This window comes from Eulemur rufifrons, chromosome 30 (assembly GCF_041146395.1).
Source record: "Eulemur rufifrons isolate Redbay chromosome 30, OSU_ERuf_1, whole genome shotgun sequence".
NCBI classification, from domain to species: Eukaryota; Metazoa; Chordata; class Mammalia; order Primates; family Lemuridae; genus Eulemur; species Eulemur rufifrons.
The window spans coordinates 59236859-59381037 of NC_091012.1; the positions used below are offsets into that span (position 1 = coordinate 59236859).

Sequence of the window (144179 nt, forward strand, 5' to 3'; positions counted from 1 at the left end):
CACACCATTAGCTTTTTTATTAATGCATATTCAGTTTTGGACTGTGTGTTGGCACTTCATCTTTATCCAACCATTGTGTCAAACACTTGCAACTATCAGAAAGAATCCATATTTCATCACATGTAAAATGGTATAGAAATAATTTGCCTGTATGTCCTGACAGCAAAGAAAGGCAAAGTTCAAGACAATTTCTCTTCTGATACTTGTTTAATTCATGCAGTACCAATCCATCCAGCTTCTTTATCTTGCTGATTTGTTTCAAATGGTCCAATATTGTTGGAATGATAACATCAAACCTTGCTGCCAATTCATGCATAGGTTGAGATGGATTCGCTTCCACTACAGCTTTCAGCTAATCATTGTCCACCTTGGTCTCAGGTCTCCCATGTGGTTCATTTTCCAGATTAAAATCACCAGAATGGAACTTCTCAAACCATTGATGCACACTGTGTGTTCATTAGCCACATCCTTCCCAAACACTGTTGATATTTCGAGCTGTCTGGACCACATGGGTTCCATGATGCAACTCATATTAAAAAATAATACGAATTTTTGACTTATCCATGATTTCACAAAAATTGCTCTGAAAACAATTTGATAGATAATCACAAGCCAAACTGTGTGTTTGAAAGAATGAGGATGTATCTTCACAATAAAAAGAAAACAAGAAATGTCAAAGTGAAATGTCAGAGATAAATTGTCAAACTTGGTGTTTAAGGAAATTGAACATTCCATACTTAATAACCTAATAAACAGGTTTTGTGGCAACCAAAGACAACTTTTAAACAGCTGTTTGTCAGGGAAGATACAGCAAAGCATTCAGGACGAATTACCCCACAAGATCAATACAGAACATCTTGTGGTCTTCGAGTAGATGAAAGGGAGAAGGCAAAAAGGGCTGAAGAAATATGCCGCACAGAAAGTCAGAGACAAGCCAGGCCTTGAGAGATACAGGTAAGTCTAAAAACAAAACAGCAGTAGATGACAACTATTGGAAGTATAGGATAATGAGAATGTAAGCCTAGATCAAAGTACCATAAGGGGGTTACACAGATGCTTTTAAAAAACAGAAATACAACCTAAAAGGAACATTCTCAGGAGAAAAGAACTAGCTATGGAGTATACATTGCAATGATTTGAGATTAAATAACATTTCAAGTGGCCCTACAACTATTCCCTACCAGTTCATGCTATAAATTCACATTCTTTTGCAACCAAAATGCCAGAGAAAAAACATGTTGAAACCACCAAATGTCTGGTACTCTTTGCTGCCATAAAAAAGAAAATCCCACACATTTTGGCAATTTTAAATGCTAGTTTTTATTTATTTCTAACTGTGCAAAAGACACCAATTCAATACTGTGCAGTAAACACTTACATAAATCCAATATCAAACATTAGCACATGGGATAAATTTAAAGCAGAGCACCATGTGCCTTCAAAACTGATCAACATTACAGAACACAACTCAGTTGAGACAATTCTTAAGACACCTGAAGAGCTCGCATTTAATATTAAGTGAGTTACCCAGAAGTAAATGCTCCTGGTTTTGTTTTACTTTCTGGAAATAAGTGGAAGTTATTCAAATTCTGCATGGTTTAATATGATATGTGAACCAAGGAAATAGTTTGTATGATTTATTTCTGGTACCATCAGCTAATACAAAGTTGACAAGCTGGCTGACAGGAAAATAGCTGAATACAATGAACTATGCTCAACACTGGGCTAGTTGTACATCCATCTCAATTTACTTATTCATAGCCCTAAGTCATATTCCTTTATCTTAAAGTACTATTTTAAATCAAAAGATAAAATAATCTTAAAGACAGATACAATTGTAACCACTCTAACCACCTAAAGCACTTAAACACCAAATAAAAAATAACTTTTAAAAAACTCAAACAGCAAGAAAATGGCAGTGCAAGAATATGTCATACTGCTGAATCTTACATATTCTGAGGTGCATAATGAGAAGCTGAGGGAGGTGAAGCAATATAGCCAACTGGCCCAGGATTTACAGCACCATGAATTTGAGAAGCATTGCCATATGCTGCACCAACTGGATGCCAGGGGACAACATAGGGATAATCTGGCATAACAGGAAGGCAGGATTCAAACCCTGGCAAAGGTGGCTGCCCATAGGGATCTGACATTACTGGATAATAGACTGCTCCACGAGGGACAGATGTAGGGTCAGCATTCATAAAAGTACCTGAAACAAAGAATATATATGGCACACTTTATATACAAAAATTTCACTAAAACAGAACCCCATGCAACATAAACATGTTCTTAAAGGTGAAAATAAAATTTATCATTAACTATAAGAAAGATCACAGCACGGGCAGGAGCACTTTAAATATAAACAATAGTGACTAAAACAGGCTACCAAAAGATTACATGAAAATTTCCAAATTTAAAAAATGTAAATATGTGCCTGCCTGTGTGTGTATATATGTCAAATCTATTCTACCTACAGATAGCTATCTTTCTGGGATGATTTAGGTATCAACAGGCTAAATACATAAACATGCTCTAGAGTCTAGTCGATTAAGCTCTTATAAAAGGTAGTCATAATTAGGTTATCCAGTAGTTTCACAGTATAACACATATCATCCAAATAACTATTTTGTACCACCTGAGCAATGAAAAACTCAGTCTGATCTACACTTAAAGATATAGTTCTGAAGAGCATCCTAAAAGTGTCATCTACTGAATGTCATTACAATCCTAGTATCATTTTAATTTTGTAGCACTTGTGCTACCTTGGGTCAATTTCAGTGGAAATAATGTTCTGACCTTGCTGTAGTGACTATACATAATAGACAAAAAGGGATCTTTCATTTCTTGGGCCAACTTAGATTAGTTCATTCTGTGAAATTAAGACTACCACTGCCTCATGGTTTACTACAATTAAAAATAGCTCTATAAAAAGTATATTGTGCAAAAATACAATAAAGGTTGACACTTTATTTTTTAATACAATGGACAACATCATACCAGCACACTAGGGATACGATTCTATAGTGCTAACAACATTCCAAAACCAGTAATATATTTTAAAAAGGGAAAAGAGAAAGGAAATTAGCATTCCTAATATGCACCAGGTACCATATACTTATACATAAGGTCTCAATTAGCTCTTTTAACAACTATGGCAAGTCAGATATTTCCCATGTTACAGAAAATCAAGCTTAGGGAGGTTTAACTTAGTGGAGATCACAACCATCAAGTGGCCTGGAATGTGAAACACATTTGGTTAGGTTAGTTTCACATGGTTTCTTCTACCTATTGCTGATTCTTTCCAGGAAGAGCAGTCAGATGATCCTATTCCTCCAAATGCATCCCCATCTGTACTATACTGTGAACTCATAAAGCAACTATTCTTATGGTCTAACAGTGGTTCTCAAACATTTTGGATTCAGGATCCCTTTACACTCTTAAAAATTAAGAACCCCAAATAGCTTTTATTTATGTGGGTTATATAATTCAATATTTTCCATATTAAGAATTAAAATTAGAAAGTTAAAAATATTTATCAATTCATATAAAAAAATAAGCCCATTACATGTTAACACAAACTTTTTATGAAAAATAAGTTTATTTTCCAAAATGAAAAAAATTCATGAGAAGAGTGCCCTGGTTTGTATACTTGTGCATATTCCTAATGTATAGTTTAATGGAAAAAAGCTGGATTCTCACATACGCTTCTGTGTTTATTATATGCTGTTTTAGTTGAAGTATATGAAGAAATCTGGCCTCACAGAGAGATGTAGTTGGAAAAGCAAAGTCCTTTAATAACGGGCCTTTCCTGATATTTGTAGATATTCTTTGATGGTACACGAAAACTGCACAAGTGATAGTTTCTCAAAGGTTAGTTGCAATGTGGACTTTTCATACTGTTACATTAAAAAAATATGGTTTTATCTTACACTTTGGATAGATCTTTGACAAATCAGGAATGAGTAACATGATGTATTGGTAATTGGGAAACTATAACACTTCACTGAGTTATGCAGATCTAACAAATGTGGACATATTATACAATTTAAGAAACTATATTCAGCTCCACCTATTTTAGGAGTTTTAATTATTGGGAAGCTGTCAAGCTCATAAGGGCACTTACAAGTTTTCCAAAACTCTAATTTTTATTTGAAAGCTAGAATTTTATCTTTGACAACAAATATCACCAGTTGTTTTTCCTGAAGTGACAGGCTCACTTTGTTCATTTGTGAAAATGTTCAGGTGAACCAAGTCTGAATAATCAGTTTGTCTATCACTCTTTCAAGTAAAGAGTATTCCATGAAAAAAAGTCAGCTAGTTCAACTCATAACTCAATAGTACAAGTGCTTTTCCTTAAGTTAATAATCATATTTCATTCAACATGCAGAAATGTTTTATGGAGAGTTTCCATTTTGTCACAAAGAAAATTAAATACAATTATTCAAGAATAAAACTTTGTAAAAATAAGAATACCTTTGATTAAACAAAAAGAAATTGGCATTTTTGTACCATGAGTGTAGTGAGAAAGATACTGATTACTAGCAGAGTTTGGTGCCAGTGCCAACTTGTGCTTAGGAGTCAGCAGTTTTTTTATACCCACCATTGATTTTTACACTCTCAGTGCAAAAACAACACAGTGAAAGAGGCAAATAAAATCCTAGTATTATTGTGATTCTTTGGGCCTCATGAATCCCCTGAAAGAGTCTTAGGGACCCCAAGGGGTCCACATATCATGTCTTGAGAACACTGGTCTAGTATATGGACCTAATGAAATATCTGAAGGCTATTAAATTACACACAATAAAATCCAGCTGTCTTTCTTGCCAGCAATCTTATTACAAACTCACCACTTGCTGATGCTTCTGCCTGTGTTTGATCTACCAGAGGAGGTGGCTCAGTATACATTGGATAATTCTCTACATGAAGCTGCTGCTGCATCTGTGGCATACAGACCATGGAGTGCCAGTAGTTATGGTGATAGCACTTGAAAAAGAAAGGGCAACAAAAAACGAAGTTACTGTTCCCTATCCTTAACACAGTACAGTTCCTCACTTAAAAAAAAAAAAAAAAAAAAAAGCTGGTTCATGATTTTCAGGTGAAATAGCAATGGCTTTTTTTAACCTAAAAGACTTCACATTACAACTTTAAGAGCTTTTGTTGTATTTGTACCTCATATTTGGACCAAGGAATTCTTTTAGGAAAGTGCCCTGAGGAAATTAGAGATATACACAAAGAACTGTATACCAAAGATGTTTTTTATAACATTTTTAAAAGCAAAAAATATTGAACAACGTAAGTAACAATGGGGAACTGGGTGAATGAATATGATGAAATACTATACAGACAATAAAAATCATGCTTTCAAATATATAAAGAAAAAATGCACATGTTAAAAGATTACAATATCATATAGCATAATCTATACCGTGTAAAATATAAGAAAGTCATAAGGAAATATCAAAGTATACAGTGGTTATGTAGGTGATTTTGGTTTTCTTTATACCTTAGTATTTTCTAAATTTACTACAATGGATGCTATTACTTCTAATATAAAAAGTATTAAAATATCAGACAGGAGGATCGCTTGAACCCAGGAGATAAGAGACTACAGTGAGCTACGATCATACCACTGCACAGTGAGACCCTTTCTCTAAATATATATATACACACACATATAAATAAACTGTTCAGCATTTCTTGTTATTCCCATGATATAAAAGGCAAGAGAATATTTAAAATGCCTCTGTCTTGTGAAATAGATTGCAAAGTTTCCACATGTGACTATAATAAACTAACATAACTGAATGGGCAAGTAGTTTATCAATTCTTTGTTGAGCCTAAGAAATATTGATTTATAGAAATGCCCCTTATATTTTTAGAGACAGAAATGATTTCAGGAGTCTTGCAAGGCTTTGCCCTAAAGGAAAATGTAAACATGTTAGTTCGCATCTCAATGGTCAGTAGCAGCTGCATTCCAAGGCAACTGAGGCTGCAATCTCAGCCTGTGGCTCTCACTTGCTTTGAAAGACAAAGCAGGTCTTGCCTAATAGCATAAGGGACAGTTCATGCTTGACTCCTGAAATCTCTGTTCTAATACACAATAACCAGAGCCACGATGTCTCTGTTTTTGCTAAAGTAATAGCCTTATTATAAAACTTGGAAGTTTGCCCTAAGAAGATTTTATAACCAATTGTTCACCTAGATAGAGTTAGTTGAAGGATCTGTAGTTGCCTTTTAGAAGACTTTGACCCTAAACCAAACTACCTGTTACTGTGTAAACCTTGTTACCCTTGGCAACCGAGACCTTGTACATTATAAGTATCTGTGTAAAACTTCAATCTGCGTTACATTTCCACTGGAAGAGATGTAACCTTCTGGGCACCCTGCTTTGTCTATCTTCATAAATCTTTACTTTATAAACTATATCTTTGGCTCTGTGTATTATTTTTATTTCTGTTTCCTACTATTTTTTCATCCTTTGCGACAACCCCTGTCTGAGGGACCTGAACTTTTGCTGGGAGCATAGCTAACTCCCCACAATTCTTGAAACTGCATTTAGGAAAAATAGTCTCAAAGAACAAAAACCCACCTTACAACCCAATTTATAGTTGTGTACTATCTGGGGAGATGGTTTTCTGGCACTGACATGTGTAAGGCTTTAGGGAAATCCATGTCAGGGAATATGAACTCATCTAAGCACTATCTAGGAGACCACATAATTTATCATCTGCCAAATCTTAAGATGCATTTTTTTCCTTTCAGTAAATATTCCATTTTATTATGTCAGAAGTGTATTTCAGGGGGAAAATGATTCCTGAAAGAATAAAAGAGCTTTCACCTCAAATCAGAGATACCTTCAGTGATTATCAGGACATTTGTCAGTACCTGTGCCTCTACAACTCAGGGGAGTGGTGAAAAGCAGTGTTTGGGCAAATATACATGAGTGCTTTAAAAATAATACAGCTCTTTAAATGTCTTTGAATCAGTCTGATTATTTTTCACATAAAATGCAGAAACAGCCATAAAATATTTTAAGCAAGCAGGATAACATTTATTTTGAGATAGAAAAACACAGTGAAGGGTTGATATATGTTAAATATGAAGGTTAATCTAACATATATTGAAGTTGTGCTGCTTAGAGCCCAGCCCCCACTCTCTTCAATTTAACAACTATTTTTTATTAAGAGAAACTGAAGCACAGGGAGGCTAGAGTAGAAAACTTACCTATATCATCATCACAGGTCTCTTAGAAATTAAATTTTCAGCCCCCTCATAGTGTTTCTTGGCTTTTGAATGCCAAGAGTCTGATTATCAAAATAGCTTATATTTTTAATAGAGAGCTCATCAAAGCAATTTTAACATGATTCTTACCTGCAATCCGAGATTGAAATAGTACTGCAGAACTCTTGTGTCTAAAATTAAAAATTTTAAATTTAGTGACTAGATTGACATAAGCAATTAGAACTATTATTTAAAAGCTTCCTCTTTGGGCATTAAGGTAGATATCAATGTAGTCTTCCCACATAGACACCACTACCAATATAGGTAAGATCATTTTCTGATCCAAAGTTTAATCACCAAATACAACCTCATTCCTAGTCTTAATATTCGGCAGGTGTTATAGGAATGCCACCCGGTTAGTGTTTAGGAAGAATCCAGTAAAAGCATTTTCTTGCTTGTTTCAAGGAAAATCTAACTTTAATACAACTCTACTAAATGAGCAATAATTTTGGTCCTCAGTTACTAGTGCTATTATATAGTACAAACTAATGCTTTACTGATTCTGAGATTAATGATGCCTTCTGAGATAACTAGCACAATATGAAAATATTTACCTTGTTTTTATTTATCATGACTAACATAACTACCACTAGAACTCTAAAGAGAAGGGCAATGAGCAAGGGAATTCAAAATGAGTTATATCCTAAGGTGATAAAATTTCTCCAGACATTATAGAATTTAATTAAAATATTTCATAAACAAAAACTAGATGTATGGGAGAAGAGGGAATATTCTTAGCATTCCAATTGTATCTTTAAATGTATTTTTACTGATTGACCTGGGATCCACATATATTTTTGTTTATAAAATAATATAACCTGAGTTCCACTAACAGATGAACTCTCACAATTCCCCTTTCTTAAACTTGGAGATTCCATATACTTAACAATGTTTACAGCCATTTTTAAAGAATAAGCTTATATTATGATTATTATGTGGGAGTATATATAATACACAAAGTCTAATGCTCAAGCTAAAGAATATTAAAAGATAACAGCAGGAAGTAAATTCACGAGTGTCATAGGATTCTACTCCTGGGGTGTGTGTGGGGGGGTGTGTGTGTGTATGTATAGCAACAAAATAACTTATATGCAAATGTCCATTTCAATATTATTAACAGCCCCAAAGTGGAAGCATCCCAAATGTCCATCAACTGATAGATAAAATACAGTACAGGTATACATCAATATTGTGGGTTTGGTTCCAGAGCACCACAAGAAAACGAATATTGCAGTAAAGTGAGTCACACAAATTTTTGGTTTCCTAGTACCTACAGTAGTTACGTTTACACTATACTGCAGTCTTCTAAGTGTGCAATAGCATTAGATCTATAAAACCTATGTAGGTACCTAATTAAAAAAATAGTTTATTGCTAAAAATGCTGACACTGAGATATGAAGTGAGCACAGAGCTGTTGGAAAAATGGTGCCAATAGATTTGCTTAACATGGGGTTGCCACAAACCTTCAACCTGTGGGGAAAAAATGCAAAGGGCAATAAAGCAAACCACAATAAAACTAGGTATGCTTGTATCTCCATAAACGGAGTATTATTCAGCCATAAAAAAGAATGAAGTACTGATACAAGCTACAACATGGATGAACCTTGAAAACATTATGCTAAGTGAAAGAAGTCAGTTGCAAAAGATCATATATTGAATGATTTCATTTATGTGAAATGTTTACAATAGGCAAATCCATAGAGATAGAAAGTAGAAGAGTGATTGCTAGGGCCATGGAGAATAAGGAATGCCTGCTAATGGTCACAAGGCACCTTTTGGGGGATTAATAGGAATTAGATGGAAGAGTGGATAGGGAAATAATTTGAGTAGAATCATAATGACAGCAAAGGCTTAGAATAGACAATCAGGTGCATAGAGCTCATGTAAGAATAGGTTGGAAGGGAGTAGAGACAAGATTGTGAAAAGTCATAAATGCCATACTTAATCTATTGAACTTTAATCTACAGAAACTGCAGAATCACTGAAGGTTTCAGAGCTAGGAAGAAACAAGGAGTACAGATACCAGAGCAGTGAGACCAACTGGGAACTACTCTAATTGTTCAGGGGCAAGATGACAAAAGCATAACCTATGAAAGAGGCAGTGGATATTTTTAAAAATCCTCTGTGAATGACAGATTTTTAATAAATCAGCCAAGATTAACATACAAAAATCAACTGTAATTTTTACATACTAGCAGGACAAAATGGCAAAATGAAAGTTTAAAAATTCTATTACTACAGCACCAAAACTCCAAATACATAGGAACACATTTAACAAAAGGCATAGAAGACTGCTACACCAAAAAAAAAAAAGAAAAAAGAAAAAAAAAATGGTGAGAAACCAAAGGAGGCATAAATAAATGGACAGATAGACTGTGTTCATGGATTCAAAGAGACAATACTGTTAAGATGGCAATTCTCCCCAAACTGAGCTATAGATTCAACACAATCCCAAATTCCCAGAAGGTTTATTATTGGGCGGGGGTGTCCTAAAAATTGATGATCAAACAGAAATGTCAATTTTACTACCTGACTTCAAAACTCAGTAAAATGACAGTGTGGTACTGGCATATGCCTTAAAAAACATCTTAATACAAAAGAAGAAAGCTCAGAAACAGACCTACACTTAAAACAGTCATTTGATTTTTGACTAAAACACCAAAGTGATCTAATGAAAAAAGGGAAATCCGTTTCACAAATGGCACTGCTAGAATAGTGGATATCCATAAAGAAAAGAAAAAAAAACCCAACCCCATCTCGTACCATTCACAAAAATTAATTTGAGATGGATGGATGACCTAAACACAAAATGGAAAACAAACCTTTTAGAGGAAACCATATAATAATATCTTCATGACTTGGTAATAGGCAAAGGTTTCTTTCTTAGGTTAGAGAAAACAATAAACAAAAACAAAATTGATTAGATTTCATTACCATTAAAATCCTCTGCACATCAAAGGACATCATGAAGAAAATAGATAAGCCACAGAATAAGAGCAAATATTCACAAACATACCTGACAAAAAGAAAGACTAGTATCCAGGATATGTAATGAACTTCTAAAATTCAGTATCAAGCAACCCAATATAAAAATTGTCCAAAGATGTGAACACTTTACAAAAATATGCAAATGGCCAATAAGCACACATGAAAAAAGTACTCAAACTGGATATCCACATGCAAAAATATGAATCTATACACAGACCTTACACCCCTTATAAAAATTCACTCAAAATGGATCACAGACATAAACAAAAAACACAAAACTATAAAATTCCTAGAGGATGACACAGGAGAAAATCTAGATGACCCTGGATATGGCAATGAATTTTTAAGATATAACACCACAGGCACGATTCATGAAAGAAATAATTGATGAGTTGGACTTCATTAAAACTATAAACATCTGCTCCGGAAAAGACACTGTCAAGAGAATGGAAAGACAAGCCACAGATCGGGAGAAAATCTTTACAAAAGACATACCTAAAAAAAGGACTGCTACCCAAAATATACAAAGAACTCTTAAAACTCAATAAGAAAAGAACCCCATTTAAAAAATGGGCCAAAGACCTTAACAGACACCTCAACAAAAACAATATACAGATGGAAAATAAGCACATGAAAAGATGCTCCACATCAGATATCATGAGAGAAATGGAAATTAAAACAGTGAGATACCACACACTTATTAGAACAGCCAAAATCCAGAACAACGACAACACCAAATACTGGCATGAATGTGGAGCAACATGAACTCTCCTTCATTGCCGGTAGGAACAAAGATGGTCTTGCCATTTTAGAAGACAGTTTGACAGTTTCTTTAAAAACTAAACATTCTCTTACCATTTGATCTAGCAATCATGATCCCTGGTATTTACCCAAGGGAGTTAAAAACACATTTCCACATAAAACCCTGCACATGGATATTTAGGGCAGCTTTATTCATAATTGTCCAAACTTGGAAGCAACCAAGATATCCTTTGGTAGGTGAATGGATATATAAACCAAGGTACATCCAGACGATGGATTATTCAGTATTCAAAAGAAATGAGCCATCAAGCCATAAAAGACATGGAGGAACTTTAAATGCATATTACTAAGTAAAAAAAGCCAATCTAAAAAGGCCACATACTGTATGATTACAAGTATATGCCATCCTGGAAATGTCAAAACTATGGGGGCAGTAAAAAGATCAGTGATTGCCAAGGGCTGTGGGGAGATGAATAGGTGGAGCACAGATGATTTTTAGGGCAGTGAAAATACTCTGCATGATGTTATAATGGTGGATATATGTTATTATACATTTGTCCAAACTCATGAAAGTGTAACAGCAAGAGTGAACTCTAATATAAACTATGGCCTTTGAGTGATAATGATGTGTCAATGTAGGTTCATCAATTGTAACAATGTACCACTCTGGTGGGGGATATTCATAATATGGAAGGCTATACATCTGTGGGAGCAAGCGGTAAAATGGGTATCTCTCTGTCTTCCTCTCAATTTTGCTGTGAACAAAAAACTACTCTACAAAAACTTTTTTTTAAAGTGCTCATTATCAGTCACCAGAATGGCTAAAATTAAAGAGAGTAACAACACTAAATATTGGTGACAATGAGAAATTACTGAAATTCTTATATACTGCTGGTAGAAATACAAAATGGTACAACTGTGGAAAACTGACAGTTACTTATAAAATTAAACACACCTGTCTATGACCCAGCAATTCCAATGATAGGTATTTGCCAAAGGGAAATAAAAAAACATACATTTACAAAGGCTTTTATGAGAATGTTCACAGCAGCTTTATTCCAAACAGCCCCAAAATGGAAATAGCTCAGTTGTCTATCAACAGGACAATGTACAAACTGTGGAATAGTCATACTATGAAATACTACTCAGCAATAAAAGCAAATGTACTGAAATATGCAACAACATGGATAAGGCTCAAAAACATTATGCCAAGTTTCTATAAAAATCACTTACTCTATGATTATACTATATGAAATTCTAAAACAGATAAAACTAATAGGTGGTGAAAAAAAATCAGAACAGTGGCTGCCTCTGGGGTTGGGCACAGAGAAAGACTGGAAAAGGACATGAAGGAACTTTGTGGAATAATGGTAATATTTTATACCTTGATGGGGATTTGGGTTACATATGTACATGCACGCATTTGTTAAAACTTAGCTAGTGATCATTTAAGTTCTGTGAATTTCATTATATGTAAACTTTACATCAAAAAGAAAAACTCGATACTGAACTCAAGTTAATGATATGTATGCTGAAGTTTTTATGGGGAAATACATGGATGGCTACAATTTACTTCTAAATGCACCAAAATAAGTAGCTGGGACTACAGGCATGTGCCACCATGCCCGGCTTATTTTTTCTATATATTTTTAGTTGTCCATATAATTTCTTTCTATTTTTAGTAGAGACGGGGTCTCGCTCTTGTTCAGGTTGGTCTCGAACTCCTGACCTCGAGCGATCCTCCCACCTCGGCCTCCCAGAGTCCTAGGATTATAGGCGTGAGCCACCATGCCCAGCCTAGATGGATTTTATTAATCAACACAGAGGGAAAGATGAACAGAAATGTGATGATAAAGTACAGTTAACGTTAATGATAGAATCTAGGTGCTCTCTTCTGCTCTTGCAGCACATGAAGACATGGCATTTGTTCCCCCTTTGTCCTTCCATTCCTTCTGCCATGTGAAGACACCTACATGGCACTATCTATGAGGAACAGGCTTTTACCAGACAACAAATCTGCCAGTGCTTTAATCTTGGACATTCCAGCTTCCAGAACTATGAGAACATAAATTTCTTTTATTTATAAATTACCGAAAAAGAAAGAATCTAAATGGTAGATATATGACTATTCATTTTAAGATTCAACTGTGATGAACATTTGAATATTTTCATAATAAAATATTAGAAAAATGCAAAATCAACATTAGGTGGGGACTGAGTACATGTTGGGCACAAGGAGGTAAGGGAGGGGAGAAGAATAAAGGAATTAGAGTGTAGATATTGGGTAAATTAGTTGGAAATGATAACACTATTAACAAAATGATAAACCAAAAAGGAAAGTCAACGTTTTGTGGCCTTAGGAGAAGAAAGGAGATAAATATGAGGAATTTCATCATAGATATTTTAAGTTTGAAATGAAAACTACAGCTCAGTGAAAAAGTTTAGCAAGTAGCTGGAGACAAGTAACTGCAACTTTCAAGGCCAAGGCTAGTTAAATTTAGGAAATCAACCACATAGAAGTAATAATGAAGTTTAAAGGTAGGGGAAAAGTTGAAGAAAATCTCAGTGACTACTTTAGGGGCTGGAAAAAAAACCTAAAATAGAATAGAGAAGTAGCTAAATAAATTGAAAGAATGTTATAGCAAAGGAAGTGTAAGTAAGCTACAAACAACTCTCAACTACAATTCTCTTTTGAGAAATATTGCCAAACTGAGAGGTAACAAAGAACTTCTGATGGAAAACTACTCTTTAGTCATTTAAGAAAACAAGAACACGTAGCTAAAATCCAAGGCTTTAAAATTCAGTTGGAATCCTAAATATCAAAGATTTCAACAATTTCATAAACTTGTGGAAAGAATTTAAGAAATGAAGAAAATTTTAATACCGACTCCTGCTTTTCAAGAAACATAATTAAGAAAAGCAAAGATATCCATTTGAGAATCTTCTTTAGGACGGACATGTAGCTACTCAAAATAGCAGCATCAGTCGTCAATTAACCATCCACTTGTTGATCATGTAGAAGACATTCTCAGCTTTTAGCTTTTAATTGTTCCTTCCTTTAATCACTTACCTAAGCATTAAACTCTCAAGTCAATTTCCATTTGCTTCCCCACCCACCTCTCCACAGGTCAGCCAAAGAGAGATATGCTCTAAAATTTAAAAAAAAAAAAAATCCTCAGGTCTAAATAACTATCACCCAAGTCTCAAAATCTACTTACCTTGAGGCAGATCACTACCACTTGGATCATAGGAATAAGGTGGAGGTGGTGGTGGTAAGCCTGAAGTGTCTCCCATATCAAGAAGAGGGGGAGGAGGAGGAGGTAATGGTGGTGGTGGTGGTGGTGGCGGCAGTGGTGGTAGACAGGCAGCCGCAGCAGGAATAGGAGTAGACTGGTATGGATAGGATGGTGAAGCAATCACTAACAAAGAAACAAAACAAAGTAGCAATGCACAACTCCTTATAAACAAGTAGCTCATCTACTTTTCTTGTGTCCCCACTGTGGTCAAAGAATGCGTCTTTTTTTAAAAAACATTATTTCAAAATATTAGGGGGCTACAAACGTTTTGGTTACATAAGATGCTTTTGTACAGTTTGAGTCAAAGTTATAAGTGTGCCCATCACCCAGATAGTGTACACTGTACCCATCAGGCATGAATTTACCCATCCCCTCCTCCTCCTCCTCCCTCCCACCTGCTTGATTTCTGATGAGTGTTATTTCCATATGTGCACAAATTCTTATGGTTTGACTTAACAAAAACTTGGAAGATGAATTGCCCATATTCTCTTAGACACTGCAGTTGAAAACTGGTTCATTATATGTCATTTTGAATTAAGAAAACTACTGGAAATTAAAAGGAAAAAACTGGAAACGGCAGAGCTTTGACTATCAGACTCTTAACACTTAGCTAACAGGTACATGAATAAAACGCCATTAAAACAAACTTTTAACTTAGTTTAATACCCAATGCAAATTTAAGAATATTTTCAGCAATCTGTCACTCTCAGTCAAATCACAAGATGCGGAAACTAATAAGAGATAGACTAAACTGCAGAGATTACAGCTTTTGGTAATTCTTGAAGGTTTCCTCTACTGGTAGCATCTGAGGAATACAGGGACTCTAAATCACGGCAGTTCTATTTCTAAGGAGGTACAGAATCTAAATCAAAACAAGCTAGATATAATATTTTATCTCTTTAACTTTCTACATCTGTTACTATAGTTTAAAAACAATACTCATTTAAAAGTTTCAGTTTTTGACATAAGAAATTAAAATATACTTAAATATTAATACTCTCTGATGATAAAGAAAACATAGTTCCAACCTAGAAAAAACACATATCTCCCTATATATGCCAGCTAAATTTGTTAAATTTTCTGACAAAAGATGATACAACTCTTAAGCTTAATTGAATGATTTTAGCCAACTTAGAAATTCAAGTACCAAATTTCATCATTGTACTATCTGCACTATCATTGTAACCCTGAGAAGTATAGAAAGTTTATTATGATTATTCAATAATAAATGTTTGAATTCAGAGTTTTAGCATACTGAATTTAGTATAGGAACAGTCCACACAAGACGAATTTGTTATTCTAATAATTTAGCAAGAAGTAATCCACATTGTTTTTATTCACTGACAAATACTAAGAATACACTCATCTATGTCTTTTATACAGTTACAGGCTAATAGGAATAGGAGATGTGTGTCTTAGGGCGATTTAAAATTTGATAAACAATTTTTTTTAGAGGTGATGAAACTATTCTTTCTTGATTGTGGTGGTAGTTATACAACTCTATGCATTTGTCAAAACTCATAGAACTGGGCACCAAAAATGAATTACACTGCATCTAAATTAAATAGCACATTTTTAAACCTTGCTCAACCGTTTTGGAGTTTTGTCATACATTTAGAAGTCTTTTTTACAGTTGTGGAAGGGGAATTTAATTTTCAGAATATCCCCAAATGCCCAGATCTATGGATTTTTTAAAATAAAATAATGGCTTCTCCAATAAAGCTCTACTCTTAATCCTTTTAAACTAGCACTCAAAATGAATCACACCATTTTTTAAAAAAGCAAAGGGTGTAAAGTCAATTAGCTAAAGATAGTAGAATATGATTATGATCACTAGGTAAAAACCAACTACTAGCCACAGAGGTGGGTAAATAATTCCCACAGCCCTGAGAGAATGAAGGGTAGCAGAAATTTGAAGGTTACTTTGAAATCACCTTCCTTATCAATGTGTATTACAATAAGCCCTCTAAGAAAAAGCTTTTACAATTTTAAATTGTTAGAGTTGCTTTTACAATTTCAAGATGCTCTGCATGAGCATCTCATCCTCAGACTTAAAGGGCTCTGTAGGCTTAACAGATACAATTCAAAGGATGATTCCAAACAATGGAAGCAAAGTTTTCTAAAATATTAGTGGAAATCAATGTAATGCACTCAGAATGCTGATTTCCCCGTCCACACAGCTGCAGTCTGTTTCAGGACATTTCAGAAGAGAACACGAATATTTAACATTCCGCTTCTTTAGAGATCAAAGAACAGGGCCAAGACTAAGTAAGGTGTGGTGAGGCACTCCAGTGCAAAAGTTAAAGGGCCACCAAAATTAATGCAAAAAATCTATGATGGATAAAATATAAAAATTTTCAATAAAGGCAGGATCCAACTCTGCATTTGTATGAACCCAAAAGTAAATGCCTCACTCAACTCACCCTAAATTCAACCCACAGATACTCCCTTTATTTAAAATTGATGCTTTGTTCATCATGAATTTTTTCACACTAATCTTGATTTTAAAAAATAATTAATGAATGTGATGGTTTTTTGGCACCCACTCAAAATTTTACACTCAGGGCAGGTGAATGACTAGTTCCTGCCCTAGCAAAAGCCTTGGGAATAGTTACCACAACTCAAAGTTCGAAGTTGCCAGGATTTATTGTCTATGAGGAGACTCATAAGTAAAGGCAATATCACATCTAGTTTAGTTACCTGTCAGATTAGCAGTAACTCAAAGGAGGATGAGAGGGGCCTGCCAGAGAGACATATGAACAACAAAGTGGGGGGAAAAAATCAGTAGTTTCATCTAGGGAACTGACAGTAATGACAAAGAACAACTAAAAAGCAGCCAGATCTAGTAAAGCAGAGTTATTGTTGAAGTTTATAAGCGATACAGTTCCTGTGATGCAAAGAAAGAAAAGATAAATGAAGTATACATTTTTTAGAAAAATCTGGCATTTAAATGGTAAAAGCTTTCAATTATTCCACATAAATGAGACATTACAATGGTTGATTCACCAGTCACTTGAATTTTTTAAGCTCAGATGTCTGCCAGAAGCAGACAGCCAATGTTTTCCCCTATAATTAACACAAAGTAGTAAAATCAGGGTCTATATTAACATTTCCAATGAAAAAGTTTCTAACATTAATTAACATATATTACATGTTTTTTGTTCCAGGCACTGTGCTAAGCACTTTTTTTATTTATAAATTAAATATACACAGAAAACAAATCAATGTGTGACTTAATGAATTATTTTAAGGTAGATAATACTCAGGTCAAGAAATAAAACTTTGCCATCACCCCAAATAATTTCCTTTGCCCCATCCCAATCACAGGCCTCTCCCTTCCCCCATAATTAACCATTATTCTGACTTCAATAGTAATCACTTCCTGGTAACTTTTTTTTAGAGTTTTGTCACTCAAATGTGCATTTCTAGACAGTTTTTTAATCTTACCCATTAAAAAAATTTGACACATCTAGAATATCTTCTAATCTATTGGTCCCTCCTCCATCCCTTTCATTTCCTTACAGTTTTTCATTTGAAGAACCTGGGCCCTTTGACTTGTCAAGTTTTCCATAGTCTCGATTTTGCTGATAACATACTCATGGTGCAGTTCAACATGTTCTTCTGTATTTCCTGCTAATAGGCAGCTAAATCCAGGAGACTGGATCAGACTCAGGATTGATTCCTTTGGCACATCCATAGCTAATGCTTGTCTTTGCAATCTTAGCAGCTACTGATATTTAAAGTCCATCCATTCATTACGGACTACAAAATGATTATATTCTGTCGCTTTTTTTATTGACTAGTTAAAATGCTATTATCAAGAGATACTTCCTACTTCCCCTCATCTATTATTTGATTACTCAGTGGTATAGTTCCTACGAGAAAAGCAGGATAAAAGGCTTGATTCTTTCACTTTATTTTCCAGTTTTAAAGAAAATGAATTGGTTTCCTCTCATACTTTTTCTTATTTCAGCTATTGTGGGGGTATGAAAGTTTAGGTTAGGTATATTGCCCTTGCTCCCCCACCCCTCCAGTCAGAGCTTCAAACTGTGTCCATCCCCTAGACAGTGCGCATCACACTCATTATGTATGTATACACCCATCCCCTCCCCCACCCACATCTGCCAGACAACCGATCGATGTTATTCCTAAATGTGCTCTTAGGTGATGATCAGGGAAACCAATCTGATGGTGAGTACATGTGGTGCTTCTTTTTCCATTCTTGGGATACTTCACTTAGTAGAATGGGTTCCAACTCTTTCCAGGAACATACAAGAGGTGCTATATCACCATTGTTTCTTATAGCTGAGTAGTACTCCATGGTATACATATACCACATTTTACTAATCCACTCATGTATTGATGGGCACTTGGGTTGTTTCCACATCTTCGCAATTGTAAATTGTGCTGCTATAAAAATTCAGGTGCAGATATCTTTGTTATAGAATGCCTTTTGTTCTTTTGAGTAGATGCCCAATAATGGGATTGCTGGATCAAATGGTAGGTCTACTTGTATCTGTTTAAGGTATTTCTATATTGCTTTCCACAGAGTACTCTTAAGGTGACTAATTCTTAAAATATCATTAGGAACTTAACATTTTTTATATGTTCCAATTTACTGTAATTGTCATGGTTTAGGCTCAAACTGTTCTATCTCTGGCCAGTGGAAACCTCTTCAAGATGGCTCCTGAGTCCTTATGACAAGACCCCAGTACACTTGATAGCTTCCTTGTTATCTGGTATAATGAGATATTCCAAGCTCATCTTGAACATTTCCTGCCCAGACCTGGAATTTGCCATTTCTCCACAAATCCTTATTTTTTTTAAAAATTATAAATGATATTTTAAAACCACAAACTGGGTGCTAGACATACTTGTTTCTACATGTTTCAATGGACAGAGCTAAGAAACTTATGTATATTTAAAGATAAAATATCTCAAGTTCATATTGATACTTCCGATTCAAATCCAAGACTATAAAAGTTTTTACCTGGCCTCTTTGCCACATCTGCACTTGATCTTAGCCAAAAGGCCAAGAAGTGATCTTTTTGCTACATCTGTATTACCTCTTTTCCATACTGAGAATCCTGGTTCACAAGGATACAGGAAATGATAAAATTAGAACATCTGATAGTTACTCATTTATTTTAGCCCACATTACACAATCTCAGAATAACACTGAGTATCTAGATAAAAGAACCTGATGTCATTGAGAGCACTAAAACATGTTCTGTATATGTTTTCTCAATTCTATCATTTTTTAAAAAAGCTATATTTAAACTGTGCAAACATAAGTCTACTATCTAGTATATTCTCAACTTCTCAGCCCTCATTTTGTCTTAATTCTACAAGTAGCAATGTATTTAATATTTATCACCAGGTCTTGCTCCGATGTCTCCGTTTTGGTAGTTTAAAATTCAAAGCTCATTCTCTAGTACATTGTTGTCTAATACAACTTTCTGTGATGGTAAAAATATTCTATATCTTCTAGCGTACACCAATCCTGTCAAAGTTTAATGATTATTTCTGTTATACTCCACAGACTCTTTTAGCTAGATACTCAAAAGACTTTCTAGTTCAGTAATTTTACTAGTGATTTAGTAGTAATTTTACTACTGGTGTTGGTTGGTCCAGGTCAATATTCTCAGGCATGCAGCATGCTGTTTCAGTATATACTCTTAAAGCTTTTTTAATTTCAGTAAAGTGTTCTAAATTATAGCTTTTCATATTTTTTCTGTTCCTTTGCTTTGGTTTTCTTCTTCAGGGACTTCTATCGGTGTTTGATCGCCTTTGCCTAACTTCAATGTCACTTCTGAATCTTTATCTTCATTTTTTTCAATTTTAGGTTTTCCCTTTCTTACATCCTTATTATTTCTCTTAAAGCATTACCTGTTTTGCATACAGGTTGAATATGCCTAATCTGAATAACTGAAATCCCAAGTGCTCCCAATTCTAAAACTTTTTGAGTGCCTATATGATGCTCAAAGGAAATGCTCATTGGAGAATTTTAGATTTCATTTTTTTTTTGGATTAAGAATGCTCAACCAGTAAGTATCATGTATAATGCAAATATTCCAAAATCAAAAAAAATCCCAAAATCTGAAACACTTCTGGTCTCAAGCATTTTGAGTGAGGGATACTCAACTTGTATTTGTTCAAGCTCATTACAGTTGAATCTTTCTTATTGAAATGACCTTCTTCCATTTCTAATTCTTTCCTGAATTTTGTTACCTTATGTGAATTTTTCTAATTCTGATTTACGTTATTCTTTAATGCTTTTTAGTATTAATGTCTTTAGTTCATTTTGAAACCGTTTTTATTTAGTTCTGTTTAGTGAGAACATTCCTAACATGCTTTCATTGTCTGTAGGGATATTATTCTCCTTTTTTTTTTTTTTTTTTTTTTTTTGAGACAGAGTCTCACTTTGTTGCCCAGGCTAGAGTGAGTGCCGTGGCATCAGCTCACAGCAACCTCAAACTCCTGAGCTCAAGGGATCCTCCTGTCTCAGCCTCCCGAGTAGTTGGGACTACAGGCATGCACCACCATGCCCGGCTAATTTTTTCTATATATATTTTTAGCTGTCCATATAATTTCTTTCTATTTTTAGTAGAGATGGGGTCTCGCTCTTGCTCAGGCTGGTCTCGAACTCCTGAGCTCAAAGGATCCGCCCACCTCGGCCTCCCAGAGTGCTAGGATTACAGGCGTGAGCCACCGCGCCCGGCCTATTCTCCTTTTTTAATGAGATTTTTGCATAACATTTGACCTTAATGCTCTTTTATTCTTTTCCTTGTGCTGATCAATTCTGATTCTACTCCTAGCAGTTTCTCCCCAGTGAGGAATACTATCTTTAAAAAGGAGCCCTGGCAGGTCACTTCTGAAGAGTCTTTAGGTGCTAAACTGTTCTATGCCCTTCAGGCCTTCTACCATGTGCCTCAAGCACTTTTCTAGCATTAGAGAGCTCAAATCCCTTCCCAGTTCTAGCTACTACTTCCAAACTCTCCACCCCACTTTCCAATGAATTCTTATTAGCTCTTTTGGGCATCTTCTATTTTGAGGTCCATAAGATAGCATCCTCAATGCTTCTGTATTCTTGCTCCCTCATAGACACTGATAGCATGTAAGTTCTTGTGACTGGTGATTTGTCCCCACCTGCTTAAATATTGGGGTTCATGGGGATAACTTGTCACCTAGTTTTACTGTAGATGATGTCCATGGGTTTTGGTTTTGCTATTTCCATTTTTATTTGAGTACTCAGATTGAAAAGCTAATGCTGTTGTTGCCACCACCTTCTCAGAATTCTGCTGAGAATTTTAACTTGTATTAACTCACTGAAATTCTAAAACCACTTCGTAAATTGGTACTATCAGTACTCCCAAGCCACAGATAAAGAAAGGTTCAATAATTTGTCCAAAATTACACAGTAAGTTGTAAAACCAGAATTCTAACTGTAACTTAAACTCTAGAACCTATATTCTTTATTATGAACATTCACGGGACAATAATTCATTACACAGGAATGTATTTTATAACAAACTTTTCAGGAATTTAGTCTATAAAGTGAGAAACTTTTTTGTTAATTCCTATATAATAAAACATAACTCAAAGTCTGAGAAACCAGTACAAGTCCTATAAAAATTCAGCGGGTAACAAAGCGATAAGTACAAAATCTTAGAGCCAAATTTTAAGAAAAAAATTGAAACCCTGACCCCCAAATATCATGGATTCTTCAATGGCAGACATACTTAAGTAGATTATATTTAATTCTAGAAATTAATCACATCTAATAACTAGAATTACTGTATTTGCATGTTTATGAATAGGAAGAGGCTTCCAAAGTAAGTAACCACTAACAACCTACCTGGCCTGCCTTGTGTAGGTGGAGATACAAATATAGGTTGTATACCATTCTGTGAAGAAACTGAAGTGAAACTACCAGCTTGATTAGCTGTTGCACAGTTAGGTAAGACTGGAGCCGGAACATTATTGGCACAGGAAGCTGCAATTGCTCCAGAATTTCCCATCACCTACAAGTATGAAAGAAAGTTCAAAACTCTAAGTTTGGTTTCTCAAACAGTATTAGTCTGTTATCTGATCTTCAATTTCAGGAAACAGTATTTTGTTTTGATAACTACAACACTGAGAAATCAATCTTTATGTAGACCCTATAACAAAAGGTCATTTCTTTTAGAAGATCCCAGATTATTTTGAGAGCTTTATCATTTTTCTGAAAAGGTATTAATATGATTTTAAAAATCAAGTATCATATTGTATACAATGAAAAGTTTCTCTCCTACCCCTGCCCTCCATCTGCCTAGTTGCCCTCTCCCTGAGTAGGTAATCTCTGGGTTTCCTGCGCATTATTCTAGAGATTTGTTACATTCCTTTTTACATACATGCATATATACTTCCCCACACAAGCATACATCTTTTAATAGAAAAGGTGCTTTGCATTTTTTATAACTTCATGAAACTGAAATTTTTTTTCTGCTTATGCCACAGCTCAAGAGTACAGACTACTTCCTTTCAGCACCCAGTACAAGCAGTACAAGGCTGTCAGACAGCTCATTCAATAAATAGTAACAGACTCTTTTTTTTTTTTTTTTTAGACAGAGTCTCACTCTGTTGCCCAGGCTAGAGTGCCGTGGCATTAAGCCTAGCTCATAGCAACCTCAAACTCCCGGGCTCAAGCAATCCTCCTGCCTCAGCCTCTCAAGTAGCTGGGACTACAGGCATGTGCCACCATGCCCGGCTAATTTTTTCTATATATATTTTTAGTTGTCCATATAATTTCTATTTTTAGTAGAGACGGGGTCTCACTCTTGCTCAGGCTGGTCTCGAACTCCTGAGCTCAAACTGTCCACCCACCTCGGCCTCCCAGAGTGCTAGGATTACAGGCGTGAGCCACCATGCCCGGCCCAGACGCCTCTTCTTGAGCACACTGTCCTTAATGGCAGTTCCCATTTCCTTACCGCACACTGCAGTGTGGCTGATACCCCCTCTGAAACTCCATTCAAGGTCACCAGTGGTCTCTATGGCAACAAATCCTAGTAGATTGTTAATCCTTACGTTGCTTGACCTTTTGGCAGCAACTGACACTTGACTGCTCCTTGAAACATTCTCTTCCTGAGGTTTCCATAACATTCCACTCTCCTACTTTTCCTCCCTCCCTGCCTGTTTCTTCTCTATCTATTCTCTAAAATGTGGTGATCTACTGGTTCTGTTCTAGATGCTCTTCCCAATCTCTTCCTTTTCCCAGAATGATGTTATTCACTTCTATGATTTCAGCTACCTTTTTTATGCTGACTCCCCATTCTACAGGAGAGCTTTAAGTTTCAGTAAATGAGACAGACTTGACAGGTAATTATTAACTCACTCATTATATGCTAAGAGGTTCACAGTAGACTATGAATAGTCTAAGGGCAGCACATAGAATAGTGTCCGGAACACAGGAGATGCTCAGTAATTTGTTGAATGAATTTACTGATCACTGTGCCAGATACCACAAGATATAATAATACTTAAAGGAACACAAGCAGCTGCTTTGAAGTATGATGAAGGTAAAAGAAAATTCATTTTTCTCTATTCAGACCACTGCAACTGACTGCTTGATAACACCATGAAGATTATGTTCTGGGGGTAGTTGTATGAGGTAACTATGTCCTGAGGAGACATATAACATGGTTTTCTCTCCTGAAGAGACTTTAATGAATATAGAAATATAGTTAAATAGAGGAAAGCAAGAAACAAAACAACACATCAATAAAAGATCTGCTTAGTTTCAACATCTCCTAATACTAAACGAAAGTCATCTGACCTGAAATAACTCAAATTTGGAAGTGACTACTAAGACAATGTTCCAAAAAGTATCACAATAGCATCTGATTTAGGTGACTGTTAACTATCTAGAGAGATCCTCATCACATCCAACTCTAGTCCCAATGCAGACACTGAAATGTAACTACGAATTGAAATTTAGACACTTTCTCAGTGGCCTTTCTTGACTTAAAAGCTTCAAATGCAGTAGGATCAACAATAGTTTTGCTTTAAAAAAAAAGGCATTCTATCTGGAGATGTATCTTGGGATAAGAGTTAACCTGTTATTCAGCTGCATCCTATCAAAGCAGGATGTAACAGATGTAGTTGGACCCAAACACTATTCTCCTCTGGCTCAAAACCTTATGTTTGTGAAAGTAATGATTTTGAAAGGTTCAGACTCATGCATGACAGAGTGTCATGGCAGCAAAAGCTCTAGCAGCAGACTGACAATATTGGTAAAAACAGAGAGAAACAGGGTAAATGATCACAGGGAACAATAAGAGGAACACTACTGTGAAAAGATGAGCCCACTTAACATGGACCTAAGATTGTATATTTCCAAAGTTTGTGTTCAAGTATAGCCAAAGTACTTGTCAAAAAGTAAACATTTGCCCTGGCTCAGAAGGTCCTGTGTGAATGCTAAACAATTCTAGAGAAGGATTTAGTTGAGTGTTGGGCATGGAAATAAGAAGTAGGAATAAATGTTTATGGTTTCTTAGAAGGCTCTATGCCTGGAAATTTTTATTCAAGTCCTACATTGGCCCTCCCCCTAACAGAATGCTGTAAAAAAAAAAATCACTTAGAGATTTACTATGGATTTGGTGACTGGAGGGTGAGAGTGAAACATATCATGAAGAGACTGAAAGCTATTAGGGGTATACAATTAAGTAAATTCAGAGCAAAAAGGGACACGTGACAAATGAAATTAAAGGGACAGAAAGAACTAGTGTTTACTCTTGTCATCCCCCAATGGTGAGATTTTTACTTGCCTTTTCACTTGGATGGCTATTTCAAGAGGTAATATAAAAAGCACATGACATATGAATAGCAACGGTGGGAGAGAGGGAGACTCCTTCTCTAGAAGGGGGAAAGTAAGGGGAAGAAAATTACAGAGTTTTCTTCTCCATAAGATTTATGGCCTAAGCAATAAAAACAAAAATTTAGTACATGAAGTTAAGATTAATTATAATTAGAGAATAGAGGGTAATTATTCAAGTTCTTTATAACTATTCCAGTTCATGGTAGGATTGCCTTTCCCAGCCCCATCTAAAGTTAAGTATCTCCATGTTACTTGTTTGGCCAATGAAATATGAGCAGAAACGTTAAGTCAGTGTTCAATTTCTATATCTTTCACCCTGCTGAGATGATTGGGAAAGTATGTGTCTATCAGCCTGGCCCCTGAGTGACTGATCAACAGGGGCCTGCTACCGACCTACACTGTACATCCAACATTAGCAAGAGCAACTTTGCCTGCATTAAGCCACAGAGATTTTGGGGAGTTGTTACTGCAGCATAACCTAGCTTGACTAAAACAGATATTGGTAACTAGAAGCAGGGTGCTGCGATAAGGAAAACCTAAGTTAGGAGGAGATTATAAGTATGTAGCTCTTAGGAGAAGCAGTTTAGAAGAAAGAATGTTAGTATTGTGTTTTGATTACTTTGGCAGAGTTTAGAGCAAGGTATTTTAAGACAAATACGTGTAGAAAATAATTAGCAGTTTTCAAGCAGGAATGAAAGGGAATAGAGAGTCCTTGCATGCAGGGTTCTCATAGGGCCAAAGAGGCAACTGTTTCAACCCTAAATAGTAAAAGGTAAAATTGATAGATGCTTTGAACAACAAAAACCAGTTAAAATTCGGCCTCTGAGCAAGAATCCAATCATTGTTAAAATCTGAATGCATTAAGATATCTCAAAGCAAGAGTTCAACTAAGGATATAACACCCAGTAAATCCTCGCACTTGGACAAAATGGCTCATGGAAAAGTATCCAAAATGTATGGCTATTCCATCAATGCCTGATAAGCTCAAGGTGTCTGCAATCAAGTAGAAAGAAACATAGGGATAAAAAAGCCAAGAATTATAGCAAATCAAAGTGGTACATCAACAAAAAAGAATTGTCAGTATGATTACTGGTACATGAAACTAACAGAAAACAGAGGCAGAATAAATTAATCACACAGCCAAAGAAATCATAAGCCAGAACTAAAACCATTCAACTGAAATGAAAGGACCCCTGTGGCCCCAATCTTCTACGAGTAAGTAGCAGGCTGAAAAAGCTTCTCAGAGGCCAAGGATGAATTATTCTCCAATGCCCACTTCAAAGATTGCCAAGGCAAAACGGGCCTTGGAGTAACCAAGAGCCCCACAAAACAATGAACCAGAGAGTTCCTCCAAGGAACAATCCTCATGCCTATGTTGGGGGTCTTTACAATGACTACCCACTGTAAAGATCTCAGACTTTCTATAGGCCAGTAATTGTGTTTTTCCTGTTTTCCCCCTTTCTGAGTATGAAGTTTTACTGCAATTTTTCAGTCCCTGCTCTACCATTGTAAATGGGAGGGGTAGTGGTATAAAAAAAAAACTTTGTACTTTTGGTTTTAGGCTTCAAGATCAATATAAGCCACATTTGGACCCAATATAAAGAGTGCTACATGTTACCCCAAAATCCTGGGCTTTGCGTTTGATTATACTGAAAGGGACTCTTAGGTTGCCTCCTTTGGAGTAGAAGCAAGTATCTGACTGTGGGAGGGAGAACAAGTTGAATGTTGTAGTTCTTGGTGCTGTTAAAATGTTTCTAACTTTTGCCTTCCAGGCACAGAAGAAGTTAAGACTTTTCAGTGGGCCCTGGGCCCTGCTCCTGCCAATGAAATGGAAAAGAAAGCGACATGGGTCATTTCTGGTGTGGAAGCTGTAAGAGCCAGTGCACCCTGTACTACCTTTTATTTCCTGCCTTGGCAATCATGGATGGAGCCATCAGCCTGAGCCCCCAAGCCAGCCCTCCTACAGACCTCTACTGGATATGTAGCATAACAAAGAAACATTTTTATTCTTTGAGTGAGGTTTATGGTTCGTTCTGATTGATACAAAAATAATAAAGCTCTCTAAAAGATTGTTAGTGCCAATGCTAGAATTTCCTCTTACACCAACACATACATATTAGGAATATCTCTAAATAAGTTTCAGAAAAGGGGTATGATTTTGGGTGAGTTTATTTCTGTGTTTTAATTTCTTCATCTAAAAATGAGAATGATACCAATTGTTTCATATAGTTGTTTTGATTTAAATATATTTGTATGTATAGCTCTTAGAACAGTGTCCTAGTACACAGTAGGAGCTATAAGGGTTTGCTATTATTAAATACCTACCAAGTTTGCTGTAGATGCAGTTGTGCTATAAACACCTGAAGTTTCATAGTCTGGCTCTAGAGGATATAGCCAAAGTAAAATTAAAAATCAGCATTATTTTATAGTTTGAAATTCCATAAACAATGATAAATGTCAGATTGTATCTTGATCTCACTGACCTGAACCATAAAGATATTCTTCATGATATTCCCCTAGAACAAAAAGACAGAAGTATGTTTACACAGGTCATTTTAGCTCAGCAGAGCCAAATGGCCAGCATTTGCTGTTTCTCAAGTTTTATGGATGTATGTTCAAAACTAAAATGTATACATCCTAGAAGGTGATTTGAGCTTTCATACTAGTCAACAGATATTGAAGCCAGAGATTAGCTGTAAACAGTACAAATTTCTCCTGTGAAAATTCCCTTAGCTCTTGGAGGTCAGGCAGAGGTGAAAACCCAGCTGCATCCAATTTTTCCAGTAAGGCAGCACAATGTGGTGATTAAGCACATAGGCTTTGGAGCAAGGACTGTCTAGATCTGAATCCTGATTAACCACATGACTTTAGGCAAGTTATTTCATCTTCTGTGCCTCAATTTCCTCACTGTCAAATGAGATAAGATTATCTAGCTCATAAGGGTTTTAAGGAGGGCTAACAGAAGTGAAAAGAACTTAGCACGGTGCTTAAGATATATAAGCTTTCAAATGACTATATAAAGTAATCTGAATATCTAACCCCCTTGTTTCCTTAAAGGAATATATCACACCTCATCTGTTTTTCAGCCTGTTTCATGGAAGTACTACATGTAAAACCAGTTCATCCTCAAATGATAGCTCAGTAGACTGAAGTACTTTTAAGATTCTGTGCCACTGAAATGCAGAGAAAGTCAATCTTTAACTGGATAGTTTTCCACCAAGTAAAACCCCACAGGTCTAAACTGGATTTGATTCTTTTTTTTTAATTTCACTTTAAAGAATGTTTATTATGAAAAATTTCAAACATATACAAAAGTAGAATTATATAGGGAACCTATGTAAAAAATATTAAAAACTGTAGCTCATAGATGATCTTCTTTTTACTTCTAAATCCCCTCTACCCTCTCCCACTAGATTTTTTTTTCAGCTTATTATGGGGGTACAAAAGTTCAGGTTATGTATATTGCCCACGTCCCCCCATCCCCCCGAGTCAGAGCTTCAAGCGTGTCCATTCCCCAGACAGTGCACATCGCACTCATTATGTAGGTATACACCCATCCCTTCCCCCCATCCCCCACATCTGTCCAACTCCCAATTGGTGTTATTCCCAAATGTGCACTTAGGTGATGATCAGGGAAACCAATTTGCTGGTGAGTACGTGTGGTGCTTATAGAATGGCCTTTATCAAAAAGTCCCAAAACAATACATGTTGGCGTGGATGCGGAGAGACAGGAACACTCATACACTGCTGGTGGGACTGCAAACTAGTGCAACCCTGTGGAAAGCAATATGGAGATACCCTAAACAGATTCAAGTAGACCTACCGTTAGACCCAGCAATCCCGTTATTGGGCATCTACCCCAAAGAACAAAGACATCTGCACCCGAATGTTTATAGCAGCACGATTCACAATTGCAAAGATGTGGAAACAACCCAAATGCCCATCAATACATGAGTGGATTAGTAAAATGTGGTATATGTATAGCATGGAGTATTACTCAGCTATAAGAAATAATGGATTTGATTCTTAAACATACCACTTTATCAACCATGTATACATGCAACTCCTCTTAGGTGAGAACAAAGATTTGGTTATTTCAAATATGCCACTACAGGTGAGTAGTACATCTGAAATTACAGGGCCGAAAGGATCATCTAAGAGCAGGGAATGAGTGTCCTTAAGCACATGCATGCACAAAGTTTTCACAGATCATTCTGGTACTAGATTTTTCTTCTCATTAAATTCTTAGAAATATGTATTTTCTTCCACATAAATAATGAAAAGAATTTAGTAAGTTCTTCAGAATGCCTCACACCTCCTTCAGCCACCCAATCCTCCAGAATTGTTTCAGTAGGTATATAAAGTATCATTTAAGCATTATACAAGGTATCCATGTAACAAAAACATTTGTACCCCCTTAATATTTTGGAAAAAATATTAATCTAATTTTAAAAAACAGTAAAATAGCAATGACTGTTCAGAGAGAGCGAGAGTGTGTGTGTGTGTGTATGTATGTATATACAGGCTTTACAGTCAGACAAATCTAAGTTCAAAATCCATTCTCTGCCGGTTGGTCACAAAGAACCACATATTATATGATTCCATTTATATGAAATGTCCATAATAGGCAAATACATGGAGACAGAAGACAGATTGGTAGTTGCCAAGGACAGGGGGCAGGAGTGTTGGGGGAAATGGGGAGTGACTGCTAATGGGCACAAGGTTTCTGCCTAGGGTGATTTAAAATGTAATAATATTAATTGTGGTGATGGTTATGTAACTCATTGTACACTTTAAATGGGTGAATTGTATGGTATGTATATCTCAAAGCTGTTACAAAACAATTATATCTCTGCCATTAACCAAGAATATGACGTTGGCCATGTCATTTACCCTTTGAACCTCAATTTCCTCATATATAAAATAGGGATATTTATAATAATGTAGTGGCCTACTGAAATAGGAGTCTATTCTTCAGAGAAATATCAGGACATCTTCAAAAACCTAGCAGGCTCTGAGATGAGAACTTATAACTCTTTCAAACCTAAGCTACTGGAACAGGATGAGACCCCAAAACTAAACCTTTGGTCTACTTCACAGCCCTGATGTGCTACTGCCACAAGAATCATCTTTTTAAAAATATTTAACTGTAAATGACTCACCACCATTGTCACTCTGGCCACTGTTCTCCTCTGAATTCAAAGTTTGTTTGCCTGAGCCACGTCCCCGCCTTGCAACACAGTATCCTGAAGCAACAGGAACCATTGTAGGGGGACCTCCATGATTCTGTGCCAAAGAGACATACATACATGCAGTTATTCCTAGATAGTCAGAAAAATAAAAAAAGCTAGAGGAATGTTTTGAAAGTTAAAAAAAATAGCATAACAATATGAACTGCTGTGGTATGAGAACATCGTAATTAAATGCTTTAAATGTACTTTAGAATAAAATGTGAATAATCAAGAAAGCAGAAAACATTAGCCCATAATATATAGGGCAAGATTTGTCTCCCTCTACCCCTTTTTCTAGGAACATCTGGAAAAATTCTCCCATTTTCCAGAAAGAGATTTGGTTGTTCATGCAAAATCTAAAGTTTATTCACATTGTCTTTACTAAAAAAGATAAGAGAAAAAAGAAAAGAAAAGAAAAAAAGTAAATAGCTTTTTTGAGTAAAGCTTTGACCCACTCACAGGTAAAGTTGGATAAGCAGTCTCATTCCCTTCTTGAACTTCATAAAAAGTAATAGTTTCTTGCAAACCCCTGGGCATCTGTCCATTCTCTGGGGCAAAGCCATACTGACACTCCTTATTCATACAATGCATCTGGCGGTGACTACGTCTAAAGGAACTTAAGTAGTTTGGAGAATAAAAAAAGAGAAAAAATGATAAAATATAGTAACTTGTTTCCAATTTCTAAATAATATAGTTCAAGCATCTCAAAGTTGACATTTTTTAAAAACTAGTACTCAGCAATGAAACCAGACTTACCCATTTTTCTCTGACTTTCAACACAATACTTACCGAGATCTATAGGAGAAATTATCATAGCTCTGGCAGCATCTTTTACCTGGCCCAGGGTAAAAACCAACTTTAGGACCCGCCATATTTTGCCTGTTTATAAAACGAGATGAATCCCTAGCAATAAAGGGAAAGAAGAACAGAACTCTTTACTAGTGCTTGAGTGACCAGCCTCTGTGGTTAAATAGAATTAATACATCTTTGTAAAAATATCCCACTAGAAAGAGCTTTGATCTTCCCCATACTAGCACATTAGGGCTATCCATTATTAATGGACACAGTGCCATCTATCACATGGACATTCATCTTGATGGCATTCTGTCTTCTAGCATCTCTTCAACTGCTTCGTATTTTCCTAGACTACGAGAACACAATTCATTTCACAAGAATTTAAGTATACATCAGTTGCCTCCTCTATATTCCCTTTAGGCATAAGTTATAAAAGAAATCTAAACTATTACGATGTTTCTCAATTCTATTGTAATTCTGGCCAGGAATTATTTCCAAGAACTAAACAGAGACATACATTATCTTGAAAGTCAGTTATATCTCACCTGGGCATCCCACATCCCCGACTTTGTCTCTGAGACGAACGTTGAGGATGAAAATGTTCACTAGATATAATATTGCCAGTTGTCTGTGAGTAGTGCATTGGAAGATTATGCCCATAATGCACACTGTGCTGAAGCCTGGGTGGGAGAAGGGCGTCTCCCCTGTTGTAAGCCGTATTCATATAAAAGTCTCTCCCTCGAAGTTTCTTGAACAACTTCTTCCGCTGCTTCACATCCATCTCTGATATAGCTTTTAGACAAAGAAGTAGCAAATAAGCTTCACAACCAAAGCAAAAGGTTCATTGATCACCCCACCCCCAACCCTACACTGCCTTAAACTCTCAGATGCTTTTCTTAGGAAGAAACCAAATAAATATAAGATGGGAATTTTTGTATTTTTCAAGGATGTACTAGATCTTTCATTTGGAAGGGCAAAACCAGCAGGTAATTTCTGTATCAATGAGTACCTCAGCACTATCTTTAGTAGAGGCAGTTTAGTATAGGCCATTAAAACATTGAATCATCCAGTCACCTACGTTACTATTCTCTAAGAAATTATACCTGTTAATATCTCTGGCTACTTCTATGAGGTATTTTCCTAGTTCTTTAAGAAATATTTCTCCCTCAAATATAGAGTCTAAAATCTATACCTTAAGCTTTTAAAAATTATTTCATTTTTAATTTTTATCTGTTTATAATTATTATATATATTTATGGGGCACATGTGATATTTTGACACAAACATACAATGTGTAATAATCAAACCAGGGTAATTATCACTTCAAACAGTTACCATTAGTGTCAGGAACATTCCAAATCCATTCTGTTATTTTGAAATATACAATAAATTATTAACTATAGTTGCCCTATTGTGCTATCAAACACTAGATCTTACTCCTTCTAACTGTATTTTTGTACTCATTAACCAACCCCTCTCTATTTCCCGTTCCTCGTTACCCTTTCTGAGCCTCTGGTAACCACACCTTTCTACACTCTCTCTCTCCATGAGATCAAAATTTTTTTTTTTTTTTTTAGCTCCCACATATGAGTGCTTAAGTCCCCTAGAACAGTGGTTCTCAACCAGGACAATTTTGCCCTTTCTTCCCTCAAGGTACATTTGACAATGTTTGAAAACATTTTTGATTGTCACAACTAGGCAGAGGGTGCTACTGGCATCTAGTGGGTAGAAGCCAGGGATGTTGCTAAGCACCCTACAACACACAGGAAGCTCTTCCCCCCCACACAATGAAGTATTATCCATCCAATTATCAGTAGTGCTAAAGTTGAGTAACCGTACCCTAGAACAAGATATATGATATACCTTTTAAAAAAGGTACAATGTAGGTAAGTAAAAGGGGCTACAAGAAAGAAAAACTAAAAGAATAATAAAAAACTTTAGTATACAAACCTATTTCTGGGACACAGGCCCCAGGCATTTTCTGGTAACCTCTTCCTTTCCGACTAGGCACAGCATTCCAGGAAGGAGAAACAGGTGCCACTTGGGTAACTGGTTTTAAGTTAGCCAGTGGAACAAGATGCCTTAAAAGTTAAAGGTATCACCATGAAGTCATTGCAACACAGACTTAACTCTCCTTTGATACACATATCCCACCTCTTCTACTTCATTTTCAAGTATATTCTATTTAAACCTGTTAACACTAGCTTTCCTGTTTAAGTTCACTTTGGGAGGCCGAGACGGGAAGATTGCTTAAGCTCAGGAGTTTGAAACGAGCCTGAGCAAGAGCAAGATCCCGCTTCTATTAAAAGTAGAAAGAAATTAGCTGGACAACTAAAAATATATAGAAAAAATTAGCTGGGCATGGTGGCGCATGCCTGTAGTCCCAACTTCTCAGGAGGCTGAGGCAGAAAGATTGCTTGAGCCCAGGAGTTTGAGATTGCTGTCAGCTAGGCTGACACCATGGCACTTTAGCCCGGGCAACAGAGTAAGACTCTGTCTCAAAAAAAAAAAAAAAAGAAAAAGAAAAAAAGAAAGAAAAGAAAAGAAAAACTAAGAGTAGTTTGCACAATTTCATAGCTGTTTGTAGTACCTACCACATTCGGGAAGAAAGCCTGTGGTAGACTGTATTAGTTCATAAATATTTGCTGCCTTAGAGGTTAGAGGAGGATTGTTATTTCCCCACCCTGTTAACATCAGGTTTGGCTATGTAAACCATTTTGGCCAATAAAATGTGAGATGTTTTAAGATCCAGCAAGTGGTTTGCCATGTTCTCCTTTTTCCCCCTGCCTGTGATCATGGAAGTATGTGTTAAAATAGAGCCCCTTTTGGCCTGGGTCCCCTATGCTGACCCACTATGGGCATGCTAAATGAGGGAGAAAGGAATTTTATTGTTTTAAGCTGCTGAGATTTTTTTTTTTGGTTGTTAGGGCAGCATAGCCTCATTTAATGGTTCTCAAAGTGGACCAACAGCATTAGCATCACCTGGAAGCTTGTTAGAAATTCAAATTCTTGGGCCCCACCCCAGACTTACTGAATCAGAAACTTTGGAGATTTGGCTCATTAATCTCTGTTTTCACAAGCTCTCCAGGTAATTCTGATGCATGGTAAAGTTTGAAAAGAACTAGACTAACTTATCTTGCTATTGGCAGGGGCTCATTTAGCAAACCACCTTTCCAATTACTAGGAACAGTTTTGTATCAGAATTCTGTTGTTCTTAAATTTAACATTTCTAATAAGCTGGCTAGTGCCTAAAATTTGGAAACTAATGAAGTTATTAAAAGGATTTGTTCTGTAAAATTTTCATTCAGTCAAAAGGCCACACTCAAGGATCCAGAAGGCCACCTATGGCCCCAACCACAGGTTCTCCACCCCTAACAGATATAACCCTGGTTCTCTTACTAATATCCTAATAATTATCAATTTTATATTGCAAAAAGGCACCAAAGGAGGCACAAAAGGAGCCAAAGACCTTAGTGATTCAACAAATTATTATATTCTTACTTTTCTGCCAATTCTTCAATGAAAACTTTTACTGAATTGTTCTCATTTCCAACTTCCTGAATGTGAGCATTATAGTATCTTCCCCCTGATTCCAAGCGAACCTGAAAGAGAATACATCAAGTCTCGACTTCTGCCAAACATAATATCGCTTTTCCTCAAATGGAGTTCAGTATCTACTTTTTAAAGTAATTGATATCAACATTGGAAGTCTCGGTCAATGGAGGCAGCATATACTGAAAGAGCCTTATTTTAATCACAGAAGTTTATAATTAAAATTTAACACAAAAAAAATTTTTCTAGCACTTTGTAAATACGTCTTACTCAACACATATTAATGACCAAAAGCACAATCTTGAAGATTACTGATTCTTTAAAGAAGGAACTAACCTGACACTTGTCTCCCAAATAGTACTGTCTCCCAGCATACTCCATGAAATCAGATTTTTGAAGTTCTATTAAAAGAAAATGAACATTCAAGCTCAACTGAACTGGTTCCTTTCCTATTTTATAATACTTAATTTCCTAATTTACCTTGACCATAGTGCCTTTGACAATACTACCACTATAAGTGAAAATCTGAGGGGAAAGTCCCAAAGGGCCATTCTATCACTCTTGATGGGTTATTTCTACAGTCAATTTAAAGAGACCTGCCAGAGTCATTTTGTGCTTTAAAAAACAAACAGGTGGAAATTGGGAATTTGTAATCTTAGAGTTGGTCAAAACACTAATAAAGGCACAATTTGAAAGGAACACTATGCAGCTTCTTCAAAGTGGCCTATTATCTTTTAACAAAGTACTGTGTTACATGAGGTCTTAACCTCATTCTAGATTGTTAATTATATCTAGGTTAACCAAAGTTCAAGGAGTTGAATGTGAAATATTAAAGGCTTATCTTGAAGGCAGAATTTTAAGACCTCATCTGGTTACCTTAGTTTTAATACCTTATGAGGAGAAATACATAATTACCTATTTCAAGGGTTGGTAAACTTTTTCTGTAAAGAGCCAAAGAGTAAATACTTTAGGTTTCATGGGCCATACAGACTGTCAGAACTACTCAAACTCTGCTGTAAAACTTTATTTATGAACAGTGAAATTTGAATCTTATATAATTTTCATGTGTCATAATATACTGTTCTTTTAATTTTTTCTGCCATTTAAAAATTTTAAGACCATTCTTAGCTCATACACCACACAAAAACAGGTGGTGGGTCAGAATTGGTCCACAGGCCTGACCTGTTCATTTCTCAATGAGCGTGGTCTTAATGGCTTAAATTTAAGATGAGCTTATTTCCAATCCCTAAAGGTTTTTGGTACTCTTAAGGTTATCACCACACAGTCTTTACAAAGTTGAAGTCCCAGATAAACATCAGACTCTAAAAGATCCCTCCCCATTTCTAAACCTATTTGTTTCCTCCTTTGGATTAATCATCTATGGAGCAAAATAAAAAGTACCAGGCTGTTTTTCACAACAGGACATTGAAAATGTCTCTTATAAGAAACAATTTGCAAAATTATTCTCCTGGATCTGTCAGGATTCAAAAGTATCCCGTTGATATTTCATTACCTTTTCTGCTGTCCAACCAAACATCAAATTCTACATTACGATAGATTTCTGGATCCAGGGCTTTCAGCACTTTATAGGGGAAGAGCATCTTTGATGGATTTTCTGGAGACTAAAACAAAAATAATCATGCTATAAACTCACCATCCTTAGCTTAAGTCTTCCTTCTATATTGAGGAAGGAAGAATTAAGGTTCTTTTCTTCCTTTTTTTTTTAACTATATACATATGCCTCCTTTTCCTTCTTTATTAAAACAAGAAACTAAACAGCACAATAAATTTTCCCATGTTATTTTAAAAACCAGGAGACTAGAAGTAAAATGCAAATAATCTAAAAGGTTTTAGATGGCAGAAGGGAAATGTATCTAGAACAGCCAACAACTCAGGACACACCCTCATATAAACCAATGCAACACAGACCAGAATTAAAAATTCAGAACTATTCAACAAGTATCATCTTCATATGCACATGGAGATGCAAGTGTTTTTGTAACCTAAAATCACCTAGAAAAGTTTACTTCATTTAGGTGAAAATCTGTTAAAATTTCAAAAGGAACTATCATCTTTCTTCTGCTTTCCTAGAATGTCACCATATTTAATATTGTTCCAAAATTACCAGCAGTGCAGGTGTACACAGATTGTTATAATAGTATTTGCCCTGTTTAGATAGCCTCAACACGAAGGCCTACTTGATTTTAGGCCTATACCGATAGTATAATTTCTATTTTTCCAACTTTAATAGACCAGGATTATCACCCAGTATCTTTGAATAAAGTAAGGATAGGCATTACATTCTTTAATGTAAGAAAGCAACCTTAGTGTCAGAAGATTACAAACTAAATATTAGGTTTGCAATATTACTTTAATTTGAAAACAACAGCTTCTGAAATTTCTCAAGTGTTCAGAGTTTATATTGAGAAATCTAAAATTCCATAATAGCAAGAGTTCAGAGAAAATTAAGCACACATTCTACATTTTCAAATAGGTTAATACTTCCACAAAGGAAAACATGACCAACTCTTCTCCCACCCCACATAACCAGAATGGACCATCGGACCTTAACTACGTTAAGTTATGATGCTGTAAGCTAAGAGTATAAAAATTATTTGCCTTAGAAAATATCAAACCTTTGCCTCTCCTGTTCCTTGACTGTAGCCCTCTGGTATATTTTCAGCATTGCAGCAGGCACCCCACTCTTCCATCCTAATTGAAAAAAGTTAAAGAATTTTATATAAATGTAGTTACTTAAGTCTAATGACCATACCACCACCTAGTGGTAACGTAGCTAAGTTCTCAAGATGAGGCACATATTTTTTCATCCTAGTATTTGCATTTATCTTCCTTTTTATAAGTAAGTGCAGCAATACACTTAGCAGATCACCTCCTACATTTCATACCTCCTATGAGGACACACCCTTAAGATGGTCCCATGATCCCTGCCCTCACCCATCTTGCTTGTCTCTCTCCCCTTGCTGCTTGTAAGGAAGCAAACAGCCACGTCCACCAACTCAATGTAGCAAGGAGCTGAGAGTTACTTCTGGCTAGCTGCCAGCAAAAAACTGAAGCTCTCAGTTCTACAGCTGGAAGGAACTGAATATTGCCAAGAATTATGAGTGGGGAAGTGGATCTTTCCCCAGTCAGAGCTCTAGATTAAGAACTCAGTCCTAGCCAATACCTTTAATACAGTCTTGTAAGACTTGCAGCAAAAGATCCAGCTAACCCATGCCCAGGTTCCTAACCCACATAAATTGTGAGATAAGTGTGTTGTTTTAAGCTGCCAAGTTTGTGGTAATATTGTTATATAGCAGTAGGTAACTAATACACCTTGCCTTCCTACTACTATAGATTCCATAAACCTAACGTCCTTAAGACAAGTAAAGAACAATACAACTTTTACCCTGATACAGGGTTGCCACTCCTGAAGTTCCAAATAAACTTTAAAAAATCCTTTTCAAAAAAAGTTCTAAGTATTAAACATCCAAGAAATAGAACTGCAAAACAAAAATACAAGGTGACACCTGAATGGCATCAAACCTATTTGAATTTCCAGACAGAACTAGGAATCAGGAAGAAATATAAGACAACATCCTCTTTATTATTTCCAATCCAAAGTTTTCAACTGATCTGTTCAATAATAGCTGTTTCCTCAGAGGCACACAATCTACATAGTGCACATCAAGGCAGACATTCAAAAGCACCTAAAACTCCCATTAGCCTGAAAGATTTTCTACTAGCTGGATGTGTGTGTCAAGTAACCACTCTACCTCAGTTATTAGTTATTGGTTTTGTAAATGATGGTGCTGGTTTAGAATCAGTAAAGTATGATCCGTGGCCTACCTACATTAAAATACTTGGGTGTACTTGTTTAAAAGATTCCTGGCCCTATGCTTACCTCAAATTTTGTGAAGGTAAGCCCAGGACTCTGTCTTTCTAACAAGCACTGTGAGTAATTTGTATACAACTGAAGGTTGAGAAACACAGCATTAGTTCTGTTTTTTTTTAATTTTAAAATAAAGATGGGGTCTTGCTATGTTGCGCAGGCCGGTCTTGAACTCCTGGGTCTCCAGCTATCCACTGCCTCAACCTCCCAAAGTGCTGGGATTACAAGTGTGTGAGCATTAGATAGCTCTAAAGTCTCCTCTAGCAATAAAAAACAGACCGTGCCTTGGAAAAAATGCCCAAAATCTGGGTATCTCACTATATATCTTTTTGGTAAAACTCTCCCCCCATTAAAAAATATTATATATATATATAACCCCAACATGTGTATGTGTGAATATGTAATCTAAATCATGAGCTTGCCAGGCCTCTTCTACTTTCAAATTATGTACAGAAATATGAAATATAATTATCATGTAATTGACACCCCCTTTATTACCTATCCTGAGTTGAATCCTTGTCATCAACATGGGCATCCTCACTTCCAGTTAGAGCATTATTTCTATTCTTCTTAGAACTACTTCGAAACAATTGAACTGCAGTTTTCAACACTTCTTCATCCACAACAAACACATCTTTATAGAGAATTTCATATAGCACGGCTGAAGGAAAAAACAGACAAAATTCCAATTGTCAAAATAAGATTTTTTGTAACAATGTGAAAATAGCGGTAACCTAACATGCATATTCAGTGGGTACGAAGATTTTAAAAGGCCTATTTATTGTAGGTCTCCCAAATTAAAGACAGGTAACATACTACTTTCCATAGAGGCTGTACTAGTTTGCAGTCCCACCAACAGTGTATAAGTTAAATGTTCCTTTCTCTCCACATCGAAACATCTGTTGTTTTGGGACTTTTTGATAAAAGCCATTCTCACTATAGTTAGGTGATACCTCACTGTGGTTTTGATTTGCATTGCCCTGATGAGAGACATTGAGCATTTTTTCATATGTTTATTGACCATTAGTCTATCTTCTTTTGAAAAGCTTCTGCTCATGTCTTTTGCCCACTTTTTAATGGGGTTGTTTGATGTTTTGCTGATTTGTTTCAGTTCTTTGTAGATTCTGGTTATTAGCCCTTTATTGGATGTATAGCATGCAAATATTTTCTCCCATTCTGTAGGTTGTCTATTCACTCTATTGATTATTTCCTTGCCTGTGCAAAAGCTTTTTAATTTAATTAGGTCCCATTAACAGATGCTGTCCTGGATGCAGAGAGAAAGGAACACTTATACACTGTTGGTAGGAGTGCAAAGTAGTACAACCTCTACAGAAAGTAGTATGGAGATGCCTCAAAAAACTAAAAGTAAGACCTACGATTTGATCCAGCAATTCCACTACTGGGTATTTACCCAAAGGAATAAAAGACATTCTATAAAAAAAGACATCTGCGCTCGAATGTTTATAGAATGTTTACAGCAGTACAGTTCACTATCGCAAAGATGTGGAAACAACCCAAGTGCCCATCAAGACATGAGTGGATCAATAAAATGTGGTACATGTATACCATGGAATACTACTCAGCCATAAAAAAATGGTAAACTAATACCTTTTGTAACAACCTGGATGGAACTGGAAATCATCCTTTCAAGTGAAGTATCACAAGAATGGAAGAACAGAAACCACATGTATTCATTACTAATTGAAACTTAGAGATCAACACTCATGTGCACATATGGTAGTAAAATTCAATGGAAATCAAGCAGATGGGAAGGGGGAGGAGGGGATGGGTAAATTCACACCCAACAAGTACAATGCACACTATATGGGTGATGGACACACTTATAACTGACACTGTACAAAAGCAATTCATATAAGCAAAACGTTTATACCCCCGTAATATTCTGTAATAAAAAAAGACAAGCAATATATCATCTGAAATTACACCTGAAAATTTATAAAGCCTTCACATACCCTGACAAACAGCTGCACTTGACTGAAATTGTTTTGAGTACACAGAATCATAATGACCATTACTTGAATAGCAGAGTAGAATCTAAAAAAAAAAAAAAAAAAAAAAAAAAAACACACACAGAACAATTAAGTGAATATTACATGTCTTACAACCATGAAATTATGTTGACAATTAACTTGAAATTGTCAGTAGTCAGCAATTAATAAATTAAATGTATCATTTTTAAAGTTATTTTTTAAATCTAAATATAAGGAAATGCAAGCTGTACCTCATAGATTTTCTTTAGCAGTGACTTTTAAATGTCAAGATTAAAATCACTACTAAGGTTACGCTGTTCGCCTCAATCACATTCCTTTAATATACAAAACAAGTCCTGATTTACAAATTTGCAAAAAATAGAAACTTTTACAAAAAAGTTACTGAACATAACAGAAAGCCTAATAGATGTCAAGAGACTCAGCTTAACTTCTAAGAATGACTGAAGAAATTAGGTCAAATACCCAAATATTCCAAATTCAGACCAGAAAAGGAGAAAGACTTTACTCAATTTATTGAAAAGGTTACCCATTGTACAGAATAGCAATACATTATATGGCAGCAACACTGCTAGAGAGACTTCCTTAATGAATTAAGGCACTGAGATGTCTACAAAAATGAGGGGTTAACTTCTCAACAGATTCCTTCCATCTCTAGTTTGGTTTTTTCCCCAAAAACAATTCAAAGGTCATGCTTCCTAACCAAATTTTTTCAGCAAAAACACTCCATGAGATGAAATTTGTTTACCTAACTGCTCCTCCAAAATCTGATTTTTGGTTCAAAAAAATCTGTCTTAGCCAGGCGCAGTGGCACACACCTGTAGTCACAAGCTACTCGGGAGGCTGAGGCAGGAAGATCGCTTGAGCCCAGGGGTTTGAGGCTGTAGTGTGCCACGATTACAACTGTGAACAGCCACTGCACTCCAGCCTGGGCACCACAGCAAGATCTCATCTCTTTAAAAAATGTGTCTTGTATAAGGGATATAATTCCTACTGATTAAGGTTGTTTCATTTTGAAGCTGTCTTTGGTATCAGCAACCTGAAGACAATTCTGTGATCTATGGAAGGATGTTGCCAAGCATCCTTGGCAGAAAAAAATCAGTATCCTAAGAACTCTTTTTTTTCTAACTCCCTACACTACTCTAGGCTAACTTCTCCTAATAATCAAGTTCTCTGATCCCAGGTCTATTATTTGATCCTAGGCTTTTTTGAAATCACAATTTCATTTCAGTAATCCATTTCAAACTATTGAGATCAAGTGTCAAGCTAAAGCAACTCACAGTAAAGTTTAATTTATGAATAAGTTTCTCCCACCACAAGGGGTATTTGCATTTAAGAACAGTTTATTAACTCATAAGAACAGTGAGCAGAGAAGCCCTTTGTACTTTGGGCTACAGGAATTGAGAACTCCAACTAACAACTATTAATAACCAGAGGTCATTGGTAAGGAGTAAAAGAACCCTCCTAACCAAAACTGATGAATAAGCAAGCAGTTCTTGTAGAAAAAAAAGCAGGTGACTCTACAATTTCTCTAATCAAGCGGCAAAAAATTCCATTTTGATTGAAAGAGGCAAAACAATGCATGATGGCTTTTAGGTTCCTGGTGGTATCCCAACATAAAATAGTAATTCTCTCATTCACACTCATAGGTAATCTGTTCGGGAGTGGGCAGGTGGGATGTAATGACAGCAAACTAGTGAAAAACGGGGTAGATCTGTATTACTGATAAGGGTAGATATCTAAAAACAAGAACAAGTAACAGAATGTAGAGCCCATCTACATAAAAAAAACCCACAAATGCAAAGAGAATGATACAGAAGGACACTCACCAATACTTAATAGCTGTTAACCTTCAAGCACATGCGATTGAAGAGCATGAATGGGGACTTTACTTTTTACTCTACATTTTCAAATCTAAGTTTTGTTTTTAATATAAGTATGTACTTCTTTCTAGATAGAGCAACTGAGCCAAGTGAAGATGGCTAGCTTTCAGTAACATTCACTTTAACACTGAATCCATTTAGGAAATTGAAGATAATGTAGATAATACGTAGAATGCAAATTAGGCATTTCTTTGAAAGTTTGCTCTAAAATGTATTCTAGAAGCCTCATTGATAATGTTCACTACCTTTAATAAAGTCATTTTTGAAAAACCAAACAATTCAAATGTAAATCTTAGGAATCTTTTAAACTAAGATAAAGCAACAAAGTTTTAGGCAAATCAAAACACCACACAACAAAAGCACCTAGCTTGTCCATACTTAAATTTCAATATGGACAAACACACTTTATAAATTCCCAAGTCAGACCATTATATGCACTATTCTGGGCATGCAAATACCTAGTTGATGATTAAGTATTAGCTCTGTCTACCTGTATGAATGAGCCTTAAACATATTTGCTGGTTGTAAACACTCAGAAAGTCTGACATTTTTATATTCTTATGATTCCCAATGGGTAATGTTTCCCCTTGATCAGCTCAATATCTTTGTAAGATGCACAAGACTTATTTAAAGATGGAACTGTGTAACTGTAGAAACTAAGTGGTGTGTATATGAATGCTCACTATATGAGTCTTTCAACTTTTCTCTGTATGAAAATTTTCAGAACAAAATGTTGGGGAGAAATAAAACTGAACTAAAGGTAAAGATCTTAATGTCCAAAAATCTCATTTCAGGTAATGCTGTGTACAACTGCTAAAATACAAAAGCTAACACTCCTCTTCCTCAAACAATTTTGATTATGTCACACCTTCACCTAAAAACTTTCAATTGGTGTTGAGGGTCAAGTGTACTGATGTCTGAAATTTACTTTGAAATACATCAAAAAAGATGGATTGATGAATGGATACAGAAATGGATATGTGATAAAATAGTACAATATTAATAGCAAACTCTAGGTGCTGGGTAGCTATATGGATGCTCACCATAAAATTCTTTTAACTTTTTTGTATGTTTCAACATCTTCATAACAAAATGCCGAGGAAAAAAAGCTTCAACTGATTATTCTGTGCAATGAAAAGACAAATTCTTTGGCATGGCCTACTCCACCTCTCATTATGTCACTCTAACCTATCTTTTCAGCATCACCCTCCCCACATCCAACTACTTAAGTCTCAAAGGGTCTCTTGCTTTCATGCCTTTGCATATAGTGTTTCCTCTGAATTGATTGCTCTTCATACTTGATGGACTCATTTTTTTGATACTCCACTTAAATATCACTACCAGTATAAAGCTTTCTAAAAACCCTCAAGCACAAAGAAGAGATTTTTCTTTTATGCTCTTTGTACATACTTTAATTATAAAATTTATCACTTTGCTATAATTATTTGCATGTCTGTCTTCATAGCTTCTTAAGACTTTGGAGAGCAAAGATTTTGTTGTATTCATCTTGGTATCAAAGCCCAGAAAAGTGCTTGTTATACTAATATGGGCTTAATGTTTGCTGAACAAATTAGATTGTGGCCATTTGGCAAAATAATTAATGTGCCCCAATTTATATTTATCTTCTCTAAGTTATCTCCTACTCAATCTTCTCTATTTCTAATGCCACTTCTAGCTCAGGTCTTCTTCCTGGATTACTGTAATGAGCATCCTAACAGTTCTCCCAGTGTATAGTCTTGTCTTAACATCATTAAAAATGTTGCCTGAATTGTGCTCCATGATGTGAAATAAGACTTATAAAATTTAAATACTGTGCAGCCTATATGCACTAATTAAATAATCAGGATAAAAGGCTTTTCTTAAACTTTTTGGAAGAAAAGCTACATGCTGACAAACAATTTATCTGCTAAGTATTCTCAACCATCAATCTCCTACATTTTCCATGTACTTTATGAGGTAGTAGAACATTGCCCTGCCATCAAGAACCTTTCAGACTAATGAGATAAATAGACATGTAAACAAATACAATGTGACAAATACTATAATTACTTGGGAGCTGCTACGGGAACATAATGGGAGGAAATAACTCCAGAACAGTTGGGAAAGTTTCAGAGGAACTGACATTTCAGGTACAAAGGAACAGTACGATATGAAAGCCAGACTAACAGGAAACATAGTATTCTAAGGATGGAAGACAATGAAGCTGGTTTGGTACCCTATAGGACACTGAATGACTAGCTTCAAAGTTTGAACTTTATCCTCTAGTCACTGAGGGCCTAATTAGAGTTTTGGGTGGTTTTTTTTTCAATTACAGGAGTGACAAGATCAGATGAGTTTAGAGAGGTAGCTAACACTGAGGATGACTACAGAGGAAAAGACAGAACACCTTATCATGTACACTGTGCTTACTTTTTCATTAATTAGGCTAAAAAAATATTTCTTAATGCCCTGGTAGGTCAGCAGCATCATTCAACTTCTTTAAGTCAACATTCACTTATCTTCTTACCTTGTCTTCGTAGCCATTATCTGTGACATAAGTTGGAGGCTTTCCAGGAGAGCGATAAAGAACGAAATCCCGACTACATGGGTAGAAAACAAAGGTGGGTGGGAAGAAATAATTTGGTATAAGAGATAGTTTTAGGAACAAGTATTTGTGCTTTTAAACTGTCTACCTTATTAATATAAAATAATACAAATATTAGGCTTAATGTTTGGCTTTAAAATAATCCAAAGAGGCTAAATGATGTTAATTCAAGGTAGACAGCTAACCACTCTTAAAGTCCTAGGGATTGTTTAAAATGTGTCTCAATTTGGGAGTAGAAGGGGTAAAAACAACAAATTACCAATTGTATGTATGTTTGTGATCTTTGGTAGCTCTCCCCATCTAAGCAGAAGTTGGCAAATCTTTTTTGGCAAAAGGCCAGATAATAAGTATTTCTGTTTTTGCAGGCCACATGGTTTATTCAACTTTGCTTTCATAGCATGAAAGCAGCCATAGATAATGCATAAGTGAATGAACATGACTATGTTCCAATAAAGCTTTATTTATAGACACTGAAATTTAAATTTTATATAATTTTCACATGCCATGAAACTTTCTTTTGACTTTTTAACCATTTAAAATACTATAAAAATCATTCTTAGCTTGAAGGCCATACGAAGACAGGAAACAGGCCAATATAAAAGCCAACTCCTGATTTAAAAGTAACAACTGATTAGCCACCTGCCCAATGCCTCTTCTACACTTCTTGCTGGATTTAATAAGAAATGAGTGAATGGTGAAATACTGACTTCAACAAGTCCCCATAACAAGAGGATTCTGATTCTACCAAGGTATATATACCATCTCACCATCCTAAGAATTGTGAGGGAGTCTTACACAGATCAGACTCCTCAAATGAACAAAATTTCTACTGGCCTCTAACCTATGCATTTTTTAAATCCCTACAACTTTCATAAATTCTACTTTTACAGTTTTAAAGGCCAGTTTTAAAGAATGTCCAAAGCAGTAGAGCAGTGCTTCTTGAATATTCCCCCTATTATCACCCTCCAATAAGCCTCTTTAGATTTTTCTTAATTTCTCTATGAAATTTCAATTCCACAGATGTAATGTATATCTGTTTATGTACTATAACCATTTGAAGGACCATAAACCATTGGAATATCTGAGATTTCTTTGCCCCTCCCCAAACCAATTTCTACTATATTGGGAGCAATTAACAGACTACGAATGCATACAAAAGAAGCAAAAGTTACATACCCAAGAATTCTAAGATAAATACAAGAATATCAGCAGTTCCTTAAGTCTTTTAATCGTCCAAACAGACACAAATGCTAAAAGGAGAGCATCTGTAATAGGTTCCCATCCCCAAAACTACATCAAACTCATTTTGCTTAGACCTCTTTATCCTACATATTAATACATCAAATCTCAAATTTTCCCAATCCTAAAGGGACTTTTAGAAACCTATACACACAGGCATGCACACTCTCTCTCAAAGAAAAGGGGCTACAACTTACTTATAAATTAGAGAAAGAGCTCTTATTTCCAGTTGGCCAGCACTTTCCTAAACATAAATAATGCACAGAGTTTTTAAAAAAGTTTTGTAGCTAGGAGGTAGAAGTTCAACAATTTTTTAAAGCTGCTTAGCATTGTTTTAAATGAAGAATTTGTAGAACACACTATAACTTGTTTTGATGCTTGGCATATTGCAATAGTTACTCATAAACATAAACTTATCCTGAAAAAAATGGACCCAAAGCCCTTCTTAACCGTTAAGTATTAAGGACAGCTAATAAGAAAGATTTAAAAAACACAATAAAAATGGAACTAGTGTAAGAATAAAAAGGTAGCCGGGTATTTAGTAAATATGCCTTAAGTCTAGAACTATGTAATTTTACCACATAAAATTATTTCTAAATAAAGTATGTGTTTGCAGATTTTACTTCCACATAAAAGGAGGATAACTACAGCGGAATTATTTAATAAAACAAAATAGTGAACTCTTAACTAACATCCATTACCACCCTCTTCCCCCATTAAAGTGAAAAGGCTTAGGCTTGTCCTGTTTCCAAGCACTGTGTACTCTCTTTTGCTAGTCTATGGATGATGGCATTATTAATACACAATTTTCAATATTCAACACAAAATAATACGTCAATTGCCAGCCTCTAAACTTTTGCAAGATCTATTTGATTCAACACAGCTGGCTACCAAAGAAAATATTTTGAGTCTAGCTAAAGTCATACAGCCAAATGAATATTTAGGTTACTATTCCAAATAACTCTGAAAAGATTAAAGCCCATATTTGATCTTACCTTGGGATCTCCCAACCGTTCCAGGTATTTCTCAAAAGATCCCTCCACATACTTCAAAAACAAAACAAACTTGACTTAACCAAATACATAGCATTACTGAAATCTGGTTATATTCTGCAATATTATCCTCCAAAGGGTTTTTTGTTCAGCTCAACAATTATGATATTAAGTTACTACCTTGCATAGCACCTCAAGAAGATTTGCACATACATAAAAGTTATGAGTGGAGAAAAGTTAGAGTATAAATCTTAGAAATTGGTCCTGGCTTATCCACAAACCAGTGCATTTCCTGAAATGATATGCTTTCAAGTTTCTTTTGAAATGCCAACTTAACTTGATAATTTTTATAAATCAAGCAGCCCAGTAATTATAAGAATTTCAAATTTGACAGGAGACATGAATCTACAAAGTTAAACTGAGGAAATCTAAAGAGAATTTCAATAGTTTCAAAAGAGCCCAGGGCATGGGAACTTTTGGGGGTGATGGAAATGTTCTATGTCTTCATTGTGATAGCATTTGTGTAATTGTATATCATTGCCAAAACTAAAAATGCTAAACTTAAAATGGTGGATTTTACTGTATGTAAAAAAAAATAAAAAATAAAAAAGTAAAATATACCTCAATAAAAATGACATTAAACTCAGAATACATTTATTTCTAGTTCCATGCATATATATCACCAGATGTTAAAAAAAAATCAATTTTTAAATTTTTCCTCAGTTTTTACAAGTTTGAAGTATAACTGATGCAAACTGCACAATTTAAATAGTACAAATAAGTTTTGACTTACGTATGCACCCATGAAATTAACAGCAAGTGTCGCTTGGGAATTTTTTACACATGTAAAAATCTCAGGCCTCCGCTCAGACCTACTGAATCAGAATCTCTACTTTAACAAGATCCCCAGGTGATTTGTATGCACAAAATACTTAGATGCACTGCTTTACACCATGGTCTTGCATTTGAAGTAATGTCACTAATAATCCTTTCCCCAGGTGTGGAGAAGCCTGTAATCAACTTCAAGGTAACAGGCTTTCAAGTCAAGAAGCCTATACATAGTTTTATAATTCACTAAAACCTGTTGAGAAAATTAAGAGTAAACCTAGAACAGCAGGCAAATATCCATAATAAACAGAAGAAAATAGTATTAGAAAAGCTAGAAGTGTTAAAAAAAAATAGACACATTAAATGGCACACTTGGAATCAAACCTTGATAAAACCTCGAGTATTGTTAACAAGAATTCAAATACTTGAACATATACAAAGATATCCTCTAAAAGTTGTTTTACCTAAACTCAGTCATTAGTGGCAGAGCTCAAATTACCACTATTTGTCACATGAAAAGACTAGCTATTTAGACTAATTTGTTTCCTTACAATTAAGTTTTACAAGATTCCTCAAATTGGCTGAAGATTACTTGCACAGTATTAAGCAACAAAATTGAGTTCTCATTTGTATGTATTTTTAAATATGCATTTTAAAATATTAACAGACCCAAACCTTTCATGAGCTATTACTAATTTTTCAAGAACAGTGTATGGATAATACAAAACAAATGTAACTTTTTACGGTTTGGGGTTTTTGGTGTAGGAGTGAGGAAGTAGTGGGAAGGATACAAATTAACTGTTTTTTTCTTAATTTTTAATTAGAGTACAAAACAACATAATTCTGGGAGAAGGTCCAGAAGCATGCTAGCTAGTGGGAAGGAAGCCAGCTAGGAATTAAATATTTGCTATTCAGGAGAATGCATGATATAATTTTCATATGTAGGTCCTCAAAATTCTTTTCCCACCTGCTACATACTCTACTGACAATTCTCCCCTGGGTATGTATTCTACTTACAGACTCAAAAGTTTGTTGATTTTCCCTCATATATGAGACACAGGCCTTTCTGATTTCCAAATGATGAACCTGGCTGTAAAACAACTAAAAAGAAGAGAAAGACCAGCTCGCTGTCAGTAGTTATTTAAAATAGAAGCTTCTAAATCAAGACTATGAACTGGACACTTAAGCCTCCCTTATTCAGAAAATATGTACGAAATCGGGAAATTAAATCCTTACCTTACTAAAATTTGTTTATCATCTTTAGTGAGACTGGGAAGGAATGATTCTGTCATAACCACCCCCCTTTTTCTACTCTTTATGTGTACAACCGGTAAATTTTTTCTTAGGCCTGTAAAATTTACAAGCAGCACAGGGTGCTTCCAAAAGATCAAGATGCATTTCAAAGTTGACTTTAACCCCATTTTTTTATTGCTCCTACATCACAAACTGGCATTTAAAAAACAGAAAAGTTGGCCGGGCGCGGTGGCTCACGCCTGTAATCCTAGCACTCTGGGAGGCCGAGGCGGGTGGATTGCTCAAGGTCAGGAGTTCGAGACCAGCCTGAGCAAGAGCGAGACACCCCCCCCCCCGTCTCTACTAAAAATAGAAAGAAATTATCTGGCCAACTAAAATATATATATAGAAAAAAAAAAATTAGCCAGGCATGGTGGTGCATGCCTGTAGTCGCAGCCACTCGAGAGGCTGAGGCAGTAGGATCGCTTGAGCCCAGGAGTTTGAGGTTGCTGTGAGCTAGGCTGACGACACGGCACTCACTCTAGCCTGGGCAACAGAGTGAGACTCTGTCTCAAAAAAAAAAAAAAAAAAAAAAAAACAGAAAAGTCAGCAAAGGTACAGCAATATATTAGACTAATCAGCAAAAACATGCACCAAGGTAATAGGGAGCAGACAGTCGCTTTCCAGGACCTAATAGGCCTGGATGTTTTCATTAGAAAACAGAAAAGAGAATTTCGCCTCTTCTGGTGAGCTACAAGTCTAGCTACAGGTCCATACCACGTCTCAAACTCTGAAAACTCAGTATATAGAAGACATATTCGTTTTCCTTTTACCTGCTCCGAAATAGCCCGAAAGAGGCAAGAGGCATCCTTGGCAGTCAGCTTTCGAAACAGCCCTAAGCTGCCTAAATATTCATCCATTGATGCCTCATTCAGAGACTTCAGGACGGAGTACTTTTTCCATCCTTTATGCATTGTGCGCAGGGTGAGGGTTGGGGTGGGAGGGAGAAAGGAACAGAAGTGTGGCAAGAAGGAAAAAGCAGGATGCAGGCAGGAATGGGTAGCAGGGACAAGGGCTTGTTTATGCAGGTATCCGGAAAGCAGCCCAAAGTCTAGGCATAAGAAGGCAGCTGGAGTCAGCGCAGCAGAATGTCGGCACTTCCCAGGAGCAGAAGCAGCGGGCTGGTTGGCTTGCCCAGGACAAGTCGAGACCCTGTGAAAAGAAGAGGAAGAGCCAATGCTCCTAGGAATAGGGAACATGACTTGAGGAGGCAAGAGAGGTAAAAGGTGCTACCTGGCTGGGGAAGAGTAGGATTGACCCAGTCCGCCCAAGGTTGAAGAAAGTATGCATAGGCAGCTGAGCTTTCGGACCAGAAGGAAACCAAGCTTGCAGCTTAACTCAGGGCACCTGCTGCACGAGGCTGCGAAGGGCCTACAATAAGGCTCAGGTGTGTAGGATGCCGCCTAGTCCACATTACATTGCTTTAAAATCTTTTTTTATTTTTGTTTTAGAAAATAGTTATTTGTAACGCTGGTGGCAGGCACCCCTCCGCTCCCTAATGGAAAAAGAAGAAGCCCCTCCTACTCCTCTATACCGGCCCTAAAGCTGAAACAAAGAAATTCCTCACTCCCTTCCCTCCAGAGAAACTCCCATCCCCCACCCCTAAAAAAAAAAACGTATATAAGCCCACCCAGACTTCTGGGCGGGGCGGCTTCTCCGGTTCCACTCGTGGGACCATGAGGCTCGCCTGGGCCCCTCTCTTGGAACCCGTTACCCCCACCCGGGAGCACCCCAATAAAGCCTCTTTACTTATCCCTTTTAACTCTGCTAGTCTTTCTTTCTCTGGCGCCGGACACCCCGGTCTTAAAACCTTACATTTGTTGCCGAAACCCGGGAGGGTACTTTACCTTTCAGCTGTGCCGCCCCCCTCCTCTGGACTCTGGTCTTAAAACCTTACATTATTTTTTATTAAAAATACATTATATTAATACATAATGTATTTTTATTTATTTAACTTTTTTATTTGTTTTAATCTTTAACTAGTCTGTGCCCAAATTCATAGTTTCAGGGAAATAACCAGAGTGGGAATCTGAACATAATTAACTAGTAAGCTTTTGCATTAAGAATATCTTTTTAGCCTGTAATCCTAGCACTCTGGGAGGCCGAGGTGGGCGGACCGTTTGAGCTCAGGAGTTCGAGACCAGCCTGAGAAGAGCGAGACCCCATCTCTACTAAAAATAGAAAGAAATTATATGGACAGCTAAAAATATATATAGAAAAAAATTAGCCGGGCATGGTGGTGCATGCCTGTAGTCCCAGCTACTCGGGAGGCTGAGGCAGGAGGATCGCTTGAGCCCAGGAGTTTGAGGTTGCTGTGAGCTAGGCTGACGCCACGGCACTCACTCTAGCCCGGGCAACAGAGTGAGACTCTGTCTCAAAAAAAAAAAAAAAAAGAATATCTTTTTAAAAAACAAATAAGGGAGAGGGACCTCCCTTGATCTATAGGAGCAGAGGTCACAGTTCAAGGAAAATGTTAAAGCAATTACCTGGATATTTCAGACATGGGGTTGAACTAATCATCTCATTTAATTCTAGATAACTCTCTGCTAGGATCACAGAAACTAACTCTATTAGCTATGCCAGGAAACCCTGATACAATTTGGACTAATGTCTCCAAAATATTGTATAGCACTAATAAAAAGGAAAAATGCAAAAAAAATGTTTCTTTAAAAATGCAAACAGTACTGTAAAAAAAAAAGAACAGAAACAAAAATTTAAATGGAAGCAACATGAAGAGTATCTTATCCACAAACTTTCTAATAGGCTACATTTAAAATGGTGTGGCACAGTATGAGAGGCATTGGACATGAGAGACATGTTTCAATGTATTATTAGGGTACTTTTCTAGAAAAATTGTTCTGGATTCTGAAAAAAACAAAGTATTAAGGGTCAAAGACAGGACCAGTTACTTGTATTACTTGATTCCTCTACCAAGTGTCTTATTTAAATGCCAAAATCCAATTCCTTACTGTTTAAGTGTTAAAAAAAAAATAAACAGGTCAAAAGCTGGCTTTGGAGAAGTTGCAACATTAAGTTTCTTTCAATTAATTTTCTTATTTGTGGATCCAGTAGTAATCATGACTGCCCCCATAAGAAAAGTATCAATAATCACTTTTATAATTTAGGAATGAAACAATAGTTAACATGGTAGAAAAATGAAATCTTGACCTTCCTCAGCACACCAATTTGCAACACATTAACCAATTTCTTTTTTAAAAGAAACTGTAACACTAGGGAAGTGATGCCTGTTGCAAAAGTTTTGAAACATACTGTTTGGGAAAAGGGATCACCATCTTTCTTTAAGCCCACTGATTCACTGAAAAAAATTAAGGGTTATAATTAAAATTTTAATTTATTTTTGGCATATTTTACTTATAAAGAAAAATATAAATTCTTCATATCTATTGCTTTTTAAACAAAAAATAAAGTACATAAAACTTAATACGATCTATATACTTCATTATGTGGAAGGGAATAGGGAAACGGAAAATTGGGAGGGGGAGAGAGAATCAGAAAAGCAATAGGAGAAAACTGGAAACAAACACACAAAATAGGGACCGGAAGACAAAAGGATATGGAGAAAAAGGAAAGTAACACACAGGGAAGCACACAGAAGTAGACCCACACAAATACGGTCAATTGATTTCTGACATGTACAAAGGCAGTTCAATAGAGCAAAGATAGCATTTTCATCAAATGGTGACAGAACAATTGATTATCCATATGGCAAAAAAAGACCTTCAACTTATATACCTCACACTTTGTACAATAATTAACTCAAAATGGATTACACATCTAAATGTAAAATAAAACTTCAAAACTTTTAAAGAAAACATAGGAGAAAATCTTCAAGACCTTGAGTTAGGCAAAGTTATTACATATATCATAAAATTTAAACATTGTTTGACTTCATCAAAACTAAAAATTTTTGTTCTGCAAATATCATTGTTAGGAGAATGAAGATACAAGCCACAGGCTGGGAAAAAATATTTTTATATCACATATCTAACCAAAAAACTTTGTACCAAAATATATAAACTGCTTTCAAAAGTCAATGATAAGAAAACAACAATCCAATTTTTAAAATGGGCAAAAAATTTGAATACACATTTCACCAAATATATAGGAATGGCTAATAAGCACATAAAAAGATGTTCAAAATCATTAGTCATTAGGAAAATGCAAATTAGAACCACAATGATATATCACTACACGCCTACTAGGATAGCTATAATAAATAATACAGACAATAACAAGTGTTAAAAAGGATGTGGAGGCCGGGTGTGGTGGCTCACGCCTGTAATCCTAGCACTCTGGGAGGCCAAGGCAGGAAGATAGCTCAGAGGTCAGGAATTCGAGACCAGCCTGAGTAAGAGCGAGACCCCATCTCTACTAAAAATAGAAAGAAATGATTTGGACAGCTAAAAAATATATATATATATAGAAAAAAATCAGCCAGGCATGGTGGCGCATGCCTGTAGTCCCAGCTACTCCGGAGGGTGAGGCAGAAGGATCGCTTGAGGCCAGGAGTTTGAGGTTGCTGTGAGCTAGGCAGACGCCACGGCATTCTAGCCTAGGTGACAGAGTTAGACTGTCTAAAAAAAAAAAAAGGATGTGGAGAAACCAGTCCTAACCAGTCCTAAGTAAAAGAAGCCAGGTGTAAAAGGTGTATGATTCCATTTATGTGGAATATGCCAAAGGGCAAATCTACAGAGACAGAGGCAGATTAGTGGTAGCCTGGGGCTAGAGTGGGAATAGGCACTGTCTACAAATAAGCACAAAGAATCTTTTTGGAATGACAAAAATCTTCTAAAACTATTTTGTGTTGATGTTTGAAGAATTATATATATTAACTAAAAACTATTGAATTGTACTCTTAAAACTAGGTACTTTAACAGCTTTGAGCTATGTCACATACCATACACTTAACTCACTTAAAGTATAAAATTCAATCGTTTTTTGTATCTTTAGAGTTGTGCATCCATCACCACAATCAACTTCAGAGCATTCTCATTACCCAAAATGAAACCCTGTATCCATTAACTGTCAACCTCTAAATCCCCTACCTTCACCAACCCCAGGCAACCACTAATCTACTTTCCGAATCTACAGATTTGCCTATTCTGGACATTTCAAATAAATGGAATCATAAAATATGTGGTCCTGTGTGACTGGTTTTTTTCACTTAGGATAAGGTTTTCAAGGTTTACCCACATTGTAGCATGTATCAGTACTTATTTCAATCCATTGTATAAACTACAATTTATCCATTCATCAGTTGATAGAAATGTGGGTTTCCATTTTTGGCTATTATGAATACTGCTATAAATATTCATGCATAAGTTTTTGTTTAGACATATGGTTTCAATTCTTTTAGGTATATATCTAGGAGTAGAACTGCTGGATCACATGGTAACTATTTTTAACCTTTTAAGGAACTGTCAAACTGTTTTCCATAGCAGCTGCACAATTTTACATTCTTACCAGTAGTGTATGATGGTTCCTATTTCTCTATATGCTTACCAACACTTGCTATTGTCCACTGGTTGCTTATAGCCATCCTGGTGAGTGTGAAGTAGCATCTCACTGTGGTTTTGATTTGCATTTCACAAGTAGTTAATTATGTGGAACATATTTTCATGTGCTTATTGGCCATTTCTATATATTTAATGGAATACTACTCCATACATCTTAGAATAATTAAAATAATTTTTTTTAAGAACTGACAATACCAAGTATTATCAAGGATGTGGAGCAACTAGAACTTTCATATGTAGCTAGTGGGAATGTAAAATACTACAGTCACTTTAAAAAATAGTTTATCAGTTTCATATAAAATCAAATACCCAAGGTACTCGTGAGCCAGGGTACAAGTATCCATATTGATATTGAAAGGGTCCCTGAAGTAGCCATGATAATAAAAACAAAAAAGATTATTGGCACTGCACATAATAATAAAGTTTCTGAAGCCAGGGGATAAAGAGAAGATCCTAAGGCTTTCAGAGAGGAAAGACAGGTCATATACAAAAACTCACGAATAAGAATAGCAATAAACTTCTCAAAAGAAAAAGTAGAATTAAGAAAACAATGAAGTTCTAGATTAGAGGGAAAATTATTCCAACCTTAATTTCTATATGAAACTATCTGATGGGAGAGTAAAATAAGGTGTTTTCAGAAAGAAAAGATTCAAAAACTTTACCACCTTTCCTCAGAAAGCTACTGGAATATATTTGAAACCAAAATAAAGAAATTACACCAAAAAAAAAAAAAAAAAGCGGGGAGCCAAACAGTCCTGGAAATAGGAAATTCAACACAAGAGAAAAGCAAAGAGAATTTCCAGGATAAGGATGAAGGGAAAATCCAAAGAAGACACACTCAGTAGGACTAGACAGAGGATGAATAGTTCAGATAAAAGGAGAACAGAGAACTCCAGCATGGACATCTAAAATAATAAATAGGTAAATTAAAGTCATAGATAACTTTGATGTGTTCAACTACACTAAGGAGAGATGTACACTTCTGCTGGAGAGTGTAAGGATGTTTCCATCAAAACTAGGAAAATGAAAAAATAAATGAAATGAGAGAAAACAAAGTTTTACAGAAAAGGAAATAAAATCAATGAACACTACATGGCTCAGATGTTAACAAAAAACTGTACTTAAGTAATACTAATAATGTCAACACTGAAAATGAATCTCACAAAAACTGATTAAATTAGGAGGATGGGAAGAAAGATGAAAAAGAGAGGGAAGAAGAAGATAAAGTCTCCTCTTTGGGACCTCATTACCCGACTTTTGACAGATCACTTAGATAGAAAATCAGTTACAAAACATTATTGAATTATATTTTACACCAAATGGACCTAACAGACACATATAAAACATTCCATCCAACAGCAACAGAATACATGCTCTTCATAAGCACACATGGAATATTCCCCAGAATAAATCATGTTAGGCCAAACTACAACTCTTAAGGAATTTAAGAGAATGGAAATCATATCTTTTTGGATCACAATGGCATGAAACTAGAAGTCAATAAAAGAAGGAATCTTGGAAAATACACAAATATGTGGAAATTAAACAACATGCCAACAACAACAAGCCAATGTGTCATAGAAAAAAAATCAAAAAGGAAATAAAAAATACCTTAAGACAAACAAAAATGGAAACACAACATAGCAAAACTCACAGGATGCAGCAAAAGCAATCAATCCTAAAAGGGAAATTTACAGTGATAACTGCCTATATCAAAAAAGAAAAAAGATCTCAAATAATTTAACATTATGCCTCAAAGAACCATAAAAAGAACTAAGCCCAAAGCAGAAGGAAGGAAATAAAGATCAGAGCATAAATAAATGAAAGAGGCAAAACCAACAAACCTTTAGCTAGACTAACAAAAAAGAAAGAAAACTCAAATAAAATCAGACATCAAAGAGGAGACATTACAACTGATACCACAGAAATACAAAGGATCATATGAAACTACTACGAACAATTATATGCCAACAAATTGGATAACCTAGAAGAAATGAGTAAATTCCCTGACACATACAACCTACACCAAGACTAAATCATACAGAAACAGAAAACCTGAACAGGCCGGGCGCGGTGGCTCACGCCTGTAATCCTAGCACTCTGGGAGGCCGAGGCGGGTGGATCGCTCGAGGTCAGGAGTTCGAGACCAGCCTGAGCAAGAGTGAGACCCCATCTCTACTAAAAATAGAAAGAAATTATATGGACAACTAAAATACATATATACAAAAAATTAGCTGGGCATGGTGGCGCATGCCTGTAGTCCCAGCTACTCGGGAGGCTGAGGCAGTAGGATCGCTTAAGCCCAGGAGTTTGAGGTTGCTGTGAGCTAGACTGACGCCACGGCACTCACTCTAGCCAGGGCAACAAAGTGAGACTCTGTCTCAAAAAAAAAAAAAAAAAAAAAAAAACAGAAAACCTGAACAGACCAATAACGTGTAAGGAGATTGAATCAGTAATAAAAAGCCTTCCATCAAAGAAAAGCCCAGGATCTGATGGTTTCACTGCTGAATTCTACCGAACATTTAATTAAGGAAGAACTAATACCAATCCTTCTTAAGCTCTTCCATAAAATTGAAGAGGAGGGAATATGTTCAAACTAATTTTACAAGGCCAGCATTACCTTGATACCAGACAAGGACACTAAAATTAAAGAAAATTACAGGCCAATATCCTTGATGAACCTGAATGTAAAAATCCTCAACAAAATCACAGCAAACTAAATTTAACAACAAATTAAAAGAATCATTCACCGTGATCAAGTAGAATTTATCCCTAGGATGTAAGGATGGTTCAACATATAGGAATCAATAAATGTGATACACCACACTAACAGAATGAGGGATAAAAATCATGATCATTTCAATACATGCAGAAAAAACATCTGACAAAAATTCAACACCTCTTCATGATAAAAACTCGCAACAGATTAGGTATAAAGGAAATGTACCTCAATACAATAAACGCCACACATGACAAACCCGAAGCTAAGATCATTCTTAAGAGTGAAAAGTTGAAAGCTTTTTCCCTGAGATCAGGAACAAGACAAGGATGACCACTCTCACCATTTCTATTCAACATACTACTGGAAGTCCTAGCCAGAGCGATTAGGCAAGAGAAAGAAATAAAAGGCATCCTAATAGAAAAGAGGTGAAATTGTCCCTATTTGCTGACAATATAATCTTATATATAGAAAACCCTAAACACTCCACCAAAAAACTGTTAGAACTGATAAACTCAGTAAAGTTGCACTATATAAAATTAACACAAAAAAAAATCAGTAGCGTTTCTATTATCCAAAAAGGAAATTAAGAAAACAATCCCATTTGCAAAAGCAACAAAAAACAAAACACTTAGGTGTAAATTTAATCAGGGAAGTGAAAGATCTATATACTGAAAACTATAAAACACTGATGAATAAAACTGAATAAAACACAAATGGAAAGATATCCTGTGTTCCTGGATTAAAATATTGTGAAAATGTGTATACTACCCAAAGCGATCCATAGACTCAATGCAATCTCTATCAAAATTCCAATACATTTTTCACAGAAATTTTAAAAAGCCTTAAATTCATATAAAACCACAAAAGACCATAAAATACACACAAAAAAAATCTTGAGCAAAAAGAACAAAGCTGGCAGCATCTCATTCCCTGATTTCAAAACATATTATAAAGTATAATCAAAACAGCACGGTACTGGCATAAAAACAGATATACCAAATGACGGAACAGGATAGAAAGCCCAGAAATAAGCCCACACATTTATGATCAATTGACTTTGGACAAGGTACCAAGAACACACAATAGGGGAAAAAACAGTCTCTCTTAAAAAACAGTGTTGGGAAAACTGGCTATCCACATGCAAAAGACTGAAATTAGATCCTTATTTCACACCACATAGAAAAATAATGAATCTGTGATGGTTTTACAGAGTCTGTACTGTGGGGGAGGCTACAGAAATCACAGGTAGGGATTGGCATTCTATTCTACGAGCAAATTAAGGAACCGCATTAGTGGACAGAGTGAACACAGGTTTTTTTTTTTTTTTTTTTCCCAAGGTGTTTTAGTACACTTCCATTTATTTTACAATTTAATTTAAATCTAGAACATTTAACTTTTCATATACACTTAACTTTAAAAATAGCCACTTACCATTTTACACACAAAAGATTCAAAACAAAGTTTTTCATTTAGAGTAACTTCAGCCCAGTGACAGGCAGGGAGGAGGGGAGCTGCGGGTGGTGGAGACCCCAGGGGTCGGCACTGAGCCCCCACACCGCAGCCCACCCCCTCCAGGCACAGTAAATGTATTTAGGCTGTTTTCCCTTTTCAAATAAAATTTCTACTAGAATATGTTTCTAGGGGTTGAAAACAACTTTAACGAGGAAAAGGCAAGGGTCACTGGTCATCTTCATCAAATAGCCTAATGGATTATATTCAAAAATAATTATTATAAATAAAAAATTCCATTTAGTCCTCTTTATCATTAGAAAAGTGCTACATAAGACATTATGGGTTACAGACACTGAGTAAACAGTGTAAGAGTATTAATGTTAATTACAAATGTGTTTTATGGTATGTTTAAATGTCATGAGAAAAGTTTTTAATTTGCATTACATTATAAAAACTGGGAATTCCTAAACTTAAATATATCTAATCAGAAGGGTTTAATTATAGAGTTTAGGAGTTATATTTAAATATTAATGAACAATGATCAAGAAATGAAATTACTGAAGTTGGCCTCAGTCTAGGGATTCTTAGGGGCCTGGGCCTCAAGGTACCTGTAAATGCCCCAAAAGTCACTGCAAAATTATATGTGTGAGTAGAGAGAAAAGTAATAATTTTAAGTATTTTAAAGGGTTCATGACTGAAAGAACTTTAAGAACCACTGCCTTAGAGCAGCAGGCCCCAAACTTTTTGGCGCCAGGGACCATTTTCATGGAAGACAATTTTTCCATGTACCAGGGAGGAGGGGGATGGTTTCAGGATGATTCAAGCACATTGCCTTTATTGTGTACTTTATTTCTATTATTTTTATTACATTATAATATGTAATGAAATAATTATACAACTCACCAAAGGCTGGGGACCCCTGCCTTAGAGAACAGGACTGCAGCCATCAAAATAAAACCATTTTCAAAGCTATAAGAGTGTCAATCAAAATTCCTAATTTTGGCCAGGATGTGGTAAAAATTCATAAAAACAATAAAGATTTAGAAGAGAAATACCAAGATAATGTATAATGATATAAAAAGTACCTCAAAATATTTTTCAAGAATCATTATCAACATTAAGAAGCATGTATTCTACATTCTTGTTTGAAGCTAGCTAGATGTCTGCCTTTTGTTTAGTCAACCCATAAAAATTAAAATATAAGGATTGTACTAGAATATTCATATAGGGAATTAAACATTTCATAAATAAATATAATTTGGTAGTATCCTAAACCTTGCTCCATGTAATCTTTTACTGGAAAACACTATAGATACTGCTTTTTATATACCTAATTTTTAACAACGTTTTACCTCAAATCTCAAATAGGTAGCATTATCTGACAGATCCTTAAATACCATTAGGATATTGTATAGGATCAGCACTGTTATATTTGGGATGCCATTCCTGAAAATGCTTGATCCTACAAACTGACCACACGATGTGATGGTCATATCTTTCTTCTGAATAAGACATACTAGACACTTTCGAGTCAAATCAAAGTCGGTATAAAATAAATGTAAGATGACAGTGTTTCCATAAATGATGCAGTATACTTACCATTTATAGAAAGCCTACTGTGTTTCAGGCAGAAAACTCAAGAATGAGTAAGATATACTTCCTCCCCAAATAGACTGTAAGAGTTCCTCCAGAGCAGGAATCATGTCTTGAGTCCCGCTGATATAAAAGGTAGATTCTCAGTATGCATTTATAATAAAAGACTGAATGAATAAATAAATGGGCTTGAGATACTTAAGAAATAAAGCTGAGAGTACCTGGTGACCAATTAGATACAAGGGGTTGGAAAATAGAAGAGTAATAGCCGAGAGGACTAAATAAATGGTGACACCATTAATAGAGACAAGGATCTCACATGAAAGGCAATATGACTTCAGTTTGGGACACATCGAGTTTGAGGTGTTTACAGAATTAACAGATAGGCATGACCAACAGGCAATTGGAAATACCATTCAGGAGCTCAAATCAGAGTTGGGAGATATAGATGGGGGAGTCAACAGTAGCAGCTCTGAGAGTGATGAAAATGCCAAGAAAAAAAATATAAAGCAAAGAGGACCAAAAAGAGAACCTTAAAATACAAACATTTTAAGAAAAAGGCTAGTAAATAACTTGCAGCTAGGTAAACCAACTGGAATAGTTTCCATATATGGATTCTATGAGTGGCAATCTGTGATTTTCTAGTAGCAATATGAAAACTCAAATAGGTTATAAACCTATGGCTAGCGTACAATCTGAATTTCTTGGGATAATCCTGACTTCAAATTTATGAGTACTACTATCCTCATAAATGAAGAGAATATACTGGAATTTAACACTGAACAAGTATAAACTGAAATTGTTATTTCTCATTCCCCACTCCCCCATTAAAATATGGTACTAGTTGTACAGCAGAAAATTGATCACCACATGACTATGATGACCACTCTTTCCAAATCTTTCCCAAAAATCAATCAAATAATCTGCCCATAGATCTAATTTCTCAAACTATATGCAGATTTTTGGTCATCTCCACAAATTTTATGTTATGAACAAATCAGAGGGATTAAGTACCTATACCATAATAAAGGCCCAAGAAAAATATCTACATTACTGCTTAGTCATTCCTGACTTTAATCTTGGAAAACTCTTCCTCAAACTATCAAAGTGGTAAACAACCTTTTTATATTGTCCTTTGTGCCTATATATGACCTGCCCTTAAAATCATACAAAGTAGAGCTCAAAGGTGTCATAAATCAGATACTCGATAGTACTTTCAGTGACTATTTTTAAATATTCCAGAACTCTACATCAAATTCATTGGTTGCAATATCTTACCACCACCAAATCCTTCTAGCTCTTTCTTTCCTCCCAAATTATAAGCACATACTCACCTAAAATCCTTAATTCCCAAGGTCATCTCATAATATCACATCATTTATCTACTCCAACACCATAAACTTTCTACTATTTACTGTGTACCTCTGAACCTATCCATAATGTGAATTTTCTAATATTAAACTCTTTCACTTCCTTATCCCTGGGAATTTAAATATCTGATAGAAATTTGCTAAATAAATTGCATTACACTTACTCATTGATTTCAAGAACCTGAAGCTGTCATGTAATAAAATCAAACAAATTTAACTTTATTGAGTAAATATTTCAAATAGAATTTTGAATACCATTTTCTCATAAGGACCAATAAGTTATGAACTTGGCAATTAACTTCTTTTAGTTTGTTTCCTCAGCTGTAAAATGAACTGTTTAAACCAACTATTAATTCTTTAAATTCTCTTCCAACTCCAAAAGTCTACAATTCTTCAATGTCTTAATTCAGTCAATAGTATCAATCCTACCCAGAGAATTTTGCTAGATTCCAAAAATTCAGGAATCACAAATTTCTAAAGCCTAGGGTAAGGTTGTTACATACCAAAGAAAAATCCAGTTAAGTGTGAAATTCCTACTAAAATAAACAACTTCTGGAAATAAAACCTTCCTTGGAAGGGATCAGAGTAAATAAAATACTAGACAATAAAGAAACAAAAAGCTTACAACATATATTATATATTGTAGACAGCACAGGACGGGGAATCAAGGAGCTACTTCTAGTACCAGCTCTCCTAAAAGCTATTATTTTTGGCAAATGGTAACATCTGAAAAATGATGGGATTAGACTAGGTACTCTAGAGAATCCCTGCCAAATCAAAATTATTCTAAAGGCTCCTTTGATTTAAAAACCCACAACTGATACAAAATTACCTAAAGTATAGTCAGAGATATTGCTACACACAATTGACACCATTGGCTTAAGCCTCTGCTAAATGAAATAATGCAATCTAAGTTATGCATTCTTGCGGGAAAGTAAAAAGCAGATTATATGAGAGCCCATATGGCTTTTTAGTTTTCTGATACTTGGGTAGATCCTTTCATTTGTTTCTGATTCTCTACGGTTAGTCCTTCTGGCCACAAAATAACTGTAAAAACTGAGTGACCTGCTGAAGCTCTGATGGGGGGGGGCAAGGGCAATATACATAACCTAAACTTTTGTACCCCCATAATATGCTGAAATAATAAAAAAAAAAAACCACAATGGCACCATTTCATACCAAGATGGTGAAAATGAAAGAGCGACCATGCCAGTCGACAAAACAACGTGCAGCAACTGGATCACTCATGCATTACTGATGAGAGTGTAAAATGACACATGCATTTCGGAAAAGTACATGGCAGTTTCTTATAAGGTTAAACCTGCATCTACCCTACAACCTAGCAGTTCTGCTCCTAGGTATGTATCCAAGAAAACAAGTACATATGCCCCCCCAAAAGACATGCACAAGAAAGGTTACAGCAACTTATTCATAATGGCTCCAAACTGGAAACAACAAGGAGAATGGATACACAAATACTATGTTCATACAATGGAGTACAAAGTAGCAACAAAAAGCAAATAAGAATGCAACAAAATGGATGAACCTAAATTATTGAAATGAAAGAAACTAGACATAAAAGAGTACATACTACATGATGCCATTTAAATGAAGTTCAAGAATAGGCAAAATTTATCTATGATGAAAAAATTAGAACTCTGATTGGGGGAAAGGGGTTACAAAAAGTAAAGAATGCAACAAAATGGATGAACCTAAATTATTGAAACAAAAGAAACTAGACATAAAAGAGTACATACTACATGATGCCATTTAAATGAAGTTCAAGAATAGGCAAAATTTATCTATGATGAAAAAATTAGAACTCTAATTGATTAGGGGGAAGGGGGTTCACTGGAAGTGAACATTATAGAGCTTTCTGTAGTGACAGAAATATTCTATATCTTGTTTGGGTGATATTTATATGGGTATATAGACTTATAAAAACTCATTTAAATATATTGATTTGTAAATTTCATTGTATGTAAATTTTACCTCAATTAAAAGATGCCTAATGTGTAGCTCAGATACAGTGTGTGTGTATATATGTATATTGTGTGTGTGTGTGTGTGTGTGTGTATATGGTCTTTTTTTTCCCCCAAATGAGCAGTTCATTCATCATCAACAATAAAAACAGCAACAACAAAATACTGATGTCCAGGTTTTATCTCAAAGTGGAAAAAAACAAAATAAAATAAAATAAAAACTGAGTGATCAACAAACTTTTACCCGCAATTTTACTCACATAAAAACATTTAAAGGAGGGACCAGAAAACACTTATGATTCTCTCCCTGGATTTGAATAGGACCTTTCCTAAAACATTAGCACATTAACATACAATTATGATTATGGTGCTATGAATTCTCAACTGTGTAGATTACTCACTGTTTAGATTATTCTCAGCAAAATTTTAATCCAGGTTGGCTTCCTCCTGCTACCCAGAGCACTTCTCAGCCACCACCTTCTACCATTAGTAAAAATTTATTTTTAATATTAGCCTAAGTAAAACAATCAGGAAAATAAATCTACCAAAACATTATAAAATGCATCCCAAGTAAAATGTTTGGAACATTTAACATTTGGGATAACATAATGGAAGATATGTCTCCATAGTAAATGTTCAATTTTTATAAATAAACTGTATCTAAACATTCTACCGGAGAACTATGGACACTTAAAGATCTAGTTTATTTTAAAGGTCTTGAGACCATATACACTAACCAGAAAGAATTTCATAATGTGTCTATCTCAAGTTAGCATGTGAATTTTAAAACCATATATTTAAGCCATTATACACATCATATCATTTATTATTCATTTGTAAAACTAATTTTATAAGCACATGAATTATAAATTTCTGTTACAGTAAATGTTTCATTACCACTGTGAGAGGGATCCTTTAAAAATAACAGCAAGTCCTGTTGGTATTAAGTCAAGCTCTTTTTGATTTATTCTTCTCAAACCAGTAAAGCTTTGACATTGGGCAAAATTGTCACTTTCTATGTAAATTTTAGATTTTAAAAAGTGAACATATCCACTCCACTCTATTCTTCAGGATAAAAGTAGTTTCTCCAAGTACAATAGATCAACTGACATGGTAATCTTTTGTAAGTGATGACTGAACTTTATATTTCACAGAGCACAATCCATCACTTCTGGGTTTTTAAAATTTGGTTCCTTGGGTTATGAAGCTAAAGATGCTGACTCTCATGCAAATTTGTTACTGTTTTATTTTTTATTCTAAGGAATATTAAACTAACTACATTTATGGTCCTTCTCAAAGTTTTCAAGTTTTTATTCATTTTTTTCATGACTCTAAATCCATTTGGGATTCTAGGATAAAACCTGTGAATGCTCACTACATACTGAAGATCAGGAAAAAAATCTAGTAAGTTTACTAAACTGCAATTAGGATTTGGGCCCAAATGTGCACACCATAACATTTCCTATACATTCTATAGATATAGGAAGTTAATTAACTTACATTATTCTGCAAATATACTCATCTATTATATATTTAATTTGATTTAATCACACTCCATAGGTTGGATTTGGGGATTGTTTTTAAAGTGTTGAGAGTTTATTGTTTGTAATTTTAGTGTTTATTTTTGTAATCCAACAACTTTATCCAAAAATGCAGAAAATTTTTCTGGCTGGCCAGGAGGGTAACATTTCAGTGTTGATAAGTCCATTGACTGTAACAGCCCAGGAAGCGTGCTAAAACAAAAGAAGAAAAATATGAGGTAGCATGGGAGAAAATTCCATACTTCATCTGCTTTCCACTTGATGACTGAATCTAGCTTTCAAGAATATAGTGGTGGCCAGGCACAGTGGCTCATGCCTGTAATCCTAGCACTCTGGGAGGCCGAGGCTGGAGGATCACTCAAGGTCAGGAGTTTGAGACCAGCCTGAGCAAGAGCGAGACCCCATCTCTATTAAAAATAGAAAGAAATTAGCTGGACAGCTAAAAATATATAGAAAAAATTAGCCGGGCATGGTGGCACATGCCTGTAGTCCCAGCTACTTGGAAGGCTGAGGCAGAAGGATTGCTTGAGCCCAGGAGTTTGAGGCTGCTGTGAGCTAGGCTGATGCACCGCACTCTAGCCCGGGCAACAGAGTGAGACTCTGTCTAAAAAAAAAAAAAAAAAAAAAAAAGAATATAGTGGTGCCTCTTAAAACTGTACATGTGAATTTTATATATTTTAATATTATATATACATACTAGGATTATTAAAGTAATACAAAGAGTGCTATAAAATGCCAACATAAACTCAGCAGATATTTTATCTCCTATGTCAACTGAAATATTTCAGAAATGTTATTTCATAAAAAATTTGTTCACATGGGTTTGTAATACTTCTCAGGACTGTGCAGATTTAAACTGAAGCAAAATTAACTTATGAAAATAGAACAAAAAAATTGGAACCAAAATCGGAAGCCAAAGTAATAGCTGCCAGATGAGAAAAAAAGCTGGGGAGACTACTAGACCATGCATGAAGATTGTGAAATAACTTTTTTGCCAATAATTTACTATCATAAATCCATGTATAACTAAACAGTACACAACCACTATGCATGCTGGAAATAAGGTTCTAAATCACAACATAAGACCATTACTTCAGAATTTTATTTAAACCAGTCACTTATATTAAAACAGACATACCAGCACCCAGCCTAGGTTTGGGGGAAAATAAATGATTTACCTAAAATGAAAATACAACCAATTATTGATTCTTACTGCTTTCATGTGTATGATTTTCTTGAAATTAATATAGGAAAAAGACTTCTAAAACTGTTAAAACTGTAAAAAAAAAAATGAATACATTGGAGACTTATACAGTTTCCTTTTCAGCCTGAGTAAAAAGTCAGAATGTGTTTATGAAATCAATGTTTTCCTTTTAATGTACTAACATAAAATCAAAGCTGACTTAACATTTAGAATTAAAATATTCATCAAATGTCTGGAAAAACTGACTTGTATAAACCAGTTAGGAAGATAACAGTTTATTCCTCCTTAAAAAATGAAGTTAACCTCTAACAATCTCAACTACCCAAGGGAAGATATGCCCATTATCTGAAGCATACATAATTTTAATTATCCAGCTTCTCCTCTGACTCATGATAGTTCATGACTAGTACTATATTATAGAGCCACCTGGACATTCCCTCTCCTTCATCATTATAGGGATGAGAGCACCAACAATTTTACTCCTGAAACAATCAATGAATCTGCCTTCTCTTGATGAGAACAGGAATCCTTGTCTGTTTTGTTCACTGATGTATACCAAGTGCCTAGAACAATGCCTGGCACACAGTAGATGCTCAATAAATACTTAATGAATGGAAAAGTATTTACTGAGCACCTAAGAAACAGAAGCAGTAAAATTAAAAGAAAAGCTTATTATGGTCTAACCAGTTTCTTCTAGGGTTTATTTTTAATTTTAAAATTAATTTTAATTTACTATAACATAAATATATGTAATACTTCAATGAGATATTTACTTTTTAAAATATCAAATTAGGATAGCTTTTAAAGTCAAACAATTGGGAATTACTGACCTGGCTCTTTGGTAAGCTTCTAGTTTCTCAAAGAAGAACTAATAGAAAACAAACCAGCAATTTTCTTCATCCTTCTATTGTGATGATCAGTTCTTACTGAATTCTAATATACTTCTAGAAAATAATACTCCTAAATTACGTAAAGTAATTCCTCTGCTTAAAATACACCAATGGCTTCTCACTAAACACAGAATAAAATCAGAATTCTTACATGAGCTATCCCCACCCAGTCTCGTCTTATAGCTCTTCTTTATAATTCCGGTCCCAGTTCAAATGATACATACGGTCAAGACTTCCCTGACCATTCTACCTAATTAGTCTTTACCCCAGCTCTCACATAACCCTGTCTTACTTTCTTCATAGCATATTTCACCAACTGAAATTATCTTCAACATTTATTTGTGACCTCGTTTACTGTCAATCTTCCACTAGTAGAATATAAGCACCTTGAGAGCAGGGACTTCATGTTTATCACTGTATTGACAGCACCTACAACAGTGCCTGCTACATATTAGGTGTAGTTGAATAAATGAATAAATTTAATTTAGGGATACCAGTAGATTTACGGAAGGCAAAACCTTAACTGAAATGAGCAAATGCCTTCCGTGAATAATGCAAATCTAAACAGTAAATTCAAAAGTTAGCTCCTCGGAGACCTGCACACCCAGATAAACACACGCACACACGCTCAGATATTCACATGAAAAGAAATAGCCACAGATACAAATAGAAATTCAACACAGAGATCATAGTTACAGTGGGAGGCAAACAAATGAGAGGGTTTTATTGGTGAGAGAATCAAAGTATGTTTGATAGGTGGGAGAAGGTAAGAAGCAGAAGAGACAGATGGGTTAGGTAGGTAGGTAAGAACAGCTGGGGAGGAATTAAGGCAAGAGATCACTCTAGGATACCTGCAGGTACAGTAGAAGAGATGTCCGTCTTTGTGTAGCTGCTTTGCCAATTCCAGCTGATGATTGTTCATCAACTTTTCGTTTATAACCACCACAATTGGCTTTCCTTTTTCCAAAGTCTCCAAACAGCTTCCTGCCCCTACGAAAATAAAATCAAATTTGATAATACAATTTTTAAAAAGTTATGGTGCTCCACCAAGCTTTATAGCTAGAACCCAAAAGTTGAAAAACTTAGTTGGCAGAACTGCAAACCATGCCTTTCAATTATTCATTCAAAATGACAAAAGTATAATTATCGATTGTTCTTTGGTGTTAGAAACCTGACTTGAAAAATACATTACCTCAGCACTGACAATGACATTAAGGCCTATAATTCAGTGCTATGCCATTTGCTCTCTAGTACTTATGATGGGGTTATGTCCCCATAAACTCCTAAGTTGAAAGTATCCTAAGTCAAAAATGCATTTAATACACCTAAAACCTACCAAGTATCATAGCTTAGTCTAGCCTACCTTAAACATGTTCAGAACACTTATGCTAGCCAAGAGTTAGACAAAATCATCTGACACAAACCCTATTTTGTAATAAAGTGTTGAATATCTCATGTCATTTATTGAATACTGCACTGGAAGTAAAAACAATGGCTGTATGGGTACTCGAGGAATGGTTTCTCCTGAATGCATATCACTTTCACGCTAGCATAAAGTTGAAAAATCCTAAGTCCAACTATTTTAAGTCAGGACATCTGCAGCATGCTCTGGGCATGGCCTTGAATTCAAATAAGATCCAGGTTCAGCATACTGTATGTGAAACTATACTTCATTTCTTTTCAAACACAAGTAGAAAAAGAAAGGCTACAATAGTGCTAGGCACCAATAAAGAAAAACTCTGACCACTCCTTGTAAGTCTATATATGAGGTGCCATCCCCAAAACAGTCAAGGATAGATCTCCATGGATATGTACATACACAATATTAGGATCAATGCAACTTTGAAATCTAAAATCACCTAAATATTTTAAATGGGAGTGAGGAGACTGATCAGTGAGTAGATAAGTTGTTTTTGAGTATGCTGTGCTAGAGCAGTAGTTAAGAACACGGTCCCGCCTGGTGCCAGGTGGGGCGTGGTGGCTCATGCCTATAATCTTAGAATCCTGGGAGTCCCAGGTGGGCGGATCCATCTGAGCTCAGGAGTTCGAGACCAGCCTGAGACCAGCCTGAGCAACAGCGAGACCCCATCTCTACTAAAGAAAAAATAGAAAAAAATTAGCTGGACAACTAAAAATATATGCAGAAAAAATTAGCTGGGCATGGTGGCACATGCCTCTATAGTCCCAGCTACTTGGGAGGCTGAGGTGGTAGGATCGCTTGAGCCCAGGAGTTTGAGGTTGCTGTGAGCTAGGCTGACACTACGGCACTTTAGTCCGGGCAACGGAGTGAGACTCTTGTCTCACAAAAAAAAAAAAAAAAAAGAAAGAAAAGAAAAAATAAATAAAATAAAAAACACAGCACCAGCACTAGATTGTATCTGTCCACCACTTTCTTGCTGGACAAACTACTTAACCTCTCTGTGTCTCAGTTTTCTCATTTGTAAAATGTAAATACTAACAGTGTTTAGTTCATAGGATTGTTTGGGAGGAGTAAACAAGTTAATATACACAAAGCATGCGGAGCAGTGCCAAAAACCCTGTTAGCTACCATGCTATACAATTTTTTTTATTTTAAAAAAAAAATTTTTTTTTTTTTTGGAGACAGAGTCTCGCTCTTTTGCCCCGGCTACAGTGCCATGGCATCAGCCTAGCTCACAGCAACCTCAAACTCCTGGGCTCAAGCAATCCTTGTGCCTCAGCCTCTCGAGTAGCTGGGACTACAGGCACGTGCCACCATGCCCGGCTGATTTTTTCTACATATTTTTAGTTGTCCAGCTAATTTCTTTCTATTTTTAGTTGAGACAGGGGTCTTGCTCTTGCTCAGGCTGGTCTCGAACTCCTAACCTCGAGCAATCCTCCCGCCTCGGCCTCCCAGAGTACTAGTATTACAGGCGTGAGCCACCGCGCCTGGCCAAAAATTCTTTTTTTTAAGATGAGGTCTCACTATGTTGCTCAGGCTGGTCTGGAAATCCTGGGCTGGTGGGATCCTCCTGCCTCATCCTCCCAAGTAGCTGGGACTACAGGCTCAACTGCCATATGTTTTTCATCAACAATATCTTGGTAATGTCTATTTCTGAAGCCTTTACTTTCCTCAAACTATACTTTTTAAAAACCCAAGAAATGCCCTATCTCACAATCAAAACTGCAATGTTGGCCGGGTGCTGTGGCTCATGCCTGTAATCCTAGCACTCTGGGAGGCCGAGGCGGGATGATCGCTGGAGGTCAGGAGTTCGAGACCAGCCTGAGCAAGAGCGAAACCCCGTCTCTACTAAAAATAGAAAGAAATTAGCTGGGTAACTAAAATAGAAAAAAAAAATTAGCTGGGCATGGTGGTGCATGCCTTTAGTCCCAGCTACTCGGGAGGCTGAGGCAGGAGGATTGCTTGAGCCCAGGAGTTTGAGGCTGCTGTGAGCTAGGCTGATGCCACGGCACTCTAGCCCGGGCAACAGAGTGAGACTCTGCCTCAAAAAAAAAAAAAAAAAAAGTGCAACATTCCCCCAAAAGCAGTTGTTCTGAAGGTATTTAGAAGTCTAACTAAATCATCAGGTTGGTTCTCTGAACAGGAAATGATTTACACACTATATGGTTGTTAAAGAATACTTTTGACTGCATTCACTTCATATTTGAAAGAAATGTAAAAAATAGTTTAAAGCCAATTTCTCATTACCAATCCAACCGATTGGCAGGCTGAACATTCCTTCAGATCTAAACCCAAGTGCTCATTTCAAGCTGACAATTTGTTATATGTGTCATTGGATAAATCAGTCCCCCCGCTTTTTTTTTTTTTTTTTTCTGACAGTCTCGCTTTGTTGCCCGGGCTAGAGTGCCATGGCATCAGCCTAGCTCACAGCAACCTCAAACTCCTGGGCTCAAGCGATCCTCCATCCTCATGCCTCAGCCTCCCGAGCAGCTGGGACTACAGACACGTGCCACCATGCCCGGCTATTAATTTTTTTTTCTATTTTAGTTATCCAGGTAATTTCTTTCTATTTTTAGTAGAGACGGGGTTTCGCTCTTGCTCAGGCTGGTCTCGAACTCCTGAGCTCAAATGATCCACCCGCCTCGGCCTGCCTGAGTGCTAGGATTACAGGCATGCGCCACCATGCCCGGCTAATTTTTTCTATATATATTTTAGTTGGCCAGATAATTTCTTTCTATTTTTAGTAGAGACGGGGGTCTTGCTCAGGCTGGTCTCCAACTCCTGAGCTCAAAGGATCCACCCGCCTCGGCCTCCCAGAGTGCTAGGATTACAGGCGTGAGCCACCGCGCCCGGCCTTCCCTCTGTGTTTAGGATTTCTTACAGTAAAGCTGCGCTATTGTGATTAATTTCCCATACTTCTCTCACCCAGAAATACTACATTCTCTACAATAAAGTTCTCAATTGTTAAATTCAAATAAGTGTTATCTTCAAAAGGACTACAGTTACTCTAGTGATTTTATTTTACCACAAAAAAAAAGTTTCAAGCATCAGTTAGTGACTTATCCTTAATCAAAGACCGAACCGTGAGAGTGAAAGTCTCTTTACCTGCGTGACTAATAACAAGATCTGCTTTCTGAAGATCTTCTTTTAAGGAGTCCTTGTACCTGTAAACATCCAGAGTAAATGACTCAGTACGGAATGGTTCGGGTACCACCATTCCTCTACCAATCTGGAAGATAAGTCGGTTGTAACCAAGGCTCTTGAGTACCTGAAACAGGAAATAAGAAAAAGCGGGCCTTTTAAACTAGCTACTGTACAAACAACAACGAACCCACAAGTTCAGTGTTCAGACCCGAGCGCGGCTGCCAAATAGCCTAGCTGTGGCCGGTGACAGTTTTTCAAAACTAACCCCTTTTCCCGTCCGGAGCCCAAGTACCTCAATAGCCCTTACAGTCTAAGCGACCCCGCTCTCCGAGTTCGGAAAGAACTGGTGCCGCTAAAAACCAGAGCAGGAACAGACTTTGAAAAAGAAATCTCAAAATAGGAGCGGGGAGCAATCAAGGAACAGCTCGGTTCTGCCTCAGGGGCTGGACCGCGAGAACCGCTAGCCCTGAGAAGAGAACGCGCTCCGGAGGCGCCGCGTATCAGGAGGGCGCTGGCAGCTAGGGCACACGAGGGGAACGGGCACCTGAGGGGAACGGGGACCTGAGGGGAACGGCGCGGGCTCCGGCCAAGCGCCGCGGGGACAGAGCAGGGCGCGGCGGCACCCTAAAGGCGCCGGGACAGCTGGTTCGGTGGGCTGAGGCTCCTGGCACAGACCGCGCAGCACGCAGGACACTTGAGAGAGAGAGCGAGAGCGAGCGAGCAGAGAGGCAAGGCGGACCATCAGAGCCCCGGCTCGCAGGGGCGGAGCCGTTGGCAGGAGGAGCGAAGGCGGAGAACGCGGAGGCGGAGAATTGGCGGGGGAAAGCCGGGGCGGGGGAGAGGAGGATCCGGAGAAAGGACGGGGAGGAGCGGCCGGGCAACCGGGCAGAGCAGTTAGAGGACCCCAAGTACGGGGGAAGCCCAAGGAGGGCCCAGCCGGGCGCCAGGAGGAGCCGGCAAAGGTTCGCTGCACCTGTGGTAGAGTTGCGGGGGTTTCTTTCCGAGGGCTGCGGTCAGGCAAGGTTACCAAGGCTAGCAGTAAGCCTGGCGGCCAGCGGCGAGCTAAGCGCTGCGAGCCACGCGGCCGCCGGCTCGCCCGCCCACTCACTTGCAGATTGTCGCGCGCCGACACACACGCAATGAGGTCGTCAAAGCTGGTGGTCCCTACAGTAACGAACACGCACTTCATCGCGCGGGTCCTGCAAGCCCAAATCGCAAGGGCCGGATGTGACGTAGTGGAGGCCACGCGGTCTACGGCAGCCAGGCGCTGTGGGGGAAGCGGAAGTCAGCTGGGCCCGCCAGGGGGTGGTGGCACGCTGGGCTGTGTCACTAGTTGGGTGGGGCCAAAGATTGGGTGCCAGCCCCTGTTTTAAAACCTTAACCTTTTTCTATTTCAGTGGTGGTTCTCAAGTATCCAAGGCCCTGAGGGTCTCTCGGAAGCTCGAGAGAGTTAACCTACCTTAGCAAGTGGTGTTTGTAAAACAGAGGCGATAAGACCTAAGGCCTAGATCTGTACTCCGTTGAACCCTTTGGCTGAACCATTTAAAATGTAAATTTGTACATTAACATGATAAAATACCACACAAGAATTGCATTTAGGCCGGCAGGTGAACTCTCCTTCTTTTTCCCCCCACCGCCATACCATTATAAAGATAATTGTTCACTCTGTCTTCTCGTGTTTTCTGTACATCCTACTTAAAATCTCACTTTAGCTCATGTTTATCCTTTGCCCTGCCTGGATATGTACAAAAGAGAAGAAAAAATTTTAAGAAGGAAAAGGATTGGAAGTGAATCGGCCCTAGAACATAGTCTGAGAAGACTCTTAGATCTATTTCTACAAGATGTTTCTTTTAAATCTTGTAGCTTGGGCAATTGTCTTTTTGAGGAATTATATGCTGCTGTTCTTCTTTTGATACCAAATTGCACAAATTAATGATACAGTGAAACTACAGTTTAAAAGTAACAATAAATACAGAAAGGTCATGGTTGAATAATAAAAAATAAGCACAATCATATTTTTTGCCCAATAAGAGAATGAAATATGAATATTTACTGAAATATAAAGACAAAAGGTATTCAAAAATATTACCTGTCCTAAAAACCTCAAGGTTTTAAGAATTTGCCCATAATATTTGGGAAAATTCTAGCTAGGAAATTGAGAAACCCCTAACTAACAGATGGAATCCTTTTACAATATGTAGATGACCTTCCTATTGCTAGTAAAACCCAAAAACCCTCTGTTGAGAACACCATTCAGACACTAAACTTTTTGGATATCTGATAAAGGTTATAAAGTAACCACGAATAAGGCCCAGATTTGCAAAGAGACTAAGTATCGATTTGAATTATCCAAAGGAAAAGAAGCCTGCTCCCAGATGGAAGGGAGGCCATCGCTTGAGTGGCAACTCCCACCACCCGCTGGTGAGTGCAGGGATTCCTGGGGATGGCAGGCTTCTGTCACATTTTGATACCTAACTTTGGACTAATGCTGATGCCCCTATAGGAAGCTTTTAAGGGAGGGGATTTTGAATCCTTAGTATGGACCCAGCAGTGTCAAAATGCATTCAATCAAATTAAGGAAAAACTGCTAATCACCACAGCTTTAGGACTCCCTGATTTGAGAAAACCTTTTGACCTTTTCATACATGAAAGACAAGGCCTCAGCCTGGGTATCCTAACTTAAAACATTGGATCAGGCCGGGCGCGGTGGCTCACGCCTGTAATCCTAGCACTCTGGGAGGCCGAGGCGGGTGGATTGCTCAAGGTCAGGAGTTCGAGACCAGCCTGAGCGAGACCCCGTCTCTACTAAAAATAGAAAGACATTATATGGACAACTAAAAATCTATATAGAAAAAATTAGCCGGGCATAGTGGCGCATGCCTGTAGTCCCAGCTACTCGGGAGGCTGAGGCAGTAGGATCGCTTAAGCCGAGGAGTCTGAGGTTGCTGTGAGCTAAGCTGACGCCACGGCACTCACTCTAGCCTGGGCAACAAAGTGAGACTCTGTCTCAACAAAAAAAAAAAAAAAAAAAAAAGTTGGACCAATTAAAACGCCAGTGGCCTATTTCTTTAAGCCACTTGATCAGGTAGCAAAGGGATGGCCTCCTTGCCTCCAAGTGGTGGCTTCCACCTGTGACATATTAGAGGTGGCTGAGAAGTTTACACTAGGGCAACCCACCACTGTGCATGCTCCTCATTGTGTCCTACCCTTACTAAAACAAAGGGAGGATATTTGCTAGCCTCGGGAAGATTAGGCAAGTATCAAGCCATCTAATTAGACAATCTGGAGGTGAGGTTCAAAGCCATGTCCACTTTAAACCGTGCTACCCTGCTACCTACTAAGTTCAAGCAAGCTCCCACTTATATGATTGTCTTTAGATTATTGAACAAGTATTTTCTAGCTACCCTGACTTGACTGACCAGCCTTTGGAACAACTGGAATTGGAAATGTTTACTGGTGGAAGCAGCTTCATGGACCAAAAACATTGTCAAGCAGGGTATGTAGTTTTCACCTTGCAGGGCACCTTAGAAGCCAAGGCTTTGCCTCCAGGCACCTTAGCTCAGAGGGCCAAACTTATAGCCCTTCACCAGGGCTCTCTGAATAGGTAAGGACAAGACTGTCAATATTTACACAGACCCAAAGTCTGCTTTCTAAGTGGTGCATGCACACAGGGCCATATAGAAAGAGAGAGGACTTTTAATGACTGGAAATAAAGACATCAAATATGGTTCAAACATTTTAATCTTATTGGAATCTGTTAATGACCCTAAGGAAGTGGCTATTATGCAGTGCCCCAGACACCAGAAGGGGGATTCCCTAATAGCAAAAGGAAACTAACCAACTGATCAAGTAGCTAAGGCTGCTGCAAACACTCAGAGTTTTGAAGCCCTTCTGACACCCTTGATTCCCCAAATGGACTTTACCAACTATTGGCATCAATATAGCCTAGAGGACTTGAAAAGAACCAAAGAATGGGGATTTGAGTCTTCCACTCCAGAATATCCTAGCTGGAAATATAATTCAGAGGGTATCAATCATTCTGGTGCCTGAGGCCCTTTTAAAGAAAATCATATGTCACGTTCATCAGAGCACTCGTTATGGGAGGGATGCCACCTTGCAATGGAACCAAAAATATTTGATCGGCCCTAATTTGCAATAGATAATCCAAAAAGTCATTCAACAATGTACAATTCGTGCCAAAAATAGTCCTAAGGCAGGGCTGCCCCCTCCATTAAAGGGAGTCCAACACAGAGGAACAACCCCCTTCGAGGACTGGCAGGTAGACTTTACTGTGATGCCCTGAGCCTCTGGAAATATCAGGTATCTTTTGGTGTTTGTTGACATCTTCATGGGATGGGTTAAAGCCTTTCCCTCCAGAACAGAAAAGCCCACAGAAGTGGTTAAAACCCTACTTAAAGAAATAATCCCTAAGTATGGACTTCCTGTAACAATTCACAGTGACAATTGGTGCCACCTTCACCTCCCAGGTAACTCAGGAAGTATCAAATATTTTGGGAGTAGATTGGAAACTTCATGCTACGTGGCAACACCAGTCCACTGGAAAGACTGAAAAAATGAATCATACCTTGAAGAAAATGATTGCCAAAATCTGCCAAGAAACAAACCTAACCCGGGATAAGGTGTTACCCTCTGCCTTGTTGAGGATCCAGGTGACCCCCTGAAGTAGGCTCCCATTAAGCCCCTTTGAAATGATGTATGGGAGACCATTCCTGGTGTCACTGAGGGGAGGGTACCCTGTACAACAAAAGGAAATAGTAATTAGACAATATTTAAAAGAAGTCTTAAGTGACATTCTAACCTTTGTTCATGAATTTGCTTCTAACAGGCTGCTGTTCCTAACTGATGTACCCCTCTACCACTTCAAAGCAGGCGACCTGGTCCTCCTGAAATTGTGGAAAGAACGTGAACCAGAGGACAACTCATCCCCCAGTGGACCAGCCCCTATGAAGTGCTCCTGACCACTCATGTGTCAGTCAAGCTAGATGAAATAAAACCTTGGATCCATCACACCCATGTAAAACTTGCCCCTCCAGAACCAGAGCAAGAGAAACAACAGGCTTGGTCCTGTGAGACAAACGTAGGTTGCTGTTTTGAGCCAAGCATGCTAACAGAGAAGTAAAATGAATTGGGTCTTTATGTTTTGGGTCATGACTGCCTTATGAATCCTTTCTTCTTTTGTATGGAAGGATAATTCATTGGTATGAATTTTCCAAACCCTAGCTTCTTCTGCTAATTTATCCTGGTGTTGGATAAGTCACCCAAAACTTCATTCTGTCCTAGACCACCATGGCCCTCTGATTAGCCAGTTTATAATTTTTCAAATATCCCTAGCTGCACATTTGAGCATCTAAAGACCCCCACAAAAGAGCAGTGTATCTCCATTTGCCTCACCTGGTTCATGCATGGGGCTTCCAAACCCCCTTGCTTCTACCTGGCTTCTCAGTTGGGATATCCCCTTCCATTCCTAAAGGATGGCATATGACAGTTGTCACCAGATCGTAATCCGGATAGTACTCCTTTTGACCCCAGTTTTGTAGTATGGGAAGGACATTAGATAGGCCCAGCCTTACCTGAATGTGACAATAGTCTGTCAGATCCATGGCTGGAAAAAGTGGCTTTAATGACAACCTCAACTAATGACACTGGGACTTGTGCTCCTGGGGAGTATGTTTTTGTCTGTATTCAGGAAAACCAACCCTGGGCCTATAGATGTATTAGGAGAAGGGATTGTGGACAATGTTTATTGGGATATTCAAGTTATACCATTCTCATTATACAATGAAAGTGTTACCAAACATTGGACAAGCTCCTAAAACTGTTTTCCAGAATCTCCCAAGGAATTTTGGAAGGAGATTCATCTGGGGGACCCTTAAAGGGAGTTTTTCTGGGAGAAATTCAAGATGACACAGGGTACTTCTTTGGATACACTTTGCTCCCATGGTAAGGGTGGCTGTTCATCAACATGTACTTAGAAATTTATCCATCAGGCCGGGCGCGGTGGCTCACGCCTGTAATCCTAGCACTCTGGGAGGCCGAGGTGGGCGGATCGTTTAAGCTCAGGAGTTCGAGACCAGCCTGAGCAAGAGCGAGACCCCACCTCTACTAAAAAATAGAAAGAAATTATATGGACAGCTAAAAATATATATAGAAAAAATTAGCCGGGCATGGTGGCGCATGCCTGTAGTCCCAGCTACTCGGGAGGCTGAGACAGGAGGATTGCTTGAGCTCAGGAGTTTGAGGTTGCTGTGAGCTAGGCTGACGCCACGGCACTCACTCTAGCCCGGGCAACAGAGCGAGACTCTGTCTCAAAAAAAAAAAAAAAAAAAAAAAAGAAATTTATCCATCACGTTATGGATTATAGCTAATGAGACTGCTGCTGCTACTGCAGCACAACAAAAGTCTTTGGATTCTCTAGCTGAAGTTGTCTTGGAAAATTGCATAGCATTAGATGCCCTATTAGCTGAACAAGGTGAGCTAGTAGCAAACTCATCCTTCCGTATTTATATTAACACCTCAGCTGAAGTTGAAATGCACATAGGTAAAATAAGGGAGCAAGCTTCATGGTTGAAACGTGTAAAAAGAAGATGTAAAACCGGGATTAGATGATTAGTTTTCTGGATTGTTCTTGGATCCCACAAAGGATCTGATCCATATTTTCTGGCATCTTTAAATCTGGCTTATCTTTCTTATTAATCATTCTTGTAGCTTTTACCTTGGTTAATGTCATTATCAAATGCAGATTAAGTGTGTTCTAAAACTGTAGATAAGAGTATTCAGATAATAGTATTACAGCATGCAGGATGTAGGCCTAGCACCCATGAGTACTTCTAACTTCAAGCAAATAAGTTCTGCTCCTCAGTTTCTCTACCTTCTCTCCATTTTCAGCAGGAAGTAGCCAGAAAAGAATGATGCCCTTCTTCCTACCTGTATGAGGATAGAAAAAGACAGTGGAGATTTATTGCTAGGCCCCTTGAGATTTTAGTATCCCAACATTTTTGCTGAACAACATAATGTAAATTATGATTAGGCCATTGTTTTCATGCACCTGATAAGGACTCAATTCCTGCCCAATACTCCTTGTTTTCACGGTAATCATTAACTGCTGGTGTATTGTTTTTTGGTCAAGCAGGAAGAGACAACTCCAGGGTCACAAGAAAAATTTATGGGTTCGTTTTGCGTAAAGAATGAATGCCTTTGAAGAAGTTAGCCGTTAGCATTCAGAAGTCTGGTAGTTCAAGATGTTATCTTCAGAAGTCTGGTAGTTCAAGATGTTATCTTGTTAGATCCGGTTCCCCTTGGCCCCAGGAACAGAGAGGCAGAGTCATTGAGGCTGCAAAAAGGCAAAGGAGTTTATTGGCTAGCCAGAGCTAGGGTCCAAATTCCAGAGCACCAACGCAGTGGCCTCTCCACGAACTAGGACCCCGCCCTGGGGTAAAGGGTAAAGGTTAAGCTTTTATACTTTTCTGTATGCTAGTTTTCACACCACATGTTAGCCTGCACACGACACGTTAGTCTGCACACGACACGCTAGTCTGCACTTCATCCCCCTTTAGCTTATTTGTTCTTTTTTAGAAGTGACTGATCGAGTTGGCTCCTGGTTTGTTGACTCTAAGCTTCGGGCTTTTCGTGCTGGCGCCAGTTGTAGTTAACGTCATCCAGGGGAAGAGGAGGGTCTCCGACGGGGGAAGGGGGCTGTTGTTGCATACCTTCTAGTTTTTGGTTACAAGCGATACTGGGAACACACGCCCTGCACAAGCCGTTCATGCGCTGATCATGTCTTGCCCTTCTTATCTACTTAGTTGGTTGGAGGGCCCCTGGACTCTCCAGCCCTTTATCAGGAAGTAACTTGTGGTTACCTCCCCGGAGCCTTGTTTTCCTTTACTTTAGGGAAGCCTACCATGGCTCCACTTACGCTAAGCACCAAGCCAGCAAGCCATATATACAGAAGCAGAGCTAGGCTTCTCACATCCAGGAAGCCTAGCCTATCATGGAGTTATCTTTGCTCTTATCCCTGTTTTTCATTCTGATTAACTATATTTATCAAACAACTAAAAGCAAGCATAGTCACAGAAGCGAATAGCATCAGTTAGAATCAAAGAGAGCACACATTTTCCTACTATCAATTCCTGTTCTTCAATCTGAGACTAAAGAAACACAGACTTCACCTTCGGTCCCCTGTGACCCCTCCCTTACCCACTTAGCCACAGAAAGCCTCCCTACTTCATCCCTTTGGGAAGACAGATTTGACAGATTTTGCTCTACCCGCTGCTCACTTTGGCCAAATTGAATAAACTTTTCTCTGTCTCTAAGCACTGGTGTCACAGTGTTTGCCCTCAGCTGCACATCAGGTACACAAGCCTGAATTTGGGGTCATACAACAGTTTCTATATGTGAATCAGGGATGACACCATGCCTCACTTGCTCTGAATTATACCACAAAGCACAATAAGCTGCAGAAACCAATTCTTAGATGTGAGTTAATAAAGAAATACATTAACTATTAAAATAGAACTCTAAAAACAGTTTACAAACAACTTCTAAGTGATACATTAGACTAGAAGTATGATAGACAAGCATGTCCTAGACATCATCCCACCCTGCCACTCTAACTATATGACTTTAGTGAAATCACTTAACCTCTAGAGCCTCAGTTTCCTCACTTTTAATGAAAATAATAGATTCAGATTAGGTCTTGGGACTTTTCTTCTTTTAGCTCTATATTACTCTAAGAGTAGCTATTCTGCTATGTGATAACAAAGCAGGAAAAATTAAAGTTCTTCTTAATATATAATGCAAATTTATATTTAATGTTAATTCCATATTATATACTAATCATATTGGTTCTTATATTTATAACTAACATTTGTATAGCATTTTACAGTTTTATTAAATGTCTTCATGTTCATTGTCATATTTCATTTTATTCCATTTATTTATTTTTTAGAGATGGAGTCTCATTCTGTCACCCAGGTTAGAGTACAGTGACTCAATCATAGCTCACTCCAGCCTTGAACTCCTGAGCTCAAACAATCCTCCCACCTCAGCTTCCCAAGTAGCTAGGACTATAGGTGCACACCACCATGCTTGGATAATTGTTTTTGTAGATATGAGGTCTTGCTATGTTGCCCAGGCTGGTCTTGAAGTCCTGGCCTCAAGAAATCCTCGTGCCTTGGCCTCCCAAAGTGCTGGGATTATAGGAGTGAGCCACCACACGCAGCCACATTATCATATTATAATTACACACTATACCTATGGAGTAACAGACTGGGAGGAGTTAAGCTCAAGAATACATAGATGGATAGAACTGGAGAACATTATATTAAGTGAAATAAGCCAAGCATAGAAAGGTAGATCTTGTGTGTTCTCACTCATATGTGGCAGCTAAATATTAAAAACAACTGATGGAGATAGAGAATAGAATGATGGTTACCAGAGGCTGGAAGGGTAGTGGGGATGGGGGGATAAAGTGGGGATGGCTAATGGGTGCAAAAATATAGTTAGATAGTTAAATAGAATAAACAATATTTGATGGCACCACAAAGTGACTATAATCAACAATAAGTTAGGCCGGGCACAGTGGCTCATGCCTGTAATCCTAGCACTCTGGGAGGCCAAGGTGGGAGGATCACTTGAGGTGAGGAGTTCAAGACCAGCAAGAGCAAGACTCCATCTCTACTAAAAATAAAAAGAAATTAGCTGGACAACTAAATATATATATAGAATAAATTAGCTGGGCATGGTGGTGCATGCCTGTAGCCCCAGCTACTCAGAGGGCTGAGGCAGAAGGATCACTTGAGCCCAGGAGTTTGAGGTTGCTGTGAGCTAGGCTGATGCCATGGCACTCTAGCCCGGGCAACAGAGCGAGACTCTGTCTTAAAAAAAAAAGACTTTGGCCAGGTGTGGTGACGCATGCCTGTAATCCTAGCAGCACAATTCACAATTGCAAAGATGTGGAAACCACCCAAGTGCCCATCAACACGAGTGGATTAATAAAATGTGGTATATGTATACCATGGAGTATACTCAGCTATAAGAAACGATGATATAGCACCTCTTGTATTATCCTGGATAGAGCTGGAACCCATTCTACTAAGTGAAGTATCCCAAGAATGGAAAAAGAAGCACCACATGTACTCACCATCAAATTGGTTTCACTGATCATCACCTAAGAGCATATTTAGGAATAACATTAATCAGGTGTTGGGCAGATGTGGGGGGGGAGGGGATGGGTGTATACATTCATAATGAGTGTGATGTGCACTGTCTGGGGGATGGACACACTTGAAGCTCTGACTCGGGGCCGAGGGGGCAAGGGCAATATACGTAACCTAAACTTATGTACCCCCATATGCTGAAATAATAAAAAAAAAGAAAAAGAAACTAACAAACAAAAACCAATAAGTTAGGTCTACTTTCAAATAACTAAAAGAGTGGACTTGGAATGTTCCTAACACATGTACCCCATAAAGATATACAACTATTATGTACTCATAATAATTAAAAATTTACAAAAACAAGAAAAAAAGATCACATGGCTAGGAAGCAAGTTTCTTGAGAAGTACAACTCTTGAACTGCTTAAGACTGGGCAGGTCTTTTCTTGTCATCCCAAGCAACAAATGAACTTTAACTTTGCAGACATTGTTTCATTAGTTATTTTCCTTTCTGGGTTTTTTTTTTTTTTGTTATCATTATTTTGTTTTTGATTTACATATGACCAGTAAATTATTCCCATTTGGTAGTAGCAATAACTGCAAATTTGGTTTTATGGTATGACTATTTGATCTCCATATTAATGGATTATACGGATTAATAGTAATAGATTATAAAGGCCTATTCACTGTTGGGCAAGAGACAACAGAATGCCTTTATTAGTTTTGTTTGTATGTTGTCTGTTTTGTCTTCAAGTCAATTAAGAATTTATGCCACCAGGAAGAAGAATAGCTTTTGGATATCTGGACTGGTGAGTATTTGTGTTTCTATATTTCTTCTTGTCTGGCTGAAATAAGCTCTCTGTGTATTTGTGTAGCTGTAATTCAGAAAGACCTTTACCTCTCATTGCATCTGCGAAATCTTTTTCTATATCTGAAAGACATTAAATTAAAGGAGCACTGTTCTGATTGGAGAATATAAGCACATACATTTAATGGAATGTTCTAAAGTTCTTAGAAAATAAAAAAAATTGACCTCTAATACTTTAAATGTACTAGACTTTAATAAAATATCTTCTTACAGAAACTAATTCAGAAACCGAGATTACAATTAACATATTTTTGGCCATTATGGTTTTTTCTGATTTATTAGTGTTAAGTATAATGCAAGCATATGTTATATTTTACCTGGGTGTGTTTTTCCTAAACTTGCACAGGTTTACTGATCAAATAGTTTAACATTACTCCAAAAATGTTTATGATTATGAAAAAGGTAAATTTGTATTCAACTAAATTAAATCATTAACAAACTTTATTTCAACAGCAACCACCCTTTGAAGTATGCCAGATTGGAGATTATTTCCTAAATCTTTAAGCAACTTAAAATCGTGGACTGACATCAAATTAATTAATGGGTAATCATTGAACAGAAATATTCTATTTTCTAAGTAAAATAGGATATTGAAACATTGGTTTAAACTAAGCATAATTTTAAGTTTATATACTTTTGCTTCTTATTCTTAAGTGCTATGACGATGCTATTAATATATCTTGGAGTCATGTGATGAGTATGTTTATTTTTGACACTTTAGGAAGTTATAAAAGGGATTGTGTGGATATAGAAAGTTTTGTCATATGTATTCTTAAGATCTGCTACTCTATTAAAATGCATGTATATACCAAACAGTTCTCAACTATCCACCCTGGACTTTTCTCTTTAAAATAGAAGTTAGGTACTTTGGTTAAAAGTTATAATTAATATGGGTGGTTGAGACTCTTCAAGTAGTAACAGTGACAGAATTACAACAGTCTACGTGCTTTTGTCTTTCAGGGAAAAAGAGTAGATTTTTCCTAAAGCAGCTTCTTGTTTTCCTGACCCTCTTACACTATTAACAATCATCAAGAACCTCAAAGAGCTTTTATTAATAGGGGTTATAATTATTGTTCTTTATCACATTAGAGACTAAAAAATGGGAACATTTTAAAATATTTATTGATTCATTGGAAAACAGCAATGATGATGAACACAATACATGTTGACATAAATGACCTATTTTTTATGAGCAATAACTATATTTTTCAAAACAAAAAATTTTATGAGAAGAATGACACTGTTTTACATTTTTCATAACTCTTTATTATCTGGGCTAATAGAGGACAGCTGGATCCTTGTATCTGATTCTACATTTAATCTGTTGCAATATCACACATCCCATGGCCTCTGGAAAACTCCACTGTAGACTCATGAGAGGATGAGAATCAAAAAGACAGATAATAGGCCGGGCGCGGTGGCTCACGCCTGTAATCCTAGCACTCTGGGAGGCCGAGGCGGGTGGATTGCTCAAGGTCAGGAGTTCGAGACCAGCCTGAGCGAGACCCCGTCTCTACTAAAAATAGAAAGACATTATATGGGCAACTAAAAATCTATATAGAAAAAATTAGCCGGGCATAGTGGTGCATGTCTGTAGTCCCAGCTACTCGGGAGGCTGAGGCAGTAGGATCGCTTAAGCCCAGGAGTCTGAGGTTGCTGTGAGCTAAGCTGACGCCACGGCACTCACTCTAGCCTGGGCAACAAAGTGAGACTCTGTCTCAACAACAACAACAAAAAAAGACAGATAACATCTTAGTATTATTATGAAAATCATTTTGACCTTACAAATCCTCTAAACGAATATGAAAGAGCAGAAAGATAAAACTTGAAAGTGAATTTCATTTGTCTTTATTTATAATACCTGAGTCTGAAAAGAAGCTATGAAATATAGTAAAATGTTTATGATGGTAGCTCAATTTAAATGACTTTGCTTCCTTTATTTAGTAATTAATGCTTCCACCTACAATGAAAAATTATTCTTTACCTTCTGTGTAATCTGCCTAGGTAGCAGAGATTCTATATCTTACAAGAGAAAATTTCTGTGATTTAAGTTGACTTTATTATGCCCTTGATTGTTTAAGGGGAAAAAAAAAAAAACATAGAACATATGCTCTTCTCTGGGAGGCAGAAGCGGGAAGATGGCTTGAGCTCAGGAGTTCAAGACCAGCCTGAACAAGAGCAAGACCCCGTCTCTACTAAAAATAGAAAAATTAGCCAGGCATGGTGGTGTGCACCTGTAGTCCCAGCTACTCAAGAGGCTGAGGCAGGAGGATCGCTTGAGCCCAGGAGTTTGAGGTTGCTGTGAGCTAGGCTGACTCAAAGACACTCTAGCCCAGGCAACACAGCGAGACTTCGTCTCAAAAAAAAAAAAAAAAAAAAAGGAGTATATACTCTTCACTTATGAAATAACTAACATTCTTTATAATAGTGTTACCTTCTATGTTTCTTTTTAAATGCTTTATTTTTACTATGGTTAAATAAGTAATGCAATCCCTATCAAAATACCAACATCATTTTTCACAGATCTAGAAAAAATAATTCTACGCTTTGTATGGAACAAGAGAAGACCTCGTATAGCCAAAGCAATCTTAAAAATAAGCACCACATGTACTCACCATCAAATTGGTTTCACTGATCATCACCTAAGAGCACATTCAGGAATAACAATAATCGGGTGTCGGGCAGATGTGGGGGGGGAGGGGATGGGTGTATACATACATAATGAGTGCAATGCGCACTGTCTAGGGGATGGACACGTTTGAAGCTCTGTCTTGGGGGGGCAAGGGCAACATACGTACCCTAAATTTTTGTACCCCCACAATATGCTGAAATAAAAAAAAAGCAAAAAGAACAAACTAGGAGGTATCAGTCTACCAGACTTCAAGCTGTATTACAAGCCTATAGCAACTAAAATAGCATGGTACCAGAACAAGAACAGAGATATAGATCTTTGGAACAGGGCTGAGAATCCAGAGATAAAACCATAGGCATATTGTCCCCTAATTTCGACAAAGCAGACAAAAATATACACTGGGGGAAAGAATCTCTTTTCAATAAATGGTGCTGGGAAAACAGGATAACTACATGCAGAAGATTGAAACTGGATCCTCACCTCTCACCTCTTACAAAAATCAATTCACGATGGATAACAGACTTAAACCTAAGGCATGGAACCTTAAGAATCCTAGAAGAAAATGTAGGGAAGACTCTTTCAGGCATCAGCCTAGGCAAAGGATTTATTAAGAAGACCCCCAAAGCAATCACAGCAGCAACAAAAATAAATAAATGGGACCTGATCAAATTAAAAAGCTTTTTCACAGCCAAGGAAACTATCATGAGAGCAAACAGCCTACAGAATGGGAGAAAATATTTGCTCTCTACACATGTGATGAAGGGCTGATAAAAGGATTCTATCTAGAACTCAAAAAAAATCTACAAGAAAAAATCAAACAACCCCATCAATAAATCGACAAAGGACATAAACAGAAACTTTTCAAAAGAAGACAGAATAATGGCCAGAAAACATATAAAACAATGCTCAACATCTCTAGGCATTAGGGAAATGCAAATCAAAACCACAATGAGATATCATCTAACCCCAGTGAGGTTGGCCTCTATCAAAAAATCCCAAAGCAATAAATGCTGGCGAGGATGTGGAGAGATAGGAACACTCTTACACTGTTGGTGGGACTGCAAATTAGTGCAACCTCTGTGGAAAAGAATTTGGAGATACCTCAAAGAGCTAAAAGTAGAAATACCATTTGATCCAGCATTAGCACTATTAGGCATCTACCCAAAGGAACAAAAGACATTCTATAGTAAAGACATCTGCACTCGAATGTTTATGGCAGCACAATTCACTGTTGCAAGGATGTGGAAACAACCCAAGTTCCTGTCAATCCATGAATGGATTAATAAAATATGGTATATGTATACCATGGAATACTACTCAATTATAAAAAACGACAGTGATCTAGCACCTGTTATATTTTCCTGGATAGAGCTTGAGCCCATCCTCTGAAGTGAGGTATCACAAGAATAGGCACCACATGTACTCGCCATCAAATTGGCAGTAACTGATCAGCACTAAGGTGCTCCCACAGTAGTAATATTGTTAGGGGGTTGGGGGTTGGGGATGGGTAAACTCACAACTAATGGACGCAGTGAGTGTTGTAGGGGGGAAAGGGCACGCCTCAAATCATGGATTGGGTGTGGCAAAGTCATAAAATGTAACCAAAATGTTTGTACCCCCATAATATCCTGAAATAAAAAAAAAGAAGTATTATTTCTCAGGCACTTATGATCTCACCTAATCAACTGCACAAATCTCCTCTGACAACTCTTAATTTTGCCCTCTCCAAATCAGTTCCTAAATTTAGAACAAATAAAATAAAACTTTCATCTTCTCACCTGGTTAATGTCAAAAAAAATTAAAAATAGAAGTTTGGATATATTTTATACCTAGAACTAAAACTTTTAACCTAAAGCCACTGATACTTCTCAGAAGGCCTCTGGAAAACCACAAAGATTCATCTTCTGACCTTATAAAAAGAGATATTGGGCCGGGCGCGGTGGCTCACGCCTGTAATCCTAGCACTCTGGGAGGCCGAGGCAGGCGGATCGCTGGAGCTCAGGAGTTCGAGACCAGCCTGAGCAAGAGCGAGACCCTGTCTCTACTAAAAATAGAAAGAAATTATCTGGCCAACTAAAAATATATATAGAAAAAATTAGCCGGGCATGGTGGCACATGCCTGTAGTCCCAGCTACTCGGGAGGCTGAGACAGGAGGATCCCTTGAGCTCAGGAGTTTGAGGTTGCTGTGAGCTAGCCTGACGCCACGGCACTCACTCTAGCCCGGGCAACAGAGCGAGACTCTGTCTCAAAAAAAAAAAAAAAAAAAAAAAGAGATATTGGAAATAGTTGTTAGATCAAAAAAGATACTCATACTTCCCTAAGTTGTTTTGATAAAATGTTGTTAACATAAATATTCCAGAGATTGTATGTTTTATGGGAAGTCCTTGTTGATTTTCAGTGCCCTCTTTGTCCATAACATTATTTTATTCTCAAGTATAACCCTGATCAAAATTCTTATGTGTTACTATTATAAAAGTTACATGGGAAGAATTGTTAGATCAGAGGAGACACTAAAGCTTCCCTAACTTAACTTTGTTTTAATAAAATTTTATTACCATAAATATAAAACACAGATTTTGTAGCATACATTTTGGAATAAATATCATACACACTTGCCCAGATAAAATAAACATGTAGCTATTACTGAGAATCTGAAGGAAAAATGGAAAATAAAGTAGTATAAATTATCCTTATGATAAGGGTGGTTTCATGCTCATTTTATATAACTGAGGATCTATTTTAAAAATAATTTAGAAGGAATTTGTAATAAATGTATACCATATTCATTTATTTATAATTTTTAGATTTCTTTGTTTTTGCTCTTTTTTTTTTTGAGACAGAGTCTCACTCTGTTGCCTGGGGCTAGAGTGAGTGCCGTGGCATCAGTCTAGCTCACAGCAACCTCAAACTCCTGGGCTTAAGCGATCCTACTGCCTCAGCCTCCCGAGTAGCTGGGACTACAGGCACGCGCCACCATGCCCGGCTAATTTTTTGTATATATATATTTTAGTTGTCCATATAATTTCTTTCTATTTTTAGTAGAGATGGGGTCTCACTCTTGCTCAGGCTGGTCTCGAACTCCTGAGCTCAAACGATCCGCCCACCTCGGCCTCCCAGATTGCTAGGATTACAGGCGTGAGCCACCGCGCCCAGCCTGTTTTTGCTCTTGATTATTTCCTCTGCCTCCTCATTGATATGGCTAACTATTCCTTCAAGATTCATCAGAGGTACAATTTCCTCCAAGAAGCCTTTCTCCATCCCTTATAAGGTTGTGTCCATTATGTGCCAGTAACACTCTTTGCCTGCTTCTGCCATAATTCTTTTTTTATTATTATTTTTGAGTTGAGGACTCGCTGTGTTGCCCAGGCTGGTCTCAAACTTCTGGGCTCAAGGGATCCTTCCACCTCAGCTTCCTCAGTAGCTGGCACTACAGGCACACACCACAGTGCTTGGCTTGTCCTAATTCTTGATATTTAAATCACCTGTATACTTTTCTCATCCTTTGTACTACAAAATCTTAAAAGGTAGAGACCATATCTAATTCATCTCTAAATCCCCAGCATTTAGTGCTATTTCTGGAACCTAGATGATACTCCATAAATATTTACTGAGCTAAAAAGAATTATATTGTTAGGTACCATGCTAAGCCCTGTAGGGATTACAAAGACAAATATAACATAGTTCCTATTCTATACCAAGAAAAATGACCAGTTTTATTCATAAGCTGATCAATGGTTTGTAAACTTTTAAAGTTAAAAAAAAACATGGAATCTGTTCTTTTTATTTTATGTACAGGAAACACAGGCTCAAATAGATTGTGATTTTCCCAAGATTATACTGGTAATAGAGAGCCAAGGATTGAACCCAACCCCCCTGATGCCTGTGCAGTGCTCCCCTAGGCTATCATGAGCCATCCTTTAATGGTAAACCTACAACAATGGCATCTGCATTATAATATAAAGCGATTACAGCAAAATAACTTTTAAAGAATGATAAATCATCAGAAATGTTTCTTCTTAATCTTTTAAACAAAGTAGTTACAGAATCCTTGAGGTGCCTTTAGATTTACTTCTTTAGTCTTCCACTCTTCATCAAAACTTTCTGTATATCTTTTCTTTACTATTATAGCAAATATCTTTTATCAAAGCTGAGAAGTTGCAAGGTATGAAATATTTGTTTTTAATCTCTGTTTTGTGGATCTCTGTGTTCTTGAGAAGTCTCCAAAATGTAAACCCCCTTTTTCTCCATGACCCACTCTAAATATTAATGGCAATTATCTTACTTTTAAAGATACCAAAATAATTATTTTCTAGCTGCACTGGTCAAGTCCTGAGTTAAAATGGTACTTTAATAGAGTCAATTTTTGGAGAACTATAAAGAAAATGGTTTAATTTATTAATCGGTATTTTTATTTTGATGATGTTTAAAATGTTCAGAATAGGATACCTAGTTTCTCCAAGATCCTAGCAAGTCAAGTAAAATGAAGGACTTCATTTACCCAAAAGTGGGCAAGAGAGCTGACAAAATTAAGATTCAAAAAGAAACAAAAAAAAATATGAAGGAAAATTTTAAGCATAGGAAGGAGCAGAAACAATCAGCTGAAATCAGATCAAAGTTTTAGACTTAAGTTAAAAAAACCAACTATACAAGTACAAAATTGGGGTTTTAATGGACTACATAATGAATGAGAGTTGGCTGTACCATTACTTGGTCATCAGACGCAGAGAAAGAAACTAATTTTTATTGGCCGGGCGCGGTGGCTCACGCCTGTAATCCTAGCACTCTGGGAGGCCGAGGCGGGTGGATTGCTCAAGGTCAGGAGTTCGAGACCAGCCTGAGCAAGAGTGAGACCCCGTCTCTACTAAAAATAGAAAGACATTATATGGACAACTAAAAATCTATATAGAAAAAATTAGCCGGGCATAGTGGCGCATGCCTGTAGTCCCAGCTACTCGGGAGGCTGAGGCAGTAGGATCGCTTAAGCCGAGGAGTCTGAGGTTGCTGTGAGCTAAGCTGACGCCACGGCACTCACTCTAGCCTGGGCAACAAAGTGAGACTCTGTCTCAACAAAAAAAAAAAAAGAAACTAATTTTTATTGAATACTCCTAATGTGCCAAGCATTGTGTTAGACACATTACATGTCCGATCTCATATTATCAGACTATAATTTTAAGATTTTTATGAATTTTATCTGTGCATGAAATTGCTGCTTATAGAAAATTATATTACAAATCATATTAAAGCTACAATATTACTGAAATAATTAAAATGAACTTTTGTGATTTTTTTACCTCACATTCCTTCCTAGGCCACAAAGACAAAGATTGAAACCCATGATAGGGATATTCATTGGGGATTGGGGGGGTGGGGGTGGGTAAACTCACAACTAATGGACGGGGTGAGCATTGTATGGGGGAAGGGCACACCTCTAATCCTGGCTTGGGTGAGGCAAAGTCATAACATGTAACCAAAATGTTTGTACCCCCGTAATATCCTGAAATTAAAAAAAAATACCTACCCGTTGGATTTAAGAAGGTGAGAATTAAATAAAAGAATGCATTTGAAATGTTGAAAAAAAACCCACGATAGGCTCTCTTTAAAAATCCAATTGATATGGAGCAAGTCATCTCAATCAAACATTTCATTCTATTATAGTGACTACTCTACGAAGTTATATATTTAATTGCCAAGTATTTTGGGAAGAAGGAAAAGACATTCATTCATGTGAACCTGATTATAGGAGTATATGCCTTCTGCATGGATCAGTGAGGTTGTTAATTAATCGCTTGGTTTGTAAAATTATCATAATCAACTAAACTCCAAATGATAAAATGTTTGATTAAAGGAGCCTGAGTGTAGTCTGAGTATAGCCTCCTTTAATCATTACTCTAAGCACTCAAATTCCAGACCTTGGTCTGAATCTATTGTATAATAAAAGGGCTAGTGCTTAGATAAGACAAGAGCTATTATTATGTCTTGGAAAATTTTCAAGAACTCAAGTTTTCAGAAAGGTCTGAATTGTATTATTTTGGGTTTTTTCAACCCTCTTTACCCAATTTTTGCTAATATACAACAAAAACTACAGAATGTAACATACTTTCATTTATAAATGCCAGAGACATGGCTATATCACTTAATAAAAACAAGTTCATTCAAAAATACTCATTTAGCACTTAACTATGTACAGGTCCCTCTGCTATGCACAGACATGCTGGACAGCTTACAGTCTAGAGGAAACACAAACATGTGTGCAAATATGTTTTTACAAATTGTGATAAAGAACAGAGCCATGGGCCCGGTGTGGCGGCTCATGCCTGTAATCCTAGCACTCTGGAAGGCCAAGGTGGGAGGATTGCTTGAAGTCAGGAGTTCGAGACCAGCCTGAGCAAGAGCCAGACCCTGTCTCTACCAAAAATAGAAAGAAATTAGCTGGACAACTAAAAATAGAAAAAAGATAGCCAGGCATGGTGGCGCAGGCCTGTAGTCCCAGCTACTCGGGTGGCTGAGGCACAAGGATTGCTTGAGCCCAGGAGTTTGAGGTTGCTGTAAACTAGGCTGACGCCACAGCACTCTAGCCCGGGCAACAGAGTGAGACTCTGTCTCAAAAAAAAAAAAAAAAGAAAGAACAGAGCCATGCAAGAGAGGATAACAGGCGGCATGAGGGTGGTGTGGTGGGGACCAACTTTAGATTTAATTGTCAGGGAAAGCTGCTCTGCAGAAATGACATTTAAACTGAGGCTTAAAAGATAAGGAGCCAGAGGGACTAACCTTCCAAGCAAAGTGAATAGATTGTGGGAAGTCCATCAGAGAAGGAACTTTGCTTGTTTGAACAGAGAAATGAAAAAGGAAAGTATATGTAGACTATAATAAGTAAAGGATGGTGGAGAGCTCAACAAGCCCTACAGGTCAAGGTAAGGAGTTTGATTTGTATTCCTCTAGAATGGAATAAGTGGAAAATGTGTCAAAATATTTAAGAGAATTTTTACTTGTCCTAAAAATTGTGATTTCTATGATAGATTAGAACATGCACACAACATATCTCACAAGAATTAAGCTAAGCCCAAATGTATTGTTCATGGGAATAACTCTTTCTAAAACTAAAACTTTAATTTTATTAAATTAATACTGTGTATATAGATTTTTTTTAAAAGTATGGGGAAAAACAACAGTCCCCTATCCCATCCCTCTCCATTCCTGGTCCTCACAGGGGGAAATAACCTTAAACAACTTAAGCTATTCCCTATGGTCTTAATTACCATGTTTCTATATAACAGGCTTATATTGCTGTATCTTGATTTTTCAGCTTTTTAGATATTGTCTATTGATTTTCTATTACAAAAGGTAGCAATTTGGCTCTCTTATGTACCCCTAAATATACATTGCCCTTCTTCCCAGAATATTTGTAGCACAATTTTTGGTGAAATTAACATTCAGTGATTATATTACTATTATTTTGTAGACATTGTTTAGAGTTTAACTGTGTATGGAGTACATTATTACATTTCCTCTCCTATAAAAATTTTGTTTTACCACATTTTATTTAATTTTTATGTGCTTAGGATTTTCTTTATGAATCTATCACTTATTCATCCTCAAACAGATCTCTCCAAAAGAACTATACATCTCTCTGTATGTTCAAATACATCAGGATATCTATAATTTTCTTTTTATTGTTATTATTAAAGATGCCTGTGATGGAGATCTTTGTCATTCTGTTCCCATCTGAACTGGTTTAGTTCTTCTAAATAGCTGTGCTCCTCGGATTTCCTTTCACCTTTATCCTGAAAATACCTTTTGCCTCTCTTTTGTGTCAGATTCCATTTTTTTTTTTTTTTGGACCCTATGTCTTTCTCACTTCTGACCTAACTTCCTCATTTTGGTGGACAAACATCCTCCAGTAACTTAAATGAGAAAAGATGGTAAATTTTTTGAGGTCTTATATTTCTGAAAACACTTTGTTCTAATTTCACATCTGATTGTTAGTTTGGATAATATAGAATTCTAGGTTGCTGCATTAGTTTCCTATTGCTGATGTACCAAATTACCACAAATTTAGTGGTTCCAAACGACACAAATTTATTATCTTTGCATCAGAACTCTGAAATCAGTTTCAATGGGCTAAAGTCAAGGTATTGGCAAGACTGGTTCCTTCTGGAGGTTCTAATGGAGAATACTTTTCTTGCCTTTGGCAGTCTCTAGAGGCTGCAAGCATTCCTTTGCTCATGGCCCCTTCCTCCATCTTCAAAACATATTACTACAACCTCTGGTTCAGACCACACCTCCTTTACATCTTACTTTGGTCTTCCTGCATCCCAGTTATAAGGACCCTTGTTATTACATTGGGCCCACCCAGATAATCCAGGATAATCTCATCTCAAGATTCTTAATTTAATGCCACCTGAAAAATCTCTTTTGCCATATAAAGTAACATATTCACAGGCCATGGATTAAGACAAAGACATCTCTGGGTGGGGAGGGAAGACATTATTCAGCCTACCACAGTTGGAAATTATTTTCGCTCAAAACTTGTCTTCTAGAGTCTAGGGATACAGTTTAAGTTTCTTCCCAATATTGTTTGTGATCCTTTGTATATGACCTGTTTTTTCTCTCTGCAAGCTTTTAGAATCTTCTCTTTATTCTATCATCTCAAATTTTATTGTGATGTACATTACTGGGCATCATTTTTCATTCATTGTTCTGGGTACTTGGTGGACCTTTTCAATCTGTATACTTATGCAGCAGTGCTAGGAATTTTCCTCATTTTTTAAAAAAATAATTTATTCCCTTCTGTTTTTTCTTTCTTTCTTTTCTTTTCTTTTTTTTTTTTTGGTGGGGGGGGGAGACAAGTTCTCACTATGTTGCTCAGATTGATCTTGAACACCTGACTTCGAGTGATCCTCCCTCCTCAGCCTCCCAAAGTGGTAGATTACAGGCATGAGCCACTGTGCTGAGCCCCCTTCTGCTTTTTCTATCCTCACTTTCTAGAATTTCTGTTGGTCTAATGTGTCCCTCCACTACTGAATCCTTGAATTTTCTCATCTTTTCTCTATTATTCCATTTCTTTTTCCCTTTCTTCTACTCTCTAAGATAGGTTCTCAACTTTAAATTTTTATTCTTCTATTGATTTTTTAAAATTTCTGCTACGGTATTTTGAATTTCTAAGAGCTCTTTTTTATTCTTTGAAAATCCCATTTTAACAGCATACCGTTCTTGTGTCTTCAATGTAGTATCTTCTCATACCTCTCTGAAGATATTATTAATTATACTTTTCAAGTCTTTTGTTGTTATTTTTCTGTTGTCTCTTTTCCCTTTGACTTTTGTTGCTGTTGTTATTTTGGTCTCTTTCATTTCAGAAACTTTCCTCAAATATCTAGAAATTTGGCCAGCCATAAATAAGAGTGAGGCACTAAAAAGATGACTGGAAGCTCTGTCTACATTGTTGGAACTTGTGGATTGTTGAGCTTCACTGAAAAGTAACTGGGCAGAACTTTTGTCTTTTCAGTGGGAGAATCAGGAACATCAGTATCTGTAGGGCTCTCCTCTAGAGCTGGTCAGTTTCTTTAGATTTCTCCGATCTCCTGCTGAGCTGCAAATATCTTAGAAACCAAGCAGCAGAAAGGGGCTTGAGGCGGGGGATGGGTGGGTGATGTCTTACTATTTAGTGTATAGACTCAACCCCCAATTTTCCTCATAGTTCATCACCCCAGCCCTCAGCTATGCCTGCTTCTTTTCTAGAGAGATGATTCAGTTACTCCAGAAAATAGAACTTGAATCTATTGTTGGAATGGATGAGGGCTCTTATCCATTCCAATAAAACATAGAGCTTGAGATTTGTTTTTTTTCTTAAATGGACTTTAAATCAATCCTCCTTTTATAGCCCTCCCTTCATGCTGTACATCAGACGTACCCAGTACCTCTAAGAACTGAGCCCATCGCAATCAGCCTTAGGTTCCAGCTTCCTTCAGTTATGTTGGATTAGCACTCATTTCATCTATTGTTTTTCAGCCTCCAAATTTTTGTTGACTTCACTTGTTTGCTCTTGTCTTCTTTCCTGTTCTCTTTAACCTTCTGCATTTTTTTTAGATATGGGGTCTCACTGTGTTGTCCAGTCTGGAGTGTAGTGGCTATTCACAAGCACAGTCATAGCATATTATAGCCTTGAACTCCTGGACTCAAGTGATCCTCCCACCTCAGCTTCTGTGTAGCTGTGACTACAGGCATGTGCCATTTCTCCTGGGATCCTTCTACATTTATCCTTCTGTACCCTTTTTAAAAAGTCCTTTACTTTCATTTAAGTGGAGCTTCATGAGATGGCAGAGATAAATACATGTGTCTAGTCTGCCTTGTTTAACTGGAAGTCTTATAGTACACTCTATATTAAGAAATAATACAGTCAAAAGATAAAAACATTAAGGATGGGGGATTAAGAAGCCCACTTTGCAACAAAAAAGAGAAAATCTGTTTCAGAGAAACATGAAATAATCTTGTAATAGGTAAGCCATATATGACCATTCACTGCACTGTGAATAAGCAAAAGGTCTGTTGCTACAGAAACTGCATTATATCGACTTTGCAATACTTAAAATTATATTTTGTTTTTTTTATTTTGTTTTTTTTTTGAGACAGAGTCTCGCTTTGTTGCCCAGGCTAGAGTGAGTGCCGTGGCATCAGCCTAGCTCACAGCAACCTCAAACTCCTGGGCTCAAGCAATCCTCTTGGCTCAGCCTCCCGAGTAGCTGGGACTACAGGCATGTGCCACCATGCCCGGCTAATTTTTTTTCTATATATATATTTTAGTTGAATTTCTTTCTATTTTTAGTAGAGACGGGGTCTCACTCTTGCTCAGGCTGGTCTCGAACTCCTGACCTCCAGCGATCCACCCGCCTCGGCCTCCCAGAGTGCTAGGATTACAGGCGTGAGCCACCGCACCCAGCCACTTAAAATTATAGATAATTTAAGTTGGTAAATCAAAATAAAATATATGGGTTTGTCTATTATTTTTTGGATACGGAATGTATTTCTATGAAAAAAAAATGCCTTTAGACATTAATTACCCTCAGTAAAGAAATATAAGAAGCATGCCATTTACTGACTAGTTGGAACGGATCCTGATTGGAGGAATGGGGCAGGGAATTTAATGCTGTATATTTATGAAATGGGTGAATTCAAGACACTATTTTCAAAATCTTATTCAGACAGACCTTGAGTATTAAAAACAGTCTGTGTTGTCTTCCTTTATCCCAACATTGACCACACACCCCAGCCTATATGTGAATTTGGGAAAAGAGACATGGAAAAGGCAAAGAAGTGGGGCTGCACACAGTATAATGACTAACATTTATTAACCTTTATTGAGTGTTTACTATGTGCCAATAACTGCACTTTTCATGAATTACTTCATAGCAAATGATTAGTGATTATTTGATGAATAAATTTAAATAGTAAAAATGAAAGGACAAATGGTAAGGAGGAGGATTGGGGAGAGAACATCACCAAAGAGTCATAAGGTTCTCATTTCCTTTCTCTTCCCCATTCCTTCCCTTTTCAAGTACTACTCTACACTTATTTGTATTCATAACATAATTTTGAACACTATCCCTGCTTCTTGCTGTTTTTCAGTATGTTAATATTAAATAGTTTATCTTAGCTACTTGAATTTGAAGGTTAATGATTTAGAACTTCAAGCAGGAGCTCTGATTTAGCATTTGTAATAAATGTTCAAATTACACATAATTCACTCTTTTTGTAAAATATAACATAGGATACTTTGTAAAAGAAGAGATGGAATAAAAGGAGAGAGAGAGGAAAGAGAAACCTTCCAAGGCATTACTATAATTTTAAAACCTGTTTTTGAAAGCAATATGGCTGATGTTTCTAAGCAACCAAATCTTTACAAAACTCTTAAATATTATCAGCCTGTGATGATTTAATACATATTCAGTCAAACAAATTAGCAAGAATGCATAAGTCTGGAACATGCATAAAATTGATCTAGGATTAAAGGAAATAATCTAGAGAAGAAATGAGAATTTAAATAATTTTCCAAAAGACCAGTAAGATATATTTGAGCCTGCAGGTTATTTAAGATTGAGAATTTGCATTATGCTTTTTTTATGGTAAAAATTTATATCATTTACAATACAATACTTACAATAGCTGGAAAGAAAATAAAATACCTGGGAATATACTTAACCAAGGCAGTGAAAGATGTCTACAAGGAGAACTAGAAACACTGATGAAAGAAATCACAGATGACACAAACAAATGGCAAAACAACCCTTGCTCATGGATTAGCAGAATCCACATCGTTAAAATATACTACTATCCAAAGTGATTTACAGATTCAATGCAATCCCTATCAAAATACCAACATCATATTTCACAGATCTAGAAAAAATAATTCTATGCTTCATTTGGAACCAAAAAACAACCTGAATAGCCAAAGCAATCTTTTTTTTTTTTTTTTTTTTTTTTTTGGAGATACAGTCTCGTTCTGTTGCCCGGGCTAGAGTGCCATGGCGACAGCCTAGCTCACAGCAACCTCAAACTCCTGGGTTTAAGCGATCCTTCTACCTCAGCTTTCCGAGTAGCTGGGACTACAGGTATGTGCCACCATGCCAGGATAATTTTTTCTATGTATTTTTAGTTGTCCAGCTATTTTCTTTCTATTTTTATTAGAGACAGGGTCTGGCTCTTGCTCAGGCTGGTTTCAAACTCCTGACCTCGAGCGATCCTCCCATCTTGGCCTCCCAGAGTGCTAGGATTACAGGCTGGAGCCACTGCGTCCAGCCAGCCAAAGCAATCTTAAGCAAAAAGAAAACATATGGAGGTGTCACATTACCTGACTTCAAATTATACAAGAATATAGTAACCAAAACAGCACGGTACTGGTATAAAAGGAGAGACATAGACTAATGGAACAGAATAGAGAACCCAGAAATAAAACCATCTACCTACAACCAACTGACCTTTGACAAAGGATACAACAACATATATTGGGAAAAGGAAGCCTTACTCAATAAACGGTGCTGGGAAAACTGGATAGCCACATGCAGAAGAATGAAACAGGACCCCTATCTTTTGCTATATACAAAAATTAATTCAAGATGGATAAGAGACTTAAATGTAAGGCAGGAAACCATAAAAATTCTAGAAGAAAACATAGGAAAAACCCTTCTATACATTGACCTAGGCAAAGAATTTATGACTAGGACCTCAAAAGCAAATACAGCAACAACAAAAATGGCCATTATTGTATCTTCTTTTGAAAAGTTTCTGTTCATGTCCTTTGCTAACTTTTTGATAGGCTTGTTTGATTTTTCTTGCTGATTTTCCTGAGTTCTAAATAGATTCTAGTTATCAGCCCTTTATCGGATGTGTAGCATGCGAATATTCTCTCCCATTCTGTAGGTTGTCTGTTTGCTCTCATGATAGTTTCTTTGGCTGTGCAGAAGCTTTTTAATTTGATCAGGTCCCATTTATTTATTTTGGTTGCACAATTCACAATTGCAAAGATGTGGAAACAACCCAAGTGCCCATCAATACATGAGTGGATTAATAAAATGTGGTATATGTATACCATGAAGTTCTACTCAGCCACAAAAAACAATGGTGATATAGCACCTCTTGTATTTTCCTGGATAGAGCTGGAACCCATTCTACTAAGTGAAGTATCCCAAGAATGGAAAAATAAGCACCACATGTACTCACCATCAAACTGGTTTCACTGATCAACATCTAAGTGCACATATAGGAATAACATTTATCAGGCGTCGGGCAGATGGGAGGGGGGAAGAGGGGATGGGTATATGCATACATAATGAGTGCAGTGCACACCGTCTGGGGAATGGACACGCTTGAAGCCCTGACTCGGGTGGGGCAAGGGCAATATACGTAACCTAAACATTTGTACCCCCATAATAAGCTGAAAAAAAAAAAGACACCTGCACTTGAATGTTTATTGCAGCACAATTTGCAGTTTCAAAGATGTAGAATCAACCTAAGTGCTCATGAATTCATGAATGGATAAAGTAAATGTGATATATATATATATATATATATATATATATACACACACACACACACACACGCACACCCCACACACACCATGAAGTACTACTCAGCTATAAAAAGGAATGAAATAATGTCTTTTGCAGCAACTTGGATGGACTGGAGACCATTAACCTAAGTGAAGTATCTCAGTAATGGAAAAACAAACACCACATGTACTCTCTAATAATGGGGAGCTAAACGATGAGCACACACGTGCACAATAAGATGTAAAGGACGTGGGAAACCAAGAAAGGGAGAGGATGGGAGGGGCTGAGGGGTAAAAACTTACCTATCAGATACAATGAACACTATTCAGGTGATGGGCACACTAAAAGCCCTGACTTAAGCATTATACAAGGTATCCATGTAATAAAAACATTTGTACCCCCTTAATATTTTGAAATAACAAAAGCAGTTTAGATACAGCAAGTCTAGAAAAAGGGCTGCCAGCTATGGCATACAGGGGAAATATTGCTGGTTTCAAAGAGATATGTGTGTCTGTGTTTCTTTTAATGGAATGTATAACAATTTTTAAACGGCTGACAGAGAAGAACATTTATTTTGTTGTTTGAATAAGAAAACATAACATTCTGAAGATTTCTACAAATATATTCCATATAACTGGAAATAGTAACTAAGACAATGTCATACTTGGATGTCTGCATTCTAAATGGCTAACAGTTTTGGTAGTTGGAGCTACAAATGAGAAATAGAGGCCCCATGATGATCCAGTCCATTGAAGTGTCAAGTTTAAGTCTCCTAGTTCAGAATTAAAGGGAACTATACGGTGAGAAGCAATTTGTGTCCATAATCCCATTGACAGCAGTTTTCTTCAGGCTTTGATTCATAACTCATCTGCTCCCTGTGATTGCCCTGAGCTCAGCAATGCCATGCTGGTTTCCATGGTGCTGATTTGCATACCAAAGCAGACTTATTATTTTGTATTTGCCTCACATGGATTGTATAACTTTAGTGTTTACTAGATTCCATTCAGCCAAGTGTGTTAGGTATATATCTCATTTAATTTTCATAATAACCCTATGAGGTCAGTACTATTGTTGTCGCCATTTTACAGATAAAGAAACTGAGGCTCAGAAAAAGTATGTAACTTGCCCAAAGTCACAGAGCTGGTAAATGATGGAGTCAGGAGTCACACCCAGTCTGTTTAATCCCTACTTTGCACTCTTAACCATTTGGCCCTGCTGTCCCTCCTGTGGACTATGCTAATGCAGATGCCTAGGAAGTATTTAGATATCTGAGTCTGGAGTACAAAAGAAAGGGTTAGGCTAGAGATACAGATTTAGTAGTCATCAACATATGCTATGTATCCTCGAATACAAGGAGACATCAATAACAAAATACTAAAAAGTTTTTCTTGTTAACTGGATTGTAAAAACTTTTGGGGCCGGGCGCGGTGGCTAACGCCTGTAATCCTAGCACTCTGGGAGGCCGAGGTGGGTGGATCGTTTGAGCTCAGGAGTTCGAGACCAGCCTGAGCAAGAGCGAGACCCCATCTCTACTAAAAATAGAAAGAAATTATATGGACAGCTAAAAATATATATATATAAAAAAATTAGCCGAGCATGGTGGTGCATGCCTATAGTCCCAGCTACTCGGGAGGCTGAGGCAGGGGGATCGCTTGAGCCCAGGAGTTTGAGGTTGCTGTGAGCTAGGCTGACGCCACGGCACTCACTCTAGCCTGGGTGACAGAGTGAGACTCTGTCTCAAAAAAAAAAAAAAAAAAAAAAAACTTTTGGGGATATAGATGAATGAATCAAATATCTACTTATAGCATTTAAAATTTCAAGCTAGTAAAATAATTATTTAAAGCTACATTTATAAATATATTAATTTAGCTGTGCTGCTTTTCCACTCATTTCATGAAATAATTTTATTTTAATTCTTCAATGCATTTTCAACATTACTGAAGTCTATTTTTGCCATCTGGTTTTTAGAGCTCATTTTCCTCATTTCTAAGTTATTTGATATGCAAAACTATTTGCATCATCTTGCTGCCAAAGAAATTTTATCACAGGTCACAAATACCCATTTACGTAAAATCACATTTGCAGTTGTGATGTAATACCCCTAGAACAGTTGCTATATTCATATTAAATGGATATTTTTATGTATGTATGTATGTATTTGCTTACATTTATTTTTAAACTAGCTTTGATGTAGGTTATTTTATGCAAACATAATAATGTTAATTGAAATCTTTGAAGTAGAAAAGTAGATAGGGCCTCAGTTAAAAATAAAAAAGGCACAGATTGACATGACAACTACACAAAGGCAGCAAAGTACATATTTTTCCAGAAGAAATTTCTCACATTTAATTGAGATGTGTTAAAACTTACTATTTGGTAGGTGCTTTCATTCCTATAATAACCCAGTGTCATCCCTACAGTATCATAGCCCCCTTCTTTTTCCTACAGCTGAGGAATGAAGCTCAGAGAACTAATTTATGAAGGAGAAATAACTCAAGAACAGTAGAGATAAAATTTTAATCCAGATCTAATTCAACCCATGCTCTTTTTAAAAAACGTGCTCCTTTTTATGACTAACAAACAATGTATAGTTGTGAGATGGCGGGCTGATGACCATGGTGTTAGGGTGGAAAGCCTGGTAGGTGCTCATGGCACAGATGAAGAAAGATTTCTCACGCAGAGATTAAGATATAAAAGAAAAAGTTTTTTATCTTCCTTGGGGGAGGGAAGAGAGCAGCGAGATGGCTGGCGTGGCATCTCAAAGAAAGAGAAGGGGGTGCCAGCAGGGAAGCCAAGTGCTTTGCTGATTTTAAGGGAGACAAACAGAAAAAAAATAGTGATGGCTATCAGTTGATAACAAAAGCGGCAGCAGGTAAATAACAAAAACTGCAAGGAGGTCAAAGTCCAGGACTAGAGAAGGGATTATCATAGGAGATATGACTCTGTTTTTGAGATATGGTTGAAGCTGTAGTTCGTTCTCCTGCTGTTTACTCAGAAACTCTGTAAAAGTAGATTCTTAAAAAAATTTTTTTTTTGAAAAAGAGAGATTTATATCTATTTTCCATTCATTCAGCTCTTTTCAGAAGTTGTGCAAAACATAACTCTTGCAGGGTACCTGTTAGTGAGGCAACTCATAGGATTGATCTTTAACTGTTACTGGGGAAATTGTGGGATTAGGTATTTTCCTGTTATTTTTGCAAAGCCACCCCTTTCACATGGGACAGAGTTCAGGTAACTGGCCTATGTGTGAACATAGAACGAATGACTGTGGTTTCCTAGCACACAGTTTCAATCAATATTGTGCCTTCTAAGTGACAGATGTCATATTTCAATATATGGGAGATCACTTTTAGAGAGTTCTATTCTTCGGGAAGGACAGAAAGAAGAGGAAAATTTGAAAAGGTGGGTGGTGGTATGTGAATCAATAGTCATTCTGTATTAGAGTAGATTAGAGATTGAACCATTTACAGTTCTTGCATGTATCTGACCACAAATTTCCATGGCAAGGCTATTAGGTAAAGACACACATGACACCAAAAGTCACTTTAATATTTATTTATAACAGACAACCAGAAAAAGCCAATACTTTAATATATAAAAGAGGCCATGTGATGTCATAGGTCTTATAGACATTTTTAATATTAATGTGACAAACTTTATTTAGCAAGAACTTACTAAATTAAAAAATGTGTAATCACATTTATTACCTTTTAAATCCAAAGCTTTAGTATATATACTTTCCTAGTATTTTTTTTCTCATACTTCAGTTACAAAGCATAGGTACCCATTCAATGCAAATCAGAAAATAGACACAATATACGTTAAAAGAAACTATATTTTCTAAAAGTGGCAGCATTTGCCCAACTACAAGAGGATTTACTTATATCTATAAATGTTATTAGCTTTTAGTTAGAAAAGATCCACCAGATGGCAACCTCATCTGCATGTGAAACAGGATGTGCAATCCTCTGAAACCCATCACGGGCCCTTGAACCAGATGCTCCCTGATTAGTGGCTGATTTCTATAGTGATCCCAGTTAATGGATACTTGGTAGTCGTTTGGGAGTGATTGTTGGGTGGTGGGGGATGGGCATAGTTGTGCCATATTTAGCATCAAGGGAGAAATAGTTTTAGTAGCATTCTTGTTTTTATTAATATTGAAAACAAAAATATGGTATCTATTTCCACATTGTCCTCTAAATATATTTCTGATTTGACGCTAGAGGGAATTATATATGATATATGAAGCTTCAGACAGTATTATTTCTTCCTGGATCACAAGTTATTCCAGTTGGTTCCCTTTGTACTTAATGTCAATCTGGTAGCTAGCTGGCTTATTGTTTAAAATGCAAACTGTATTCCTTATTTCTAAACCTAATAATATGCAGAGAGTACTGCTGGGGATATTTAACATGTCCCTTATTGTTTTCTGTTTATAAACAACTTGCCCTGAGGTACTAATTAGGTGGAAGATACTGCATATATTTAGCAAATACTGTTGTGTTTTTCCATACAAATACATTTGTGGTCAACGTGAACGTAGTTGATGGGTTGGTTATATGAGCTGCAAATTTCTGAACGTATTCATAATAAAAGTTCCAGAAAAAGAAAAAAAATAGATTTGTCAAAATTTCTATTCCCGAATAGCTAGAGTTCTAATTGCATCTGACATTTCATTAATAAATCCATTTCCAAAGTGGCATGCATCACCTATATTAAAGTATAAGTATGTAAGACATTTGTTTCAATTAAATATCTAGAATACCTAACAGACTGCCTATTTTTTAAAAATGTAATTGACTTTTTTGGTATTTGTATATTTTCTAAAATCCATATGTTAACTTGAAAAATATGTTTTTCTGTCTCCCAGGTATTGCTTAGTAACTTTATTGAGGCATATTTTATAAATCATGTAATTCATCCATTTGAAGTATACTATTCAATGATTTTTGGTAAATTTAAGTCTCCTAGTTATTCTTAAAATGGTATAGTTGTGCCTGGATGCTGTTCCTCATTACATGATGAGTACTCTGAATTTTTTTTTTTTTTTTTGAGACAGAGTCTCACTCTGTTGCCCAGGCTAGAGTGCCGTGGCGTCAGCCTAGCACACAGCAACCTCAACCTCCTGAGCTCAAGGGATCCTCCTGTCTCAGCCTCCCGAGTAGCTGGGACTACAGGCATGCGCCACCATGTCCGGCTAATTTTTTCTATATATATTTTTAGCTGTCCATATAATTTCTTTCTATTTTTAGTAGAGATGGGGTCTCGCTCTTGCTCAGGCTGGTCTCGAACTCCTGAGCTCAAACGATCCGCCCACCTCGGCCTCCCAGAGTGCTAGGATTACAGGCGTGAGCCACCGCGCCCGGCCGAGTACTCTGAATTTTGACAGCTCATCTATCCTTGGTTCCTAATGTGTCTCCTTTTAGATATTGTTTACATAGAGGTCAGAAAATTTGACTCTTGGCCGGGCGCATTGGCTCATGCCTGTAATCCTAGCACTCTGGGAGACTGAGGCAGGAGGATCGCTCGAGGTCAGGAGTTCGAGACCAGCCTGAGCAAGAGCGAGACCCCCGTCTCTACTAAAAATGGAAAGAAATAGCTGGACAACTAAAAATATATAGAAAAAAATTAGCCAGGCATGTTGGTACATACCTGTAATCCCAGCTACTCTGAAGGCTGAGGCAGGAGGATCTCTTGAGCCCAGGAGTTTGAGGTTGCTGTGAGCTAGGTTGATGCCACGGCACTCACTCTAGCCCCGGCAACAAAGCGAGACTCTGTTTCAAAAAAAAAAAAAAAAAAAAAAGACAGAAAAGAAAGAAAATTTGACTCTTATGTGTCTAAGATTTTATTACTGTCAATGCCTCAGTCCCCTGTGGATGGAAAAATCCAAACTCTGAAATAATTTAAAGAGATTTATTCTGAGCCAAATTTGAGGACCATAACCCAGAGTCTTGAGCAAGTGGACTCACTGTGGTTGGGTTACAGTCTGATTTTTATACATTTTCAGGGAGACAGGAATTATAGGTAGAATCATAAATCAATACATGGAGGGTGTACATTGGTTTGGCCTTAAAAGGGCAGGACATCTGGAAGTGGGGGCTTACAAATCATAAGTAGGCACTTAGGGTTCAGGCAGGACATCTCAAAGCAGGGGCTTGCAAGTCATAGGTGGATTTAGGGATTCTTTAGTTGACAATTGGCTGAAAGAGTTATGTTTGTCCAAAAGACCAGGAATCATCTGAAAGGAATGTTTAAGGGTCTTTTATCTTTCATGTGATGCTATACCAGAATAAGGTTGGGAAGTAAACAACATAAAAACCTGTTTACTGAGATTTTTATCATTTGTAGGTATGACTCACCAGGCCCCCTTAGAAAGGAAAATTTTTCTTTTATTTTTTGGGCAAAGAGAAGATCAGAGTCCTCAGCCCCATCTTCTAGATTTGGGGGGACAGACTCACATCACATTACAGAGCTGGAATTTTGGCTTCATTCTTAAACAATACTAACAAATCTAACCTTTAACACTACTCACACTATTGACACTAGTTACTGTTATTTTAACACATGTGCAGTACTGACATTACATTAAAGTATCTTACAGCACATAAAAGACTGTTCTTGCTCTTGAAGGATTTACAAAGTAATTGGAAAATTGATCTAGGCAAAAAGAGGCCTTAAAAAGAAGTCATTAAACTCTATTCATATTCTCTACCCCTTTCATTCCTAATTTCTCATTTACATCCTGCAGACATATGGCCTTCTGTTCTTTTGTTCTGCCACCTAGATTTGCCCACCCACATGGCTCAAAGTTCAAATCACATCAGGAAAGTGTATATCAAAACTGATATCCAACATGTAATGGAATTCAACTTGTACCCCTTAAATCTATATTAAGAGAAAAAAACTGATGTCTATCTTCTGTTAAATATTAGTTCCTTTTTTCATGTTTGGTCTAACAGCTATATTGCAAAATAGTAGGAAAATCTCCCCATCAGTGTTACCGTTTATTCTTTTTTTTTTTTTTAAATAAACAACACTTTTATTGGCCACTTACATGAAATCATGAATGCCTAACATTCAAGAAAAACAAATAAACAACAAACCAAAAAGGTATGAAAATATGTTTCTGATCTTAAGGGAAATCCTTAACAACTGACCCTTACTCTATTTCTTTGGCAAACAGCCAGCATTATCCTATTCCCAAAAGAAGCTCTGCAGATGTAGAGGCCCATACCAGACCCCTGCACATTAGCTAACCCCAGCCTAACAGACAAGCTTGAGTTTCCAGTGCTCGGAGATGGAAAAATTCCAACCAACACACTGGAGGTTCATCACCAAGGACGATGGATATAAACAAATCCTGCCTCAACAGACCCTGCTTTCTCAAAAGAGTCACTAATTTCATAAGTTAAACCACTACAGTTAATAAAACCCCACATCCCTAGGAAATCAATATTTATGTCCATTTCACAGACAGAAATACTGTCCAAGTTCAACTTCAGTGACAGCACTTTTTGAAGATAGCTTCAAGTTTTATGCCTCATACCATAATATTCCTCTCAGGGTGCCCCTATTTGAAGATCCTGAAAATTATCCCCAGGCTGGAGCTTGAGAAAGGATAAGTAGAGCAGTAAGTAGGAGGCCTGGGGGATTAGCAATTTACCCCTAATTCACACACACCTCCAAATAACAATGTGTCAGGTGTGGGGGGAAAGTGGGGGCCACCGAGCCTGTGTCTGTTTGGCCTTTTCAGCACCTGGGCAGAGGCCCTCTAGACATTCTGCAGTGTGTCCCACTCTATGTCCCATCTGGTCAGTGTCCAGTCTTCTGGCCAGCAGGACAAGGAGAAGCTGCACTCGGGGTAGGGTGGGAGGATCAGATTAGAGGAGCAGAGAAAGCTGTTCACAGACGGCACTTCTCTTGATGAATCATCCCCTAAAGATGTCAAACCGGGCCAGTGAATGAGACTGGGCCTGGGATACATGGTGAGGGTGTAGGCAGAGCTTCCAGAGAAAAGTCACAGCTCCAGAACAGGCACTGTGACCAAACTGGTGAGAGCAAACAGTTGTTAAGAAGAGGCTGGCCAGAACTTGCCTCTTTCATTCATCCTGTGACAAATATCTGTTGATTGCTTACTACCTGCCAGGTCCTGTGCTGGCATCTGAAGATATGCAGCTGAACAAGTCACATAGGCCTTCATGGAGCTTATGTTCAAATTGAGAGAGAAAGACAAAAAAAATATATAACAAAGTAAGACGATTTCTGATGGCAAAAGGACATGCCCAAGGAATCCTGGCAAGCTTCCTGGGGATCTAATCCAAGGTTGAGATGAAGCTTGAAGAATCCATAGGACCTGACAGCCGGTCCACTCCTTGGCGATAAGAAGACAGTATATAATAATGTGATAACTGAGTGGGACAATGAGAACAAGCACAAGAGAAGTTAGAGAAGACAGTAAAACTCTTGTCAGCTGAAGTCACCCGTGCAATCTTTAGGGAAGAATTGGCATTTGGATGGGCAGGAAGAGGACAGGTGCTCAAGTGAGCTTGTGAAGTGTGTGCCAGGAAGAGAGAGAGGAGCATCCACGGGAATGCACGTGGATGACAGCAAGCTGTTCCTGTAACTCACCAGAAGATGGCAGTGGCCGCTGAGCAGACGCCCACCTTCAGTCTGGCCCTCTTCCAATCCATTCTGCAAACTTTAGCTAGACTACAGCCCTCCTCTGGTTAAAAACTTTCAATGGCTCCCCATTGTTTGTACTCTAACGTCCAAATTCTTAATATGATTTACAGGGCCCAGAGGGACCTGGCCTCTGGCGACCTCTCCCACCCCATGGCTCTGCACTCAGGTCCTGCAATTCCCCCTCACCTCATGTACACTCCCTTACTGAACCACCTGAGTTCTGCCAATGTGCACTGCTCCCCCTGCTCTGTCCCCCGCCCAGCTTTCTCCGATGCCATTTCTCTGCCTGAAACACCCTTCCTTCCTCCCTGTCCCCCTACTGCTTGGTAACAATGACTCATCCTTTAGGTCTCCATTTAAACGGGTGTCTGCCAATCAAGAATGTTCCTGACCCACCCTGTGCTCCAAACTGAATGGGTGGGAAAAGAGTCTAGAGCACTTTGAAAGCCAGAAAGAATTTAGACTTGACATAGTGGGTGCCTAGGACCTATTATGTGTCATACGGTGAACCAGATATTTTAAGAAAATCAATATGGCAATATTGTACCCGCAGCTCTAAAACTGTCCAGTACCATCTTAGCCAAAAGTTGAATACACCAAGAGTAGGTGAACATCTACCTGCTGGGCATACATTCCCCACCTTCTTTGGGTAATAATTCCTGATTCTCCCATCGGGAACCACCCCTTTCATTCTCTGTCCACTAGCTTGGGTGCAGCTGATCTCACCCTGGCTGCAGGGAAGGGTATATGAATGAGTCTTGGCCAATTAGAGCACTGTATATCACTGGCCACAGTGACAGCTCGGGGATGGCATGAGAACATAGGTTGGTCCAACAATACTCAATTCTGGACTTTTGCTGGCAATATTAAGAAATGAAGCTCTTTTTTCCCCAGGGATTACTAAACTGATATGCTGCACACCTAGAGCCTGCCTGAGAATGACACCAATGTGGAAGGGGGCAGAGCTGAGAGATGGGAAGAGGCAGATTCCTGACGGCATTGTCTAAATACCTGGATCCAGCCATGGTTTAGCCAGGACAGAACATTTAGTGACAGGAGGTATCCAATTCCATTTGGGGCTTAAGACAATTCGAGCTGGGTTTCTGTCATTTGCAATCAAGAATCTTGGCCCACACACAAAGATGACCAGAACTAAGGCAACAGCACAACACAACCACCACCAAGTTCTACCAGCTGTGGACTTGCAGTGCCTGGTAAAGATGATATTTCAGTAGCAATCACATGACTCCATCAGTAAAGCTTTTCTACTTAGTGGTGGGCATTTGTCAGTCAATGTCACAGCCTTGCCACTAGTCTGGGCAATAAACCACCCATGATGTGTAGGAAATAACCTCTCGACTATTTCAATCTGCCTCAACTCTAAATCACTAACTCGATCCAGTAGACAAAGACTACAGTACACAGTTTTCCATTATTATTTAGCAAAAGCAAAACCCTAACAGGAAAATTCCTTTCCAGTTTGCAAGCTGGGAGTGTTATGAAGAATAATGTGGTTTAAAAAGGGTTTCTAGCTCTCTGTACTATCTTCTCAATCTTTCCATAAATCTCAAACTGTTCTAAAAAAAAAAAAAACTTAAGTCTATTAGAAGAGGAGGGTTCCCAAATCAGATGTTTTGTGTGTTTAAAAAAAAAAACCAAAATAATTATTGATTCTAAATTTGCTTAAATGTCTTAACCTCTCCTCTCCACCCATACTGCCCTAGGTCAGGGCAAGAGTATACTAGGAACTGTCACTTGTCACTGATAGGCTGACCAGTTTGTACTGGTTACTGGTTTGCCCAGGACTTTCTCAGTCTTAGCACTGAAAGTTCCATGTCCCAGGCAAACCTGGATGGATGATTACCCTAAATGTCAGATAAAACCCAAGCCCCTTCCTACCTTTAGCCTTGTTTCCCACAACTACCACCACCACCACCACCACCACCCACAGGCCACAAACCCCAGGGTCCTGATTATGGTGTTCTCCTTCCTGCACCCCATGGTCCCATAGGGTTGCTCCTACCTGTCCAATGAGGGTTCCCACAGACCCCTGGGCCTACAGTGATCCCAGCACTTGTCACACTGCACAGCCACTGGCTCTATGGCTGTCTCCCCAACCAGCCTACAAACTCTCAGAGAATGAGCTGTTCTGTACCTGAGACCCTACATGTTTACTAGCAGAGTCAAATGAAGAGCAGCACAAGCACTGGTGTGGGCACTAGCTTTTATGGCACTCTTTTCCAAGTCACCTGGGAATCTTCTAAGCCCCCCACCAATGCATGAATCACAGGTTCTTCTGGCTGTAATATGGATTAAGCTGATCTGCCTGGTCCAGGGCAGGCAGCTCGGGTTTCCAAAGAAGCACCTGACAGACACACCACCTAAACAATGAACCTGGGCAGTTCCCAGGATACTGCAAAGGAACCTGAGAACATTTACCATTCCCTGGCTGGCCAGGCGGCAAAGATGCCCCACTGGTGATGAGGCTCAGCTGAATCAAAAGTGTCCCCAACTGACCTATCAGGAAGTTTTATTCAGAAAGACAGTGTAAACTCTATAGACATTCTTTAGCTATTGTTACCTGGAGGCAACTGACTTAAGCACCTTGAACCTTAGTTTCCACTTCTATAAAATGGAAACAATAATAGTTCCTATTAACTCATAGATGTCTGAGGACTAATGGAAATAATACACAGGAAGTCCTTAGCAAGTACCCCGCACAGAATAAAGCATTCAGTAACTATTAAAGTAATTCAAAAGGGCTACAGTCAGGCAGAGTTAGGTTAGAACCTGCAGGTACCTGGGTGGTGGCAGGAGGCCCAGCCTCCTCTGGATAACCATCCTCCCTCCTTGCCACATCCACCGACTCATAAATTCCTGAAATCCTTAAGTCTCTCCCTTTCCCTGCCAGCTGTCCTCCCATTCAAAATTTCTGCTTCCCTACCCACCCCCAACCTTATCATGGGCCTGTTTCCTCTCCTTGTCTTCTCTTACCACCTCCCCCCAAAACCATCCCTCACCACATAATGAACCCTCCAGCCCCCAACTCTCTGAGACTCACAAACATTTATTAAATGCCACTTGCTCCCTGAAGTCATTTCTTCCTCAAAGGTCTCTATTTTTCATCACCCTCCTCACCTGCCCCCAAAACCTGGGTCTCAGCCTGCATGCTCTGAACCTCTTCCCTATTCATTGATTCATTTTTTCATTCTTTAAGTATCCACTGAGCTCCTACTGTGTGCCGGGCACAGTGCTAGATGCTGGGAATACAGCTGTGAACAAACCAAGGAGTCTCTATCCCCCTGGAAGTAGCAGTTTAATTGGAGACAGAAAAGAAGTAGAAATGAACAGGATAATCACAGATAGTGGAGATGCACTGAATGAAATCAAGAGAAAGATCTGGCAGAAAGGAATTGGGATGAGAGGAGCACTTTAGGTAGGGTGGTCTGGGAAGGCCTTGCCGAAGTGATAAACACAGCATGACATTACTGAATCCTGTACTATGTTCATCATCCCCACTTGCAGATGGGGAACTGGAGGCTCAGAGAGGTGAAGTAATTTGTCCAAGGTCACACAGCCACTAAGTGGTGGAGTTAGGATTTGAAGGCCGGTCTGACTGCAAAGCCAGTCTCAATCTCTGTGCACTCCTGCTTCCCAGGGGCCCTGTTTGCTACTTTTCCTCCCACAGAGCTCTACTTCTGATTATTCCCTGCTTAGACTCCCCCCAGAAAATACTTTGTTCTTTTAATTATTGCTCCTTATTAAGCACTAATACATGTTCTGAGCTCTATGCTCATTCTCCTATCCAATCAACTCTCAAAACACTTGCAGGAAGCAGGTGCTGTCACACCACCCATTTTACAAGTGAGGAAACTGAGGCCTAAATTCACACACCTAGATTCAAACCAGGATCTGCCCAACTCTGGGACTCAGGCCTTTGGCCCCTAAACTGTCCAGTCTAAGAAATACCACTCTGGGAGGCTTGGTGGCCACCGTCAGTCCCCAGCAAAAGCAAAGTCCGTGTTCATAAACTGAAATTGCATCCCCTTACTTTACAGGTGGGGATATTGAGACTGAGAAACTAAGCGACTTGTCCAAGGTCACACAGCCAAGAGCGACGGGGTCAGGGTTCAAACCCAGGCGTTCTGACTCCAGAGCCCTCGCTCTTAACCACCCTACAGTCTTCCTTCCCCGAAAGCCCCTCTCCGCCCCCCACCTTCACTCTCCACCTCCCAAGAGGCCCCAGTCCGGGCTATGTACTCCCTTCCCTATGCCTCGCCCCGCCTCCCGCCTCCGCCCCCAACACACTTACTTGAGGTGGTCCAAGGAGTGAATGTTGCGGGAGGACTTGCCATGGCCCCTGCCCACCCAGCTCTGCGAGAGGCCAAACATGGTGGCGGCCCCCATTCCTTGCTAGCCTCACGGTCTCGTCCCACCCACCGAGTGACCCAGCAGCGCCTGCAGCGGCAACACAAGCCTAAGAGGCAGCAGCAGAGGTGGTGCAGGGACGGCCAGCCACCTTCCTCCCCGGCGCACAGCCCCACACTCTACTGTTGATTCTTGCGCTGATGGTGGTCAAGGACTGACAGACTGACATCTCCCTCCATTGAAAGGTTTTTTTGACCTTGATGGAGGTAATCCTCCTGTATTTGAGTAAATAAATTCCCAAGTTTGGGAAATTTATACCTATGTGCATAGCAACTAAAAAGCTGGACAAGTTGTCAAAAACAACCATTTTAGTACTCTGGAAATTGACCCAAGGATTCAACAACCAGAACTTCTGAACCTTGGTGTGTTAGTCTGTTTTGTGCAGCAGCTATAAAGGAGTACCTGAGGCTAGGTAATTTATAAAGAAAAGAGGTTTATTTGGCTCATAGTTCTGCGGGCTGTACGAGAAACATGGCACTGATATCTACTTCTGATAAGGGCCTCAGGAAGCCTGTACTCATGAGAAGGAGTAGGTGTATCACATGGCAAGAGAGGGAGCAAGAGAAAGAGAGGGGGTGCCAGGCTCTTTTAAACAACTTGCTCTCACAAGAACTAATAAAGTGAGAACTCACTCGTTATTCCAGGGAGGGCACCAAGGCATTCATGACCCAAACACGTCCCACCAGGCCCCACATTCAACATTGAGGATCAAGTTTCAACATAAGATTTGGAGGGGAAAAACATTTAAACTGTATAACTTGGGTACGGAATGAATAAGTCTGTGGTGTTCTTACATGGGCCTGCCCCAATCGTCCACCACCTTCCCTCTATCCTTGTCCCAGGTAGAGGGAAGGGCTCTGCTGCTGCTGAAAGGAACTCAATTTGGAGCATTATCAGTTAAAGTACAGCTGACCCTTTAACAACACAGATTTGAACTGCTCAGGTCCATTTATTTGCAGATTTTTTTTCAACTCTGCCACCCCTGAGACAGCAAGACCAACCCCTCCTCTTCCTCTTTCTCCTCAGCCTGCTCAATCTGCAAATGATGAGGTTGAAGACCATTATGAAGACCCACTTCCACTTAACGACTAGTAAATATATATGCACTTCCTTATGATTTTCTTAATAACATTTCTTTTCTCTGGCTTACTTTATTATTAGAATACAGTATGTAAAACATATAACTTAACAAAATATGTGTTAATCGACCGTTTAAGTTATTGGAAGGCTTCCAGTCAACAATTGGCTATTAGTAGTAAGATTGGCAGAGTCAGCTGACACCACCAGTAGGCCCCGCCCTAAAAACGTGACAGGAAGCTCCTCTCTCACGTATTTCTGCCCCTCACTTCCGCTTCCGGCAAGTAAGGCATCTTGGCCTCGCTCGTTCGTCTCTCACCCAGCTGTGGAGGGCTTGCTATGTTTGGCCTCAAAGGAAACACGGTAATGAAACACAACCTCCACGGTAGGAGGGCCGGGTTGGGGGCCGGCAGCGGCGGCGCCACACCCCCGGGAGGGCAGCTTTTGGCTGCAGAGGAGGAGGCCAGGGCCCGCGGAGATGTAGGGGGAGGAGAAGCCGGCGCAGTGATTGACAGAAGTCCCAGAGGAAGCCCCCGGGCCTCGGCCTCCGTCACGCCAGAGGCCTGGAGGGTTGCTCGCTCGGCACCCATTGGTGCCGAGGTCCCCGACGTCACCGCCACCCCTGCGAGGCTGCTGTTTTTCCCGCCCACCCACCGCGAGTTGCCGCCTGAGGTGATGGAAGCCTCAGCCGCCGACGCCATCGTGTCACCCGAAGATGAGGTGGACGGTTGTGAACCGGAGCCTGTTGAGCCGGAGCCTCTCGAGCCAGAGCCTCTCGAGATGCCGGCAGCTGGCCTGCCCTTGCTGGAGTTGGTCGGGGAGGCCAGTAATGACCCCAGCACGGATGGGTCACCACCCTCGATGCCACCCCCAGCAGAGGGGGAGGATGACGAGTTGTACGGGCAGTCTCTGGAGATTATCTCTCGGTACATTTGGGAGCAGGCAACCGGCGCCAAGGATGCAAAGCCAATGGGCTGGTCTGGGGCCACCAGCAGGAAGGCACTAGAGACCTTACGACGGGTCGGGGGCGATGTTCAGTGCAAACACGAGATGGCCTTCCAAAGCATTCTTCGGAAACTGGACATAAAAAACAAAGATGATGTCAAATCTTTGTCTCCAATTATGCTCCATGTTTTCAATGACAGCGTAACAAACTGGTGCAGGATTGTGACTCTAATTTCTTTTGGTGCCTTTGTGGCCAAACACTTGAAGAGCATAAACCAAGAAAGCTGCATCGAACTATTAGCAGAAAGTATCACAGGCATTATTGTAAGGACAAAACGAGACTGGCTAGTGAAACAAAGAGGCTGGAATGGGTTCGTGGAGTTCTTCTATGCAAAGGATCTAGAAGGCAGCATCAGAAATGTGCTTCTGTCTTTGTTACTTTTTGCTGGAGTAGGAATTGCTTTGGTATGTCTAATAAGAGCCTTGTAAGTGCAGTTTTTGACTTCTAACCAACAACAGCCACCAGAACCACGTACATCTGCCAGATCAAATGTATTCATGAAGTTGAACTTAAAGTGCCCAGGCTGTGACCTCCAGGAATTCCACTCTAGCAAACAACCAGAAAAGCAAGTGGCAAGAGGATTATGGCTAACAAGAATAAATAAATGGGAAAAGTAGCCCCCCTTGATTGAAAAGTCACCGTCTGAAAGAAGAAAAGTTCAGTTTCAGCAACAAGCAAACTTTGGGAGGCCACGGAGGAGGACTTTTAGATTTAGTGAAGATGGGATGGAAAGACTTATTCCCTTGTTGCGAACAGGAGAGTGGACAGTAGCCTGGTTAGTCATAGAATTCATTAAATATGCCCACAAATTCATTCGTGGACTTGAGTGAATGTTCAGGACTTTTCTACCTGTTCTTTGTTGGCTTGGTTTGAATGATTCTTAGTTTATTAGCCTAGTACTGGCCAAGAATACTTGACTTAAGGCTTAATAATTTGTTACAAATATGGAATATTCTCAGTTTTTAAGACAAAAACAACTTGTAAATGTATTTGTCTGTAAAAAAGGTATGTATTTTTACAGAAAGTCTATTTCTTGGAGAAATAAGGGGGGGCAAGTATCAAATTTAAATTAGTCTTTTTCATACCCTTTTGAACTTTGAAACTGCTGTAGTTAGGAACCTATTTCTTACAGATTCTATGCTATACAGAACCAATTGATGTAATTGTATGCAACCTGATTGCAGTGAAACAAATTTGATTCACAACTATGCAGGCTTTAATTTTCCTATCTGATTTTAGAAGGAGTTTGTAGATAGTTTTTTCTTTGAAAACCTGGGATTGAGAGGTTGAAGAATGGAAATTTGAGTCAAAGATAAGTTTTAAGGTTGGGGGAACTGATGACATAAATAATGGGCTCTGATTGGGCAACTACTTATTTGAGGTCCTTTTATTTGACCTAATTTAACTGGTGAAATTTAAACTGAGTTCATGAGCTCATCTTTAAAGGTTTTACTAAAAGATTTTTGGCTGTTCAAATGGGACTTACTAGTGTGTGTATAAAAAGATCACATTAGATTGATGGATGAGAGATACTTCATTCCTTGTTTGCTTAATAAATTGTAAAATAAGGGCTTGGAGTCTAACCATGGAGCTATCATTAGGCTTGCTTGTTAAACACAGGTCTAAGCTTAGTACATCAATAAAACAAATAATGTTTCAAAAAAAGATTTGCAGAGTCAAGAAGTTATATGCAGATTTTTTGCACATGGGGTTGTTGTCCCTAATTCATGCATTGTTCAAAGGTCAGCTGTAGTGATCTCTCTGGCACGCAGACAAGAAGTGCTGCTAGCCTGAGTTTGCAAGACTGTTTGGTGCAGGCAATAGAACATCAGACTAGCAGGGGATGTAACAGGGAATTCCAGAAAGTGAGATAGCCAGAATGGACTTGATAAACAATTCCACATACTCTAAGCACATGTGGAGCAGAGACCAAATTGAGCACTAGCTACCTACACATCTCTATGTGAATGCACAGACAAAAAGCAAGAGAGGGCCAGGCACAGTGGCCTAGCACTTTGTAAGTGCACCTGTAATCCTAGCACTTTGGGAGGCAGAGGCAGAGGCAGGAGGATTGCTTGAGCCTAGGAGTTCAAGACCAGCCTGGGCAACATAGTGAGACCTCGTCTCCACCAGAAATAAAAAATTTAGCCAGGTGTGTTGGTGCACACCTGTAGTCCCAGCTACTTGGGAGGCTGAGGCAGGGAAATAGCTTGAGCCCAGGAGTTGGAGGTTGCAGTAAACTATGATCAAGTCACTGTACTCTAGCCCAGGCAACAAAGTGAGACCCTGTTTCAAAAAAAAAAAAAAAGAATAATTGTAATAGGATATGGAAAAGGCGTGGTGTAGGAAATACACCAGTAACATAGTTGTTTATTATCATCAAGTATTACATGCTGTACATAATTGTATGTGTTATACTTTTAATATGAGTGATAGTACAGTAGGTTTGTTTACACCAGCATCATGACAAACACATGAGTAATGCATTGCTCTATGATGTTAGGATGGCTACAACATCACTAGGTGATAGGACTTTTTTCAGCTCCATTATAGTCTTACAGGACCATTGCCATATGTGCCATCCATTGTTGACTGAAACGTCATTATGCAGCACATGACTGTGTAGTATTTTTTTTTTTTTAAATAGAGTCTCACTCTGTCACCCTGGGTAGAGTGCAGTGGCATCATCATAGCTCACTGCAACCTCAAACTCTTATGCTCAAGCTATCCTCCTGCCTTAGCCTCCCAAGTAGCTGGGACTACAGGCACCTACCGTGACACCTAGCTAATTTTTTCTATTTTGAGTAGAGATGGAATCTCACTCTTGCTCAGGCTGGTCTCGAACTTCTGAACTCAAGCAGTCCTCCTGCCTCAGCCTCCCACAGTGCTAGGATTACAGGCATGAGCCACCTCACCCTGCCGACTGTATAGTATTTTTTGTTGGCAGTTTGTTTTTTTCATCCCACTTTCTCCTGGACCACAAGGTGTTTGCTGAGAAATCTGCTCATATCTTATGGAGGTTCCTTGGTATGTGACCAGTTGATTTTCTCTTGCCGTTTTCAAAATTCTCTCTTTGTCTTTGAATTTTGAGAAGTTGATTATAACATGTTATGAGCCCAGGGGTGGTAAGGGCCCCAGTGGCCATCCTTCTGGAAGACATAGGCGGTAAACATGGGCAGTGTTTGCACGGTGCCATCTCCACTAGCTGGCAGAGCACAAGCTGTGAGGGCATGGCTGCCTCCACCTAGATTTCAAGGGATAGAGCCACCTGGAGCCTCAGGCACAGGACCCAGATAGAGGGCTACTCTCAGGGTGAGGCTATCACAGAAAGTCTCCACTAGGGCAATGCCTAGTGGAGCCATGAGACTTTACCAATCTAGACTCTTGGGTATGACCCCGTACTCATGGCTCTGCTAGGCATTGCCCTAATGGAGGACTCTGTGCAGTGGCCCTGCTGACTGAGGTTTACTCCCTGTGTCATCAGTTCATTCACGTATATGCAATTAATTCTTGTTTCATGTGTGTCAATTGCATCTTGGATGAGCAGTCAGCCTTCATGGGATACATCTATTTCTAGAGTATAAAAGGTCCTGGAAACTGACTCATTCCATTCATTTAAGTCTGAAACCTGTCTAAGCAATATCGGTTCAGAGGCCTGTAACCAAGTGTCTATTCTCTGTTAAGTCTTAATATTTAACAGTCACCAATATTAGAATGGCAGAGAGTAAAATTCTCTATTGGCACACAGTACGGAACTATTTCTTTCTTCTTTTTCTTTCTTTCTTTTTTTTTTTGAGACAGTCTCACTCTGTTGCCCAGGCTAGAGTGCCATGGCATCAGCCTAGCTCACAGCAGCCTCAAACTCCTGGGCTCAAGCAATCCTTGTGCCTCAGCCTCCTGAGTAGCTGGGACTACATGCATGCACCACCATGCCCGGCTATTTTTTCTATACATATTTTTAGTTGTCCAGCTACTTTCTATTTTTACTAGAGACGGGGTCTCGCTCTTGCTCAGGCTGGTCTTGAACTCCTGACCTCGAGCGATCCTCCCGCCTCGGCCTCCCAGAATGCCAGGATTACAGGCGTGAACCACCGCACTCGGCCAGAACTATTTCTGTAAGAGTTTGATCAATGTTTTCCCCTGAGTTTAAGAAAATACTTAACAGTGAGGACATTGCAAGTCTCCAGTGCGTTTCTGTATAATTTCTCAAATGTTTACATTAATACCATGTAATTTATACAAATTTAACCTAGGAAAGGCGTCTCTTCTGAATTGACAATTCTTCCCATTCAGCCTCACAATAGTGTTAATTATGAAACATGAAGAAGCTATCCTAAAAATTTTATTTTTCTATATATGGAATCCTTTCCTGGGAAGACAAAATCAAAACAACTTGTTAGAAGAGATTAAGATAGAATCATGGATACCTTAAAAACAACACTTGGCTATCTAATCAAAATGACAATAAAACATTTACAAATAACTATAGAGGAAGATAACATGGTTATAAGAAAACTTAATTCTTATACCTATGTTCTTTTTTTGCACCTTTGGATGGGTATATGTGTATTTTTTTAAAATCAAAAACATAACAAAGGCAATAAAGTGCAGGTTAAATTATTCCTCTGATATATGAAATTTCTGCTATCAGGCAGATTACACAGAAGGTAAATATTTCCTCTTATTAACATTAGAGGAGAGCTTGAAGGTCAATTTCTCATTCAAATTTTTTTTTTACTTTGAAATAATTATAGATTCACAGGAGATTGCAAAGAAATGTGCAGAAAAGTTCTGTGTACTCTTCCCCCAGCCTTCCCAAGTGTTGACAACTTACCCAACTATTGAGCAATATCGATATCAAAATACTGATATTGGTACAATTCGTAGAGCTTACTCACATTTCAACAGTTATATATGCAGTTGTGTTTATATGTCTAGCTCTATGCAGTTTTATCACATGTGGCCTTGCATAAGCACCACCACAATCAACATATTCAACTGTACCATCACAAGACTCCTTCAGGTTACTCATTTATAGTCACACCAATCTCATCCCCTCCAATCTCTAATTCCTGGCAACCATAAATCTCTTCTCCATCCCTAAAATTATGCTATTCCTGAATGTAATATAAGTAAAATCATGTGGTATGTGAGCTGTTAAGATTGGCTTTTTTTTTTTTTACTCATCTTAATGCCCCCACGATCCATCCAAGTTGATAAACGTATCAATAGTTCATTCATTTTTTAATGTTGAGTAGTTTATTTAAACATTCACCCACTGAAGGGCATTTGGGTAGTTTCCAGTTTTTTACTTTTCTGAATAAAACTGCTATTAACATTCATGTACAAGTTCCTGCATGAAAATAGCTCTTTATTTCTCTGGGATAAATGCCAAGAGTGGAATTGCTGGATCATATGGTAAGTCCATTTTAGATCTGAAAGGATCTGCCAAACTATTTTCCAGAATGGCTGTACCATTTTACATTCCCACCAGCAATGTATGAATAATCCAGTTTCTCCACATCCTTACGAGCATTTGCTATTATCACTATTTTTTCATTTTAGCCATTCTGATAGGTGTGTAGTGATATCTCATTGTAGTTTTGTTTTTGTTTTTGTTTTCTTGAGACAGAGTCTTGCTCTGTTGCCTGGGCTACAGTGCTGTGGCGTCAACGTAGCTCACAGCAACTTCAAACTCCTGGCTCAAGTGATTCTCCTGACTCAGTCTCCCAAGTAGCTGGGACTACAGGTGTGCACCACAACGACCAGCTAATTTTTTCTATTTTTAGTTGTCTGGCTAATTTCTTTTTATTGTTAGTAGAGATGGGGTCTCACTCTTGCTCAGGCTGGTCTCGAACGCCTGAGCTCAAGTGATCCTCCTCAAGCGATCCTCCCTCCTCAGCTTCCCAGAATGCTAGGATCACAGGAGTGAGCCACCATGTCCGGCCCTCGCTGTAGTTTTAAATTGTATTTCTCTAATGATAATTATGTTGAACATCTTTTCATGTGTTTATTTGCCATTTGTACATCCTCTTTGATGAAATGTGTCTGTGCATATTGTTTGTCCATTTTTTTGAGTTTTTAAAAATCAACATTATTATTTACATATAATAAAATGTACTCATTTTAAATGTACATTTTTGTAAGTTTTGAAAAATGTATACATCAGTGTAATCACCACTGTAGTTAGGATTTAGAACATTTCCATCACCCCAAAAACCTCCCTCATACTCCTTTGCAGTTAAATCTTCTCTGACTCCCCGTCTCATGCAACCAATGATCTACTTTTTATCATGGTAGTGGTAGATTACATTTCCTTTTTCTTAATTGAATTGTTTGTTTGTTGTGATGTTGAGTTTTAGGGTATTTTCTTTTTTTTCTTTTTTTTTTTTGAGACAGGGCCTCGCTATGTTGCCCAGGCTGGAGTGCAATGGGTATTCACAGGCCTGATCCCACTACTGACCAGCATAGGAGTTTTTGTTTTGTTTTGTTTTGTTTTGTTTTTTTGTTTTGAGACAGAGTCTCACTTTGTTGCCTGGGCTAGAGTGAGTGCCGTGGCGTCAGCATAGCTCACAGCAACCTCAAACTCCTGGGCTTAAGTGATCCTCCTGCCTCAGCCTCCCGAGTAGCTGGGACTACAGGCATGCGCCACCATGCCCGGCTAATTTTTTTCTATATATATATATATTTTTTAGTTGTCCAAATAATTTCTTTCTCTTTTTAGTAGAGACGGGTCTCACTCTTGCTCAGGCTGGTCTCGAACTCCTGACCTCGAGCGATCCACCCGCCTCGGCCTCCCAGAGTGCTAGGATTACAGGCGTGAGCCACCGCGCCCAGCCAGGAGTTTTAACTTGCTCCATTTTTGACCTGGGCCGGTTCACCCCTCCTTAGGCAACCTAGTGGTCCCTGCCTCTCAGGAGGTCACCATATTGATGCTGAAATTAGTGTGGACAGCCAGTAGGCATAGTGCACTACAGTCTAGAACTCCTGGACTCAAGCGATCCTCCTGCCTCAGCTTTCTGAGTAGCTGGGACTACAAGTGCATGCCGCTATGCCCAGCCTTTTTTTTTTTTTTTTTTTTTTTTTGAGACAGAGTTTTGCTCTGTCACCCTGGGTTGAGTGCAGTGGCATGATCATAGCTCACTGCAACCTCAGACTCCTAGGTTCAAGTGATCCTCCTGCCTTAACCTCCCTAGTAGCTGGGACTACAGGCCCCCACCACCATGCCCGGCTAATTTATTCTATTTTTAGTAGAGACGGAGGCTCGCTTTTGCTCAGACTGGTCTGGAACTCCTGAGCTCAAGTGATCATCCTGCCTCAGCCTCCCATAGTGCTAGGATTATAGGCGTGAGCCACCGTGCCCAGCCTATACTCAGCTTCAACAGAATCTTTCACAGGCAAAAATTTTTAATTTTGTTGAGGTCCAATTTATCAAGTTTTCATTTTATTCATCATGTTTTTGGCATCAATTCTAAGAACTTCGACTAGTCTTACCTAGGTCCCAAAGATTTTTTCCTGTATTATTTTTTAGAAGTTTGTAGTTTTATATTTTACATTTATATCCATTATCTATTTTGAATTCATTTTAATATAAGTTGTGAAGTTTAGGTCAAGGTTCATTTTTTTTTTTTTTTTTTGCTAATGGATATCCAGTTTATCCAGCACCATCTATTGAAAAGGCTATTCTTCCCCCATTGAATTGCTTTTGATTCTTTGTCAAAAATTAATTAGAAATATTTGCTGGTATGTATTTCTGTGTTCTATATTTTATTTCATCGATCTGTTTTTGTATCCCTCTGCAATTTATCATTGTAATAGAGACAGAGCTAGATTCTAGTTTTGCATTAATGTAGTATTGGCAGTAAAATTTCACAATTTTTTTTCTCATGAACAAATCCATCAAAAGAAAGTCAAACTTCCACAAAATTTTAGCACATTTCATCGCTTCTTTATAGACTCAGTATTATAAACTATTGTAAATGAAAATTCCTTTTCTGAAAATCTATAACTTTGTATAACTATTAAAGCTTTTTCTTTTCATCTCCTCTTTCACATTCTGAAACAATTAGATGTTTTTTAAAAAAACTATTACCTTTTTACCTTGATTAACCAAAACACAAGCATTATGTTATATTCCCAAATTTATTTCTCTGTTATTGTTGTTCCTAATATAATTTCAACCACTCATGCTAATAATAACTTTTAACCCAAAGGAACTTCCTTCCATTTCACTGGAAGATAAATAATTGAGAAATGTTGTACACTAGAATTTAATCAAATTAGTAAAGCTTATGAATACACAACTTTGTACAGTCTCACACTTATTTTTACACCTTAAAGTATCAAAAAATGTCTGTTAACATAATTAAGACATAGTCATCCTATAGAATATTAAAAGATGAAGGAAATGTATGTCAGCTTGAAATCATGCTTAGTAATCATTATTTTTAGTATTCTATTTCATTTACAAATTATCTAGCAATCAAAGATTATTCATTAATTAGTTTGATTTGATACTAATCCAAGTGTTTAATTTACTAAGAATGATGAAAATTATGTTCAAGCTACAAAACATAATTACAGTTGATATAAAAAGTTTGTCAGAATAATGATGGAATTTAGTAGGAGGGAAATTTACATTTTTCATAATTTTAAAGAGTATGTAGGAATAATGTTAGCTTGTTTGATTAGTAAACCAAAATTAAAAAGTTTAAGAAGTTCACATTAAGTACTATCTTCATAAAACAAAGTCTTATAAAAGTAAAATGTATACTTTATTATACTTAATATACATTTAAAAAATACTTGGAGCTGTTTTGTTTTCTTTCTTAAACATAAATTATCAAACCAATCTAAACTGTCTAAAGGTTTATTTTAATTCTTTAAACATAAATTCTTAAAATGTTTCTGAGCTAGCCATTTGAATTTTACAAATGTATAGTGTATTTCAAGTATTAGAAGCTCATTTTTAATATTTTCTGGTATTTATAGAAATATTAGATTTATATAAGTGATTATGTATGTATAAATCACAACTGATCTGCTGAGTAGCTGTTATAATCTAATTTATTATTGCCTTTCATAGGTAAGAAATTATTTCATACATGAGAGAGAAAGAGCTTTCTAATTTAGAAAAACATATATATGGAGAACTTATAGCTTCAGTCCTACAGCTTCTGCTACAGATCAAGAGTAAACACATAAACACAAAAACTCATAGGTCTAAATATGAAAGAACCATTCTCCTTTGCAACAGACACAAATTTCTTAATTGATTTGAGTTTGCAAATAGACAAACAAAAAGCCTAAACAAATCAGATTCTCTGTTTCTCACCCAACAGAGAATAACTCTCCACCATCCAGCCAATAGAGATCACCAAATGGTCAAAAAAAAAAAAAAACAAAAAAAAACAACCAGATTCCCAATCATGCTGCCACCAGGGAGAAATAACTTTGTTATCATGTGCAACACAAAAATCAGTAGAGAGAAGAAAATAAAACCTACAGAAATGGAATTGCAAAGTTAAAGTTCTATTGCTGCTTGAGATTCATTCACTCTGACAGTCAAGAAGATAAACTTGGGCTTAAACAGGGTATAAGGTGCATTTCTCTGGTAACAGTTAACTTGTTTCCATTAGGTGATTCAATTTCTGCATCGCTGTGCATCCTCCAAAACTGTCAAAGTATAATTTAAAACTGAGGAAAATCATAGTACTCAGGCAAATATAAAATGAACAAATGTCAAAGATTTTAACTCATTAATTAATGAGCCAAACATTAAGATGTCATGACTGGGTCAAACATCATTTTAAAATATAGAGTATTGATAGGAAGATAAAATTGTTGGATTAGATACAAACTAGATAATGTCCAACAGGGCCATAAAACTTTGAGACTATTTGTCTACCAGACAGAAACTATTTGCATCTAGACTAGACAAAAATCTGTATGTTAACATGCAACTTCACTAAATCTGGTACTTTAAATAAATAGTAACAATGAGTTGAATAAGTTATTAACCTGGGTCCCCTAGTCTAGGGGGTCAGCAAATATAGCCTGTGGGCCAATCTGGCCACTCTTATTTGTTTACATATGGTTCATGCTACAACAGCAGAGGTGAGTACTTGTGATAGAGACCATATAGCCCACAAAGCCAAAAATATTTATTATTTGTACCTTTATAGAAAAAGTTTTCTCACTGTTGCCCTAGATAATCTTTGAGTTACCTTCTCCTTCTTATGGCATTGAAAATATGCACCCCTTCCTCAAATCTTTTTGCGTTATTTCCAAGTTTCAGGTAATTTTTCTAATACTGCTCTGATTCTGCCTTGGTGAAAATGCTTTCCCTCTTTTGGGTTCATGTATTTGTTTGTAACTCTCTTATGTAACATTGTATCATGGTACTATGATCTTTTTCCTACTAAATTTAAGTTTATTGAGAGCATCTTGTTCATCTTTGTATCTGCTATAGCACTTAGCACAGTGCCTGGCAAATAGTAGATATTCAATAAATCTTGGTTGAAATGAATTGAATCAAAATTAAAACATGGAATGTGAAGGCTCAGGGAAACCTGGATGTTGGAATTGCTTAAGGAGGACTGCAGGGATGGATGGGTGGAAGATAAATGTATTACTATGTAAAATTATATAAATGCAAAATATAAAATCTCCTACTAAATTTATTATCCTCAAGGACCCAAACACATATATAATGTGCCATAGTTTCTCCATCTCTGTGATGTGAATATTAGTCAGTTGCCTAACAATTTGGAATGTATCTTAGTTCATTTATGTTGCTATAAAGGAATACCTGAGACTGGTTAATTCGTAAGAAAAAGATGTTTATTTGGCTCACGGTTCTTCAGGCTATACAAGAAACATGGTGCCAATATCTGCTTCTGGTGAGGTCCTCAGGTTGCTTCCACTCATGGAGGAAGGTGAAGGGGAACCAGCATGTGCAGAGATCACACATGGTGAAAGAGGAAGCAAGAAAGAGAGGGGAGAGAGATACCAGGGTCTTTTTAACAACCAGCTCTCTTGGAAATTAATAGAGCAAGAACACACTCATTACTGTGAAGATGGCATGAAGCAACTCATGAGAGGTCTGCCTTCATGACCCAAACACCTTGCATTAGGCCCCACCTCCAACTTTTTGTGTGTGTGCTGAACATTTTATTTATTTATTTATTTTTTATTTCAGCTTATTATGGGGGTACAAAAGTTCAGGTTATATATATTGCCCATGCCCCCCCATCCCCCCAGTCAGAGCTTCAAGGGTGTCCATTCCCCAGACAGTGCGCATCGCACTCATCATGTAGGTATACACCCATCCCCTCCCCCCACCCCTCATCCCCCCTAATCAGAACTTCAAGCGCTCACCTCCAACTTTGAAGATCGAATTTCAACGTGAAGTTTAGAGGGTCAAATATCCAAACTATGCAGAACGTCACTAAACTCAGAATGAATAACTTGCATTTTATTAGCACGTCTTCTTACTGAAAATTAACAGATTTGGTCAATAAAAGTTTATCTAGTATTGACAATGGCAAATTGTTGAAAACCATGTTTATGTAATAATATATTACAATTTTTTTTTAAATTTGGGAACATATTGTGATGAAAGAATTTTTTTGTTATTTTCATATGTAGCATGCGGTCTAGAAGATATACAGTTGACCCTTGAAAAATGTGGGGGTTGTGGCCCTGAACCCCTGTCCAGTTGGAAATGTGTATATAACTTTTGATTCCCGCCAAATTTAACTACTAATAGCCTACTCTTGACTGGAAGCCTTACTGATAACATAAACAGTAAATTAATACATATTTTGTATGTTACAGGTATTATATACTATATTCTTAACAATAAAGTAAGCTAGGGAAAATATTAAGAAAATCATAAGGAAGAGAAAATATATTTACTATTCATTAGGTGGAAGGGGCTCATCACAGAGGTCTTTATTCTCATTATCTTCATATGAGTAGGCTGAAAAGGAAGAGGAAGTGAAGGGATTGGTTTTGTTGTCTCAGGGGTGGCAGAGGCAGAAGAGGTGGAGGAGGTGAAAGGGGACACAGAAGTGGCAAGCACATTCAGTGTAACTTATTGAACAATATCTGTGTATAAGTAGGCCCAAATAGTTCAACTCCATATCATTCAAGAGTCAACTGTACTTTGGATGATGATATTTTGGGTTTTCCAGAACATTTGGGTGGTTTAGGAAGACAAGTAGACTGAATGTTACCTTGCCTAAAAGTTCCATGTCACCATACAAATTTTACTTAGCAAATATCATCTGAATTAAATTGAAATATGATTTTATCCTATCATGGAAGGTTATGAGGTGGATAAGCAGCAAATGCTTTTTTTTTTTTTTTGAGACAGAGTCTCACTCTGTTGCCCAGGCTAGAGTGAGTGCCGTGGCATCAGCCTCGCTCACAGCAACCTCAAACTCCTGGGCTCAAGCGATCCTCCTGCCTCAGCCTCCCAAGTAGCTGGGACTACAGGCATGCACCACCATGCCCAGCTAATTTTTCTATATATATTTTTAGCTGTCCATATAATTTCTTTCTATTTTTAGTAGAGACAGGGTCTCGCTCTTGCTCAGGCTGGTCTCGAACTCCTGAGCTCAAACAATCCACCCGCCTTGGCCTCCCAGAGTGCTAGGATTACAGGCGTGAGCCACCGGCCCGGCCTATTTTTATCTTATAAATGAGAAGTCCAAGCATAGTATTATTGCCATTAGGCTTTGACCCTGGCTCATCTGACATTGAGTCAAATATTTCTGTAAAGAAACACTAAAAATAGGACACATACTATTTCAGCTAGAGATATGTGTAAAATGTATGAGTTTTCCTAAAAGAAAGTAATTTATACTTAAAATATTCTACTGCCTCTCCAAGTTTACCTAAGCCTATATTTTTCTGTGAAGGGTTTTTAAATTTTTTTTCTGAAGGATTGTTCAGTTAATGTCAGATACTAGCTCTTTTTTTAAAAAAAAAAAAGTAATTAAATGGGCTAGTCATTTCAGATATTAAGTGAGAATGTGATTAGTTGATTTCACAGTTAACAATTTAACTTCAATAAAAAGCAGATCATAGTTTTCTCCATGGGCTTGTCTGAAACAAATGAATACCAATTAAAGTATGATCTTTCCACTGGGATTTAGACCATAATTTTTCTAATTATGGTCTAAATCCCTGAATGGAAAAAATCCTTTATTTTTAAAGAAGTACTTCCCAACAGAAATCTTATATCTTGTAGAACACCAATTATTATACATTTCTCAATATCTTTGCCAAAGGAAACATGCATCAGTCAGTGTATTAAAATGATGGAGGTTAAGGGAAAGATAAACTACACTGGAAGCAAGTAAAAGCACTGAGTATATGATATAACTCATTTGACTTTATACTTGATTTTGGTTCAATAAATTTGGAGTGTTTTTATATCTGTGTTCTGGAATTGGGTAAAATTAAATGAACTTTCTTTATTTCATAAAAAATAATGCACTCTTATTCCCTCTAATGTAGTTTGCTGTCTGGATGAAATGAATTTATTGCTAATGATATAATTTGGGTAGCAACATAATCAATACTCCATAGAATATTGGCAAGCTTATATGTTATAATTTAACCAGACATTAATAAGGCCATTTCATTCATACTGATGACAATAGCTTAATTATTTGTGTGGTGATTTGTAAATATTTGTTGGCTGAAATGATCTTCATGCCATACATAATCCATTCATCTCATTCACTTAGGCATGGAGTATGGATCCTTCATTAACATGAAAGTATATTATATTTATTTTATGAAATCTATTTTGAATAAATACAAATTGTATTATAAATACAAATTTGCATTTTGACTATCATAAGTATAAATAACATTTGTGTCAATTATTACATAAACAATGATAAAAACTACAAAAATAGTAATTATCATACATCTCTGCTTTTGTCAGCATTAAGTCAATGTTTGACATATCATCATCACAGACAGTTATTAATTTCACTTACACATGTCACTGTACTGGGTATCATTCAAAGGCAGTAAGACAAAATGGTTCTTGCCTCTGGATGTTCATAAGCTATGAAAATCACCATTGATGCAGACCTGAATGGTTCTTTACATCAAATGTTCTCATCACATCTCAGAATTAGAAGAGAGGTTATCTAGTCCAACTTCCCCACTCACTGCAGAAATCTCACTTGTAAGACTGGTAAGCAGTGTCACATAGAAGAAAATGGGTTTTGGAGTCAGATCTGAATTCAAATTCTAGCTTTATATGCATCAGTTTTGTTACTTAACATAGCTCTTTATCTCCTATTCTGTAGAATAAATATGTTGATGATCTTCACATTGGGGCAATGTTTGTTGAAGCAGCCATTATGTGGTAGGCCTTTTTCTTTTACATAGTAAGCACTTACATTGTAGTCACCCTTCCTTTTCTTTCATATTTAGGGTTTCCTAAACTATATGTGTTAATTGTCTATCATAACCTAAAATACTTTGTTTGCGAGGAACGGATCAATAGGATAGTGGCTCAAAGATGTAAAAGCTAAAGTTTGTCTTTAGCTCAGTAATCTTCCCCTTCCTGCAAACAGCAAACAGGAGAGAGAGGAAAAAAATAATTTTGGTCCAAAGCAGTGGTCTATAGACTTTCACTGCAGGCCCCTAACTTTCAGCATATCACCCTAAATTGAGTTATAATCAATATACATTTATTATTGTACTATTATATTCATTGTAAAACATATTCAAAAATTAGATATTGTAAAACAAGATAAAAAATAAATCTAATACAAGGAACTGCTATCCAGAATGTACAAAGAACTCTTAAATCTCAACATTAAAAAGACAAATACCCCAATTTAAAAATGGGCTAAGAAATTTATTTTTGACAAAGGTGCTAAGAATACATAACGCAGAAAAGATAATCTCTTGCTGGGAAACCTGGATATCCACATGCAGAAGAATGAAAATAGACCCTTCTCTCATACGTTGTACAAAAATCAACTCAAAATGTATTAAAAACTTAAATGTAAAACTCAAAATTATGAAATTACTGAAAGAAAACATAGGAGAAAAGAGCCATGACATGGGTCTGGGCAATGATTTTTTTGGATATGAACCCAAAGCACAGGCAACAAAAGCAGAAATAGGCAAATGAGATTACGTCAAACTAAAATATTTCTGCACAGCAAATAAAACAATCAATAGAGTGAAGAAGTAACTATTTCACTTCTGGATACATAGCCAAAGGAATTGAGAACAGGATCATGGAGAGATAAAACTCACTCTCATGTTTATTGCAGCATTGTTCACAGTAGCCAAGATATGGAATCAACCTATGTGTCCATCAGTAGACGAATGGATAAAGAAAACTTGGCATACATATACAATGGAATGCTGGTCAGCCATAAAAAAGAAGGAAATCTTGTCCTTTGCAACAACATGGATGAACCTGAAAGACATTATGTTATGTGAAATAAGCCAGACACAGAAATACAAGCATAGCATGATCTTGCTCATATGAGGAAACTAAAACAGTTGATTGCATAGAACTGGAGAGTAGAATGATGGTTATCAGGGCCTGGAGCAGTTGCGGAGGGAGAGTTGGGGTGATGTTGGTCAAAGAATACAAATTTCAGTTAGATAGGAGAAACTAGTGCAAGAGATCTCTTGTATAACATGGTGACTATAGTTAATAACAATATATTGTATTATTATTTTTTTTTTTTTGAGACAGAGTCTTGCTTTGTTGCACGGGCTAGAGTGAGTGTCCTGGCGTCAGCCTAGCTCACAGCAACCTCAAACTCCTGGGCTCAAAGCGATCCTACTGCCTCAGCCTCCCGAGTAGCTGGGACTACAGGCATGCACCACCATGCCCAGCTAATTTTTTCTATATATATTTTTAGCTGTCCATATAATTTCTTTCTATTTTTAGTAGAGATGGGGTCTCGCTCTTGCTCAGGCTAGTCTCGAACTCCTGACCTCAAGCCATCCACCCGCCTCGGCCTCCCAGAGTGCTAGGATTACAGGCGTGAGCCACCGCGCCCGGCCAATATGTTGTATTCTTAAAAGATGCTAAGAGAGTGAACGTTAAGTGTCCTCACCACAAAAATGATAACTATGTAAGGTAATGCATATGTTAATTAGCTAGATTTAGTTATTCCACAATGTGTGTATACTTCAAAACATCATTTTTTTTTTTTTTTTTTTTTTTTGTTGAGACAGAGTCTCACTTTGTTGCCCAGGCTAGAGTGAGTGCCGTGGCGTCAGCTTAGCTCACAGCAACCTCAAACTCCTGGGCTCAAGCGATCCTACTGCCTCAGCCTCCCGAGTAGCTGGGACTACAGGCATGCGCCACTATGCCCGGCTAATTTTTTCTATATAGATTTTTAGGTGTCCATATAATGTCTTTCTATTATTAGTAGAGACGGGATCTCGCTCAGGCTGGTCTCGAACTCCTGACCTTGAGCAATCCACCCGCCTCGGCCTCCCAGAGTGCTAGGATTACAGGCGTGAGCCACCGCGCCCGGCCCAAAACATCATTTTGTACATGATAAATACATAAAAGTTTATGTGTCAAATTAAAAAATAGAATAGTAAATAATAATATAGAATTTTTTTTAAATAGGCAAGGGATTTTAAGAGACATTTCTTCAAAAAAGATGTACAATTGGCTAATAAATACATGAAAAGTTTCTCTGCATCATTAGTCATCAGAGAAATGTCAATGAAAACTACAATGTGATACCACTGCACACTTACTAGGTGTCTATAATCAAATAAATGGAAAATAAGTATTGGTGAGAATGTGGAAAAATTTAAACTTTCATGCATTGTTGGTAGAAGTGTAAAGTTGTTCCAGGCGTGGTGGCATGTGCCATTTGTCTGTAATCCCAGCTACTTGGGAAACTGAGGTGGGAGGATCACTTTAGCCCAGGAGTTCGAGTCTAGCCTGGGCAGTATAGCGAGACCCCATTTCTAAAAAAGAAAAGAAAAAAGGTCAGTGGAGCCTAGAATTTGCATTTTTTTAATTTTTTATTTATTTCATCTTATTATGGGGGATACAGAATTTCAGGTTGCATACATTGCCCATGTACCGCCTGTCCCCCCAAGTCAAAGCTCTAGGAGTGTCCGGAATTTGCATCTTAAAAAAAAAGAAAAAGAAAAAATGTAAAGTGGTGTAGCTACTATGAAAAACACTTGGGAAAATCCTCAAGTGGTTAAACACAGAGTTATCATATGATCCAGAAATTTTACTCCTAAGGTATACAGTTGACCCTTGAACAACATGGATTTGAACTGTTCAGTTGCACTCAGATGTGGATTTTTTTCAATAAAAGTTACATCAAGTGTGCCTGCCTCTCCTGCTTCTCTTTCTACCTCTTTCATTTCTGCCACCCCTGAGACGGCAAGACCAACTCCTCTTCTTCCTCCTCCTCCTCAGCCTACTCATGTGAAGATGACAAGCACAAAAACCTTTAGGATGATTCACTTCCACTTAATGAAGAGTAAATATAATTTCACTTCCTTATGATTTTCTTAATAACATTCTTTTCTCTAGAATACAGTATGTAATGCATATAACATACAAAATATGTGTTCATCAACTGTTATTGATAAGACTTCTGACCAACAATAGGCTATTAGTAGTTAAGTTTTGGAAGAGTCGAAAGTTATAATCAGCTTTTTGATTGTGTGGGGGGTCAGTGCTCCTAACTCCTGCATTGGTTAAGGTTCGACTGTATGCCTAAGAAAATTGAAAACATATGTCCAAACAAAGACTTCTTATCCAATGCTCTTATTCATACTATTTAAAATTTAGAAATACCCCAAATGTTAATCAGCTGATGAATGGACAAAAAAATATGGTATATCCATACAATGAAATTTTTTCTGCATTAAAAGCAATGAAGTACTGATATATGCTACAACATGTATGAACTTTGAAAATTGTATGCTAAGTGAAAGAGTCCATCATAAAAAGCTAATTATATGACTTCACTTTTATGAAATGTCTGGAATAGGAAAAGATAGAGAGAGAGTGACTGCTGAGGGAAATGTGGTATCTTTGTGAAGTAACAAAAATATTCTAAAATTAGATTATGGTGATGATTGCACAAATCTGATTATAGTAAAAATCATTCACTTTCACACTTTAAACCAGTGAATTGTATATGTAAATTACATCCCAAGAAAGCTGTTTTAAGAAATGAAATAAAAACAAAATAATTTTAAAAATATTAATAGCAGTGTATCTGTGTTTTTTTTTGTTTGTTTTTTTTTTTTTTTTTTTTTGTCCTCATGTTCCATGGTTTTGTTCACGTCCTAAGAACAAGGGCGTTTCCACTTTGGAAACCTCTAGTCTAAAGGTCCCTCTCAGTGAACCTGAAAATAACCTTATATTGCTTGCTAAAATTTCAGGTAGGAAAAATGTCACCCCTCTTTTTAATGATCGAGAGCTAAATAGTAAAATATTGGAGAAGGAAAAACAGCAACTTAACAATGTGGAATTGGACCTCAGTTGACCTTTATTTCAATTCCCTGTTGGGTTTATTTTCCCAAATGAGGATTTCCTTAACCAAGGTTATCATCTTAACCAATTCTATTTTGGTCAAACATATTGAATGTGATCTAAAGGACGGTAAACCCATGATCAAACTTTTGCTTATGATATTTCTAGTGGTTACTCCAAATATTGAGACTTTAAAATGACTCTGGCTCCTATACCAAATGCACTTGTATTATTTTTAGTAATTGCCATCAAAATTAAATTTGCATAACTCAAGTCAACATAGTATTATATCATTCTTCTTAGTATATCTATGTTAATAATTTTCCTTTGGCTCCATTCCAGCTACAATGGTTTTACACTGAACTTTTGTCATTGCCACAAATTGTACATTGCAAATTGCTGAATGAGTCTAGGCATATTTATGTAACATTGCTGAAAGTGAAGACATATTTTGTAAACATCTACGTAAAGTTCTTATAAATCCTTGCAAAACGGAAAAATACTTGACTATATGAAAATTCTCTATACTAATGATGCATTGTTTTGTGAACAACATAATTTCACTTGAGGAAAATATTGTGAAATTAATCAATTGCTTTGAATAGAGAACTTGGCCAATTTCACTTATGCAGAGAAATAATCATTGTAAGTATATGCATGTAGGACATCAGACTTATTTTTACCATGTAATGTATTTTTATTTATAGTATACATATAAGAAATCTGAAATCAGCATTTTGTTACTGATTTGAGATAGGTTTTTGTGGCAGCTCAATTGAAGAACAGGAACTGAAAGAAGTCAGACTCTCTCTGTCTCTCTCTTTCTCTCTCTAGTAATTTCACATTTATATATGCTTTTACAAAGCTGTGCAAAATACCCAAGTCCTGGAGCCTCATTTAATCTGGTAACAAACTTTAAGTGATAAAAAGAAACAATGACTACAATGTAACACTCTTTGTATTGGGCTTTGCTCAGGAAACCTTAGAAATATTAGTATTAGCAGGGGCCAGGAGTGGTGGTTCACACCTGTAACCCCAGAGCTTTTGGAGGCAGAGGTGGGAGGATCGCTTGAGTTCAGGAGTTGGAGACCAACCTGGACAACATAGCAAGACTCCATCTCTACAAAAATTTTTAAAAATTAGCCAGACATGGTGGTATGCACCTGTAGTCCCAGCTACTCAGGAGGCTAAAGCAGGAGATCACTTGATCCCAGGAGTTCAAGGTTGCAGTGAGCTGGGATGGCACCACTGCACTCCAGCCTGGGAGACAGAGGGTGATCCCATCTCTATTTAAAAAAATATATTAGCAGATTCTTATCGAATGAATCCTCCCAGCATTAGCTATTAGCTATAGAGATATCCATGGTGCTCTCTAATACTTTGCAGAAAATAAATTCCAAGTAGAGAGCTTGGATATCCTTTCACAAAGGCTTTTAGAAGCAACAACCTAGTCTATGTAAAAACCTGGAAATACTTCATAGAAGGACACTAGATTTTTACCCATAAGGAAGACAACTACTGTTCAGGAGAATTAAACATGACCATCTGTATCCTGACCAGAGTTTAGGTACCTGGTCCTTTATTAGCTTCTTTCCTTTTAGTTTGTGGTCTTTCTAGAGTTACAAGACTCAACCTTATCTCCTTAACCCACCAGGTCATACCCTAATTTCAATTTGGGTAGATATATTGAGATACTGGTATACTATATATATACACCACTGGCATTTTGATCCTAAACAAATTCCTTAAGAGTTGTTTAGATACATGTAATAGATTTTACCTTGTTATTATTTACAATTATGCATTGAAATAGACTGTCTTTCCACAAGGTAAAAAGTTGATCTTGCTAGAGTGAAGAAAAGCTAATTGATTGAAATATACCTTTAATCCTTAAATTTTTTCAATCTCAGGTCAAAGATCCATTTTGTAGTATATCCCTTCCAAAAGTTGCTAATTTTTCCCACTTAAACTTTTCTAGAAATGGGGACAACATAATTTATTGAGGATCTGCTACTTACTAGGCATTCTCGCTTATATATTATATTCAATGCTAACAAAAGTGTGAGGAAGACTTTGTTATCATTATTATATAAATGAAAAAAATGTTTCAAAGATGTTAAATTTATTACCTAAGGCAACACAGGAAAAATAAAGATAGGCATAAACATGACTCTTCTAAATTCTTTTTTTTTTTTTTGTATACTAGGGAGTGAGATTAAATTGCTGCCCAATAGATAACTTTGCCTGTGCAATAAGGGATGTTGGGGAAAGGGGGTGAAATAACATAAGAATTTTCCTATCCTGAGACAGAAAATAACCAACTAACTAAATGAGCGTATCCCGTGAGGATAGGGTTCTCTAATAGGGGAGCAAGAAACTAGGAGGAATAAAGCAGGGCTTTCACATTGATAAGTAAATGGGATGAAAGTCACAGCAGTGTTTGAAAGTGTTTGAGCAAAGATTCAAACTCAAGCTTATCCTCTTTGCTTTTAAGCTTATACATACCTTTGTTCATATTGTTTCTTATTTCTGGAATATTATTTCCTTCCAACTTTTCCTGAAATTGTTTTTGCAAATCTATCAAGTGCCACTTTCAGTGAAACCCTTCAATGAAGCATCCTGTGATCCACTTCCTCTTCCCAGCAGATGGGATCTTTCTTTCAGCTACAAGATATGATATAGAAAGGCATCAGTACTGGGGTACAGAAGAATGTTGGGCCACTGTAATGGGATTGGAGTTGCTTTGGACATCTTCTTTGGCCAGCTCTCTTGATTAGCTTTCTGAGATGCCAGCATCATGGTCCAGAATCCTTGCATTAAAGCCAGTCTCAGAGGCAGGACCATGAGAGGATGGGGCAAATGTTATCTGTGCAGTCAACCATCAGGAACCAGTGCAATGGTTTCTCATCTCTTACTTTTACTGAATGTAGATGTTTCTCCACTTCTTATGGAAAGAAAAGGAATCACAGGTTGCTGTTGGTCGGCATAGTTCAGCCTCATGCTTGGAGGTTGGTAATGTCTGTGCTTAAACACACTTGGATTCCCAAATGCTAATCTTATTAAAAAGACTTATCTGAAAGAAGAAATGAGAAGGTAAGTAGGCCGGGCGCGGTGGCTCACGCCTGTAATCCTAGCACTCTGGGAGGCCGAGGCGGGTGGATTGCTCAAGGTCAGGAGTTCGAGACCAGCCTGAGCAAGAGCAAGACCCCGTCTCTACTAAAAATAGAAAGAAATTATCTGGCCAACTAAAATATATATAGAAAAAATTATCCGGGCATGGTGGCGCATGCCTGTAGTCCCAGCTACTCGGGAGGCTGAGGCGGTAGGATCGCTTAAGCCCAGGAGTTTGAGGTTGCTGTGAGCTAGGCTGACGCCACGGCACTCACTCTAGCCCGGGCAACAAAGAGAGACTCTGTCTCAAAAAAAAAAAAAAAAAAAAAAAAGAAATGAGAAGGTAAATAAAGGAAATATATCAAATATTCAACCAAATGCTCCTTTATGACTTCTACATGAAAGGGTTAGTCCTGCACTGTCCACTATTATAGCCACCAGATAAATGTGGCTATTGAGTACATGAAATGTGACTATAAATAGTATGAATTGAGATGTGATGAAAGTGTAAAATACACATTGGATTTCAAAAATTTGGTATAAAAAAAGAAGGTCAGCCTAACTCACAGCAACCTCAAACTCCTGGGCTCAAGCGATCCTCCTGATTCTCAGCCTCCTGAGTAGCTGGGACTACAGGCATGCGCCACCATGCCCGGATTTTTCTATATATATTTTTAGTTGTCCAGCTAATTTCTTTCTTTTTTTTTAGTAGAGATGGGTCTCACTCCTGCTCAGAGCTGTTCTTGAACTCCTGACCTCAAGCGATCTGCCCGCCTCAGCCTCCCAGAGTGCTAGGATTATAGGCGCCTGGCCTAAAGTGATTCCTAGAATTTTAAGTAAAAGGCAGATTCACACAATAGTAACAGCATGTTGCGGTTTTCAGGTGTAGGGGAGGAAAACCTTTTCCTCTACCTCGTTGGTTTCTGTACCTGGGGCATGTGAATTAAAATGACAAAAGGTAGATTAGCCAGAGAGGGGGGGAAACAGTTTATTTTCTGCACACAGCTATACTTGTGGGAGTGCTCAGAGATGAATAACTCAAAGGGGTGGTTAGAATTTGTGGCTTATATACACAACTTAGTAGGGGAAAGGGAGGAGAGAAAAGGCTTTTATGGGAAGAACAAAAATAGGTTTTTTTAGGAAAGATAAATAGGACTGGTTCAAAGGAGAATTCAAAGAACAGACATTTATATAGGTTATCAAATGAATTTCCTAATAGATGCAAAACTGATCAATACCCACAAGGAAATAAAACATAATATTTGGAATCATTTCTTCTTCAACCAGTTGTATCCCCAACCAGAAAAAAAGTTCATTTGCATCTCTATGGATGAAAATAATGTGCATAATTATTAGTTTTTTAGCCATACAGAATTGTAAAACAGCACAAAGAGTGCAAAAAGCATAGGTTTTAATAGAAGCAGATAATCTCTAAAGGTTTCCTGGACAACATCTAGCATTCTATTGAAAGGACAGTTAGCAATCTTTTGCTTATTTTTCAGTGTTTCTCAGTTTTTACAGATACCAGAAAAACTTGTGGCTCAAGTAAAGCTAAGTTTATTAGACTTACTTGAAGAACAGGAATTGATAGTAGGAAAATGTGTGCTCTCTTTGATTCTAACTGATGCTATTCGCTTCTGTGACTATGCTTGCTTTTAGTTGTTTAATAAATATAGTTAATCAGAATGAAAAACAGGGATAAGAGCAAAGGTAACTCCATGATAGGCTAGGCTTCCTCGATGTGAGAAGCCTAGTTCTGCTTGTGTATATATGGCTTGCTGGCTTGGTGCTTAGCGTAAGTGGAGCCATGGCAGGCTTCACTAAAGTAAAGGAAAACAAAGCCCCGGGGAGGTAACTGCAAGTTGCTTTCTGATAAAGGACTGGAGAATCCAGGTGCCCTCCAACCAACTAAGTAAATAAGAAGAGCAAGACATGATCAGCGCATGAATAGCTTGTGCAGGGCATGTGTTCCCAGTATAGCTTGTAACAAAAACTAGAAGGTATGCAACAACAGCTCCCCCTCCCCCGTCGGAGACCCTCCTCTTCCCCTGGATGATGTTAACTACAACTGGCGCCAGTGCAAAAAGTCCGAAACTTAGAGTCAACAAACCTAAAGCCAACGCGATCAGCCACTTCTAAACAAAAGGAACAAATAAACTGAAGGGAGGCCGGGCGCGGTGGCTCACGCCTGTAATCCTAGCACTCTGGGAGGCCGAGGTGGGCGGATCGTTTGAGCTCAGGAGTTCGAGACCAGCCTGAGCAAGAGCGAGACCCCATCTCTACTAAAAATAGAAAGAAATTATATGGACAGCTAAAAATATATATAGAAAAAAAATTAGCCGGGCATGGTGGTGCATGCCTGTAGTCCCAGCTACTCGGGAGGCTGAGACAGGAGGATCGCTTGAGCTCAGGAGTTTGAGGTTGCTGTGAGCTAGGCTGACGCCACGGCACTCACTCTAGCCTGGGCAACAGAGTGAGACTCTGTCTCAAAAAAAAAAAAAAAAAAAAAAAACTGAAGGGGGATAAAGTGCAGACTAGTGTGTCGTGTGCAGACTAGTGTGTCGTGTACAGACTGGTATGTCATGTGCAGACTAACGTGTTATGTGCAGAATAATGTGTCGTGTGAAAACTAGCATACAGAAAAGTATAAAAGCCTAATCTTTACCCCAGGGCGGGGTCCTAGTTCCTGGAGAGGCCACTGCGTTGGTGCTCTGGAATTTGGACCCTGGCCCGGGGCTAGTAAATAAACTCCTTTGTCTGTTGCAGCCTTGGTGACTCTGCCTATCTGTTCCTGGGACTGACGGGAACCGGATCTAACATACTGTGTTTAGAGAGAACACCACCATGAGAGTCTTAGTACTATCTCAAAAAGGAGAAATTAGGAAAGGGTATTTATAGGGTATTTTGGGATTTTAGAAACAGGAATGTGTGATTTCTTTTTTTTTTTTTTTTTTTTTGAGACAGAGTCTCACTCTGTTGCCCAGGCTAGAGTGAGTGCCGTGGCGTTAGCCTAGCTCACAGCAACCTCAAACTCCTGAGCTCAAGCGATCCTCCTGTCTCAGCCTCCCGAGTAGCTGGGACTACAGGCATGCGCCACCATGCCCGGCTAATTTTTTCTATATATATATTTTTAGCTGTCCATATAATTTCTTTCTATTTTTAGTAGAGATGGGGTCTCGCTCTTGCTCAGGCTGGTCTCGAACTCCTGAGCTCAAACGATCCGCCCACCTCGGCCTCCCAGAGTGCTAGGATTACAGGCGTGAGCCACCGCGCCGGGCCAGGAATGTGTGATTTCAAGGTGTTTTTAAGGCAGGGACCTGATATAGATTAGATAGAGTTTATGATATCATAGCTTGGGCTTGGTGAACACAGCAAAAATGAGGATTTTGAAATGAATCTTAATGATCAGGTTATTTTAGTTGGCTTATCTTCCAAGAGCAAGTATTTCTTGAAGTGAATAGCTAAATTTTTATGCCTGGTTTAAGGATAGGAAAGCGTGCCTGATGTCAGTATTATTTAACAGAGAGACAGGAAATAATGTTGATTTCAGTTCTCACTAGTATTTGATATATAACGTGCCTTGCCTAATGATTTGTATATATCTTTGCTCTGTTTGCCCAAATCCTTTAGAGCAAAAATACCTGCTCTGACTTCCCCCTACCCCTGCTTTATTGAGGTATAATTGATAGTGCTGTGACTTTTAATACCTGAACACACTCCATTTCAAAATAGCTTCCACTCAGAACCCCAGAGTTGGTATAAAGATTATTTTATGCTGAAGACATTTGAGATTCAATAGATGCAGAAAGACGCCTTTTTGGAGCTTCCCTTATCTGATGAAAAGCAGAAACTTCTGAGAAACGAAGACTGCCATAAATTCCCTCTTTGGGGTGATTTCTATTGCAAGGAGAGAGACTAAAATTAAACTTGCCATAAATCCCCTTGCTGGTGTAGTTTTATGGCCATGAAGTAGACAGAAAGACCACTTGGTGGCATAAACAAGCATTATCACAAACTTTTTTTGTCTCCTTTCCCCCCCCAGAATCCTATTTATCTTTCCTTAAAAAATCTATTTTTGTTCTTCCCATAAAAGCCTTTTCTCTCCTCCCTTTCCCCTACTAAGTTGTGTTTATAAGCCACAAATTCTAACCACCCCTTTGAGTTATTCATCTCTGAGCACTCCCACAGTGTGCTTTATTACAGTTGTGTGCTGAAAATAAACTGTTTTCCCCCTCTCCTCTGGCTAATCTACCTTTTGTCATTTTAATTCACATGCCCCAGGTACAGAAACCAACGAGGTAGAGGAAAAGGTTTTCCTCCCCTACACCTGAAAACCGCAACATGCTGTTACTATTGTGTGAATCTGCCTTTTACTTAAAATTCTAGGAATCACTTTAGGCCAGGCGCCTATAATCCTAGCACTCTGGGAGGCTGAGGCGGGCAGATCGCTTGAGGTCAGGAGTTCAAGAACAGCTCTGAGCAGGAGTGAGACCCATCTCTACTAAAAAAAATAGAAAGAAATTAGCTGGACAACTAAAAATATATATAGAAAAAATTATCCGGGCATGGTGGCGCATGCCTGTAGTCCCAGCTACTCAGAAGGCTGAGAGTCAGGAGGATCCCTTGAGCCCAGGAGTTTGAGGTTGCTGTGAGCTAGGCTGACGCCAGGGCACTCTAGCCCGGGCAACAGAGCAATACTTTGTCTCATACACACACAAAAAAAGATGTAAAAGCATCGTGCTATGGACCCGCTGATGTGGGAAACCAAATTCATTACTTTATCTCAAGGGCCCAAAGAAAATGTATATATTTTTCTAATGACAATGAAAGAAAATGTACATGTTTTTTGTAATGTAAAAATGGTTTGCATACATTTCACTAAAGCTGTTCCCCTTCTCTCCTCTTCAGGGTAATCCGTTGACCCTCTTCAAAAGTCACCTCCTTTGACTTCCTTCTACTTTCATTATCTTTTTCTTTGTTTCATCATAATCACTTCTTTTGTTTTTCCATAGTACTTTGTATATGTCTGAATTATACATTTTATATGGTAATTTGTTATATATCTGTCTTCCCTGCTAGACTATAAACTTCTCTAATGCAGAAATCCTGGTTTAATTATTTTTGTGACTTCAGTCCCTAGCTTATTACTTCATTCAGGGGACATGACCACCATGATTTGCACATAATACACATAAGCATCCCTATCCACAGGATAGCAAACCAACTTTGTAAATATAACACAAGATTTCACCAGGCACTTTCCCCTAACAATGATAAACTAAAGGTATAAGCAGCCTAATAATTTCTGTTGATGACTGGATAAGTAATTTCAAAGCACTGCTAGATTTCTTTGATCATTCACAGAGTCTAAGAGATAATTGAGTTCTCAGTTTCAGATTGCAAGGTACTAGTGAAGAAAGAAAACAAAACAAAAGTCTCAAATAATAACTACCTAGGATAGAGGGATGATTAGGTGGGCTTTTTGTTTTCTTGGTCCTAATAAGATGGTGTTCAACTATATGGCATGCCTGTCAGCTTAAATTTTGTTAAGTCTGCTTTGTCTGATTCTGCTGACTAATGCTAGTGTTCATAAACCAGGCAATGTTATTGCTCCTAGGGAACACTTTTGTTACCTTCTACTACCCCAATCAATTCTGAAAGAACAATCTAATATTAAATTTCATTTCTGTGTATGTGTTCTGCACATTTTAAGCTGAATAAAATTATAATACATACTATGTGAAACATTATGATTGTGACTAATACATGTCAAAGATGTGAGTCTGCATTACTCAGATGCCACTATAATTTACTGCTATAGGAGAGGTCAGCCAGGAAATGGTCCAGGGTCTTTTAAAAATCCAAGTGTGCAGCCAATTCTATTAGTTTCAAGTGCTTTGCTCTTTTCCTCTGTGAGAATACATCAGCTTAGCATAATAGGCCCAATTTTTAAAAGGCTATATTTGATTTATTTCTTTTGGCAATTCAGCTTTCAGACTGCAAAAATAAATAACTAAAGGAATGAATAAATACCATGCTTGTATTGAAATAGCCAGATTCTTTATATGAAACTGGTAAGTAGAATTATGGAATCAGAAAAGGTTTTCCTAGAGGTTGATTACTGAAGCACATTTTAAGTAATGAACTATGAAAGAGAACCAACATTTTTTCCCATTATCCACTGTTAGGAAATAAGGGCACAGAATCTTAGGGGATCAAATACTCTCCCCTTGATTATGGGTGGGCTCTGTGAGTATGATGGCAAAAGGAATTAAGGCCCCTAATTGGTTACTTTGAGTTAAACAAAAGGGTGATTATCCTGGGTAGCCCTGATCTAATCAGCTTAGCCCTTAAAGGACACAAGCAGCAACAGCGAACATGCTTCTGTTGGCCTTGAAGACAGCCACCATGAGTTCAATGATTGCAAGGAAATGAATTCTACCTATAACCACGTAATCTTGGAAGAGAGCCCAGAGCTTCAAATGAGACCTCAGCCTTGGCCAACACTTTGATTTCAGCCTAGTGAAGTGATAATCAGAGAACTCAGCTAATCCATGCCCAGACTCCTGATGCATGGGAATAAATGGATATTTTTGTTAAGCTGCTAAATTTGTGGTATTTTGCTACAGAGCATTAAAAAACTAATATAACCCCCTTTCCTCTAAGAATTGCCCCCCAATAGGCCGGGCGCGGTGGCTCACGCCTGTAATCCTAGCACTCTGGGAGGCCGAGGCGGGTGGATTGCTCAAGGTCAGGAGTTCGAGACCAGCCTGAGCGAGACCCCGTCTCTATTAAAAATAGAAAGACATTATATGGACAACTAAAAAAATCTATATAGAAAAAATTAGCCGGGCATAGTGGCGCATGCCTGTAGTCCCAGCTACTCGGGAGGCTGAGGCAGTAGGATCGCTTAAGCCGAGGAGTCTGAGGTTGCTGTGAGCTAAGCTGACGCCACGGCACTCACTCTAGCCTGGGCAACAAAGTGAGACTCTGTCTCAACAAAAAAAAAAAAAGAAAAAAAAAAAAAAAAAAAAAGAATTGCCCCCCAATAAATATTATTACAAAAGCAATATATTATTGTAGAAAAATAGAAATACAGATTGATAAGCTTAATGGTGAACCTTTATAAAACAATCTGACCATTCAGAGATAACCATATTAACTTCATTGGCATAGAAACGTCCAGATATTTTACAATGCATACATGCATGTATATTTTTTCCATGTCAGACTGGTAGTATGCTGTAACAAGGTTTGTAGGAGGCATATCTCACATGGGAGCATGAAAATCCAATTATCAT

At 37.7% G+C, this 144179-nt stretch overlaps 1 protein-coding gene and 2 pseudogenes across 1 annotated transcript; 1 reads left to right on the plus strand and 2 right to left on the minus strand.

Annotated features, from left to right (window-relative positions):
• Positions 1-1624: 1624 nt before the first annotated feature.
• ALG13 (ALG13 UDP-N-acetylglucosaminyltransferase subunit) lies at positions 1625-73560 on the minus strand. The gene is given in 29 exon segments (XM_069462796.1): positions 1625-2212; positions 4851-4986; positions 7375-7415; positions 14253-14453; positions 22189-22354; positions 23946-24029; positions 27511-27566; positions 27669-27701; positions 30351-30471; positions 30876-31032; positions 31206-31319; positions 31757-32003; positions 33162-33292; positions 34713-34813; positions 35100-35164; positions 36277-36385; positions 37400-37475; positions 39151-39313; positions 40626-40707; positions 45051-45123; positions 46565-46611; positions 47363-47413; positions 49205-49288; positions 50254-50427; positions 50430-50474; positions 50476-50632; positions 68623-68761; positions 72297-72459; positions 73444-73560. Coding segments are annotated over 29 exon segments (3363 nt in total). The 5' UTR covers positions 73525-73560; the 3' UTR covers positions 1625-1946.
• A 41014-nt stretch (positions 73561-114574) lies between these two features.
• LOC138378910 (induced myeloid leukemia cell differentiation protein Mcl-1 pseudogene) lies at positions 114575-115669 on the plus strand (annotated as a pseudogene).
• A 28433-nt stretch (positions 115670-144102) lies between these two features.
• The window catches only part of LOC138379382 (small nucleolar RNA U13), a 98-nt pseudogene continuing 21 nt past the window's right edge, over positions 144103-144179 (minus strand).